Source organism: Schistocerca serialis, chromosome 4 (assembly GCF_023864345.2).
Source record: "Schistocerca serialis cubense isolate TAMUIC-IGC-003099 chromosome 4, iqSchSeri2.2, whole genome shotgun sequence".
Lineage (NCBI taxonomy): Eukaryota > Metazoa > Arthropoda > Insecta > Orthoptera > Acrididae > Schistocerca > Schistocerca serialis.
This window is the reverse complement of record NC_064641.1, coordinates 605,843,691-605,987,869: the sequence shown is the minus strand read 5'-3', so window position 1 is coordinate 605,987,869 and position 144,179 is coordinate 605,843,691. Positions and strand designations below refer to the sequence as shown.

The window sequence follows — 144,179 nt, the reverse complement described above, 5'->3', positions numbered from 1 at the left end:
AAAAGAATTACTAGTATAGTTCTCAAAACGTTTTGGGGATACTGCCACTCTTACATCTGTTTTTGAGTGGTTTTAAACACCGTTTGCCCTTTCGGTTGAAAGCGCCCCTCTGCATGTGCAGATGTATCTGACTAATCTACAAGATAATTACCTTTTTAAGGACGTCTACAGCGCTTTCCTCAGGCAGAGTTTCCACCTATCCATTATGAGGTGGCAAAATTGCTACAATATTTCGACAAACACATGTGTGTGAAAGACTTTTTATTCAATCGCGAAACTAAGTAGGTCAAGATTAAGTGGCAACAATAGTGCAAAAATCTGTGAAATATTCTGTGTCTAGCCATATGTCGACAGTCTGTACCAGAAAAAAATTAAGTTGTACTTCAGGGCGCCAAAAATAATTATACACTACTGAAGACTTATTTTGTTTTTGATCTGTTCTGTTGATAAATGTGAAATATAAAGTGAAGTCGTATGCAGTGCGACTGCAGTGCCGTTTAAATGTATCGCATTCACCAGTTCCCCCTCTTCCCCCTCCTCGGTTTACACACAGTGGGCGGAATGTGCCAGCCAGGCTGAGTGCACGGCACTCGTGCCAGAGAAGGGCTCGCATGCTGAATTCTTCACCACTCCTGTTACAGACAATTAGACAGTTATGGGATGGCAAAAAGATAGTGCATTTAATGGAACATGTGAGCTATTCTCTACTTGATTCGATGATGTGTGCTGTCTTTACGTTTTAACACTCATTTGCAATGAGTGTAACCCGTACTCGATGCATTCTTAATTACTGCACAGATTTCCTGAAATTCTACTTATGGCCAGGATTGTTAAGTTACTGTAAAGATTTACTGTAAAGATTTTTTGATTGTCAAGTTACTAAATATTGTAAATTAATTCAGAAAACGTTTTTGGAAAGTCTCTTTGGGAAATGTAGTGATAAGGAAGACTGTATATTTGCATATTCATGCGTGTACTCTTAGTATTGCTTTTGTTGTGTACCACTTTGTACAGAGTGGTAAGTAGAGATGTGCTACAAAGTTGTGCTGCAGCTATCGTCATAGGGAAGCTGGGCAGGAGCATAAATGATTGTCGAACATGTAAATACAGTATACAGAAGTTTTACTTAATTTGTAGCTTTCTCAAGCACTGCAAAGGAACTTAACAAAAGAGCCGCGTGGGGTAGCCGCGTGGTCTGAGGCACCATGGTTCGCGCGGCTTCCCTCGGTGGAGGTTCGAGTCCTCCCTCGGGCATGGGTGTGTGTGTTGTCCTTAGCGTAAATTAGTTTAAATTAGATTAATTAGTGTGTAATCCTAGGGTCCGATGACCTCATCAGTTTGGTACCACAGGAACATACCAGACTTTACAAAAAGACAAACAGCAATAAAGTCAAACTGTTACATGAAGCAAGTAGGACTGGCAATGTGACTGCCTCTACTAATGCACGAGCAAACTGTTGAAGACCTAGGACTGTCTAAAACGGCGACTGACAAGGAACCCCTTGAGTGAAAGATCGCAAGTTCAGTCTTTAGTGAGGCTCATTTGAAACGGTTTCGTTAACAATTATGACAGCAAGAATGTTATTTGCTAATGACTCACCATGCGTGTCAGTATGGGAGCAGAAAACGAGTGTCCGCAAGGTGCAGGAATCAAACTTCTATGGGATGTATGTATTACACTTCAAAAAATGGATGTCGCCGACATTTATGAAATGTTCAAAACAAACCGTTAACTTGTACCAAGAACGCCGAATGAAAAATGGCGCGCCACAGTGACCACAGAGGTTCGGGCCATCAAGATCGAAGGCGAACTCTTTGGACTTACAAAACGTGCAGAACTTTCAGATACGTATTCACTCTTAAAGAATAGAATCATACACTCCTGGAAATTGAAATAAGAACACCGTGAATTCATTGTCCCAGGAAGGGGAAACTTTATTGACACATTCCTGGGGTCAGATACATCACATGATCACACTGACAGAACCACAGGCACATAGACACAGGCAACAGAGCATGCACAATGTCGGCACTAGTACAGTGTATATCCACCTTTCGCAGCAATGCAGGCTGCTATTCTCCCATGGAGACGATCGTAGAGATGCTGGATGTAGTCCTGTGGAACGACTTGCCATGCCATTTCCACCTGGCGCCTCAGTTGGACCAGCGTTCGTGCTGGACGTGCAGACCGCGTGAGGCGACGCTTCATCCAGTCCCAAACATGCTCAATGGGGGACAGATCCGGAGATCTTGCTGGCCAGGGTAGTTGACTTACACCTTCTAGAGCACGTTGGGTGGCACGAGATACATGCGGACGTGCATTGTCCTGTTGGAACAGCAAGTTCCCTTGCCGGTCTAGGAATGGTAGAACGATGGGTTCGATGACGGTTTGGATGTACCGTGCACTATTCAGTGTCCCCTCGACGATCACCAATGGTGTACGGCCAGTGTAGGAGATCGCTCCCCACACCATGATGCCGGGTGTTGGCCCTGTGTGCCTTGGTCGTATGCAGTCCTGATTGTGGCGCTCACCTGCACGGCGCCAAACACGCATACGACCATCATTGGCACCAAGGCAGAAGCGACTCTCATCGCTGAAGACGACACGTCTCCATTCGTCCCTCCATTCACGCCTGTCGCGACACCACTGGAGGCGGGCTGCACGATGTTGGGGCGTGAGCGGAAGTCGGCCTAACGGTGTGCGGGACCGTAGCCCAGCTTCATGGAGACGGTTGCGAATGGTCCTCGCCGATACCCCAGGAGCAACAGTGTCCCTAATTTGCTGGGAAGTGCGGTCCCCTACGGCACTGCATAGGATCCTACGGTCTTGACGTGCATCCGTGCGCCGCTGCGGTTCGGTCCCTGGTCGACGGGCACGTGCACCTTCCACCGACCACTGGTGACAACATCGATGTACTGTGGAGACCTCACGCCCCACGTGTTGAGCAATTCGGCGGTACGTCCACCCGGCCTCCCGCATGCCCACTATACGCCCTCGCTCAAAGTCCGTCAACAGCACATACGGTTCACGTCCACGCTGTCGCGGCATGCTACCAAGACTGCGATGGAGCTCCGTATGCCACGGCAAACTGGCTGACACTGACGGCGGCGGTGCACAAATGCTGCGCAGCTAGCGCCATTCGACGGCCAACACCGCGGTTCCTGGTGTGTCCGCTGTGCCGTGCGTGTGATCATTGCTTGTACAGCCCTCTCGCAGTGTCCGGAGCAAGTATGGTGGGTCTGACACACCGGTGTCAATGTGTTCTTTTTTCTATTTGCAAGAGTGTATTAGTGTAACGGGGTGAGGAGAACTGATGAAATGTGATGGCATGCAACCAAATGCTGAGTAGCCTGTCAGCAGCTGGCTACCCTTAAAGGTACAGCTGCAGATAGTGCCACGGGAAAACAAATCTCCAAAGGCTGAATTTGTCGAATGGTTCCAGGTGGTATGAACTGCAATGTCTCACACTTTTAAGAATGGATAGTTTGCTCAAAGGGAGTATTATTTTTGTACGCAGACCAGGGGCAATCAAAAGCAAGCTGTTTTTACCAGCTATTGGTCAAAAGCAGTGTTCATACCATAATTGTAGCTCTCTGCTGCCCATTTTCCCACTCTTTCTTGCTGTGACGCTAATATTCTCTATTGCACTTGTAAGATCACACACACGAGAAACAATTGTAGGGAGCAGAGCACCTCTACCTTCTCTCAGTATAATAAATAACGTCCCAGCCAATTTATCGCCCGGATTAACAGGTGGTATAATTGTATACGAATGCGTTAAGGTACCAGTTTTCCAGTGTACTAGTTTCTTTGGCTCTTCTGTGTATATCGGTCGCAGTTTGATGTGAACGTAGTAGGTCTCCATCATTAACCTTGATACAACTGTCTTGGCACCTCTAAAATGCAGGGTTACCTCCACATGCATTTCCTGTACGAAACCAGATTGGTAGGAGTTAAAGAAAAATTCCTTACTGAACGATGGGATAAGTTTGTTTACCTCGTCGACAAATTTTCGGGCCGATTCTGCACTTTATTGTGCATCGTCAAGTTGACACATAGTTTGAAATTTCTTTATCTTACGTCTACCAACTCCGCAACACTGTTTGAAGGTAAGCAACCATTCACTGTTTCACTTCAAATTACTGTAATCTACACTGAAGCGCCAAAGAAACTGGTGTAGCCATGCGTATTCAAATACAGAGATATGCAAGCCGGCAGAATTCGACACTGCAGTCGGAATCCCCTGTATAAGAGAAAAAGTGTTGTTACATCGGTTACTGCTGCTACAATACTAGGTTATCAAGATTTAAGTGAGTTTGAACGTGGTGCACAGCATCTCTGAGGTAGTCATGAAGAGGGAATTTTCCATACGATCATTTCGCTAGTGTACCGTGAATATCTCACAATTCCAGTAAAACGTCAAATCTCCGACATCGCTGCTGCCGGACAAAGATCCTGCAAAAATGGGAACAACGACGACTGAAGAGAATCGTCAAACGCGACAGAAGTGCAACCCTTCTGCAAATTGCTGCAGATTCCAGTGCTGGGCCATCAACAAATGCCAGCATACGAACCATTCAACGAAACATAATCTATATGGGCTTTCGGAGCCGAAGGTCCAATGGCGTACGTTTGATGACTGTAGGATTCAAAGCTTCACGCCTCGCCTGGGCCCGCTAACCCCCACATTGGGCTTTTGATGACTGGAAACATGTTGCCTGCTCGGACGAGTATCGTTTCAAATTTTATTGAGCGGATGGACGTGTACGGGTATGGAGACAACCTCATGAATCCATGGAACCTGCATGTCAGCAGGAGACTGTTCAAGTTGGTGGAGGCTCTGTGGTGCGTGTGCAGTTGGAGTGATGTGGGATCCTTGATGCGTGTATCAATTCGTGTCCATTGTGGGTTCCGACGGACTTAGGCAATTCCAGCAGGACAATTCGACACCCCACACGTCCAGAATTGCAATAGAGTGGCTCCAGGAACACACGTCTGAGTTTAAACACTTCCGTTGGGCACCAAATTCCCCATACATGAACATTGTTGAACATATCTGGCCTACCTTGCAACGTGCTCTTCAGAAGATATCTCCACTCCCTCGTACTCTTTATGGACAGTCCTTCAGGATTCATGGTGATAGTTCCCTCCAGCACTACTTCAGATATTCGTGGAGTCCATGCCACGTTGTTTTGCGGCAGTTCTGCGTGCTCGGGGGGGGCCCTACACGATACTGGGCAGGTGTACCGGTTTCTTTCGCTCTACAGTGTATATCGCGCGCAGTTTGATATGAACGTAGTAGGTCATTATCAAGCACATCCTCTAAATTGTATCAGGCATCCTTGAAATGTGCGAACGCCAATTTTTGTATCAAGTGCGCCTTCCCTTGCTAGAAAATCTGTGGTTTTTTAATGTCTTACATGGGCATATTGATGAGGACTTTCTTGACTTCTGTTCATAATTGTTCTTTTACTGAACTTCCATGTACGTAATTATGTTTAGTACCAGCTCCGTGGACAGCGATTGTCCTCGCGGGATTTGTGGCTCTCTGTCCGATGAGGGTGGCGAACTATATGGCACAACAGGTGTTTCAATACATCTTTCAGTTGTTAAGCACATATCGTCATCATTGTACTCGTCATGTACATTGTCCACACAGTCGAGCTTATACGACACCACTAACTCACCCTGCATAAAAACTAATATTTCATCTGGCCCTTTTTCCTCACTCTGCGAAATTCCTTGAGTTCCCTTCTAACGAAATGTCAACTTTGGCAACTATTGTTCTGGAATTAATGCAATGATCGCTTCGTTTACCGTTCCCATTGCTCTGCTTTGTATCAACGCCACTAGCACAGTAGCACTATTGGGTGTTACTGGTCGACTAAGCAGTTAAACTACCTCTGTAGCCTCATGCCGAGCTCATCATTGGATACCTCCAGTCCTGCCCCCAGTTGCCATTAGCAGCCAATATTGTGGTTGCAAGGTACACAATACGTGTGACGTCAAATGCCATAAACGTCATTGGCCTTTTTCGACCTCGGCTCAACGGGTGGATCCCGTATGACACTCGGCTTTATAGCTGCCGCCGGCCATCCTATATCGTGACGGCAGAAGGCATTTGTAGTCTGGGCCGCTGAAGGCGTAGCTCAGTTGGCTTTGTTGGATCCGCTCGGTCCCCGTGCTACCGTATCGGCGTCTGTCGGATACGTGCATTTCCGTTGGCAACTGTGACACACCAATGAGGGTGGCATCGATCTATGATCCCACATTTTTAACGTGTTAAGTATGACGGGGCAAAGCTGGAACACATGAGGAAGCAGATGGAGCGAACGAGAATGCCTTTCTCGCTGCCTACGCAGATGATGAGCATCCTTCAGGGTGGCTTTGTAAGGTGACCACTCACTAAACGTGAGCGTGATGGACAATTCAAGTGAATTTGCAGCTGGGACCGTGGCTGTAGTCTTCCAGCTAAGACCAGCAGGCCTTCAAGAATCGCTACACTAATGACGAGACTGCAACGACTTACAGTTGTAACAGAGCCTTGCCTACTCAGATGTTCTTCTGAGAGCTACTGCTTACATGGGTTGCTGTAGAGACGTGTCAAAGCACTCACTGAGATGTGTAACGACCTGTTGGACAGCGAAGTCCATCATTAAGAGAGAGAGTTGTGTATGCACGACTCATAAGGACGCTAATCATTACATCTTGGCATCTTTACCAAAGACCTGGGTCGTGTGGACTCCACAGGGCTGCAATGGTACATTAAAAGTCATTAGATGACTTTCGTCACCTATAAAAATAGGCCACATATTGCCCTACATGTTCTTATATTCAGTTTGGAAAAGTTAATTTCATACACAATGTCAATGAAATTTACAGTACAACAATTTAAATTATATTTTAATTAAATATAAACATATCATTTTGAATAAAATATTGTTAGGAGTATTTTGATTTGCTCTAAAGTAGAACCATCAATTTAAATAATCATTACGAATAAATAGAAGAGAAGTAAATTTCATGAATATGTGGTGCAACATGGTTGCATAGTTCATATCACTAAATTTCAAAGTTCGATTATTAACAAATGACTTACTCCTCGTAGCCGCTAATATAAATTGGAAAGCATATTAATGCGAAATTTAATCTGTTATAGTAAACTCATATGTATTAATGTTAAGGGGCACTTTGCTACTGGAACAGGTATAGATGTAACAGTATAAAGTCCGAAAAGTTAAAAATTCGGGCTAAAATAAATTCTTCACAGAGTGATGACGTGAGGAAGTAATTTCAGATAGGGATGGGAAGGTGTCCCATTTCAGTACCTCCCAAAGAGGTTTAACTAATCAATGGTTAATGAAATGCTCTTCTCCAATCCTGAAGGTGGAATATAGACAATTTGGAAAAGTGTTACAATACAGAACTCAGAGCTATGCTATCAAATACAGGTGTAAATACCAAAAATAGTGAGATACTGGTGGTGTGAAGCACCAAAACCATTAAATCATTAAATTATGTAAGAGAAATCATGAGTAATATGTGTAACACCCAAAACATGTAAAATTATAAAGGTATATCATTAATAGTTTAGAGCCGGCGGAGGTGGCCGAGCGGTTCTAGGCGCTACAGTCTGGAACCGCGCGACCGCTACGGTCGCAGGTTCGAATCCTGCCTCGGGCATGGATGTGTGTGTTGTCCTTAGGTTAGTTAGGTTTAAGTAGTTCTAAGTTCTAGGGGACTGATGACCTTAGAAGTTAAGTCCCATAGTGCTCAGAGCCATTTGAACCATTTGAATAGTTTAGAGACAAACAACCTCAATCAAACTTTTACTGTGATATGAGCTACCCACGAGCCATGGGCCTTGCCATTAGTGGGGAGGCTTGCGTGCCTCAGCGATGCGGATGGCCATACCGTAGGTGCAACCACAATGGAGGGGTATCCGTTGAGAGGCCAGACAAACGTGTGGTTCCTGAAGAGGGGCAGCAGCCTTTTCAGTAGTTGCAGGGGCAACAGTCTGGATGATTGACTGATCTGGCCTTGTAACACTAACCAAAACGGCCTTGCTGTGCTGGTAATGCGAATGGCTGAAAGCAAGGGAAAACTACAGCCGTAATTTTTCCCGAGGCCATTCTGCTTTACTGAATGGTTAAATGATGATGGCGTCCTCTTTGGTAGAATATTCCGGAGGTAAAATAGTCCCCCATTCGGATCTCCGGGTGGGGACTACACAGGAGGATGTCGATATCAGGAGAAAGAGAACTGGCGTTCTACGGATCGGAGCGAGGAATGTCGGATCCCTTAATCGGGCAGACAGGATAGAAAATTTAAAAATAGAAATGGATAGGTTAAAGTTAGATATAGTGGGAATTAGTGAAGTTCGGTGGCACGAGGAACAAAACTTTTGGTCAGCTGAATACAGGGTTATAAATACAAAATCAAATAGGGGTAATGCAGGAGTAGGTTTAATAATTAATTTAAAAAAATAGGAGTGCGGGTAAACTACTACAAACAGCATAGTGAACCCATTATTTTGGCCAAGATAGACACAAAGCCCACGCCTACTACAGTACTACAAGTTTATATGCCAACTAGCTCTGCAGATGATGAAGAAATTGATGAAATGTATGATGAGATAAAGAAATTATTCAGGTAGTGAACGGAGACGAAAATTTAATAGTCATGGGTGACTGGAATTCGAGAGTAGGAAAAGGGAGAAGAGGAAACATAGTAGGTGAATATGGATTGGGGGTAAGAAATGAAAGGGGAAGCCGTCGGGTAGAATTTTGCACAGAGCATAAATTAGTCATAGCTAACACTTGGTTCAAGAACCATGAAAGAAGGTTGTATACATAAAAGAACGCTGGAGATAATAAAAGGTATCAGATAGATTATATAATGGTAAGACAGAGATTTAGGAACCAGGTTTTAAATTGTAAGACATTTCCAGGGGCAGATGTGGACTCTGACCACAATATATTGGTTATGAACTGTAGATTAAGACTGAAGAAACTGCAAAAAGGTGACAATTTAAGGAGATGGGACCTTGATAAACTAACGAAACCAGAGGTTGTAGTGGGTTTCAGGGATGAAGTAGTGAAGGCAGCAGAGGATCAAGTAGGTAAATAGACGAGGGCTGGTAGAAATCCATGGGTAACAGAAGAAATATTGAATTTAATTGATGAAAGGAGAAAATATAAACATGCAGTAAATGAAGCAGGCAAAAAGGAATACAAACGTCTCAGAAATGAGATCGGCAGGAAGTGCAAAATGGCTAAGCAGGGATGACTAGAGGACAAATGTAAGGTTGTAGAGGCTTATCTCACAAGGGGTAAGATAGATACTGCCTACAGGAAAATTAAAGAGACCTTTGGAGAAAAGAGAGCCACTTGTATGAATATCAAGAGCGTTGATGGAAGCCCAGTTCTAAGCAAAGAAGGGAAAGCAGAAAGGTGGAAGGAGTATATAGAGGGTCTATACAAGGGCGATGTACTTGAGGACAATATTATGGAAATGGAAGAGGATGTAGATGAAGATGAAATGGGAGATACGATACTGCGTGAAGAGCTTGACAGACCACTGAAAGACCTGAGTCGAAACAAGGCCCCGGGAGTAGACAACATTCCGTTGGAACTACTGACGGCCTTGGGAGAGCCAGTCCTGACAAAACTCTACCATCTGGTGAGCAAGATGTATGAGACAGGCGAAATACCCTTAGACTTCAAGAAGAATCTAATAATTCCAATCCCAAAGAAAGCAGGTGTTGACAGATATGAAAATTACCGAACTATCAGTTTAATAAGTCACAGCTGAAAAATTCTAACGCGCATTCCGTACAGATGAATGGAAACACTGGTAGACGCCTACCTCAGGGAAGATCAGTTTGGAATGGACAGTGTCTTGAAAGGAGGATATAAGAGGAACATCAACAAAAGCAAAACGAGGATCATGGAATGTATCTAATTAATTCAGGTGATGCCGAGGGAATTAGATTAGGAAATGAGATACTTAAAGTAGTAAAGGAGTTTTACTATTTGGGGAGCAAAATAACTGATGTTGGTCGAAGTAGAGAGAATATAGAAAGTAGACCGGCAATGGCAAGGAAAGCGTTTCTGAAGAAGAGAAATTTGTTAATATCGAGTACTGATTTAAGTGTCAGGAAGTCGTTTCTGAAAGTATTTGTATGGATTGTAGCCATGTATGGAAGTGAAACATGGACGATAAATAGCTTGAACAAGAAGAGAATAGAAGCTTTTGAAATGTGGTGCTACAGAAGAATGCTGAAGATTAGATGGGTAGATTGCGTAACTAATGAGGAGGTATTGAATAGAATAGGGGAGAAGAGGAGTTTGTGGCACAACTTGACAAGAAGAAGGGACCAGTTGGTAGGGCATGTTCTGAGGCATCAAGGGTTCGCAAATTTAGTATTGGAGGGCAACGTGGAGGGTAAAAATCGTAGAGGGAGACCAAGAGATGAATACACTAAGCAGATTGAGAAGGATGTAGGTTGCAGTAAGTATTGGGAGATGAAGAAGCTTGCCCAGGATAGAGTAGCATGGAGAGCTGCATCAAACCAGTATCAGGACTGAAGACCAAAACAACAACAACATGAGCTACCAATTACAAAAAAGCATCCTAAAAGCATATATGAGATACCCCCAATCTATGAGTCAAATAAAGTTCAAAAACATGTAATATAGGAGTTCTATCTAAGCAACACAAGTTACATTTTTACATTCATCCTAAAATTTCATTTACCTTTGTAAGTTATTTCTTCTGGTTGGATCTCCACCTGCTACAGTCCATTACTGGCACTGCTGTCAAAACTGTTTTCAGTACCTGAAACCACACATTGTATAACTTTCGATTCTAATGGTGGACATCACATACAATAAACAAAAATTTCTGTCATTTATGTACATTTATGAAGTCGATTTTCTATACAATTCATTTTTCACTTCAGTAAGTATTCACAAAATAGGTCATTTGACCACAATACTACACAAAACATGTTGTGGATATAATATATATAAATAGGAAATAGTATCAAGATATTGAACTAGATAAGCATAATCATCATATTATATATCACATTAATATCCTAAAATTGGATAGTTTTGCTCCAGCTGCATATGCAGAATTTCAAAGGTAACAGACAAGTCTAGTATGAAAACAAAAAGGTAGACCAACCTCGACCTCACAATGGGCCAAACAGGACATTCCTGTGAAACAAAACACTTGCTCAGACTGACACTTACCTAACATCTCAAGTGTGCCTCTAACCCAACAGTATATGTAAGTGTAAGAACAATTACCATATGTAATGGCTTTGTATAAAGTGTTTAGATCAGAATTATCATCTTTGTGTTATATGAGTATAGTCTCAGTGTATGTATAATAGTCTTCAATCTGGATCACAGGATATACAGCATCACAGTGTCATCTTAAAGTTTCTTGGAAAACATATATTTTTAGAAGGAAAGCTGTATGTCATAACAGTAAATTTAACTTTAAATTCTAAATTTTCCATATAGTGTGTAGAATACAGTAACTTCACATATATTATGGTACAAAAAGTGTGCATTACTCGACCTAATCTTGGCCAAGTATGTCATTCAAAAGTACTAGCACTCAGTCTAAATGGGTCACGAAAAATCAGATAAATATATACAATTTAAAGGTGATCAAGTTGCAGATTTGCTTCCTGGACCATTCCTGAAATCTCTGGTTCAAGTCAACATATGACACAGATAATGAGGATTCCAGTGATACAAACATATGCATAAGAAAAGCAGGTAAACCAGTTGGGTGATCATCACATGGATGACATAGTCTAAAAGGCACAAGAAAACTTACAACATGTTATGAAAGCAGAAAAACAGAAGACAGATTCCTCATATATTTCCGTGAATACCACCCCTCACATCACTGAAAATGATGCCCAGATGTAGGTGTTGTCATGTGGCAACAAATAATGGTTTAAAAATAAACTAGCATAATAGGCAGTATAACATAAGATAACAAACTAGCCCAAACATGCTCCTGAAAGCTGAAAACAAACTTAAATAGTCTGTGTGTTTGTACAAAGGAAGAAAACCAAAATTCTAGACATCAAAAATGGTGAGGTCCAGAACACAACCATAATATATAGCATAAGATACAAGCACAAAAGTTAAAATTACAAATCAAGATACCAAGATTTAAGAAGGACAAAAGCATATACATAGGTATATGTGTGAAATTTTTGTTACAAAAAACGCCACATATTGCCCTTCATGTTCTGATATTCAGTTTGGAAAAGTTTACTTAATTTTATATACAACAATTACAATGAATTTTACAGTACAACAATTTAAATTATTTTTAGATAACTATAAAGAAATCATTTTAAATAAAATATTGTCAAGAGTATTTGCTCTCAAGTAGAGCTATCATTTTAAATAAAATTAAAGTTCAAGTGACCTCTTCAAAGAATATTGACACGAAGAAGGAATCTCAGATGAGGATAGGAACGTTGTTCAAAAATGGTTCGAATGGCTCTGAGCACTATGGGACTTAACATCTAAGGTCATCAGTCCCCTAGAACTTAGAACTACTTAAACATAACTAACCTAAGAACATCACACTCATCCATGCCAGGGGCAGGATTCGAACCTGCGACTGTAGCGATGCGCGATTCCAGACTGAAGCGCCTAGAACCGCTAGGCCACACTGGCCGGCTGGGAACGTTGTCCTATTTTAACATCAAGGAGTGCTTTATGTCTAATTTTGCGATACAATCCTTCCGAGGCTTGCTGGTATAATATGATGCATTATCTGTGAGAACAGCACTTGACATACCAACCTTACATATGTAATCTTTAATTAGGTGATGCAACTTTGGCTTAACTTCAGTAATCCTTGTTAGGTACGTTTTAACGTATTTTTAAAACAAATCATGAACGGCAATTACATATTTAAGAGACCAAATCACATCACAAGATACTATCGCTAAAGGTTCTGATGCAGCAATTAGGTGTAGTACTTACTTAGTGCTGTAATTAATAGGTTTTACCTTTTGACATAGGGTGCACACATTAAGAATTTCTTGTACTTTTCGTTTTATATTAGGAAAAAAACAATATTGTTCGATTTTATCATTACACTTAGGAGCACTAAAATGTTCCTAGGAGTAGTGTATATGCCATTCGGATTCGTAGATATTTTTTTCGGATTTGTACACTTTCCATCCTACTTTGTTGATGTTCGCTAGATGAAACAGGATTCCCGAATGTAATTTATAATTGAACAATCGATGATCCTTTTCACCTGTTTTCAAGCGATTAAGATGCAATTCCATTTCGCATCTTTGATCTTGTACGACTGTTAAATTTTTATAGATATATTTGTAGTCGTTTCGGAACTGCACATTCTTCAACAGCATGACTCTAAGGTTCTGGTTAATTTCAATTATACTGTCTTCATCGGTTAGTCCTTGGTTACTACATTATCCTTTCCCTTAATGTATCTAATATCGATCCGATATTCCTGCAGCAGCAATGCCCTCCTCATTAGCCTTGAATGTAACAGGTCATTAAATATGTGATGGCCTTATAGTCACAATACAAAATGGTCGGTTTGCCATATACAAAATTTCAGAATTTACGCAGCGCCCACACAGCTAATAAAATTTCCCACTCGGTGGTCGTATAAGCCCTCTCACAGTCGGATTAGGTGTGAAATGATATTGATATCTTCCAGAACCTTTTGTCGTATCCGGATGAGTTAACACAACAGAATTAACTACTACTTCTTTGATTTTATCGGAAACTGTGCTGCAATGAGTAGTCTATTGAGAGGTTACGTTCTTTTCTAGCAAATTTAATAAGTCAATGTTGTTTAGTAATCGATTCGCTAGAAATTTTTGAAAGAACGATGCTAGTCCCATAAATGACTTTAATTGTCTTTTATTTCTTGCATATGGGAAATGTCTAATTGCTTCCAACTTTGTTGGGTTCGGTACTATCTTCTCGGTTGAAATTATTGTCCTAAAAATTTTAATATATCCCTTCCAAACTTAGATTTCGTCATGTTCACTGTGATGCTGTATTATTAAATTTAGCGAGTACTCTTCTTAATAAGTCAATATGCTCTTCCCACGTCGAGGTTGCAGTTAATAAATCATCTTCTCTAACAAATGCAGTCCTAGTACAGTATCCAAAGCTGCAATAAAAACACCACCTCTTGCGTTTAATGCAAACTTTTTAGTGGTAATTCCTACCTGCAAAAATAAAGGCTGTGTATTTCGTAGGTTCTTCAGGTAACTGCCAATATGAAGAGCTTAAATCGATCGAGTTTAAATAGTTCAGACCATGAAAGTCTTGCAGTAATTCTTCGAGATTTTCGGGTCTTGTTCGTACTGGTTTAATAATTTTGTTTATATCCCCTGCATCCAACATGAGGTAAATACTCCCGTCAGATTTGACTACTGCTAATAAGGAACTACTATATGGAGAATTAGATGGTTCGATATTGCCCCATTTTAATATTTTCCTAATTTCCTTTCTGATCCTTTCCTTCTTGGCCCGCGGAGTGGAATAAAAGGCGTTACAATAAGTTTGGCGTGGGTAGACATCCATCTCATAAACATAATCCTTGATCACACCAGGCTTCTGATCGAAGACCTCCAAATATTCCTTTAACAAGCTTGCTACTTCATTCCTCTGTACTTCAGTTAGTATTCAGTTTTCGGCTACTTTATTCTGGATAACTTTTTCAACGTCCAATGAGTTGTCTGTTGGTAAACGAAATAGTCCACAACAGCCAATTAAATACAATATATTAGTACCTAAACAATTTGTCTTTATTCTCTGGCAGAAACTGTCACACAATTCCAATTTCCTCACCACCTTCAAAACAATAACTTTCCTGTCATTGGCTAGAGTGCATATCCCTTTTTAAGAGGTCAATTACTGAATTTTTGTGCCGAAAATCCCAGCCACAGATGCACGGATAGAATAGTGTGCAGCTAGCAAGAACGTGCTTCATAGCCTTTCGCCTTGTGTAATCAACTCTTCCTGCACCTGATACTTCACAGGAATGGAATGAGTACTCAACCCACCTGGAAACGTACAGTTTGAAACTGGAAAGACAGACAATTTTTGCTTACTGTTCAGTTGTTTGAACAGACGAACGCTCATCACACCAAAAGTCGCTCCAGTATCTAGCAGGATATTTACAGGTTCGTCATTTATTACAACTTCGACCGTTGCCTGTACCATTTCGGTAGGTTTCATTCCACGTCCACTCGGATTCTCTAGTAATTTTTCTCAAATGTCCATCCCATTGTTGCATCTTAGCACTCTTACTTCCAATAACGTTTCACCTTCCTCTAAGGCACTTCCGGCAGTCGTAAAGAGGGTGACTTTAGTTTGCTGATTCAGTTGACCTGTCATTATTCGGTTCCTCTGCAATTACCACTCGTACTTCATGGTCCTGAGCCGCCCAATCACGTTCATGATTACACGGCCTATTTTCAGTTTTGCTTATCATTTGAGGTGGGATGTATTGCCCACACGTCTATATTATATTTGCAGACGCTGTCCATGGAACGGCCGATTGGTGACCCTATTGAACATGTCTCATGTTATTATTCTCTGGTGGCATTTGTAATCGTTACATTTTCGCTTCTCGTTGAATGCACCGCTATTACTGTCGCTCGGTCTCTGTCCATAATGCCTGTTACTATGATTGTGGATAGCACTGTTTTGTTATTGCCAGTACTCTACTGGTGATCATGTGAACTGGACCTTCTATTTCCCGAATGATCGCCATTACACTGATTATTGTTGTGGCAATTTCGATTATTCGTATTACCGTTATATTGCGATTTTCCGTTCAGATTGTTTTCATTGCAACTTTTACCGTGGTATATATAGTACAGATTCATGTTATACGTATTATACATCTGATTTGCCGAACTACCTAGCGTCCCCTTGCTCTTGGATTGTTTCTAGCGAGTCTATTACAACAAGAACTGATCTAAGTCATCGTCGGGTACAATAATTAGTTTCACTCGCAGGCATTGGCAGTTCCCCCTTCAGAATTCTTAAAACGTCCCCATGGTTCATCCCAGTATCGGGTCTTATTTATGTACCTTTCGAAATACTTCAGAAATGTGCCGTTTTTCGGGCTATAAAATTCTGGACTATAAATCTCGTTCCTTAATCTATTTTGTTTACTCTTCGACCAGTACTTCTCAATAAATGGTTTTTTCAAACGCATAGCATGACGTACAAGTTGTAAGTGGACTGCTTCTGTGTTGGCAGAGCTGTGTAGCGTTTTGCATTGGATCTCTGACTGCAGTTTCTTTGTAAGAGACTCTGTGGCTGGTTCTACATCTACATCCATACTCCGCAAGCCACCTGACGGTTTGTGGCGGAGGGTACCTTAGGTACCTCTATCGGTTCGCCCTTCTATTCCAGTCTCGTATTGTTCGTGGAAAGGATTGTCGGTATGCTTCTGTGTGGACTTGTTGTTGGAAGTTAATCATCAGTAGTGTTGCGCAGTTGGAAGTTAGTCGCCAGCAGTGACGGAAGTACCGTACTGTTGGGCAGTTGGAGGTGAACGGCTAGCAGTGATGGGTGTTAGATGTGAGAAGTTAGCATTGATGGAGGGTAGAGGTCTGAAGTGTTAGCGTAGGCTAACGATCTGGAAGTATCCGACTTGGAGATGTAAAATTATTCATGATTCTTTGCAAGGTAAGTGCTTATTGAAATGTATATGTTATTGTTAAGATTTCTTATTAGTTAGAGATTATTAGAAGTCAGGTTGTAACTGATTTTTTTTTTTTTTTTTGGGCAGGCATATCGCGTTGCGCCAGAATATTGTGGGTCAGTATTGACATGCTAAGAAAAAGTAAAGGGAAAGTAGGCTCAGTACGTTCAGTTTTACTCAGCTCTTTCAGAATCAAACAACATACAAGTTTCATCTTCTCAGTCATTCAGCAATTTAAGTACAGGCACACGCATTTAAATAAAGAAGTTTCAAAGTCTCAGCCGCCTCATATGCCCATAGTGGGACTTCACCAATGGTTTTCAACACTATAAACAAAATTTTGCCCTGTTAATTCGAGGATTTAGGAAACACTTTTCGAAAACTTTTCATCAACACTATAGGGCGATCAGAATTTTTCTCTTTTGAAAACGTATGGAATTTCCTAGCTTTAGATAGACTATTTTCGACCTTTGCCAATGAAGTTGCACTTCGACGGTCAAAATGTCGATTCCTGTAATCTGAATCTTCGCTACTGCTAACCAATTTCTCCCAGCAGCCGTTCCACCTCCTTTTCTTTATCTCTGGATTGATGGGTGAACGCTGATCGGACAATCTGTCCAGCTATTTTAACTCGGTTGACTCGCCTTCCATCAGCGATAATAGATAGTTGACTTGACTCTGCCAAGCGGGAATTTCTCAGATTACTTTTTCTTTAATATTCTGAAACTCAGCTTTAAATTGTTCTTTGGTTTCAGTGTTTCTGAGAATCGATGATTCCTGCTTGACCGATTTACTAACTGACTCTACGGCGCTCTGTACTTGAGATCATACCTCCTTTAATTTGGTCTCTATTCACTCGGACATTTCTTCCTCAGTCTTTTTCGTCTGACCCATTAAACAATCGTTAATATACCCTTGACTTGTTAACTGTAGGTCTTTCACTTTGGTCATTAGATCATCTCTTCTATCCGACACGGCAGACTGCTCTTTACGAATCTCTTTCAGATCCTTCTCTAAAGTATTTACCGATACCTGTAAGGTATCATGTTTACGTTTCGCTGACTGTAAGTCCAGTCTCAGTTTCTCGAGTTACTTAGCCAACCTATCGTCTCTTTCCTTATTTTCAGCCTCTAAGGATTTAATAGCCTTTTCGATTTCGTCTTAAAATTCTCGATCTTTTCGATCCCATTCTTGATTAGTCTGTAATATTTCCTCTTTAAATTTAATTAAAAAGTAATACAAAACATCCTCCGTCACTTCATTTGCAGGTTTACTGCTAGGTCATACAGTGGAATCGCTGTTGGATATCGACATTCGTTTTGAAGATTTCGTGATGTGGCCGGCCAGAGAGCCTCTCCACACAATCAGAGCCTACGATGAGAAATGTGAGAAGGTAGAGCGTAATGTGTTCTCAGTTATCGTAGTCATAAACAATGTAGTTGACTCAGAGGTAACCAAAAGTGTACAGGAAGCCAAAATTACAGATTACTCTTAAAGTCAATGATTTCTGTAAGTCTTTATATATGTACGGCATATTCTTTTATTGAATTTAATTTTTTGAAGATGATAGTATTTTATTTCATACTCATAATTTTTATCTACTTCAGAAATAATAAAACAGTATGCATAACAATCTATCTCGATTTCCTTTTTACATTATCAAAACTAAACGTAGGCCTGTATTACATACAAATGCGAAAAAAATAGAACTGCAGCAATAAAAAACCATAGGTTGTAAAGTATTTTTTCCCGAAATCCCGTTCTATCGATCCCTCGATATATCGAATGAATTTTGCCTACCCTAGAGATTCGATATATCAAGGTTTGATTGTACCACATTATCCCCATTCTGGTAAAAACATTGTTCCCTTCATCGAATTCAACAACGCCGACTTTAAACATAGATTACTTAGAGTCTAATTTTCTACAAAACTACATTTTTACAAATATTCTAATTTGTTCCTTTTCAGGTTAAATATTGCGAAGAGTGAAAAACTTGTTACGCGTTTCCCATGTAATGTTGCCACTTTATAACAAATAAATAAGGGGTATGCGCCACTGACTGCACAGCAAGAAAAATGACATACACCACGTTTCATTAACGTACTTTAATTATCAAAGAAATGATGCATACACATAAAATCAAATTTGTTTTCGAACATATTATTCGAAAATTTCTTCGGAGATACTTCGAACACAATTACTGTCCACGAGATTTCTCAGTGACAGGCCTGTACACTCCTCACCGTCAGATGACATATTGGGTAGTTGCGATCGATTTTCAATTTGCAAAGGATTAACTGCATCACATGTTCAGGGCTTCTTCGTAGATACCTCCACCACCCTGAAAAAGATAGCAAAAATATTAGTCCTTGTAAGGCAACTTGAAAGAAAAAGAGCTTAAATGTCTCGATAAAAACTTAATTGAAAGAGCTGTCTGTTAACAAGCATATTTTTGCCCAGAGATTTGCGGAACATTTGTTATTCATCTTACAGAGTAGATGTCGGAGCATGAGGTCAGTCTCTTTTCGTATTCTCTTACAGTGTTGCTTACTAGAACGAATCTCAGGCGTTGTAACTTTTGAACGTTACTGTCAAAATGACAATAGCTTTCATTTTTATGTATCACGTACGTCCGCTCTTGGCAGCTTCGCAGTTGATTCAGATGGAAGAACGAGGACGTTTCTTTGGTGTCAACAAGAGCGCTGACAGTAGTAGTCATTCATTTAAAGTAAATACGGCTCATAGGCAACTTGAGCAGATGAAAGTCTCGTGGCATTTGTAATGGTCAGTAAATTAGAGGTGTTAACAAATATTTAATTTTTCATTCTTTTCATTCTCAGTTAGATATATAATTTATTTTGAAACATTTCACATATGCATCAATTTTTTTAACGTCAGTGCAAAATTATAGTTTTATTTATTTGGTTATTACTTTTATTACTTTTTATTTTACATTTACAGCTCTTTACCAAACAAAAAGATATGCAAATGATAAAACTTGTAATATGGAAGGCAATATTCCTTTATAAAAAAAATTAACATGTGAGAGAGAATGAGAGACCGAGAGAAAAAGAGAGCTACACTACGTAGATCAGAGATATTGTTTGTTGTTGAACATGGAGGCGCACAGTCTGCATCGAGTGTCAGTGGCCAGCGATGTGTGCAAATGACGGTACGTTGTAATACGGTGTTCACCACAAAAGAAATGTGGTTCATTGTGGGTGAAGTGGCACTGTATTAAAAGATGTGTAATACCATATACTATTAGCCATAACATTACACAAAAGGCACTGTGAGAGAGTGCCAATACGCTACTTTTACGTCAGCTGCTACCAAATCCGTAAGTCCAACACCACAGGTGAGTTATACAACTTTATGAAGTGCGCTCCCGACCTTTCTTAAAGTTTCAAAAGCAAACTGTTCTCAGTGGTGTCAGAATGTTAATGACTAACGCAACATAAAAAATTACATGTCTTGTGAAAAACTTAACCTGGTCGAAAGAACTCGTCCTGTTACATTGATGTGAAATTGTTGCATTGTACAGTGCTATTTAGATTCATTAATGCTAGGTGGACCACAAAATTCATTTTAAAAGATTATGTTTTCGCTTCACAAAATAGTTTGATAACATCACGTTCTGAAAAATAACACAGTCTTTCTCAGTATCGTATCAGCTACCCGCAATTTTGATAGACATTTTGTTTTCAGCTACTGCATTATACGTTTGTGCTCGGTTGAATGTAACGTAGTGTAGATGAATGTGTGTGTCAGTGCGTGTGAGTGAATGCTTTTCTCTGGGTGTGCTAAGTTATTCATTATGTTAACGCAGAGCAGAAAATTCTTCTTGCAAATCATTAGTCATACCTCCGCCAACCTTCAACATATTATAAGATTTCATCGAATTATTTCATTTCTAAAAACATACACATGAAGGTGTGGTGCTCGTACAACGCGTGTCTGAAAATTTTGTATTGTATCGCGATATTGGATGCCCAATCAGCTTATGGTCAAAATTCCTCAGTAGTTTCAGAATAAAATGGAGTGGAATAATTTATCAATTCCTTAATAGAATGGGTGTTCACACGGTAAAACTCGGCAGCCTCTTTGCACGTTCCAATGCAATAAAATACTCAGAGGCTATTAGCAAACTCTTTTAAGCTCTCTTCCAGTACATCATGTTTAGGGGATTGATTGGTGCCCACTAGCCAAAGCTATGCCACAGAGTCCACCGTGAAATTACCTTTGTTTCACCTTCGACGTGTCAGACTTCGTGGACGACAATTCGTCATCGTTACTTGTGAGTTGCGGCACCACACGCATTCCGATTGCTTCCGTGTGCCATTCCAGAAACTGATAACTAGACAAAGTATTTGAAATTCATGTATGTACCTCTCTTGTATAGTGACCTCTTCGTATAGCTTAACACTCAGCGCGCTAACTTGCCAGATGATCGTTGGTCTTGTGCACCAATTAGCCAGCGTATGGCTGTTTTCCAAGATCGTTTAGGCAAATTCTGGGGTGGTTCGCAATCTCCGTTTCTGAAACTTCGACGCAGCAACAGTCAAATAGTATAACACACAGACGGAAGTTACATATTTCATAGACTGATGGCGCACACGACTTGCCTCGACAATGACGACAGAAGGCCATCCGGCCATTTGACAAAATATGAAAACAGCTCAGCAGCGCCGAATATCCTATGATTTTTATTGTTAATGGTGAGCGTTGGACCTGGGGTTCCCAGATGCAGGAATGTAAATAATGTTGCGAGCATTTGGTGATGAATTCAGTATCCTACTATATAAGTATGTAGTAGTGTGACGTATGGAAATTTGGATCGGTCCGGGATGTGTGCACGGACAGCCGAAGTTGGAAAGGCGACCGCTCGCAAAAGTGGTTCAAATGGTTCAAATGGCTCTGAGCACTATGGGACTCAACTGCTGTGGACATCAGTCCCCTAGAACTTAGAACTACTTAAACCTAACTAACCTAAGGACATCACACACATCCATGCCCGAGGCAGGATTCGAACCTGCGACCGTAGCAGTCGCACGGTTCCGGACTGCGCGCCTAGAACCGCGAGATCACCGCGGCCGGCCGCAAAAGTGGGAAATCCGCGTTAGAAAGTACTGACACGGAACAAATTTGTATATGTTTTTATAGGGTAGTAGATCTGAACCTAATAATGTATACGTCAAGGTATTCGCATGCAGCGAATTAATTTCGAATTATTTCGTGCAGTCGTGAATCGTCGGTAGTGTCTGTTCTTTCAGACATGGACGTAAGAAAAATGACACAGTTGTAAGGCTCACTTACATTAGCTCATTTTTGTCCTAAGGTTTATACTGCATATATTGTGGCACTCCTCACACATCATAAGAGGTTAGAGACCTCGAAACAATTTTTTCCATCAATGGCTGTACCAAAATGCGCAACTATTTCTTGTATGATAAGTACAATCACGTCTTGTACAATGATACTGAAGTAGCTTAGTCTGATTTCTGTAATGGACCCATGCATCTTTTTGAAGATATTCAAAAGCTTTTCAGGCGATATTTGCGGAAGAAAACATACTCACTGTTGATATATGCAAAGAAAATTTTACAACAGCGGGTAAATATGCTGAATATCAGTGTCAAAGTTAAGAAAATTGTTTGCTTTGTGTGAAACGAACATTGGTATGCGATATTAACGACGAATAGGAAAAAATACCATGTCAACGGCCTTGTTATTCCATATGTATGGGGTTCCATTTGATATGCATTGTTATGACCTCTACACAGATAAAAAGATTAGTGTGAATCGTGTTTCCATATGTTGAATATTATTTACAACCTTACACTTAATGATGTCACATGGAAGTATATATGCCGTGAATAATGACTCAAATTCTCAAACTAATGGAAAAAATTTACGCAGGTCTCAGGCAGTCAATCGGTAGATGTTGGAAAATTCGTCAAAAACCTTGTAATTACACAACATTTTCGCACAACATCAATTATGGCAAATAGTATTTATAACGTCAAACATCAGATAAATTTTGCTATCTATTTTACCATCGCGTACTTTGTTAGCTAATCTGTACAAAGATTCTGCGTTTTATTACATTTTTTTTTAAATTTTGTATTCGGACACGAAACCGATTCAGCGACCTCATACACATATATAGGCAAAAATATTCATGTTTGTGAAATTTTGGCATTAGCAGCAGACGATTCATAAAAATTAATATAGCACAAAAGTGCATTCATTAAAAATAAGAATCCACTGTAACATGTACTGTATTTATTTGTTTTAAAAACATGTAAAAAAAGTCTTGACATTTGTGAGTAGGTCACGTCAAATTCACAGCTTCCAGTAATGGTCCTTTGTACAAGAATGTGAATAGTTATAAGTAAGGAATACCTTGCCATGTCCTAAGGAAGGATGTAACATGTTATTCACAGACACATGTTCCTATCGCTTTAACGTTGCAATGAATATATCGCAATAATCGGCTGGAAACCTGATTATAAAGTTGTGATTGAAATGAGAGTTGCATTTAAGAACATAGTTAATTCGTGCAGAGAAAATATTAAATATAGCCTTGGAGTGAGCTAAAAGTCTCGACATTAATGTCACTGTATGAACTGGGATAAGTCAATGTTCACGTGGAATCAGAATAGTGACTACTCTGTATCCCAGGTCTGCTTATTAAATACGCAAGGAACTCAATTTTTTAAGACAATCGAAGGACTCTGTCCCTTAATTATCTGTTTTTTCTAGTCTCTAAGGTTATCATGAGATCCCTCTTCATCTATCATGTTATACAACTTATATTTATGATGTTGCAATATGCACTATTACGCACTTGTATTAGTTTGTAAAACTACCTCAGACTAGACTAGAAGAAATAATAAAACATTTATTAGCACTGTATGTCGTTGATGTCGTCGGCAAAACGCCATTAGCGTGGTACAGCTAACGTGATTTGTGTGCTATGCGAAACTTGCCACCCCTGCTCCCAGTATGTCTCAGTGAAGTTGCTAAGGAAGAAGTGCGTGAACAGTCTACCAAGACGCTCTCAATTCAGTCACGTATCTACTCTAGTATACTGTAATGCACGTTGTTTGTCCTTTTACAGTATCAGTTGCATCTACGCGTCCTAGATGTGTAGTGCCTTTATAAAGCTTGCGTGCATTTTGCGTACTCACCGTATAGTGACTAATACATCGTCGATAGTCAGATCTTTGTGAATTGTATGAAACAGTTTCTTCACTCATTTTGATTCACAAAACAGAGCAGACCAACAGAGACCGGAGGGTAATACGCAACAAAGTGAACTGCAGACCGGTACCTAGGTTAGCCAGAAGCAAGTTGGTGACGTGACTAGGCACAGTCACGTAGCAGGTAAAAGGCAATACTCATAACTACCCCGAGGTACAAGCATGGCAACTGACTGCGGAAAATGCCTTCGAGAGTAGCTGCAACGGCTTGTTGACATCAGTAAATTCGAATACGGTGCAAAGAAGAAAGGAGTGGGTGACCGGCGTATGCTTCATCGCGAACGTCTTTAGTCAGCGTATTCATGCATGCGCACTACGATAGTCGTCTCTCAGCCTCCAAGATTTTCAGCGAGCTGTCTGCCAACGCGATGCATCTCTGGAGTAGGAGCTACCGCAAGGCATACCTTGGTGGTGGTTGGGGGGGGGGGGGGGGGGACGAGCTGTGACGGGCTTCGGCCAATCAGAATGTTGGGCGATACATTTTAGTTTGGAAGCCTCATGGCCACAGCACAAAGGAACACTCTTATTCCGATCCTGCCACCATGACATCAGAACGTTCCGATTTGCTTCGTAGTTGGTACAGAAATAATGAGAAGTAACAGGAATGGGAATAGAAGGAAGCTTAACGTCAAAATCGTAGAGCAGGTTAAAGAATTCTGCTACCTGGGAAGCAAATTAACCATGACGGGCGGAGAATGGAGGACATAAAAAGTCGACTTGCACAGGCAAAAGGCGTTCCTGGCCAAGATAAACCTATTAGTAGCCAACAAAGGCTTCAGTTATGAGTAAGAAATTTCTGGAAATGTACAGTTGGATCACAGCATTGTATGGTAGTGAAACATGCACTGGGGAAAAACCGGAACAGAAGAACATCGAAGCACTTGAGATGTAATGCTACAGGAGAATGTTGAAAATTAAATGGCCTGATAAGGTAAGCTATGAGGAATCTTACTGCAGAATCGGGGAAGAAAGGAACCTATGGAAAACTCTGAGAATAAGAACAGACAGGATGACAAGACATGTGTTAAAACATCAGGGAACAATCTCCATGGTACTCATGACTCATGACGTGAAAAGACATAGATGCCCGTGATAGTGAAATGGGCACATTCAACCGACTTTGGTCTTGATTATGGTGAGACTATTGCTAGCTCTTTCGTTATTGTAAATTACATGGCCTTCATGGAGAACTAGGTTTCTTTTCAGAACACATTTTGTAGTCGTTTATGGCATGGGGAATGTTAGGTCTTCGTTCGCGCTCTCAGCTTCTTTAGAATATGTGAGAATAAGTATCCACTTCTAATTTAACCATCCAAAGTGAAAAGGGACATATTTTAATGCTCTTACACCCGTTTCAGGAAGTAATAAGAATATATTTTAATCTTCGTTTGTCCATCGTTTCATTTGGGGGTGTAAAAGCATATGATGGTTTGTACTATTGTGTTTATCCACTAAGTATGTTATCTTTTATATTAACTTTCATAATTATATTACATTTGAGTACGGTAGGGATATTAAGAATTTATTATCCGACTCCCTGGTTTATGTTTAATGAATATTCCCATGTGTTCCATACCTCCAGACATGTTCCTTCCCAATTGTAATTAAAGGTGGGGTGAAAGAGCGCACATTAAGCAATGATCATAAGTATTTCACTCTGAAAGATAAGTCCACGTCGCTGTCGATCTTCGAGACACGTGCCGGCACCGAAGTTCAAGATTATTTGGCCATCGTAGGACAGAGATGGCAGCAACATTTGCTTTGCATGAGCTGAATCTGTTAAGATACAAAAGATATACATACAGAATCAGTAGATGCATAGGGACTCATATTGTAGATTCCAATATCAGTTTTGTCTTACCAGAGGTCGAAAATACCGCTACAGTTGTAAGGTTCTTTCATTATCACACGATAGGTTTCGGACTCTTATACGCCCATCTTCAGGTATCGTAACTTAGTGCTGTGAACCCCCAATCGCCGTGGTGGACATGTGCAAGGCGTGGTGTGCTACCTACGAGCGCAGAGCATGACTCCATGCGGTATTTTCAGCCTCTGGTATAAGTTCAGTTGCCGATGTTCCTCCGAAAGGATTGTTTGTAGTTTTGCCTTAGTTAAATCCAGTTAACTTTCCCGTCTTCCGTTGCGCTTTGCGAAAGCACTTGCCACTCTAAAGCTTTAGCTATCGCAGTCAGACTGTGGTTATTTACATGTGGGTCAGGCTTGATGTAAAGAGGTGACATTTTGACCATAAAATCAAGGACTACAGTTTCACGTAAACCCGCAGCTTAAAGTTAATTAAAGGAGGGCAAGCGCTCAAGTATTAACGGAAAAGACAGCGTGTGAAAAATAAAAGTGGCTCAGAGAACAGAGTTCCAAGGTGCAAAAACACAGCAGAGGAAAGGAAATACAGTGCTAACCTGAGTGTAGCAGATGCTGAAAGTGACCACCATTCATGTCTTCGCGCTTTTGGGCCCTTGTCAGCAAGTGGCTGAGGGTGCATCCAAGCTGGACTGCAGGAGTTACTCCAGTCCCATCCGAAATGTTCTGCTGTAATTCTTAAAGACTATGAGTGTTGTTGCGATTCACCTTAGACTAGAGGGCTCCCCACACAAAATATTCGCACACTGATAAATCAGGTCACCTGTGTGGCTAGCTAGGGCCGTGACCAGACGGACGATTGCAAACAACTCTGTCAGGCGTGAAGACTGTGTAAATGTGCTCCAAGGTTTGGTCCGTTGCATGGGCAGTTGCTCTATCCTGTTGGAAGTAACTGTAAGTCTTTTCCTCCTACGTTAATGCTGCCACAAATGGTCTGGGTCACTTTTATTTGCCCCATCCCGGATTACGAAACGAGCTAGCAGAACGCTGAAGCTGAGTTAAGTCGATGGTGTTCAAATTACAGCAGAAGGGACACAAGCTGACTGTAGTGAAGTTCAAATATCTTCGCGAAAGGAGAAGAGGAAGCAAAGTGCACGCAATAAATACTTCGTTGCCAATATCGATAAATGTGTTATTAGGCTGTAGCTTCTGCGATATTACGAAGAAGCTAAAAAGTTATTAGCAGTCAGAAAATAGATTTTTAAATACTTCTACTAATTGAAAGCTGACTACAGACACTATGGCCACACAAATAAAGAATTGACAGCTCTTATCACGCGAAACTAGGCTTGCAAAAAACTGAGGAAAATTGTTGTCTGTATGACCGGTTTTTAAAAGGTGCCAGAACATAATGACTAAAATAGACATATTAAATTACATTTTTACTAAAAGTGAAGTAGTGGAATTAATGAGGCCATTGGCTTATTCAGATGAAACGTGGTCAGGGCAGTTTACACAAGCCACATACAATTTGGCAGCTCCCCACCCCACACGCTCTTCCAGAAATTAGCTGCTTTCCCTTGTGATCTCGGTAAAACCTCAGTCTAAACCATTGGCTCTTGCCCGCGTCTGGTACCCCTCTTACCTTGTCGCCCAATATGTCGCTTGTGTCGCTTGGGTCATAAACGGGCCCTGTGATTTGTGCACATCACATTGTGAGCAAGATAACCTCACCGACAACTCTACATTGCATGCTTATGGTGTCTGGCTTGAAACCCAGTGTTACGGCTCTGTCCGAGTGGGCGCTATTGAGTCAGGGGCTACAGTCGATGTGCATGGCAACTGCGTTTACTGAGAAGTGACGCAACTCACTTGGTGACACTGGACACGCAGCGCCCCTTGCGTTCGACGTAGCCGAGCGGGCAGTTGGCTCTGCTGGGGATGTCTCCGCCGGCCGACACTAGCGCCACGGCCACCGTGGCGACGAGCAGCGCAAACAGCAGCAGGGCGAACGTGGTGCGAGCCATGGCGTCCCAGATAAAACTGGAGCCGAATCGGAATCGCGCCTGCTCGTCAAGTGTTATCCGCATGCGGTTCAACAGGTCGCGGACATGTGTGGGTCGCGGCTCATAGATAAGTAGTAGAGCGGTCAGTCGTAGACGAAAGATTCTCGGAAAGGGGGATTGACTGTTTACTTCACGTGCAGTGGCGAAGCGTCCATTAAGGCTCTAAGGCTGACCCTACCCAAAAAATACCAGAATAATTCATCCAAACTGAATTTAATCCTATCTGATCACGTATCCTCGTAAGTGCTTTCAAATATTTTCCGTTTTAACTTCGTATATGTACCCGTCAGAATAACGCATCACTCCTCTAGCTTTGCAGTGAAGAAGCAGCTCGCGATACCGTTACGGTCGCAGGTTCGAATCCTGCCTCGGGCATGGATGTGTGTGATGTCCTTAGGTTAGTTAGGTTTAAGTAGTCCTAAGCTCTAGGGGGCTGATGACCTCAGATGTTAAGTCCCATAGTGCTCGGAGTCACTTGAATCATTTGAGAAACTATTAACTCTTAATTTAATTTTTTTATTTAAGACACAAAGAACAAGAAAACATTCATAATTCATAGAAAATAAATGTACTGCATCATTAGATGTTTCTGCAAGAGGCTAGGAATTAAAGTATATATTTTCATTGTTCCTCAGATTAACATTTAGTAGCCTTATCTTTTGCAAACGTTACTAGTTGCCTAGTGTGTCTTTAGGTTTCCATATCAACAGTACTAAACATGCTTATGGTGAAACATGGCATATGAATTTTGTAGGTAAAATGTAGTAAGTATTGGTAATGATAACTGATTAGTGAAGTATGTTTCGTGTGCCCTGTCACGTGTGAGGCGTCGTCTTCAATTTGTCTTGCCATTGTGTTGTCGGAAGGAAAACTGTAAGTTGTCTAATATATAACTCATTATCTTGTAACCCACGGTATTGCTGACTACCTTAGGCTGCACTGTTCTTTCGTCTTTCTATGGCAGATAAACTCCAGGTGAAAGAACGAAAGCCGACGCCAAGACTGTTAAAAATCGTATGGAGAATTTGTAATTCGTTTCGAACACAATGGTACTATTCAAAACCGTGGCTAAGTTGGAGCGTTGTGAGAGAAAACGTTTTTGTTTTCACTATGTACTATTTGGAATGGGTAATCACGGTTTTGAATGATGTAAGTGGGGAGTAGTCGAGGAGAGTCTTCAAAATGTTCTTTCGAATGATAAAAAACAAGAATGTTTCATTTCAGATATCACAGCAACTACAATCAGCTATGTACAGTAAGAATTGCCCATGATCTGTCACAAGCAACTCGCCTGGAAGCTTTGAAACGTAACGAGATAGTTGATCGAAACAGAAGTCTAAGGAACAGACTTATTTCGACTGACTGCTTTTCAGTACGGCAAGAGTTGGTTCTTCGAGGACATGACGAATCTGAAGTGTCAGTATATAATGGAAATAATTTGGAACATTTGGATTTCTTGGCAGAAGAAAGATTATTTAGCGTACTATGGAATGACGAAATAAATTTCGGGTGCACAGCCTGGTATAAGTGTGCATGAGTGTCCTATGCACACTCATACCAGGCTGTTCACCCGAGATTTATTTCATCATAAAATACGCCTGGAGAAATTGAAAAATCACATCCTATGGAATATTTAAAGGCATTTCCTCTTATACACAGAAAGAATTAATAGCTCGTATTACGGATGTTGTTAAGGAACGAAGTTCATGTTGTCTCCACTAGAAGTCAAATGAGTGTAATTGTTTGCTCTGCAAATAACGAATCAGGAGAAATACAAGAGGGATTCGTAGAGTTTTATGACGTATCCAAAGGCCGGGGCACACAAGTCATAGCCACTGTATTGTTGCAAGTGCTAAGTAGTTGGAATACTGATAAAAATAAATTAGTATCGCAAACATACGACAGCAAGGAAAAATTATGGAGTCCATTCTATTGTGAAACAAGCGTTTCCTCATATTTTCTTTGTCCACTGCTACGCACATTAAGTTGAACCAGGTCGTCCTCTATGCCTGTAAAAAAGTTAAGCAAGTATATATTTTTGTGGTAAATCTACAGTATTTCGCGCATTTTTTTTTCCTTTCTAGAAAAGAAGTGAACTTCTGAAGGGAAGGGGATTTAAACTACCAAGTCCTTGTGAAACAAGAGGGAAGCTTTCATTCATGCGCAGTACAGACCATTATTCTTCACTATAAAAACCTGAGATCAGCATTTAATGATGGGATAAACAATGTAGAGTTGGATGATAATTCTTTTCATCAAGCAATTGGACTAAATAGTATACTGTGTGATCAAACTTCTACTTTTTCTACTGCAGCTGCATAGTTCTATTTTCCAGGATACAGGTATCTTGTTTGCCATCCTGCAAAGTAAAACTGTTGTTATAAGACGCTGTAAGCTAGAAATTGAAAACCGCATTAAGGCTGTTGAAAGAATAAGACGTGTGGAATTTATTTTGAAATTCACACCGGAAGCTAAGAGCCTAGCAAGCTTAGCAAGAGTGTCTGAAATTAATTTTAACGAAACAGAAGCAAGTATTCAAGAATTGAGAAGGATAGCTTTTGTAATAATTGGCACAGTAGTAGTAAACATGGGAAATAGATTCCAGGACTTTCATGAAACAGTTTTTATCGAACTTGTAAATGAGAAAAAGTTCTCAGGCCAAACAATTTCCCGATACGTAAAGCTGAAAAACTACTCAAAATATATACTTTCTATGACAGTGAAAAACTGAAACAAGAACTCATGTTTATTCACAGCAGTGAGGACAAACATCTACAGCCTCAGGACCTCATTAAACCCACTATAAACATTGGATTAAAAAACTTGTCCTCTGAATGTGTAAAATTACTGTCGTTGGTTCTCGCAATTCCAGCAACCACCGCGTCTTACGAAAGAAGCATGAGTACATTAAAACGCGTTAAAACCTATCTTCGCAAGACACTGACAAATGACAAACTGTCAAACTTGGAAATTTTGGCTATACAGAAGGGATCTGTGAAATCTTCAACCACACGACAGGAGTTCATATCTCATGTTATCGATGTTTGCGCCCAGAAAAAGGACAGGAGGATAGAACTAATTTATGAAAAGATGCAACGGTGAGGTACAATGTGTTATACTGGTATTTTTATCAATGTGTAGGTGTTTAATATTTTTATGTATTTATTTACAACAATTTCTGCAGTAGTTTCTATCTTAGTAGAAATATGTAACTAAGTGACTTTTGGAGTGTGTCTATTATACACATTTTCGCTTTAAGATTTTTTCTTTATTCGAAATTCGTAATTCTCAGCCTACATTTCGCCCCAGTTCACGTGTCGCCTTAGGGCAGCCATTGTAAAGAACGTGTCTGAGGGAATTTTACACAAATTTCCCCATTTATCTTTTCTATTTAATTCTCATACAGTACCCAGCTGTAAAACCTAAGTCCAAATCCCTGGGAAATAATACAGTGAAATTTCGTCAGTTACACTGCACTACCATTTGTAAAAGCTCATCACAATATACAATTACTCGGGCTTAGGCAATGAACTTCCGTCAAGAGAATAAACACAAGAGCAGTGTGACAACGACGCACGTGCAAGCGGCTGCCTTGAAAGTGTCGAAACGGTACAACTGTACTGTTGCTCCAAAAAGTAAGTCCAGCTTCCGACTCCACTGACTGCGGACAAAAGTCCACGAGGCGCTCCAGCGCCGCCTATTTCAAATCTAGGAAACCATACCATGCTGTTCAAACTCATCACTTGTTACAAAAAAATGGTTCTGAGCACTATGGGACTTAACATCTGAGGTCATCAGTCCCCTAGAACTACTTAAACCTAACTAACCTAAGGACATCACACACATCCATGCCCGAGGTAGGATTCGAACCTGCGACCGTAGCAGTCGCGCGGTTCCAGACTGAAGCGCCTAGAACCGCTCTGCCACTCCGGCCGGCCTCAGCAAGACATCCAACAACTGTTATCAACGATGCTAAGCCGAGTATCTGCTTGCATAAGGACCAGAGGTGGACCAACGCATTATTGACTTGCTCAGTTTGTGGAGTTCTTTCTCATCCAGTTTTCCTAAAATTGCGATCATTTGCTTGTACATGTACATGAACATCACTTGCCTGTTGTTTGAGAAGCTGCCCTCGGCACCGAACGCTGAAAATCATAACACAGATTCTATCTCCAGTTGTGCCAGGACAGCGGGTCTGTTTTTAACGAGCTGTGTGTGGTGGGCACGTACATGCCACTTTTGGCAGTGACCCAGAAGAAGTCCATTGTGGACAGAACGGCAGAAAGCAAGACTTCGTTGGAATACACAGACCAATGTAGATAACATCTGAGAGTTCAGTGGGGAACTGAAAGTTAGGAGCCCTTTGAAGTGTATGGGACACCCACCATCGAGCTCAGTTGATGCAATGTGAAAAGCACTACGATTGGGTAATATAAATAATTTAAAAATGGGAGAGAGAAGCACAGCGGTCCATCCTCATTGGCCGCAAACAGAGAATAGAAGAGACCAGGACAGTTTTTTCACCGTAAAATGTTACGAGTCTTGTTACTGGTTAACCACTTGAAATGGGAATAAGGGAAGGAAGCCAGGGTCTTTCAAGACAACTTTTCACTGGTCATCGCCTAGAATATCTATCGTCCAGCCAATCAACGTTATGAGACGATAGAGAAAACGCCGAAGCAGATGGCACATAATTACTGTTTGGACAAACCAGGAGCCATCACAGGACGATATCTTCGATCTAGCGTCTCCCCAGCCAGGCGCCTCTTCAATCAGACTACTTGATTAGGAGGCTACTTAGGAACTTTCCCGGCTTTTGATCTTAGGTGCAGGTGCAAACTATTGATACGAGACCAGTGACTGAATTTGCAGCCACTTCAGCCGCCCTCTGAAGATCAATATGGCGAGATCAAGCCGCAGCAGCGAGAAAAACTGTAGGGAAAATCGAATCATTTTTATCGAGATTCAGTAATTTCATGATTCATTCTGAACACTTGTTTGCAGTTTAAGTTTCAATACGCTTTCAACTCCATCCATGGACGCAAGCGCTTTTTAATCTTCAAACACTAATCCTTCTGCAATCACAGTACGGATTCCTCGGGTATAATTGTTTTTATCCTGATACCCATTCTGTTGAATCGTGTTCCAGATCCTTTGTTAAGACTTGCCAAGGCATTAACCTATCATAGTCAATGTTGGTCAAACCATTTATCGTGCATTTTAATGCAATTGACTGGGTTAATTGGGTTTCTTCTTTAGTTTCGTAGAATACGAATTCCTTGATAGTTATTTTGGAGAGCAATGATTTAATTATGTGAGATAAATAGGGCCACTTTCATATGTCTAATTAACATTCCAAGCATCCTCCTCCCCCGACCACTTACAGTGTCTGAAAGGATTGAAATAGCTGGCGTATTGCTCTAGAGCTGGTTACGCTAGACCATCGTGTACCATTTGGGTCGCTGATGCGTTGCACTTTCCAAGAACCCTCCCAATAAATCTATTTCTTACATTCGCCTTCCCTATGAAGTGCTTCCAAGCATTCGTCTACTTCATATCGTTTCTTAGTGTTGACCCGTAAATATGTGCGACCATCATTACTATTGGTTTCTTGCTCTTTTTATTCCGTGTATTACTTCACATTTACCCCCTGCATTACATCAGTGGAAATTTTGTCAAAGTTTCCCTGCACTTTCTTAGAATAGTCCAAGGACTGTACTTCCCTGTAGACAATAGCATCATCGCGGGACTATCAGATAGTAGTGTTCATCCTAAATGATAAATCTTTTGTATGCTCTGACGGAAACGGAAACTGTTAGGCCTACTCCATCAACAACTTGACCGAAAGTTGTTCAACAAATCTTCCAGTATTTCCGTGACTGTGTGATGTGCTGATTTAAATTTCATCCTTATGCGAGCTAATTTTAACTGTTTTCAGCATGGAAATAGCCATTCCTATAGGTAAGGAGTCGTGAGATTACTTAATGGCGTGTTGGGTCTCTCTAACACTGGAACTTTTCATGTGCAGTTCGCAACACAAGACGTTCACGAACAGTTAATCGTCATCTTTCTGACTTTGAGAAACATCCGATCTCTGACTCGATGAACATGGAACATCACACCGACAGATCGCACAGACAGTTGACTGACACTTCGGAACGAGAAGTGACGAGATCAACTCAGGACAACACTGTGGCAAGATGGGACTACAGGAACAACACCACGAGAATGTTGTCAGACTGTTTGACTACCTGTGACTAATTATGACAGATGTATTTTGGGAGGAGGTTGCAATCAGCGGCTCCACGAACAGTCGGATTTATAGTTTCGAAAGCTGAGTTTAGGTGCCGCATGGCGCTTACCGCTAACACCGTATCATAAACAACACACATCTACTTTGTGTGGAACCAGAGACAATTGAGACATTGAGCAGTATTCTGTGGTGTTCAGCAACGAGTCTTGTTTCTGCCCGTACGTTCAGATCACCGCCAATGCGTCCATAGACGACGTGATGAAAGGTCACAGAAAGCATTGATTCTTGGGATCTGTATCTCTCCAACTGTCGGAATGACGGTGAGGGTGGGGGTGGAGCTGTTGGGTATCACAGCAGGACTCATTTGGTAGTTATGCTGGCCGGTCATATTGTCATAGTCTTCATGGCCAAGGTACCTAGTGGCATATTCAAGCAGGATAATGCAACACATCACACCGCAGTTCACACCATAACGTCTTGAATAATGTTTGGAAACTCGAGCACCCTATCCATCCCACGATCTGTCAAGCATAAAGCAAGTGTGGGGTGTGATGATATAACGTGTACTTACATATCAGCCTCTAGCCATACATTTTCGTGAATTAACATAAAACGTGTTTCAGGTCTGGAAACAAATTCCTCAAGATGACATTCTGAGGCAGTTTGCTTCCATCCCACAGCAAATACTGGAGTGTACTCGTGCTCGTGGGGAGTAACGTCTCATAGTGACCGTAACTGATATCGGTTTCGAATATACGGAAAGTTCCATGTTCGTCTCCAAAATGCTAAATATCGAACTTCTACTTCGCGTTGTAACACTTTTCATTTCTGTCAGTATACATTAGGAATATTAGTGGCATTCCCAGTGGTAACTTGCCGGCCGGAGTGGCCGTGCGGTTCTAGGCGCTACAGTCTGGAGCCGAGAGACCGCTACGGTCGCAGGTTCGAATCCTGCCTCGGGCATGGATGTGTGTGATGTCCTTAGGATAGTTAGGTTTAATTAGTTCTAAGTTCTAGGCGACTGATGACCTCAGAAGTTAAGTCGCATAGTGCTCGGAGCCATTTTGAACCCAGTGGTAACTTATTTTCATCCCTGCAGAGGATTTGCTATCCAGTGCAAAATTCATACAGGCAGTCCCAAAATCGCGAAGGTTCTGCGTACGATCTTATCTTGGTTCTTAGTCGACAGTACGCCCCAGTGTGAAACTCGTTACAGAAGTCCTTGAGGACGCGATTAACTATTTTCTTGTGTGTATTCGTTGCAAGAGACCGTGTGTGGATAAAGATAGCTATGTTCAAGACGAGTTGTTTTTACGGTGTCCGTTGTGAATTGTTTACTTCCAAGAACTTATGAGTGTTTTAGTTCCAAATACGCTCTGTATCCAGCAACAAACTCGCAGCAGCGAGATTGGTTGTATCCGCGAAATATTAAACATCTACGACGTCTGTAAGTTGTCCTTTATACAGGGTGACTCCATGATTGTTACAAACTTTCAGAGATGATGGAGAAGGGTAGATGCATGAATTTTATGTAAGAGGCCCTGGTCCAGTAACGACCGAGTCTAAAAGTATAACAGAAAATTGTTCAGATACCTCTGACAGTGGAGTAAATCTTCTGTATTGGTCTTGCTAAGATTCTTGCGTAGGAAACGTTTAGAGGTGGTTGTTTGAACCAAAATAAGACAAAAATGGACTCCACTACGCTTACTTCAAGAGCTACAAGCACCTGTTCATCCTCGATGCTGTGAAACGCATCTCTGTTACTGCAAGGTTCATTGGTTTCCATATTTTTGTAGGAGATACTGTGGAGCGTAACAAGAAAAACTATCCAGTAAATATGGGCTCTAAAATGCATACCTTAAAACCGATGACCACTCGATCAGTACAACAGACATGTTTCACAGCAGTGAAGATGAACAATCGCTCATAACTCTTTAACATTGCCTCAGTATTTATCTCCATTTTTTGTACATTATTTTGCTTAGCAACGTGCATGCGTAAACTGTCAGTCTGACGGTACGATATTTCTTGCACTTATATCCCTATTCTATCCTCGGGATTGTGTGGATAACAATGAGAGTACGATGGTATGTCTCTTGTCTCAAATTCAACACTCGAACGTGAATAATCGTTTCTTTGGCATTTCCCTAAAATTATTTTAGAGATTTCGAAACACTGTCATCTATTCCTTGTGCCTTGCGACGTGAGCTTTAGTTGTCAGTGATGGTTTGATTTCAGTTCCGATCACCATTACTGAACCGTTCACAGTAATTCGCTGTTTGACATACATTCCTATTCATAAGGAATCCTACTCCATTTTTATCATTATTCGCCACTGATGATAATCTCCCGTATTAGTCTGAACTTCCCACTCTGTTCTCCTGTATCTGTATTTAGCCTTTACATTTCACTTTTCACACTTTCTAGCTTCTCTTCTACATTCAGACTTTTGACATCGCACTTTCCAAGTCATGTAATATCACATTTTCATTGATCTTCTACCTTTTTGTCATGGTCATTTTTTAAAAGGCAATCCCATACCGAATATTCGGACAGGGAACCACTCTAAAATGTTATCCACTTCAGACCAATTTCCGTTGCACACACAATATGCAGTGGTTTCCATTGACTGCTACAGTCTGAATAGTTGACCTGATTCTCTGTCCGCTCCTCCACCGCCTTTCAATAGGGCCGTTGGTAGAATGAGGGTGACTTCGCAAACCGAATGAGGGTGACTCTGCAAACCGGAAGTCTCCGCTCACCATCTGTGATAACTTTTAACCAAAATCTAACCACTCGAAGCAAAGGTAGAGGTATTAGCTAATAGTGAGACACGCTACACCTAGGTCTTTATTTGCTGCGATGAAGTATGAGTATTGCACGTATCTATTATTCACTAGAAGTTATTGGAGACTGTACTTGTTTTCGAGAAAATGTGCCTTCAATACATATGTGCGTGAACACTTGAAATAAAAGTACCCTTATTGTTGTATGGAAACTGGAGGTCCTGTATCACAGCCAACACGAACCAGTTACCCGAACTTATTGATTTTCGAAAATCCAGTAGAAGCTGAGCGTAGTTTCATGTCTCATAACACAACAGACAACAAATTTTGTTAAGAGGGTCTCTCAAGTTTTGTGCATTGAGAGTTGTGGTTGTAACCTTGACCAGTGGCCATAAGTTAGTGACTATAAGATTAAGTTGTAAATATAAAATGACAGTAAAAATCTACATATTCATTTCTGACCACTCATTAATTAACTTACAATAATTCGTTTATGATCGTCTACTTTCGTTATAATTTAGAAACTAAAGGTTTGGAGATCATTATAGGAGCACCGAACGAAGTACTTGCGCCTGTCGTTAATGACGTCTCTCGTTAATGAAGACCGTCTCCTTTCAGTAGCTTTTCAGTCAGCTGCATTTTTCTGAGAATATTAATGCAGCTGTTTGCTGGTGAAAAACGTTTTCACCGCCACTATTTGACCGGCAAGGGAAGGAGAGGTGATAGCGTAACATCCCTGAACACCACACTTTCCACTAATGTCCTGGACTAAATTTGATACCTCTTTGCAATGTCTCATGCAGTGAGGGCATGTGACACTGTTAATGGTCGGATGAATGCGTTTACTTTGGCGGCCCCCTTTAAGGACAGACTCAGGGCAAAATGCATTCTTATACTTAAACATACATATTTCCAAAAAATATTACAGCTAAAGTAGTAAAACTTGAGACTATTACTTACAACATAATGCTTGATATTCGTTGAAATTTTTGTTTGATATACGCATCGACATACATTTTACACCTATCTGAATTTTTAATTACCATTGTCTCTTTAATGTACGTTTTCTCGAAAACTAATCAAGCAGTAAAACTGGAATTTCACAGCTTGCATCTGCATGAGAGACTAATCAAACTGTGGAACAGCTTTTTTTTACGATCACAACTGCTTTAAAATTCATTTTTCAGTTTTGTTTTACCCGGGATTGCTCTGTTTTCCTCAAATTTTAAAAGAGAACTGAGAAAAGACAACGGAAAAGTGCTACACAGGATTACTCAGTAAGTAATTCTTAACAACTATGCCAAATTTCAGGATGTTACCTTTTATAGCTCAAGAGAAAAGGTTCATTATAGCTTAAAGTAGCCACTTTAGGGCTGTTTGTATTTAAAGTTTTTATTTCAGTTTTTGACAGTACTGCTATACCTCTAGTGACTAATGCTGTCCATATCCATAGTCTTTATTCTCTTTCTCGTCTTCCTGGGGTAATCTCTTCCCCGCCTCCTTTGCCTATCCAAATTTTGCATTTTTTTCTTCTGCTGCCTAAGCTTTGCCCAGTGTGAATGCACCTGGGTAGAAGCCTAGTCTCTGCAGGCACTTAATACTAGCTACATTTCCACTATTTAACGCTAGACGGGAATCACATCCAGCTATCTTCACAACAATTGAGGAAACAAATACTGTTTTTGGACAACACTTCCATATAGCTCTCATTTCCATTTTGTGTTTTACCATGTACACATTTTTTCAGCAGTTCAGGACTGGCTAGGTACTCAAAAGTTGGTTTTATAACGTCTAACACAGCAAGTGGCAAACCATATTTGCGGATGTATGGCTTTCCACTGGCTTCTGCCTGAAGATATTTTCACCACGATGTCACAAAGGGAATGTTGATGATTATCGTATGTGAAAAGATGGTGAAGCAATATTCCCCACACGCCTTGATGCAGCGTTTTCACACCAAGTAAGCTTATTGCTGATAGCTTTTCCATATTGTATTTGTAAAGTATGAATTTCCTTGTCTGTCGGCCTGTTAACATCTCCCAGTGGTTTTCCATCTAATTTCTTGCCTTTTATTTCTTTCTTCAGTCTGAGAAGTCTTATCCCCATTCGCTTTTGAACATGCCCCAAACATCCCAGTTTTTCAATTTTAGTTTTTGAGCCATTACGGTTGCTCTCTAAGACTGTCTTAAAAGCTCTGGAATCTCCATCGCCTAGATACTTCACATAACTAACACCGTATTGTTTAACTGACCTTTGGAACATTAGTTTAACCCCAGCTGCTTCTATCCCACCACTAGACCCCTGGTAATTCTTTCTGCACACTTTCTTGTGTTCCAGCTGCCGTCTTTCTCCCTCGCTGTCATAACTATTGTTTCTTGTGTCACACTGAGAGCAGTATTTGCTCATTACTTGGAAGTCTAAGAGTTTCCCTGTTCCACATTAATGACAAATGATACACCATGAAGTGATGTATGGACCATCTTCATCCAAGTGCCAACACAAGAGACATACAGATCTGCCTTCACTATACAGTGGCGTTCTTCCCCTTCATTGTTAATATCTCCAGCTTCCTCAAAAGTTGCTTTCATGTCCTCTTTGCACTCAACTTCGAGGAGTGCTCTGAGTGTTATGTCGTAATCACTGGATCTAGTCACTGGTGCAGGCATGTTCATCAACCCACAAAACAAATTGTGCCTTCTTTGCCTTCACCTAAGCATCTCATGGCGTATCGCAATCTTGTATTCGCCTCATACTTCTACCCACGTAGAACAGAAGTCTTGAACTGAACACCGTATTTACAAACTTTACACAAAACATGTATATTACTTACAACGACAATTCTGTTACTTTCATCACACAGTCTAAGGCACTTTGACCCACCATTACCACATGCACGTGAAACATCAATCATATCGGCAGGTATTTCTCAGTCAATTAATCTAAATCCACCGGAAAAATCGCATTGAGCTCTGTATACAGCATTATCAATTCCTTCACTAATTTTCTTCTTCGATGAACGCAGTGACTTTGTCGAAAATTGTTCTTCAGACTTAGGAGTAGCATCTGTAAAACCGTTATTTAAATTTCCTGTACCTTTCACGCGTGAAATTCGACATTTCCTCACTTGTTTGAACCTGCGTCCACTGTTACCATCCAGTTCGAGCAAAACACTTTATTATATGCGAAACAAAAAACTAAACTAAGTTCTTACCACATACTATTAAGGAAACGTTATAAACAAAGGAAGAAGCAAATATAATCTTTCTCATAACCGTGTAGACTCATCTGCAGTTCGTTTAGAATGCATAAACGAAAAATTAACGCACAAGAAGTTTGGGGCATCACAGAGTAGAAAGAGGGGCCATGGCAGGCGCAGACGCCCAAACAGACTTTTTAAAAACATATTCTAGCCAAAATAAGATTATGAAACTCTGCAGTGATATTCTTAAAAAATCAATTTAGTAAATAATGGAATGAAAAAAGTTAGAATTTTTTCGCAGTTTTGCCCTACATCTGCCCTCATATTCCCTTGGTTCACATTAAAGCGTTCGGGGTTGAACACTTCTTTGCACAGTCTTTCACGGACGGCATGTGACGAGTGTTTACCAATAAATGCTATCTCGAATTCTTCAGATTCCGATGCATTTTCCGCGCATAAAGTGCCTCCTCCATGTATATACTAATGTATCTCTGTCTTTTGGGACTCGGTCCATGTACATGTTAACGCAGCTCTGAACGCTTCTATCAACACATTTGGGATAATTGTCTTTTTATTCACAGTGAAAACCTACAACTGGTAGTATGTGATTAGCTTGTCCTCCAGATGCAATGCTGCATTTTCATATAACTCCTCCCTCACTAATGGTAACTGAGGGACACATTCAGCTGTAAGTCTCTTTCTGAAACCATGGACAATTAGGCATATATCCCTGTCTAGGCACATTCTCTGCATTACTAGCTACACAGCGATTATCTTTGTATCGCTTCTTTGATTGTTGTAATTTCACAATTTACTGACTCCACCTGTTGTAAATATTAACAATTTGTTTTCAGTATTTATTTAGAATTTCAACCTTAAATTTTCTGTTCCTGTTATGACAAAATAAACAATTTCCATTTTTGATAATATTTATCCATAGAAGTATGCAAACACATCCACTTTCTGCAAGAACTTTCGTTCAGACTGGTTAATATTTATTCTAAAAAAGTTGGCACTGAGCTTAGTAAAACAAACTTATAGTGGATTTTAACATTTTATCAAAAAATGAATGTTACTACAAGACACATAATCATTAAAATTCGCTGGAACCATAACGTTTCCCATTCCTGCTTATATGAGACTGCTTCTTGCAATTTCAAGATCAGGATGCCTTTTTCTTGAATTTTCTAAATAAAAATCCACTATGTCTCTTTGAGGAGGAGCAGTGGTAGGGATAGGACAATGCCAGTTTCCTTGGAGCTAGTTGACTGTACTGAACAGAACTTTAGTGTATTCCCTAAATTTATACTTACACAATCAACAGGCAAAGAAATTGATTTTCAGTGACTGGCTGCCAACTGTTTCGCTTCCGTTTTCGTGAAAATCTTTCAACTTGTGTCCTTCAGTTTCAATATATGCCAAATTTGGAGTAAAGATGATTCTGTTTGACGGCTATAGAAATAAAAAATTATCTTAGGCATCTTTCGGTGTGCTACAGCCCCTTATGCTATCCGTATTTCAAACATTTCTTAGAAGAACTTGTAATTCGAATACAGCCAAATACTTTTGTGATGTAAGAGTAAACATTACAAAGATGTAAACTAGCTACAATTTTTTTTAAATTGAAGTTTTATGGTGGAGTCTCCCCCTACAATGGAGAGTAGCCGTTTTGAAAGGGATGAGACGTAGCATGATGGTCAGTTTAGGAACTTCAAATTAGTCACACACATCAACGTCAAAGTATCAGTGTATGATACCTAACCTATACGTTTATTATATGTAATGGTGTCTTGATACGGTTGAGTGTTTTGTTAATGTGCTTCAAAACGTTGAACACAAAAGAAAGACTTTTAAGTGGCATGACTGAAGAAAGTATTCATCATAAGGGAGCATAGAAATAGTGGAAATAAAAGTCACAATAATACTCCCAACATTTTCACTATGAAAATTCATTTTTGTTTCCAAGAGCAACACTCAACGAATGAATCTGCAGTTTGCTGAAGTTACCATATTTCTTTTCACCTTGCAAAGGGTTGCGCAGTTTCATTGATTTGCAGGTTATGCTGACAATGTGGAAACAGTTAGAACTTATACGTCTACTGCGTGAGGTTTGCATGATTAGCAAAATTAGTCTCGCAGACTTCTGTTTCCCCAATGTAAATTTTCGCGAATTTAAAGTCTGCAGCTAAGATTATGTCGATGTTTAGACTTACACGTACATGTTGCTTTTTTTTCGCAATGAAGAGAACCTAATCCACCCAAAGAAGCTCACTGGCAGACTTCAGCTTAAGATCTTGTCTTTGAATTAGCATTAATAGAGAAGCTGTATCAACATTGATCCTTTAGTGAAAAGCAAAAGTAGTATTCATTGACGTTCTGCGTTTTTTGTGTTTAACGTTTAAATAAAATAGTGACACAATATAAATCTGTCAATTTAAATTTCGTCCTAAAACAGCAGTCATCATATGGTTGCAACTGTCGTAAGAAATATCATGTGTTTTACTTAGCTGCCCCCTGTTCCTTACAATATCAAAATATTAAAAGAGATTCTGAATTTCATTGTCAGTTCTCATTATTTTGAATTCCATTGTCAGTTCTCATTAATAAAACGGTCGTAAAGATAAATTTACCACGACTCCCGTTAATGAGCCACCCTCAAGCGATACGTGACTACTCACCGCTACGGTGTGAGCGCGAGGCAGCTCGCACGAGCAGCTGTGCTGAACTGCTATACTTCTAATTGCGTATGTACCTTTGAAAAGCCGGTTAGCCCGGCAAGAGCTCCAGGCACCCTGCAGGTGTCACCCCATGCAAATCTCACTCCATACATGTGTCCCAAACCCGTTCGCTGTAGCACGGAAAACCAGGATCCGTTCACCTTAAGGCTTTCTTCTTTCTTGTTGAAGCTATTCCCGTGTTTTTGTTTTTCTGTAGCTTCTCTGAACAAGCGCGTGTGATAGTGCTTCTCGATAGCCAGTGCAATTACACTATGTGGTCGGCCTCACGCAGCGTGTATTCTGCCACGGCTGATTTATCCCCTTCCCCAACCCGCAATGCCGCTTGTGTTCTGCTATCCTGGTGTTGATTGATCGTCCAGTCATTCCAACATAAACTTCACCGCATGTGCATTGTATGCGGTATATCCTCGACATTGCAAGTGGGTTGCCTTTCTCCTTTGCAGATCTGAGACTCTCTTTGATCTTCTTTGTCGGTTTATAAACAGTCCTTGTACCGTGTTTGCGCAATATACGTCCGATTCTGTCCGTCATTGTGGGAATATATGACAGAAAGGCCGTACCCGACATTTCTTTATCCAATGTGTTTCCTCCCCGAGTGCTGGACTCTGTTACACTTCTTGTATTGTTGGTGGGGTAGCCATTGCTGCTAAGAACGCTTTCCAGGTGTTGCATCTCGCGTCTGAGGTGCTGCGGCTCACATATTCGTCTTGCTCGCGTTACGAGTGTATGTTAATTATGTATTGACAGTTTGTGCAGGTATCGGTCCGCGTGTGTCGGTTTTCGATACACGCTCTGTCCCAGGTTTTCATCATCCCTTGTGACCAGTACATCTAGAAAGGGTAGCTTTTTGTCCTTTTCTGCTTCTACGGTAAATTTTATGTTGGCATGGAGGCTGTTAAAGTGTCTTAGGAAGTCACCCAGCTGTGTTCCACACCATAGCTCCACACAATCAAGGTATCACAACGTACCTGTACCACACCTTAGGTTTACAAGGTGCCAAGTCCAACGCCTGTGCATCGAAATGTTCCACGAAGAAGAATGCACTAAGAGGACTACCCCTTCCAGTTGTTCGTAGAAGTTGACACTCCGCGTGAAATAGCTCATAGGGAGACACTCATGAAAGACCCTGGAGATGTCTTCCAAGAAAGTGGAACCGATGAGCTCCAGGAGGGCCACTCAGTGTAGATGCAATTTTTTTGAGGTCTTTCGTTTTCTTAACTCATCACTTTGTACTACACTTCGTTTAATCCACTTCTTCCCAGTGTTGCGTACACTCAGCACGAAATTTTCAATGTTTTATTATTTTTTTTCGCGAACTGATAAACTAATTTTGAAACATAAATAAAAATTGACAGAGTACTTGTGAATGCTGAGTTGTTTATAATAAGTTCATTTTGACTGCATTTCGTGCAGTTACATTTAGTGTTGCGTATACGCTACTTTAGGAAGAAATAGCTTAAACAACATTAAAATAATTTTACAGCAATAATCAGGTCAGTCAAATTGCCAATTTTTTCAATAGATACTTTGCTTCCAAATTCAGCATGAGGCCAAAACATAATACAAGACTTTTTTTGTCCAAATGCTTTTTCTACTCCTTTAACAATTGCGCAGATGACGTAGTGAGACATGTCCAGGCAGGAAGTGTTTCATTCAAATGACGAGAAAATTGTCACCTGTTTTTCCCCTCTTCGAAGGTCGATATTTTGCATTAAGCATCAATGTTACGATGTTTCACCCACTTTACTATCGATAAACTCCGAACATACACATTTTGCGAATATCGATGATTCCTAGGCGAAAGTCGCTTGCGAGCGGAATAGACGACCACGCCAGCGCCCTTATCAAGGATGGCTTGCAGTCACCGTATTTTCAAAACATGGGCAGCTCGTCTGAATTTAGAACGCTTTCACAAATTAACTTTCTTCTGAAATCAACTTTAAGAGGTGAAAAATTCTGTTGGAGATTGATATGCTCGCTGAAAACGTCGCTTCTCTCCAGACCAAGTACGCCTATGCAATGCTCTTTGCGTGCGTCGTTTCTGTATCTTAGTGCGATACCCTTGATAATCGCAAATAGCACTGTTGCTGTACAGCGTAGCCTGTGAATGAAAAATACAGTATTATTTTAACGTTATGAAGGCACGTGTGGCAGGAAAGGTCTTTAGAACGTTGTCATTTCTTCAGCGAGTTTATGTGTTCCCTCCTGCATCCATCATCCAGGGTCGGACAAAAATGTGGAAACGCTGCGAGAAATGCATACTTGAACATGTGATGCTATCTAAGTCAGCAGATTATGCTGTTGTATGTTCCAATGTAAGTAGCGGTCGGAACAGTGTTCTGTGTGGTCTTTATAGGAGCTAAATGAATTCAAACTTGCACAGATTGTTGATGCTGGTTTGGCGGGAGATTCCGCAACCAAGATAACCGAAGTGTTTCGGTTTTCAAGAGGCACCATATCGAAGATTTATACCGCATACAGGGAAAGCTGGAAAACATCATCAGCTAAGACACAACACGGACGAAAGAGTGCGTTGAGAGATGTTCACAAACTGAAATTAAGAGGACGAGAGTTGCAAAAATCACTGCAGAACCTTAATCACACTCGTGAACCCTCTCAGTATCAAAATAACACATAAGCAGGAAAATGTATGGCGAGCTGGAATTCCAAAACCACTCACCAGCAATGCGAATGCCCGTAACAGGAAAACGTGCTACCGAATCCATAAACCTGGACTATGGAGCATTGGGAGAAAGTAGTTGTTCGGATGAGTATTGCTGCACACTTTTTCCAACTTCTGGCCGAGTTTACGTCCCAAGGTGCATGGTGGGGATTCGGTGGTGATTAGGACAGCCATATCGTGATACTCCATGGTCCGCACGGTTGCTCTACAGGGCTGCATTATTGCCAGAGATTAAATGAATTGTCGCGTCTTTCCTAGCCACCAGAGTCATCAAATCTCAATATTATTTTGCCTCTGTGGTCTGCTTCAGAGAGAAGGGTGGATAATCGCTATCCACCTCCATGATCGTTACGTGAACTTGTCACTATTTTGCAGGAAGAATGGTATAACATTCCCTTGAAAACCATACAGGACCATCATTTGTCAATTAAGAGACGGCTGGAAGCTCTATTGAATGTTAACAGATCTGCACAGTATTAGGCACGGTAATATGTTGTGTTTTCGGTGTTACCATATTTCGTGTCCACCTCCTGTATATTCTGTGGGTTCAGTAACGCTGCGTAGAACCAGCAGGCGACGCGTGTTCTGACGTCATGGTCCTCCGTGATAACTCTTCGCAGTATCGTGCCATGATCACACTACGTCGACAATGTAATCTATGACAAGCAAGAGTGATAGAGGCCACTGCGTCTAATAAATATATTGTATTTAGTTCTGTATTTGCATGTACGCTTGGCTTACTCATTCCTCAGCTTATTTTCATGAAGGTGTCTCGACGTACAACTGTATCAAGCGGAGACTAAACTGTTGGGAATGTTCTTGAATTGAGGAAAGACGGTCGGTCTCGAGCAAGGCGGGTTGTGGCTGTTTCATAACGGGAATCGGATTGTCATGTGAGTTTTGTACAGTGTCTGACCTCTGGCGCCATCAGGAATGGCAGGCGAACATAATTGCTGTGTGGTTTCGCTTTACGTACGGTTCACCTTGGTACGTTTCGAATCCAAAGGAGTAGGTTACATTCTGACACAGGGTTTCACCCTCTCTCTTCCCTCATCATCATACAGCAAAAGCATCACGCCACTTTACACATGTATCCATTACTGTCACCTGTACTCAACAGATACACTTAAGACATCACTATTATACGCTGTGGGAGGTGGGTCATTGAACACCATGGCAAAAACTCTTTCCTACCCCTCGGGATCGCTCAGACAACAAAACAACGCGATTCTACAGTTTTCGAAGAACCGGCACACCGTAATATTTTGTCAGCCCGTAGAGTCGTCTTTTACCTCACTGTGCTCGTTATCTGTAAAAGTTTATTTCCTTGTTGTTCCTTTTGCTGTAAATCAGGACGCTGTTGCGCGCGCAGCTCGCACAGAAGGGGCTCCTCTCTTCTCGGTACGAACGATTTAAAAAGTGACTCTGGTAATTGGAGTATCTCCAGTTATCTGCCTTCTGGCGGCGGTTGGTATTTTGTGATTATGAACACGGACCTTAAGGAGTCCTATTATCACCGCTATTCTTCTGCCGAGATCTTGAGTGTTCTGCATTATTCCAGGCCAGTACTTCTTCACTATACGTGAAGGAGAAGATGCTTTCGTTCAATACTTCTCGTAGCCTTTGTATTCTGAATTTCCCTAACTCTCCAATACATTCTTATTCCAAGAATCAAAATAAAAGCAGTGCCTGATTTAGCAATATCCCAATTTTTTATGCTGCTTCCAAATATCGCCTGTGTTTTTTGTTTCAGTGTAGACTTTTTTTGACCCGGGACACATACTTTGCCATTGTTAAGGTATCAGGGGCGTAATGCAATGAGAGACAGACTATCTACAACTTGTACAGAAACCGGACTGCAGTTATAAGAGTCGAACGAGATGAAAGGAAAGCAGTAGCCGGGAGTGGACTGAGACAGGGTTGTTGACTGCCCCAGGTGTTGCTCAACCAATACTTTGTGCAAACAGTGCAGGAAACGAGGAGAAATTCGGAAAGGCAATTAAAGGTTTACAGAGGATTATTTAAAACTGTGAGGTTTTCCGATTAAATTGTAATTCTGTCACACGCAGCAAAAAGCTTGCCAGAAGATGAGTTGAACGGAATGGACAGTGTCTTGAAAACAGGTTATAAGATAAATGTCTACAAAAGTAAAACAGTGGTAATAGAGTCCAGTAGAATTAAATCAGGTAATGTTGGGAGAATTAGATTAGGAAATGAGACACGAAATAGAGTGGGTGACTATTGTGAAATGTAGAGAAGATATAAAATGCAGACGCAGGAGGAAAGCGTTTGTGAAAAAGAGAAATTTGTTAACAAGGAATATCAATTAAAAAGTTAGCAAAACTTCTCAAAGTATTTATCTGGAGTGTACTCTTGCAAAGGAGTGAAACGTGAACGGTAAACAGTTCATAAAATAGGACACTATCAGCTTTTGAAATGTGGCACTGCAGAGTAAATGAGTTGATTGGGTAACTAATGAAGAGGTGGTGAATCACGTTGGGGAGAAAAAATATTTATGGAACAACTAAAAGACGGGATCTACGAAGCCTATTCGGGAAGTAAGGTCCCATTGGTCGCAAAATGGAAACCATCGTGAAAATCAAAAATGTTTTATTTGCAACAGTCAGCTACACCTTCCAGATACTTCTCTACACAGTCGCCTCTCCGATTTAGGCATTTATCTTAGCTTTGTACCAACTTTCCAATACCCTCGTCATAGAAGGAAGCCGCTTGTGCTTCCTGCCAATTCTCTACGCTGATCTACAGCTCGTTGCTAGTGCCAGAACACTGTCTTCATAGCTAGCGGTTCATGTGAGCAGAGATGAAACTCAGAGAGAGTCTATTACAGGCTCTATTTTGGGTGATCAAACACTTCCCATCGAAAACGCTGCATGACCATCCTCATTGCCCCTGCAGAGTGTGGCTGAGGTACTCATGTTGAAGGAAACATATGACAGTTATGATATGTGGGCTGCATGACATCAGGCGAAATATCACACCAGACCCTCATACTTGGCGGGAGACACTATTGTTCTAAGCATCTTTACGTAGATACTGTGCGCTCAGAACTAAAATGAGTGACGTGATGCGATGGACAGGTGTACTAGAGACACTGCCCAACACATCTGTCTAAAGCTCTGTCGGATTTTCACTGTGGTTTCCATTTCGCACCCCCATCGGACCTTACTTTCCGAATATTCCTCGTATCAGTAAGACATATCACAGGCATGAAGAAATAGTTTTTTGATGAAAATAAGTGCCATGGTTAAAAATTGCGGACAATGACCCAGGCTTGACTACAGAAAGCAAGTTCAAATGGATGTGGGTCACAGTAGTCATGCAGAGAATACACTAGCATGTAGAGCTGCTTCAAACTAATCTACATCTGCATCCACGCTCCTGAAGCCACTGTAGGGTGCGTGGCGGAGGGTACCTTGTGCCACTACTAGTCATTTCCTTTCCTGTTCCACTCGCAATTAGAGCGAGGAAAAAGCGCCTATCAATAAGCCTCTGTATGATCTCTTAATCCTCGTGTCTTATCTTTGTGCTGCTTAAGCGCAATATATGTTAGAGGCTACAAAATCGTTCGGCAGTCAGCTTCAAATTACGGTTTTCTAAATTTTCTCAGTAGCGTTTCTCGAAAAGAACGTCTCCCTCCCTCCAGGTGTTCCCATTTGAATCTGCGAAACATCTCTGTGATATTTGAGTACTGTTCATCCTACCGGTAATAAATCTATCAGCCCACCTTCGAATTGCTTCGACGTCTTCCTTTAATCCGACCTGGTACGGATCCCAGACACTTAAGCAGTACTCAAGAGTAGGTCGCACCAATGCTGTATAGGCGACCTCGTTTACAGATGAATCACACTTTCTCAAAATTCTCCCAATAAACAGAAGTCGACCATTCGACTTCCATACCACAGTCCTCACATATTCGTTCTATTTCATATCGCTTTGCAACTTTACACTCAGGTATTTAAATGACATGACTGTCAAGCAGTACACTACGAGTTCGTGTTTCCTACACATCTGCATAAACTTACATTTTTCTATATTTATAGCTAGCTGCCATTCATCACACTAACCAGAAATTTTGTCTTAGTCGTCTTGTATCCTCCTTCCGCCGTTCATATTCGATACCATACCGTACACCATAGCATCATCAGTAAACAACCGCAGATTGCCGCACACCCTACCCGCCAAATCATTTATGTGTATGAATAACAACAGCGGTCCTATTACACTTTCCTGGCGCACTCCTGACGATACCCCTGTATCTGATGAACACTGGCCGTCGAAGAAAACGTAGTGGGTTCTATAACTTAAAAATCTTCGAACCACTCATGTATCCGTGAACCTATTCTATGCTGTCGTACCTCCCTTAACGGTCTGCAATGAGGCACTGTGTCAAATGCTTTCCGGAAATCTAGAAATATGGAATCTGCCTGTTGCCCTTCATCGACAGTTTGCAGTATATCATGTGTGAAAAGGCCTTGCTGAGTTTCGCAAGAGCAATGCTTTCTAAAACCATGCTGTTCCATCGACATAAGCATATCGATCTCAAGAAAATTTATGATATTTGAACTGGGAATTTGCTCAAGGATTCTGCAGCAAACCGAAATTAGGGTTACTAGCTTGTAATTTTGCGGATCTGTTCCTTTGCCTTTCTTATATACAGGAGTCGCCGGCACTTTTTTCCAGTCGCTTGGTACTTTGCGCTGCACGAGTCATTGGCGATAAATGCAACCTGGGTACGGCGTCAATGCCGTAGAGTACTCTTTGTAAATCCGAATAGGAATTCTATCCGGACCTGGTTACTTATTTGCTTTCAACCATATCAGTTGTTTCTCTACACCACGTATACTTATTACTACGTCGTCCATACCGCAGTCTGTACGATGTTCAATGGATAGTATTGTAACCTCCCAACAGATAAAAAATAATTATATAGCATTCAAATTTAGTGTAACCTCCCCACTAATAAATTTCGTAACCTACCAATAATAAAATGTGACTAACCTCTCATTATAATTGTGGCTCACTTATAACCTTTCAATAATTAGCTGACTGTGAATCTAAACTGATAAATTTGGACGTCAGCAGTGCCGCGTCATGGCCCTGAAAGTTCATTCTGAATAAATTGAATATTCTTACCTCAGTAAGGTCGCCGGATAACGCGTATATATCTGCTCCTATAAGAAATTTTTATGGCACAGCCCAGTGCAATGCTGGCCGATAGATTTGTCATGTATAAAAAGAAATAACTAATTTTTCTTTACAATAATCGGGATGACCATGGATTAGAGAAATTAGTAAATACTCTAAATGAGATGTATGATTGTCAAAAGTTAATTTTTATAAGAAAGATTATTATTAAGAAATTTTGAAAAACATTTACTTGGGACTTGATATAGCAATGGTACATATGCGCGAGGCTGGTTTTACCTTATACTACATAGCTCAGGCACCGTCATCGCTCCCCACGACCGGCCCAGCCAACTCGGTACACACGACTGCCCGCTACTACCTACTACTACTGACTGCTCTTACTGCAGTCAACACTGCTCTCTGGTCTGAGATTCTCTTATAGTTTACATATCGCAGGCAGCGCGTGAGCAATCCATCGAAATTACATCTGCTCGAGTGCGCTAGCAATAAATTCCTTAGTCATGGACCTCTTACAGTATGTTTGTACAATACTCCTGCGTGAAAGATTTCGTGAACGTGAAATTTAAAACTTCAGCTTTCGTTTTGCTATCTTCAGTGCCACACCGGACTGATCAACAAGTGACTGGATGGAAGGTTTAGACCCACTAAGCAATTTTACATAGGACCAGAATTTTTTCGGGTGCTCTGCGAGATCTTTTGCTAAGATATGACGGTGGTAGTTGTATACTTCGTGCATAGATCTTTTCACAGGCGCGCAAATCTCTGCTAATTCATGCTTGTCGTCGTTGGCGCGTTCTCTTTTGAACCGAGCGTACAACGGTCTTTGCTTCCTCACTAAACCTTGGTGGGTCCTTCCATCCTTTATCCATTTACTAGTCACATAACTCTCCAAACCATGATTTACAGTCTACTTAAACTTTGCCCATAATTTCTCTACGTCCATCTTACTGGAACTAAATAATGTCAAATGACTAATCCCCGTCTCTATACTGACGCCATCGATAAGGTCTGGCCTGTTTGTAGCTATAAGGTCTAAGATATTTCCATTGCGTGTGTGCTGCAGTACTAGCTGCTCAAGGAAGTTTTCAGAAAAGATGTTCAACAGTACTTCGGACGAAGATCTCTCTGCACCCCCTGCAAATCTATAATCGATAGGTAAATGTCGCCTCCAACTAGTAATGCACGATCTGGGTATTTACGCGCTGCTGACAGTAGACTTCCTTTGAATGACTGTACAGCGGTCACAGCGGAATCGGATGTTTGGTAAAAACATTCAATAATTAATTTGGTTTCACCTACACTTGTTATATGGGACCACGTAACTTCACTGTCACACTCACCTTCGACCTCAATAGAGAGAATATATTTGTCAACTGCAATCAATACCCCTTTCCTGTGGCCTCTAATCTGTCTTTCGAATATACATTCCACGACTCGCTAAATATCTCAGAGCTGTCCACTTCGGATTTCAGCCAGCTCTCAGTGCCAAGAACAATCTGAGCGCGAGAATTTTCCTGGAGGGCAGTAACCCCCGCTGATTATCTATTGGCGAGTGTTCGTCAAAGTACCTCAGACGACCGCCTAGCCTAATGTGCACTCCACAAGTACACCGCTACCCTTTGTATAGTGCACCCGTGGCCTATCAAGGGTAGTCCTACAAATGTCTACCAGATAACGCAGGTCTCTAAACCTGCAGCCAGTACCCCGTCACACAGTCGACGAAGTCTTTGGTTAAGACTCTCCACTCGGCTCCAAACCAAAGAACACCGATTAACCCTGGTAAAAATTCTGCAAACTGCGAGCTTTGGTCGCTCCCCACCCGTAAGGTCGGGAGTCTTCACCTCCTCCGCCAGCCGCCTGTACGAACTTGAGGATAGCCTCAACAAAACAGTCACCAATTTAGTGCTGCACGACAACAACAGTTGAGCAGCCATACCATTCAAGACCTCTTCTTCGTAACGGGGTACACATATTGCCCCTCTCACGTGATACCCCACTCACTGCACGTCACTGGCCACAGAAGTCAGAATAAGCACACGACCATAATTACTAGATTCTGGAACCCATATGAAAGATTGTGTGCAGTGATGCGTTGCTGTACACGCTGACGTAGTGTTTCGATTACATATAGGTGATGCATCCTGCTTGCCAACGAAGTGCTACCCGATGATATCCCACGTGTGCTCAATAGAGATGAGGTCAGATGATTTGGAGGGGTGGATGTTTAGAGGCACACAAACTGGCACATTTCGTAAGGTGCCCTAGCTTTTTTTGTCATTGTTGTCACTATCTTGTGCCACCCTCTTCGTCTCAAGGTTGCACTTACATCCAACATCTCAATTTTTGTACGATATATTCCTATATCTATCTTCTCCTGCAGTTTTTACCTTAGTATCGTGGAAGCAATTACATTGTGTCTTATCAAAGGCCCTGTCATTCTGTCCCTTCTTCCAATCTGCTTTTTCCACTCATTCCTTTCATTATCGAGTCTCGTTATTTGCTATCAATCCAGTAAATTTTCAACGCCCTTCTACAGCACCACATATCATTCTCTTCTTTTTCGATTTTCCCAACGTTCACGATTCAGTTTCATACAATGTTGCGCTCGAAGCGGACATTGTCAAATTAAGGCCTGTGATACTGGTACACTCTTTTTTAACGAGGCGTGCCCTTTTTGCCTATGCTAGTCTAGTTACATCCTTGTTCCTTCATAATCTCATGCCCTATTTTGTTTCATATGTTGCAAAATTACATCACTTCGTCTTTTTCGTAGTCCCCAATTTTGCTTAAGCTTTGAATTATTCAAGCAATCATTCTTCCCGCGCACAATACGTAATGGAACGAGAAGAAACCCTAATAACTGGTACCATGGGACGTACCCTCTGCCATGCACTTCATGGTCTTTTGCAGAGCATAACAGGAGATGTAGATGTAGATAGTTAATTTCATTTCTACTGCTCCTCGTTACTTTCGACAATCTTCAGTTTATCGCCAGCCCATATTTTGTGCTTCTTAGACAATTCGTTCCACTCAATAGGTTCTGTAATCCTTCATATTTCCATACGGCTTCTGGGATGCCTTACGTCCTTTTTAATCAGAGCACATCTCTCATTTTCTTCTATTCTATTGCCACGAGGTTCTTGTACATATTTCGATTTGGTGGTTCATTGGTTTCTAGAGGCGCTACAGGCAATTTTAGGCGTACAGTCGGATAGTAGTTTCCTGCTTTTAAGGCTTGCTCTTGCCACATATACTTGGAGGTACTTACCAACCTAAAACATACCCCTAACAGTTGTAATTATTAGTCTGCACATAAATTAAATACTACTGTAATGTTGTTGAGTGCACTTTCCTCCGTCACCAATAAAAATATCTGCACTTACATCCCTAACACCCCGGAGTTTATACCTGTGTTTGTGTGTGAAGTGTCGGCAGAAGTGCCAACACAGTGTTGTTTGAGGAAGCCGAAATGCACGCTATAAGCTCACGCAGGCTGGCGTGAGGTCTGAAGCAAGATACGTAACGAATGCTATAAAGAAAAGTACGTAGCTTCTGGAATACTTAACTTTAATCCACAATTGGTGAACATTGGTCTTGTTGATACAGTATCATCATCTCAATATAACTTGGTGATGGCGCCTTGCTAGGTCGTAGCAATTGACTTAGCTGAAGGCTATGCTAACTATCGCCTCGGCAAATGAGAGCGTAATTCTCAGTGAACCTTTCCTAGCAACGGCGGCTGTACAACTGGGGCGAGTGCTAGTACGTCTCTCTAGACCTGCCGTGTGGCGGCGCTCGGTCTGCAATTACTGACAGTGGCGACATGCGGGTCCGTCGTATACTATCGGACCGCGGCCGATTTAAAAGCTACCACCTAGCAAGTGTGGTGTCTGGCGGTGACACCACAGTGTGTGCGTGGTTTGGAAAGTGACTGTCGAATTATGCAGAAAATAGTGGACAGATACATAAAAAGTACTGCAGTGTAAGTAGCGAAATGCAAGAGAGATAAGGCATAGAGAAGAGTTGTTTCCTGCTAAAGATCAAGAAAAACGATCGGAAACTGTGAAAACAGCTCGTTCTGGTGCTAGTAATGATGTATGACTTCTGAATTGTGTGGACTAAAGCAAATGTAATACAGCTAACCAGCAGTACGTTATTTCTGGAATCAATATCCTTCACGACACTTTTTCCAGAATCATGCTGTTTGCTTTTAAACAGTGAAAGGATTTTAAGGTGCAAATTGTGGTCGTAAAAGGAGGAGAAGTGTCGTGAAAATACACACAAAAAGATGCTAGAAACATGACAACGAAATTAATTTATTTGTATTTTAAACCAGCTACATTAACTTTCTTTGCCCCGTTTACAGGGTTCTATCACAGTGAATTACACACACGAGCTCAGTCGCTCCTTATATAAGTATAATCTCTCCTAGACACCTACATGCAACACGTCTTGTTGGCATTCATAAAGGAAGTTTAGGCACAGCTGTCATAGTTGCAAAGGTTTACACATCTGGATTGTTTTTCAAATTTAATTCGAATTTAGCAAATCCATCAGAGATAACCCTAAAACTCATCAACTTCTTCCAGTGTTCCTCCTTCTCCACACTTTCTTCTTCCAAACTCTGAATCACATCAGGCAAGTACTTGTAGCCATGCACTGCAAAAAATTCGCACTTTAGGTCATAGTTGTTCACTGTTTTTGGGCATACTTGATGGCTTCTGCGTCCATGGAGTCTGTGACACACATGAAACGTTTGACTTTATCAGAATTTTCGTACACGAAAACTGCGCATGTAATCCAAGTACCCAGCCTTGTAATGACAAGATACTGTGAAAGGTGGAGCGTTGTCATTTCTCGATACAAAACTTCGCGAGTGGGAACCTTTCCCAGAGTCTTCTTCAAGGCAGCAATGAAGTCTTTTACACTGCAGTAATTCTCCATGATACTTTCATAGACACGGTTGAGACTGTGTCCAATACCTGTCGCATGTCAATTGCTGGAAAGCTTGTAGTGTTGTATGCCCCGTACCCAAAGGTTCATACATGTGTCGTTGATCTGAGTGCATTGCAGTGCAGGCATTTGTCTTCTCGAGTTAGTACATCTTAAAAAACGCAGGTTTTACCCATTCACCAGATAATGGATGAATCAATACATTCAAAATATAGCTTTGCATTTTATCAGTAGTTTCATCTAAAACGAATCCTACTTCACGTTTGCAGATCTCCTTTTTTATTTTCGCTAAGGATTCTCATAAATTGGTGGTATGTAACTTTTTGTCAGAGTTCTCCTATCCAATATTGACCCCTGTATATACTTCTCAAGAAATGATTTGCATGCAAGGTTCATTATCTTCAGGACTGGAATTCCTTACTGCATTAAAACCGTGGTAATATCCACACTAAACTCATCCACTAACGCTGCTTTTCAGATTCTAAAGCGAAGGCTTGTATCAGAGTATTTTGGTTAGTTTTCGATTTCCGAAGCTCACTGTTGTTTAAAAGTTTGTTTTGGATGTGCTGGTTTATTGTGCATCTTTGGTAGATGTCATCGATTGCAATATTTACTTCGCAGACGGCACATGGCAGAGTGTTGCCAACAATTTCGGTAAACTGAATCTTGAATTCTTCTGAAAGTGCACACAACTTCTCTGTTCTTTCTGTGAAAAATCCGTTTTGGTGAAACACTAACACGGCCAACAAGACACTCTACAGTCGTTAGATAGGAACCGTTAAATTCATGCCAGCACTGACTTAAGTTAGATTTCAGCGGCTGCGTCATCATTGTTTAAATTTTGTTTGTTTTCACAGCTGGAGGCTGACCATAGTTACTGGGTTTGACTGTTGTTGCTGAGGTTGCCCATTGTTGCTGGAGATATGAATGATTACTGGTGCTCACCACAAATTATATTTTAATATTTGTTGACCATTATGGATCTTTACTTAAATATAATCTTAAAATCCTCTTAAAGAAGAGAAATAATCTATCTGATCTTTTAAAAACGCAGATAAAAATGGGGAGAAAAGATGGTGAAGCCTGGAACAGAAGGGAAAAGGTGCGAAGCGCAATGATCTCATAAAAGGTGCAAAATACTGAAATTGTGCTTATTTTCTTCATTTCATATCCACAGGGGTCCAGAAAAATGTAGACACTGATAGGTAATATCTCTAGAGCAAGATGCCATAACGTTTCGATTTGCGCGTTGGCGTAGTCCATTATTTTTTCAACAAATATTGGCACGAGTTTTCCAGCAGATAACGGTTCAACAGTGATTGAAGTACTCGTAAGATTGTCATTTGAGCAACACAAAGCACGTCCACATGGACAAATATGTTAATCTACTGGGTGTTAATGTGTGGCGTGGTCTGCCATCGTGCGGACCATTCTTCTTTGAAGGTACTGTAACTGGTGAGGTGTATCTTCATATGCTGCAAACACCGATTTTACCTGACATCTGAGAGATGTTTGAAAATGGGAGATTTTACCTACGACAAGATGGCGCTTCGCGTCACTACTACAGAGACTTCAGAGCCTACTTGGATGCAAATCTACGTGGACGGTGGATAGGTCGAAGAGAAGCTGTTGAGTACCCATCACTGTCTCCAGACCTTACACCTCTTGACTTCTACCTATGGGGGACCGTGAATAATGAAGTTTGTCAACAGAAGCCAGCTACACTGAACGAGCTAGAGAAATCATCGAGGCCTCCTATGCGGCTATCAAGCAGGCTACATTGACAGCCACATTTCGGCCAACAATTCAGTGGCATCGACGTTGCTTGACTGCTAATGGGGGTTACTTTGAGCACATGAAATAACCTTGAACATGTACAAGAATTTTAACGGTGTGTCATTTTCTTCCATTCATATTGACCATCATACAGTGTCTACATTTTTCTAAACCGCTCTGTATTAACACATCTGTGAGAAAATACCTGTATTTTTGTAAAATTGCTGCACAATAAAACCCTTTCTTTACTCGTGAAGTTTGCTGGAGAAAGACAGCAGGTATCAGAAGACGTGGTGTGTCCAGGAGTCCAGTAGCAGTAGTCATCGCAGTTACAGTGATTAAATGTTACAGCCTGCATGGTGCTTTGCTAATTGAAACTAAACAAATTATGTAGTTTGTGACCATGTCTCTCTACTGTCTTTATGCTGGAGCTTGTAATAATCTCTGTCTGGAAATTGCAGAACATTGCAACCTTTTTCTCCGTCTTTTGTTTGAAGCGATTCATCAACTTCAATCCTGCGTTCAAACCGTCTTTTTGTGCAGTACCTAATAGTAATTTAAATGGTAGAGATAATCTATATACCGACAATTTAAGCTTAGAGATGATATTTTCATTTTACATAGCTTACTGCGAAACATTTATAAACAAGAGGTACTTCGTAACTGATAGATGGCCACTATCAAACAAAACTGAATCTGGTACTTTCAATGAACTAAACTGTTTCTGAGCATAAAACATTGTAAATTGCAGACTACACGTAAAAGAATCTTCTTTAATTGATATTGTCGATCATAAGACCGTTTTCAAATTATAATTGTGTACCATCGAGCCCATAATTTATCTTTCGTTTGTATTATCAATTCTAATGTTGATAATGATAATGAGAATATCATACACTAACGTGGATATCTCTGTGAAATGTTCTGCTTCTACATAATATAATATTATATGTTTATGAGAGTACGAGGAAATGCAATTCGTTTATATGATTTTCAGTGGGCATTTCACACAATTTCTGTCTCCTGTAGGCTGTATTTTCAACCAACTTTGTGCAAGATTGTCTCTTGTTTGAGGTCAAGGTCAGGTGTTCGTCACTGTGTTGGTATTGTCAAAAATTATCGTGTCTTCTCCATAGGTATTATTTTTCTATATTTAATTTGTTCTTAGAGACTACAATACAGACCAGAGTTTTCTCACACAGAAGGCACGCAATAACCCGGCAGTAGTTTTAATTTCCCATTCTCTATCACGGGACGCTTTCTGAGTCTCCTTCCAACAGTGTTCTTGCTGCACCACGGTGTTGTGTGGTTGTATTTGAATGCGGAAAAGACAGAGGACGTTTTGGGCGAGTTGTTTGTGTAGGATATATTTCCTTCTTTCTATCTATGCAGCAAACACCGTATTCATTTACTTATTTGTCGTTCTTATATTAGATGGTTATGGATTTGAACCATCGCAGGTCATGGGCTGCTTTTTTTGAGAGCCGTGTGGATGAAATGGAGAAAGAGGTGGGGATATTTTAATGTCACGCATATTTACAGTTAGTGTCGTCGAGACTGTGTCATAGATACAACCACAATCTACACCACTGTCTTCAGAATTTGCCACGGCCGACGATGACTCGATTTTGGACCTAAATTTTTCTAACTGTTAATCATGTTTTGTAAAAATCTCTCTTTTTTCAGAGTCAAAAATTGAGAAAGAAAAAGTATCAATTTCTTTATTATAAATATTTGACTCTGTGGTTCGTGTTTAGTGAACATATGATACATGTATTACGACTGTAAAATACCAGGATATACGTTAAACAACTGCCTAATTTTTTAATGGACTGATCGTAGTGCGATGATTGCTTGCGTGTAATGTAATGGACGGAGACGGATAATTCATAAATTCACAAATTTTTCGAATGATTTTATGAATGTTGATCTTCCTTGCAGGCAAAGAATGCATGCTGGAGTGGGATTCGAATGGTGATTTTCAGTGCAAAAAGTGATTGTCACATGATCCGAATCAACAGTCTGACAATATTTATCTCTATAAAGCTGTCTTTATTTGTGACACAGCCACTTTTCATGACTCAATGGTAATTGGTTTCGGCCTTCCGTGCAATCTTCGGCTGCTACAAGAAGAAAAATAAAAAGATTAAAATAAGTAAAAATATATTTTCACTAGGCCTCCTTGTGAACTAAGAAGTGTGTTATTAAGATATATGTGGATCATAGCTGTGGGCGGTATTTGGCGAACAAATGTTTAGGCGTTATCAAACTAAACGTAATATCATAAATCATGGAATTGCATGGATACAGCTAAGTGCACTTTTATTTCCTTATTTTTTGTATTACATGTGCTTGTCCTCAGTAAGACAATCTTCGCCTGTGTTAAAAGATAAAATTCGACAAATATTACAATAATATTTCAGTCACTCATTTGTAAAATGTAAAAAATAAGAGTGGAGTACATGTCGTTGAATCAGTAAAATCATATTTAAAGTAAAGTAAGGTCATTGCAATAAAAGAAACGAAGGAGCAATCCTAAGGATACAGCTTAAACGGAACGTCTTTTTTCCAAAAATACTTGTCTCTCACATCGGGCCATAGGATTGTTCTCAGTCGCTGAGTCTCTAGAGCATGGCCCATGAAATTAATTAAAGTAAGTGAATTTAACTCACAACAAGCCACATAGCTTTAACAGAACAATTTTTGTCGACAGTGAATGGAAGGTTTATTATGGAAGCAACCTTCATCTTGTTCCCAAACCACTACCCCATATCCCTCAACCAGGGGATAGTCTAGGAATGTAACCCAGCAGAGTTAGAACGACATTGACATGGAAATTATTGTAAAGTCATTATCAACATGACTTTGATGGTAGTATCCCTCTTTACTTACGATGCGACGTCTCTCTACGTCAATACGTTAATTGCTCATGATGCACAGTTCGTCAGCAGATTGATTTCTGCATGAAACACTTGCTGTACCCTCCATTTAACTCTTGTGTGTGTGTTTGAGAGAGAGAGAGAGAGAGTTTTTGCGTATTTTGTGTTTTCTGATGACGCCACGATGTATTCATTGTCTATTTTCTCGAAGATTTCGTAGGTAGAAAACACAGAAGATGTCTTTCATAGGAAGTTCTCATCGTAGTAAACCGTTGCCAACGATAACTTTCACATTTTCTTGGGGACAATGTAATAATGGCAAAAGGACATTGGGCTGTAGATCCCATTCATCTATAAGCGTGATGCTCTTTTCTCCAGGAAGGCTGACGTACAATATTCAACTCCATACAACGATTCAAATTAGAGGTTTCAGGTAGAAATCCTTTGTCAAGTGACCACGTTTTCACGACAGGTAGTGATTTATCGTATCTCAAATAGCTCATCAAAAACAGTGCCATTAATATTCCTTCCCCAAAGCACACTCAATATGTTGAAATAAAGTAAATATTTTTTTCCCATCAGAATCACTTCCCAGGTCTGAAACCGGATTCCGTTGGGATGAATTTTTCATTGATGATGTGTGGGGTTCCATATGCTTAAAAGTCACACTGAATCGTCTTCCTGCTCTCTTTCCTTCACTAATGCAACGGCCAGTCTCTTTTGCTTGAAGGCAAATGGTATATGTAGTAACGCGGCTCGCACGGCCTGAGGAACACGACTGGCACGGTCGTCAAAACATCATGCTGAAAAATTGAATCAATAACGTGCCTGAACATCCGAAAGCACACCAGTAGTAATGATATTTAAGCCACGTAATGTCTTTGACACCAAAATGACAGAATGAAGGACATGGAGACAAGATCTTTCCATTTTTACCGCATGTACAATCCTAACAATGTGGTAATGAAGCGAGCTGACACAAGTTCAAGTACATAAGTTCAAGTATATAAGTAATAAATATATAAGTTTTTTTCCTTGCCTGAAAAACACACGTCATATACGGAAACAGGTCACTCAAAGATCGAACACTTTCTTCTATAGGTGCGTTCCAAAATAGTTGAAAGGAGTTTCGCGTATATCTGTTTCACAGGAGATATAGTCACGTATTAAAACAGTAACCTATATTAAAACAGTGAACTCACGTTCCACAATGTAAATACATGGAATTTTTTAACAGCAGTAGCGATGATAGTATTCCGTGATCTTAATACTGTGAGCAGAATACCAACAGTTTTAGGACATAATATACTGCTGCATATTTATTCGTGAGAGTTATCCCGAGTTGCTGGGATGTTAACTGAGCACAGACGTAAACTGAAATGAAATCAAACAAGAAGCATACAAAATCCTTACGCACCAAAAATGAGACATCGATCTCTGTGAAATCTTGCCAAACCTTACGTTGACTCTGGGAGAAAATCTTTGAAGGAGTGATCTATAACAACATATATAATAATATGTACTATTGAAACGGTACAGTAGTTTCCGCTCCATAAGCAGCAGGTTTCGCTGCTCGCTCGCACCGGGAAATATAAACTGAGGCGGTTCCGCCGCCAATTTTATTACACGACGCGGCCGGCCGCGGGTGCAACTGAACCCACGTGGACGGGTGGAAAGAAATGTGCCAGGCTTCATAATACGTGTTTATATGTGGCGTGTATTATGCATTTCTTGTACGTGAATGTGAATCTGCACGTGAACTTTCCTAATCCTCTTCACACCTCTCCGTAAAGCGTGGCCTAATCTTTGTTGGGATGTAGTTATGTAGTATAGTAGTGCCAACCTCACTCCTGGGTAGGGGATCAGAGAGACAGCACAGGCAGGTAAAAGTCGAAGACGTTCCAGTGTCACAAGATTTGGGGTGGAGAGGTTGGTCACGGCAAAGTGGTTCGACCATCCCTTCCACCGGGCCCCAGGAAGACCTCTGGGTGCCCGCCATATTCGGGGAGTGTTACAGAAGACGTGTAAGTGAGCAGACGTGCCCTCAGTACGACTGTCTCAATGTTCACGCATGGAAGAGAGATATTTGAATATTTGTACTAATTCTTTTATTTCCAGCTTTGGATTGTGTGAGGAAATGAATGTTCTCGTTTAATTTCGGAAATTTGACCCCCTGTGTTAATGTATCTGGTCCCCAGTTTGCCTGTTATCCTCCTCACATAGTGGATGTCCAATGTAAGATATTGGGAGACTTTGGTGGTATACATTTGGCCAACGCAATTCCGTCTTGCCCGTAGAAATGTGCGTGCAGATTAGTATATAATATACCCGAGCTATAAGTTGTAAAATTGTAATATCTGTAATCGCTGTAAAGTCGAGAGATAACGTTTAAAATAAATAAGTAATCAATTGTCATTAATCTTTAACATACCTTAAAAATCACAAAGAAGTCAAATTAAAGGAATTCATTTAAAATAAATGATACAGAATGCAGGGACCCACATATCAGTGTGTGAGCCCTCCAGCCCCTTGCCTAGTATCGTACAGAAAGGGCACGCTCTCTAGGTAGCGCTCTCAAGCTCCTTTCCCCAGTTATCCGTTGCGCAATTTTCATTCAGGGCTTGACGACATCAACATTCATCTGGCGTCCCTAGGCAAGGAGGTTTGACGGTAATCTTTCACTATTATTGTCACTTTAGAAACAAAATTTAAAAAAGTCAATGAACATAATATGTGTTTCTGTTAGTATTTATTAAAACATCGACAAAGACTAATGACAGCGTTACATAGTTATCTTAAAAGCTACGTAAATTAATTTTCCATGAAGTTTACGGATTATATATCTAACAGCACATCTCCAAACTCCATGTAGGTTCTACCGCCTTGGCTTGGCGCTGTTCCTGCAAAAGATAATAACACATAGCATAAGAAAATTAATTCATTTCTTTATCCCACGCACACACACACTCACTCACATACACGAGAGCGCGCGGACACGAGCACCCCGCACAAACCAATACACAAACACAAAAAACTAACAAAAAAGACATATATTCTCTGAAGGGCAAAACATTATGATCACTAAATAAATTTTTATTTGTTGGACAAGCGCAACATTTTTCCAACATTTTCATGGCAGACAAATCCGCCACAATTGTAAAATGCGTTTACTGAGCGAAGTCTTACACGACAGAAGTCGCTGAATACTACCACGGTCCTCTTTCCATAACCACACGGGTCACAGCCTGCTGTATCTGCATTCGGCTGCATGCAGTCCCGGTGGCAATTTTCGGACAAGAGGCTGTTCCTTAGGGCGCTCTTCATAGTCGGGATTCCTTCCAGCCACAATTTGCGATGCTATTATGACAGGCCAACTACGGTAGACGTATGCCTACTAGTTGTTCGGGCATGGACATCACGTCCTACTACTGCTAGATTTCAGATGCACCTGATGGTGGGGCTAAGACCCAGAAACCATGGTAGTGTTTAGCGACTTCTGTCGTGTAATACTTCGGTCAATAATAGCATTTTGCAACTGTGGCAGACTGGCTTACCAGGAACATTATGACCACTGCCCACCAAAAGCCTGACGGTACGTCAAGCGGTAAGGAAAATAAGCCTATAAGTGGAGCAGAGACGAGTGACGAATCAGCCTAGTGCTCATACAAACGGGGAACTATGAGCAACTTTGACGAAGTGCGGATTGTTATAGACCGGCGGCTGTGAACGAGCATTTTGAAAATGGCGAAGCTGATCAGCTGTAGTGAGCGTCTATGTAAAATGGCAGAAGGACGGTGACACTGCAAGTAGCAGACAAGATGTTGGGCGTCCACACCTCATTACAAAACGTGCAGGTCGGGCACTTGCCGCGCTATAAAGCAATATGGACGGAGATTTGTAGCGGATCTGACGGTTCGGTGTTGATGCACGTCAAAGACAATTACTATTGAAGTAATCATGGAATCTTCGAGACCGGACAGTGGAGCAATGAAAATGTGTCACCTGTTGGAATGAATCACGTTTTTTTGTTATAGTAGGACGATGGCCGTGTCCCGATATGCCGACATACTACGAACGGATCTCAAAATATGCACCTTGCTAGGGGGCATTCATTTGGACTTCCATGAAACCTGTGGTAGTAAACTAAGGCTCCAAGACAGCTGTCGACTACAGGAACATTATTGCGGACCACCTGTATGCTTTCATGCTTGAGTCTTCCCCGCCGGCGATGGCATCTTCAAACAGGATAACTGCAGTGCAACAGAGCCAGCGATTTGAGGAACTTCACAGGGAACTCGCGTTGTGGCACCTGCAATGTTGGAAACTGCGAACACTCTAATTCGAGGTGATCACAATCCAACACCTCGCAGCTCAGCTGGGCGCCTCTGTTGGTAGTGCTGACATACTCGTTCCCCAAATGGGGTGCTCGAAGGAGTGTGCCCTCTGGGGCCTTCGGCGCCTAAAAGAAGCTCATAAAGAGCAACGAAGGGCTTGCGCGTTACGAGGCTGATCGTAAAAATTTTTTGTAAACATCGTCACAGGGAGTGAAGTATGGGTTCATCACTACGAATCGGAAGCAAAACGGCAATCCACGGAGTAGCGCCAAACTACCATTCCTCCGGAGAAAAAGTTCAAAGTCGCACCTTCAGCCGATAAGATATGATGACGCTCTTCTGGGATTTTGAAAGTATTATTCTGTTTCATATCCTCCCTCCTGGTTCAATAATGAACTCTCAAGTGTATTGTGCTACACTCAGGTAACTATCCAGTCGACTTCAGCGTCCAAAAATGCAAACGAACTTCTCCTTCTACATGACAACGCAAGGCCCCACAAATCTACACACCCTCATCCAGCCCCAACCTCACATCATCCGACTTCAGTCTGTTTGGCACAATGAAGGATGTACTCTGCGGAAAGCGGTTCAAAAAATGGTTCAAATGGCTCTGAGCACTGAGGTCATCAGTCCCCTAGACTTAGAACTACTTAAACTTAACTAACCTAAGGACATCACACACATCCATGCCCGAGGCAAGATTCGAACCCGCTACAGTACTGACTGAAGCGCCTATAACCGCTCGACCACAACGGCTGGCCGGAAAGTAGTACGTGGATGTTGGCTAGGTTATTGATACAGCAAGACGTCGGCTCCGATTGTGACCAGTAGAGTGGTATTGGGAGGTCATATAGGCCCTCCCAGTAAGGTGGAGTATGGCGATCGCATTAAAAGGAGATTACGTTGAAAGATAGGATTTTGTAGCCAAAAGAATGGGGAATAATTTGATGTTTTGGAGGCGGCCGGGGTGTCCGAGTGGTTCTAGGCGCTACAGTCTGGAACAGCGCGACCACTACGGTCGCAGGCTCGAATCCTGCCTCGGGCATGGATCAAGTCCAATACAGCCATGAAATCGTAGGGGCGTTGATTGCTACAATTCACCCGCTGATTACAGCAGTCACAAAGGTGGTGAATGGAATTATTTAGCCGACCAGAGGAAGTTCTGTATAATGCCTGTGCGCTCGTCAGATTAGGAATGCATGAGTGCAATTGTCTGAATACGGCTGTTGCCTTCTTGAATAATAAGAATGTGCATAGCACGCTCATAATGAAGATGTAGAAGAAAGGCATCACTAGATCGCCCACAACGTTGAAATAAGTGTCATGCTCATCTGAATGAGTGGGCTCAAGTCATGGTACGAAAAACCACCAAAACAATACCTAGACTATAACTCCAATCTCTGTGGGTTAAACTCCTCATTCGACAGATGGTACGTTAGAATGTCTGTATCAATTGAAGAATGCAAAAATTTGCATCTTGTCTAATCACACAATCCGCCTCCAATCAGCTAGTGTTCAGGTTTGTGTTGCAAATTTAAGTGCCACTATGAAGAATGGTCTTTTGCAAGGTACCCGACACCTAGTGTCCATCTCATGCAGTTCCCTTCGCAATGTTTGCCTAAAAACTGATTGAGATGAACCTGCATTCAAAGACAGCTGTGGTTCTTGTCTGGTTTGGACCGAAAGAACAGTCACCGCATATAGGGAAATAATTCAGACCAGTAGGCCAATGATCCCTTCAGTGCAGACGCACACCAGGATCCAACTCTTACGAGAATCGGCGAAATGCTGGGAGCATAATGGGCAAAGGGCACTACATTATTAGTGTGTGCATAAGTTGAGTATTTGGGACTGAAGGTAGGGCAATGATCATTATCCCAGGAAAGCTGGTCAGAGAATCTACCTACTAAGCAGTAGACACGGGTTCGAATCCCGGTCCGGCATAAATTTTCAGCTTTCCCCTTGATTTCAATCAATGCCCGCTCACAGCCAATGTCTGTAATTCCTTAGTGTCTTACCGTACTCAATGCTGATAGTCATGGACATACCAATGCACCGTCGTCGGAGAGTAAAACTAGATTTGAACGACAAGAAGAGCAGCCGTTAATCGTGAACTTTCCTTATCAAAATAACGACAACGGTGCACTTTAGTTATTGAAACTACACTGTACAAAAGGACTATGGAAGGCCTTATTTAGTAACTATATTCACCACATAATGAATGCATTGTGAGAAAATGGAAAAAATTGTTCCTCCGGGATTAGACCAGCGACCAATTCTTACCCGTGTAGTTGACGAAAGATCTGTAGCTGCGGCATGTAACACTATGTGCAGCTATTGAATGATAAGTAGAGTGCAAACTACAGGATGGTCCATTGATCGTGACCGGGCCAAATAACTCACGAAATAAGCGTCAAACGAAAAAACTACAAAGAACGAAACTTGTCTAGCTTGAGGGGGGAAACCAGATGGCGCTATGGTTGGACCGCTAGATGGCGCTGCCATAGGCCAAATGGATATCAACTGCGTTTTTTTTAATAGGAACCCCCGTTTTTTATTAGACATTCGTGTAGCACGTGAAGAAATATGAATGTTTTAGTTGGGCTACTGTTTTCGCTTTGTGATAGATGGCACTGTAATAGTCACAAACATATGGCTCACAATTTTAGGCGAACAGGTAGGTTTTTTAAATTAAAATACAGAACGTAGGTACGTTTGAACATTTTATTTCGGTTGTTCCAATGTGATACATGTACCTTTGTGATCTTATCATTTCTGAGAACGCATGCTGTTACAGCGTGATTACCTGTAAATATCACATTAATGCAATAAATGCTCAAAATGATGTCCGTCAACCTCAATGCATTTGGCAATACGTGTAACAACATTGCTCTCAACAGCGGTTAGTTCGCCTTCCGTAATGTTCGCACATGCATTGACAATGCGCTGACGCATGTTGTCAGGCGTTGCCGGTGGATCACGATAGCAAATATCCTTCAGCTTTCCCCACAGAAATAAATCCGGGGACGTCAGATCCGGTGAACATGCGGGCCATGGTATGGTGCTTCGACGACCAATCCATCTGTCATGGCCGGCCGCGGTGGCGTGCGGTTCTGGCGCTGCAGTCCGGAACCGCGGGGCTGCTACGGTCGCAGGTTCGAATCCTGCCTCGGGCATGGGTGTGTGTGATGTCCTTAGGTTAGTTAGGTTTAAGTAGTTCTAAGTTCTAGGGGACTTATGACCTATGATGTTGAGTCCCATAGTGCTCAGAGCCATTTGAACCAGCCAGCCATCTGTCATGAAATATGCTATTCAATACCGCTTCAACCGCACGCGAGCTATATGCCGAACATCCATCATGTTCGAAGTACATCGCCATTCAGTCATGCAGTGAAACATCTTGCAGTAACATCGGTAGGACATTACGTAGGAAATCAGCATACATTGCATCATTTAAATTGCCATCGATAAAATGGGGGCCAATTATCCTTCCTCCCATAATGCCGCACCATACATTAACCAGCCAAGGTCGCTTATGTTCCACTTGTCGCAGCCACCGTGGATTTTCCGTTGCCCAGTAGTGCATATTATGCCGGTTTACGTTACCGCTGTTGGTGAATGACACTTCGTCGCTAAATAGAACTCGTGCAAAAAATCTGTCATCGTCCCGTAATTTCTCTTGTGCCCAGTAGCAGAACTGTACACGGCGTTCAAAGTCGTCGCCATGAAATTCCTGGTGCATAGAAATATGGTACGGGTGCAATCGATGTTGATGTAGCATTCTCAACACAGACGTTTTTGAGATTCCCGAATCTCGCGCAATTTGTCTGCTACTGATGTGCGGATTAGCCGCGACAGCAGCTAAAACACCTACTTTGGCATCATCATTTGTTGCAGGTCGTGGCTAACGTTTCACATGTGGCTGAACACTTCCTGTTTCCTTAAATAAGGTAACTCTCCGGCGAACGGTATGTACACTTGGATGATGTCGTTCAGGATACCGAGCAGCATACATATCACACGCCCGTTGGGCATTTTGATCACAATAGCCATACATCAACACGATATCGACCTTTTCCGCAATTGGTAAACGGTTCATGTTAACACGGGTAATGTATCACGAAGCAAATACTGTCCGCACTCGCTGAATGTTACGTGATACTTCGTACTTATACGTTTGTGACTATTACAGCGCCATCTATCACAAAAAGAAAAAAGTGGTCCAACTAAAACACTCATATTTCTTTATGTACTACTCGAGTATATAATAAAAATGGGGGTTCCTATTTTTAAAAAAACGCAGTTGATATCCGTTTGACCTATGACAACGCCATCTAGCGGGCCAACCATAGCACCATCTGGTTTTCCCCTTCAAGTTAGACGAGTTTCGTTCTTTGTAGTTTTTTCGTTTGATGCTTATTTCGTGAGATATTTGGCCCGGTCACTATTAATGAATCACCCTGTATATCCGTTGGTTGGCAATGCGGCAACACTACGGTCCTAATGGAAATAGCTATATACTTTTGATTTCCTTAAGGCAACGATAAATGTTGATACGCAAGTATTGAACACGTTTATTCGACCATCCCACTAGAATCTTGACATGTTACCTATTGTCATTTGTTGCTACTAAGCTACTCTAGAGACATGTTCGGTCTAAAAAATCGATTTGCTAGTACTAAATTTTGGGTATATGCAAATATGTACAAATATACTGTGATGGGAAAAATTAACTAACTGCGTTACAGCTGGCTCGAAGTCCTTAAGTTTATCGCTATAGGAGAAATATGGAAGAAGGAAAAAGAGACAGGGTGTCTCAAAAGTTATGCCACAACTTCAGATTCACGCCATGTTTGGCTTATGTGACAGATAAACTCAGAAACGTTTGTAGTGAGTGAAGCATTATGACACAGTTCAAAAAAAGATTCACTGTGTGGAATGGTTTATTCAGACAAAATCGGACACGCAAGTTGAATGAAACATCCAAAGTATAGGAAGTTACCACCTTCGCAGACTTCGGTACACCGGTAGTACAGAAATTTTATGCAGACAGGAGGCGTTGCTGTGAAGCATCGTAATGGACGAACTGGAACTAGTGAAGCCAACACAGAATGGATACGGCTGACTTTTCAACGCTCACCGCAAGCCGCCTGTTCGGTGAGCGTCGCAAGAGCTGCGTATCCCTAGGACGGCCGTGCACCGGGTCCTTCGGAAACGTTAAGCGATGTATCCCAACTGCTGCACGCAGTAGAACCAGACGACAAGCCACAATGTATGCTATTCACTGTGGACGTTCTTCAATGTTTAGAGGCAGAAGGAAATTTTGTATACAACTTCGCATTTTCTGACGAAGCAACATTCCACGTGTTTGATAAGGTAAACAAACACAATATACGCATAGGGGCACAACCAGTCCTCATACTGTGACGGAAAAGGTACGTGACACCCGAAATTGAATCTGTTGTGGTTGATGGTTGATCGCATTATTCTACCATTCTCTTCTCAGAAAAAAAGAAGCCTAATAGTTACCTTGACATGCTGGAGCTGTTTGCGTTACCGCATGTGGCTGACCGTCAAGACACAGACGTTCGCCAACAACATGGTACATCACCACAATGGTTTCAAATTGTGCGAGATGTTCTAGACCAGGTGTTTCCAGATGTCAGGATGGATCAATTCCCTGGACTTCTAGATCGCGTGACAATGAACCGATGAACTTCTTTCTGTGGGGATGTGTCAAGGACAGAGCCTACCAAACGCCTGTCAACCATATTAATGATTTTAAGAACCTAATCGTTGCTGCCATGGCCACAGTTGAAGGGAATATGTTGCGCCGAGTGTGCATAGAGCTTGAATACAGACTGGATATTGTGTGTACTAGTAAAGGCGCACATGTTGAAATCAACGACTTACTTATAACATGTAGTCATACGAACAAACCTTCGTCAGGGCTCACTCTATTTATTAGTAAACACGATATCAAAATCCCTATAGTAGTTCCTAAGATTTGCTCGAACATATAGACAGAAATCGCAATAAGGAGATTTTAATTTAGGATATGTTTTGGTACTATGTCGTCAGCCGTTGAATATACTGATACCACCATCACACCATGAGTAGTTATGTCAGTATTTTCATTTGGAGACGCGATTTCAAGAAGCAAAGGCGTCGAACAACGATTATGCATTAGTTGCTACTTCATCACCGTTTACTGTCAAAAATGTAACAGTACAGCAGACACACGAGTGACTGAAAAGAAGAACGACACACTCCATGCTAATTTGCCCACTGAATTTGATGTCACTTGTAGCTTTCGAAAATTATTAATGATGTCAAGGACAGAATTGAGAAAGAAAACATGATAATTCCAGTGTAAACTGGAAAGGTTATGAGTAAGTGAATTTTCTGGCGACAGGAAGTTTATTTGAGTGATGTTTAGTGTTGTAATATCAGCAGACGCCAGCAGTATAGTCGCCATGAGGTCCTGCAAAGCAATTATATCTACCGTGAACACCGTTTTCGGTAAATTAAAAGAAAGTAAAGAAACTATATTTTTGTGTTTGAAATTATTATTTCGTCTGGCATGAAGATCAGTGCCAATGTATAATAATATGCAGGCATAAACAAATAGGATCAAAAACTGAAGTATATTGAGATTTAGATTTTAATCAGCACGTAACTAAGGATTGCTACAGCTGGATGCTCATATTCCTCCATAATCTGCTATGATTTCGTGAGACTGACATGTATTTTACAAACTACCAGCTTTTGCATAAATGTCGGTATGGGAAGCAGTTGTCTGTAGCTGCAATGTGGAATACTGCTGTTACTTTATTCAACAACCTACAACTGTGTTCTGGTGTTTAAAGTGAAAGCAATGTTCCAGATAGTCATTTGTAACCAACATTCCGAAGTGTTAAACATAATTATTATTTCACAAACTTATGCTACCTAAGAATTTTGTGTTAAAATACCAATCCAAAAATTCATCTTATAATGTAGGTTTTTGTTTCTTTTTATGATATGTAGTACGAAAACGCACATGGATACTTATTCAGAGGCCAAACAATGTTTTCTGCTCGTGTGTAAACTGGAAAACATGGACTGTTGTTTCAACAACTTACCTTTTTCATATTAAACACTACCATGTCCTGCTTGCATCGGAAGCAATGTAAGCACTCCGCGTATCTACGTGTTCGCATATCTTCGGACACCGGTGTGAGGATACCTGAAAATTGATGTCGCCACAAATGGAGGAATAGTTCGTTTGGTTCGTGCAGGAAGGAGGAATCGATTTTTATGTTGATGAGGGGCGACACAGTCAGTTTGAAAATAACAGCGATCGAAAATTTGATAATATGAAAAAAAAACATCTATGATCGCAAGTATTTGTTTCATCAGTGACCTTTTAAGTCTAATGGTCATCTTCAGAGACATCCAGAAAATAATGTACATATTTCCGAGCAAGAGCTGTTTGCAAGTTAACGTAATTAGAAGTAGCAGTGTGATTCACGTTGTCTGAGGAGGAACCACTAAACATATCCGTGTTCTTGATGTTAACAAAAGAGGCAAATAAAGCATACAGCCGTGACTGACATTGTCACAGGGTATAATAACATAATAAAGTTATGGTAAACACCCATGGTCCCTAATGTAGGACCGTCGTTGCAGCTGAATTACAAACAGCTGGGGGGGGGGGGGGGGGGGGCATGTGTTGAGCAACATGATCCCTGTGTCATTGACGGTAAGCACTGTTTACAATGGCTTGCTGCAAATTCAGAGGTACGATATTTGACGCTCTAGATGAATCATATCCCTGACTTCGGAACACGCTACTGTAAACACAGCTCGGTCAGTGACACCTAGAGGCCAAGCTGCGTCAGCTGTTCATAACTGCAGCTGAAAGCACAGAGCGTTAACGACGAGGCTGCATTACGTGCTATGAGTGTCTACCATAATTTTATTATGGTTTTATACCATGTGACGATGCATCTCATAGCTGGATCTTTTATTTGTCTCTTTTGATAACTGAGAAAAACTGTTATGTTTGTTAGTCCCTCCTCAGACAATGTGAATCACGCTACTACTCGTAACTGTGTAAACCTATCATAATCGTGTTATCCAGAAGCAAGCATATTCTTTTTTTTAGATCAATATGTAGATGATCGTTATGATTGAAACGGGTCATTGAATAAATCAAATAATTACCATCATAGACTACTGTGGTTGTTAGAGGTTATTATGTTGTTGGAGAACCACGCAAATGTCTTTCTGAATGTGGATTTGTAATCTGCTTCCCTTAAACGTGCTCAGAGTCCAAAAAATGGCTTGCTTCAAGTAAATCTGCTCCATATAAGGAGAAGACAGTCCCATTATCGGGAAAAGTTATGGTGACGAGTTTTTATTTATATCCATCATACTCACAAGTATGTTAGAAATCGAAAAACAACCACTGGGCTACGTTACAGTACGCTATTGACCGCCTCGACCAGGTACAGATGAAAAAATCCGGAAAAGTGCAAGCAGGACTCGCGTAGCTAGGGTTCCGTACGAACTTAACTATGTGTACAGACAGTTCATCCATACAGGGAATCAAGAATGTCGATGACTTTTGTTGCTATCGATATAGGGACCGGCAAGATATCGGTCCCGCGAATTCCAAGACTTTCGAAAAGGAGAAAAAAATTTTCCCGCGTGATATAAGTATAAATCAATAATTTTCGGATTTTTTCCTTTACTTGGACAGTGAAACTCTGCTTCATGCCAAATTTTATGATTCTAGGTCAACGATAAGTACCCTAAAGGTTTTGATGAGTGAATTTGCAAATATCAAAATATGTGACACAAATGGCCGTAACTTTTTACTACATTGACTTAAAAGCTTACATTTACAACATCGTCAAGGGGTCATAGACCTTTGTATGTCACACAAATTTTAACTTGATACGTCAACCCTTTTCTGAGAAAAACTCATCTTAATTGAGAGGGACTGTCGGATTAAGAAATATTTTCTTTTCGTTTGATATAATTCCAGTGTAAAAATGTCGGATTTTTCATTTATTTATGCTGTGAAACTTTGCATCTTGCCAAATTTCAGCTTTCTCGGTCAACGGGAAGTACCCTATAGATTTTGTTGAGTGTGCGTGTATAAAATATGTGATACAAATTTGCCTTAGATCGGCAAAGGAGAAAAGCGACCCACTTGCAATGTCGGGAATATACCATATACCATGCACATGCGGAAACGTTTATGTCGGAATGACTGGATGATCGATCAACACCACGATCAGAGAACATAAGCGACATTGCAGGTTGGGGCAGGTGGAGAAATCGGCCGTGGCAGAGCACGCACTCGCTACGGTCGTAGGTTCGAATCCTGCCTCGGGCATGGATGTGTGTGATGTCCTTAGGTTAGTAAGGTTTAAGTAGTTCTAAGTTCTAGGGGACTGATGACCTAAGATGTTAAGTCCCATGGTGCTCAGAGCCATTTTGAAGAGCACGCACTGAGTGAGACCGACCACGTAGTAAATTTCGCCGACACGGAAGTTCTGGCTGTAGAGAAGCACTATCACACGCGCTTGTTCAGGGAAGCTGTAGAAATACAAAAACACGCAAACAGCTTCAACAAGAAAGAGGCAAGTTTTACGGTAAACGGATCCTGGCTTCCCGTACTGCAGCGAACGACCGTCGCAGGTAGCAAGAGGAGAACCGCACCGGAAATGACGGAGGAGAAGCCCTCGGACGTAGGCATATAGTCTGCGGCCGCGAGCTCGGCTCCAGTTCACCACCGGCAATGGAGGGTGAAACTTTGACAATGCCAGCCGCTCGTGCTGGAGAAACGTCAGTAAAATCATTAAATGAACGTCGGCCGAAGAACCCGAGACAGAAGCCCATAGGCAGTTTGTCAGATTTTAGTATATTACATAATTTCAATTTGTTACACTCACTCTTTCCTGAGAAAAAGGGGTCCTGACAGACGGCAGACAGTCTGATAACAAATGATAAAAAAGTTTTTTCGTGTGATATACTTACGAATTAGCTATTATCGGATTGCTCCCTTTACTTTTACTGTAAAAGCTTTTGGCTTATCAGATTTCATGATTCTAGGTCACCGGGAGGTACTCTAGTAGGTTTCGATGAGTGAGTTTGCGAGTATAAAGATATGACATAAATGGCCGAATCTTTCAATTGCATTGACTTAGAACTTTACATTTACTACAGCGCCAGGGGAATAGCAAACCTTAGTGTATGGCATAAATGTCAACTTGATGCGTCTGCGCGTTCCTGGGAGAAAGGAGTGATAACTGACGGATCGAAAGATAGCCAGTCGGCCAAATGACAAAAGAAATCCGTGTGAGAGAATTAATTACAAATTAACAGTTTGGGACTTTTTTCCTTTAGTTGTACTGTGAATTCTTGCTTCTTGCCAATTTTCTTGATTGTAGGCCAGCGGGAGGTAAAATTTAGCTTTGGATGGGCGTGTTTCCGAGTATCAAAATATGTGACATAAATGGCGTTTTCTTTCCACTGCAATAGCATGTGTCATAACTTTCAACTTGATACGTCTAGTCGGTCCTGAGAGAAAGGATTTTTGATAGTCGGACAGACAGGCAGGAAGACGGACGGATAATAATCTGATCCTGTTCCGTTTTTACTGAGTGGAGTATGGAACGGTAAAAATGCTCCTGTTTCGCTAAGAAGTAAATACTGCCTCACCAAGACACTGGATCAGCACATTCATTTGCAGCTGTCGTCCTCAGAACTGTAAGACCCACATTATTAACTGCTACGTCATCCCTCGTATTCGCTCGACCCTTCTTGTCTCACTACGATTTCTTATTCCTCCCAATTTTGAAAAAATGGCTGACATAGTTCAATGTCGAGACAGAGACGTATTTTAAAGAGCTGTAAAGTTCATGTTTGTTGGAGTTCAAAAATGGCAGGGACGTTAGGTAAATTTTATATCCCAAAAAGGAGACTGCCTTAGAATGTATCAGAAAATAAAGCACAGCAAGCTATCGGGTTGATTCGGAGCCGAGACTGCGCGAGTAACAATAACACACAGATAACCCGAAATACACCTTTATAACCGAATACTGCTTTTTGCTGTATTTACAAAACATGTTGCACGTCTCATTTGAAAGCCCGCTGCATTATGTTGGTTTGTTAGCTTTAGTGGCCCACTACGTTACGTTAGTTTTAGTGTCCCACTGTAACTTATTCGTTACTGAGCGAAAATTGACAAGTTATTTACAAAATTATAATTAAAGCACACAAAATTTCGTATCGCTTGCATTCAGTTGACTTTCAAGGTTCTGTTTATGATTCAGCTATTTTCTGACGACGTTTCTCAGTTTCCGGAAAGACAAAGCTTCGGTGTAGAAAAAAGAATTTGGTCCTACGTAGTCTAATAACAGATCAACTCATTTCAGCGCCTCGATGTGCGTGGTAACTGGTTCCCTGGTCTAGAATGAAGTTTTCACTCTACAGCGGAGTGTGATCTGATATGAAACTTCCTGGCAGATTAAAACTGTGTGCCGAACCGACACTCGAACTCATGACCTTTGCCTTTCGCTGGAAAGTGCTCTACCAACTGAGCTACCCAAGCAGGACCCACGCCCCGTCCTCACAGCTTTAATTCCGCCAGTACCTCGCCTCCTACCTTTCAAACTTCACAGAAGCTGTCCTGCGAACGTTGTAGAATTAGCACATCTGGAAGAAAGGATATTGCGGAGACTTGGCTTAGCCACAGCCTGGGGGATGTTTCTAGAATGAAGTTTTTACTCTACAGCGGAGTGTGCGCTGATATGAAACTTCCTGGCAGATTAAATCTGTGTGCCGAACCGAGACTCGAACTCGGGGCCTTTGCCTTTCGCGGGCAAGTGCTCTACCAACTGAGCTCCCCAAGCACGACTCACGCCCCGTCCTCATATCAGCGCACACTCCGCTGTAGAGTGGAAACTTCATTCTAGAAACATCCCCCAGGCTGTGGCTAAGCCATGTCTCCGCAGTATCTTTTCTTCCAGAAGTGCTAGTTCTGCAAGGTTCGCAGGAGAACTTCTGTGGTGTTTGGAAGGTAGGAGACGATGCACTGGTAGAAGTAAAGCGGTGAGGACGGGGCGTGTGTCATGCTCGGGTGGCTCAGATGGTAGAGCACTTGCCCGCGAAAGGCAAAGGTCCCGAGTTCGAGTGTCGGTTCAGCACACAGTTTTAATCTGCCAGGAAGTTTCGGTTCCCTGGTCGTCTAGTCTTCCTCGGACAAGAAACAAGCCGCGGACATGTTACACGGATAGAGCCGCACATTTACCTGAAGATAAAATGGGAAGCAACGGAGACCATCGGGATTGAGGTCCGCATTGTCTTCCCGCAGTAAAAGAAGAGTGACAGTCATAACAGTTTATTCTAACGAAAATATAAGTTCTAATTACAATGAGACCCGTAAGGCTTCGTTCTTATTTTTTCAAAAATTACCGAACTGTACACGAATAAACCGCAAACCAGATAATGTGCAGCCAGATAATTCTGAAGTTGCTTCGTTTCTAATACGAGAACGTATTGAACAGCCCTCATATAATCAAAATGTTGGGTTTGAACAGCAAAGGATTTTACAGTTGCAGGAACACGAGTTCTCTGCTTGTTCTGCCGCAGTGATATAAGTTTGCACAACACAAACCTGTAGATTTTACGGCACCGTTCCTTGAAGAACCGGTGGCCAGGGGGGCAGTGCGTCCTCCTCGGCCTCACGTTCAGAATCCTGGCGCCATCAACCTCTGGAAGCGCTGGTCTCTGCGTTGTCGGACGTCGCGTGGCGGGCCAGAAATGACGCACGCCCACGACGTTAACTGCTCTCTGAGGAGCTACTAGCGCGAGGACGACTAGGACCACAGCTGCGAGACACATGTGCAGCCGCATCTTCACGGCCTGCCGATGGCACAAACACTGTGAGAAAAATCTCCCTGGCCCTCTCCGCACATGCGGCACTCTGCATATGCGATAAGCAGTGTTTATATCGCTGGGACTGTGTGTGTGTATATATATGTATGCATGAATGTGGGTCTGTGTGTGTGTGTCTGTGTGTGTGTGTGAGTGTGTGTGTGTGTGTGCGTGGGCGCTCGCGCGTGTGGGCGGACGGGCGTATTTGATTACACGAAAGAGACCCGCTCAGGCAACGGCTTCTGTACGAGTCGCTTTGCGTCATTTATCTCTGTAATTAAAAGGACTCCAGGCGCACAGGCTCAGTGTCTGTAAGAAAACAACAAGCCTGCACTGCAGAATGTTACACTCATATCAGCTCATCTACTTGTTCCTCTCAGTCAACAGCCTTTTCATTGATTTGCTGCAGAACTTTTTCTGCCTAATGTGCGCATCCAGCTATGCTGTACATTTGACCTTCGCCTTCCTCCGACTTTTTAGCCCAGCTATGCTGTACATTTGACCTTCGCCCTCCTCCGACTTTTTAGCCCTGTATTGCTCCTTTCATTTCAGAACCAACTACTTCTAGGTCCTCGCCAGCTTTCCAGGGGTCTGCTATTTCATTACGATTGTGGTTTTACAGAAGGGACACCTCAATTTCTGCTAGATAAATTTCATTTATCTTCCACAAAATAATATTTTGGTCGTCGTTACTCGAGCGATGAGACGTCATTCATCTCAGAAATGATCAACTATCCGTTGTAAACTACACTCTGTGTGGCTTTCTCGAGACGTAGAACTGGTAATTGAACAAGACATATCGAATGAACTAGAAAAAATTGGCATCGAGTCCCAAAGATTAGATTAGATTAGATTAAGACTTGTTCCATAGATCATGAATACGACACTTCGTAATGATGTCGAACGTGTCAGGTTAATAAAAGATGTCTGTGCAAGATATTACATTACACAAATTATTGCATGACACTAATGTTTAAGGTGTTTTTTTTTCCTTAATTTATACCTAAAAATTCAGCCAATGAGTAGAAGGAGTTGTCATCTAGAAATTCTTATAATTTATTTTTAAATGTTAGTTGGCTATCTGTCAGGCTTTTGATGCTGGTTGGTAAGTGACCAAAGACTTTTGTGGCAGCATAATTTACACCTTTCTGTGCCAAAGTCAGATTTAACCCTGCATAGTGAAGATCATCCTTTCTCCTGGTGTTATAGCTATGCACACTGCTATTACTTTTGAACTGGGTTGGATTATTAACAACAAATTTCATAAGTGAATATATATACTGTGAGGTTACTGTGAGGTTCCATAGATGTCTGCAGGATGACCGTGGGTGGGCTCCAGCAATTATTCTGATTACACGTTTTTGAGCAATGAATACTTTTCTACTCAACGATGAATTACCCCAGAGTATGATATCATATGAAAGCAGTGAATGAAAGGAGGTATAGTAAGCTAATTTACTGAGATTGTTATCACCAAAATTTGCAATAACCCTACTAGCACACGTAGCTGAACTCAGACGTTTCAGCAGACCATCAATGTGTTGCTTCCAGTTTAACCTCTCATCAATGGACACACCTAAAAATTTTGAAAATTCTACCTTAGCTACAGACTTCTGTTCAAAGTCTATATTTATTACTGGAGTTGTGCCATTTATTGTACGGAACTGTATATACTGTGTTTTATCAAAATTTAAAGAGAGTCCGTTTGCTGAGAACTGACTTAATAATTTTGTGAAAAACACCAAATGCGCGCGAGTTGGCACATTGGTAGACTTGCAGTTCGTATCTTCGTCCAATTATCCAAAATACACTACCTGACAAAAAGTATCCGAGCACCCAATATTGATGATTATATTGTGGTCTCTCAAACCTTCGCCATTATGACAGCTTCAAGTCTGATGGGGACACTTTTACTGAAGTGTGTGAATGTCAACGGTGGAATGGGATCCCATTCTTCCTTAAGAGCACAAACCAGTGAAGGTCATGATGTACGCTGGGGTCTGGAGCGAAATCGATGTTCTAACTCACCGCAAAGGTGTTCCATTGGGTTCAAATTGGAACACTGGGAAGGCCACTTCGTTTTAGGAATGTTATTCCCTGAAAAATGCTGTCTTGCGACAGGTTTCGTCGTCATGCTGGTACGGTCAGTCATCGTCTCCGAACTCTACCTCTATTGTACACAGAACAAATTGCTACAAAATATGTTTTCATCCTTCCACATTTACCCGCTTTCTTAATGACAGGTAAAGTTCCCCACAACTCGCCAAACCAAACCTTTCCAATCTCCGAATAAGTCGTCATCCACTGGCCACTGGCGTCGCTCTCTATACCACCTTAAGAGTTGCTTAGCGCTGATTATAGAAATGTGGCCCATTGAATCCCATTCTTTTAAACTGCCTAGGCACAGTGATTGTGCTGGCTGTACTCCTGGTAGCAATTTCGAACTCTCGAGTGATTTTTTTCCGCAGATTTCATGCTATTTTTTACAACCACCCTCCACAGTGCTCGACGATCGTGTCCTTAAGTACACGATGACTACGTGCTCTTGGTTTAGCCTGATGTATTTGTTCCTCAGGTGACAGACAATGACTGGTCCACGTTCTTAGTGACTGAACTCACCTGACCAAACCATCTAACCATTCTGCAGTTACTGCTTTTCTATTGACAACGCAATACACCCCGCTTCCTTTTATACTGACGGATCCACCTCTCGTGGCACTTAATGGCCAGATCCGCATTACATACAGGTGTTAAAATGCTTTTGATCAGATGGTGTAGATTTTCTGTAATTTCACTAAATCACTTAGGGCATAAGCCGGAGTCAGTCGTTTGTAATGAACAGGACGGATTCCCTACACTAATACAAGTTATTAAATCATCTGTAATGTCATAATCTGTGAAGACCATAATCCTCCTCACGATGAGAAGATTATGAGAGTCTGGAACCAAAAATCCAAATGTGAATGATCTTCTTCCCAGTCTTTCCCCCAATCCGTGTTTGTATTCCGTCTCTAATGACCTCGTCAACGACGGTACGTTAACATTCCTGCCAAATCTGCCTTCGAATCTGAAGTGGAATTTCTAAGGATTGTTTGGGGGAAGAGATCAAACAGCGAAGTCATCAGTCTCATCTGATTAGGGAAGGGCGGGGAAGGAACCATCCCGGCATTTGCCGGGAGCGATTTAGGGAAATCACGGAAAACCTAAATCAGGATGGCCGGACGCGGGGTTGAACCATCCGCCTCCCTAATGCGAGTCCAGTGTGGACATTATAAGTGTGAGGTTGAAGATACACGAAGAATATTTTGTTGTTGTTGTGGTCTTCAATCGGAAGTCTGATTTGATGCAACGCTGCACAGTAGTCCATCATGTGCTTGTCTAGTGATTCCTGTATAAGTACTGGAGCCTACATACACATGGACCTGTTTAATCCTTGACAGCCATATCTTGCTGAATCTCGTACAATATTCTGATTTCAAATGTAATGTGCTATCTCGAATACAATGACCTCCTTCATGCCAAGCAGCACGGTTTCCGAAAACATCGATTACGTGAAAAGTGACTCGCACTTTTCTCACATGACATCCTAAAAGCCGTGTTTCACTGCAAACAGACAGATGCAGTGTTTCTTGACTTCCAAAACGCATTTTTCGCAGTTCCATACATACGCCTATTACCGGTAGTAATTTCATATGATTTTTTTAGACAACATAGTTGTATGGAGATAAACAGTGATTAATTTCCTTATAATGAATTACTCAAAATGACAGCCACAATCGCATTATTTATCTTACCGCCAACTGGTTTCAACCCGCGATGGGGTCAGATATTTGGGTAGAAAAATAAATGACGATTTTTCATGTCTGATAGGATATAAATTACAGACTGGCAATAGCAAGAAAAGCGTTTCTGAAAAACGGAAATTTGCTAACATTTAATACAAATTTTACGTCAGGAACTCTTTCAGAAGACGTTAGTATGGAGTGCAGCCATGTACGGAAGTGAAATATGGACAACCAGCTGTTCAGACAAAAAGAGAATAGAAGCCTTTGAAATGTGGTGCTCCAGAATAATGCTGCATTTCAGATTGGCAGATCATGTAACTAATGAGGAGTTCTGAATCGAGCTGGAAAAATAACATACCTGCAGCATAACTTGGCTAAAAGAGGGGATTGGTTGACAGGACACGTTCTGAGGCATCAAGGAATCTTCACTTTGATAATGGAGAGCAGTGTCAAGGATAAAAAAACTCTAGAGGGAGATCAGTACAGTAGGTAGGCTCTTATGGTTATAGGTTGCAGTAGTCACATAGACCGAAAAGACTTGCACAACGAAGACTAGCGTGTGGAGCTGCATCGAAACAGTCTTCGGACTGAAGACACTGTCAACAACAACATTCGCAAATGAAGCAATTCGATAAAGAATCAGATGTTGCCTTACTAAAGGAACCACATTGTGTTCGACTGCTATGATTTAAACTGAGGTGACAGAAGTCTTGGGATACCTCCTAATATCGTGTCGGACATCCTCCTAACCGGAGTAGTGCAGCAACCTGACGTGGCATAGACTCAACAAGTCGTGAGCCATACTGCCTCCCTAGCCGTACATAATTGCAAAAGTGGTGCCGGTGCAGGATTTTGTGCACAAACTGAGCTCTCGATTACGTGCTACAGGTAATCGGTGGTATTCGTGTTGGGCGATCTGGGTGGCCAAATCATTAGCTCGAACTGTTCAAAGTGTTATTCACACCCATGGTGAACAACTCTGGCCCAGTGATATGATGCATTGCCACCCATAACATGAAATCCATGAATGCCTGCAAATGGTATCCATGTACTCGAACATAATCATTTATAGTCAGTGGTCGGTTCAGTTGGACCAGTGGACCCAGTCAATTCCATATAAACACAGGCCACACATTTATGGAACCACCACCAGTTTGCACAGTGCCTTGCTGACAACTTGGGACTATGGCTTCGTGGGATCTACGCCACACTCGAACCCCACCATCTGCTCTTACCAACTGAGATCGAGACTCATCTGGCCAGGCCTTGGTTTTCCAGTCGTCTAGAATCAAACCGATATGGTTACGATTCTACGAGAGACGCTGCAGGCAATGGCACTCGCGTCGGTCAATTGCTACCATAGCCCATTAACGCCAAATGTCGCCATAGTGCCCTAACGGATGCGTTCGTATTACGTCTCACATTTATTTCTGCGGTTATTTCACGCAGCACTGCTTCTTCGTTAGCACTCGCAATTCTAAGCAAACGCTGCCCTCGTTCATTAAGTGAACGTCGTCGGCCACTGTGTTGTCCATCGGCCGAACGGTGTGGCCGTGCGGTTCTAGGCACTTCAGTCTGGAACTGCGTGACCGCTACGGTCGCAGGTTCGAATCCTGCCTCGGGCATGGATGTGTGTGATGTCCTTAGGTTAGTTAGGTTTAATTAGTTCTAAGTTCTAGGGGACTGATGACCACTGATGTTAAGTCCCATAGTGCTCAGAGCCATTTGAACCATTTTTTGTGTTGTCCATCGTCAGAACTAATGCTTGAAATTTGGTATTGTCGGCGCACTCTTGACACTACGGATCGCAGAATATTGAAGTCACTAATGATTTGTGAAATGGAACGTCCCATGCTTCTAGCTCCATCTACGATTCCGCGTTCAAAATCTGTCAATTCCCGTCGTGTGGCCTTATTCGCGTCCGAAACCTTTCACATGAATCACCTGAATACAAATGACAGCTCCTCCAATGGACTGCCCTTTCATACCTTGTGTACGCTATACTATCGCCATTTATACACCGAAGCCCCAAATAAACTGGTATAGGCATGCGTATTCAAATACAAAAAAAATGGTTCAAATAGCTCTGAGCACTATGGTGCTTAACATCTGAGGTCATCAGTCCCCTAGAACTTAGAACTACTTAAATCTGCCTAAACTAAGGACGTCACACACATCCATGCCCGAGGCAGGATTCGAACATGCGACCGTAGCGGTCGCGCGGTTCCAGACTGAAGCGCCTACAACCGCTCGGGCACACCGGCCGGCATTCAAATACAGAAATATGTAAACAGGCAGAATACGGCACTGCGGTCGGTAACGCCTATATAAGACAACTGGTGTCTGGCGTAATTGTTAGATCGATTCCTGCTGCTACAATGGCAGATTATCAAGATTTCAGTGAGTTTGAACGTGTTGTTACAGTCAGTGCAGGAGCGATGGGCTAGAGCATCTCCGAGGTAGCGATGAAGTGGGGATTGTCCCATATTACCATTACACGAGTGTACCGTGAAGGTCAGGAATTCGGTAAAATATCAAATCTCCGATCTCACTGCGACCGGATAAAGATCCTTAGATCCTGCAAGAACGGGGCCAACGTCAACTGAAGAGAATCGCTCAACGTGACAGAAGTGCAATACTTCCGCAAATTGCTGCAGATTTCAGTGCTGTGTCAGCGTGCGAACCATTCAATAGGGTCTTTCGGATTTATGGACCACCGTGCAGGATTCGTGGAGTCAATTCCCTCTAGCACTACTTCAGACATTAGTCGAGCCCCTTGCTCGTCGTGCTAGCTGGCGTCCCCCTACATGATATTAGGCAAGTGTACCAGTTTCTTTGGCTCTTCAGTGTATATATGTGTACCGCTATCCCATGACTACTGTTACATGTGTGCAACAGAAATGTTAACCTAGAATTGAAAGTTTTCCTTTCGAATACACACCAGTTCCTTCATTCATCGACCGACATAGATACCTGTGCTTAGTGCCGCACTCTGTGAAGAATGGGCTGCCATTCCACAAGAAATCTTCCAGCACCTGATTTAACGTATGCCTGCGAGAGTGGAAGCTGTCATCAAGGCTAAGGGTGGCCCAACACCGTAATGAATTCCTGCATTACCGATAGAGGACGCCACGAACTGGTAAGTCATTTTCAGCCGGGTGTCCGGATATTTTTGATCACATAGTGTACCAGTCAACAATCGAGCCAATGGAAAGTAGCCACACTACCACAGCAGAAGAAAGCAAAACATGTGAGAATCACACATGGAACAGATGTTGGTTTGGTGTTCCGACGTGAATTTATTCCCCAAGGCACCACGTTTAGCAAGAATTACTTTCTTCAGCTGCTAGAACGATTCAGTTAAGTACTGCGGAAAAAACGACTTTTATTATGACGATTCAAGAAATAATTTTTCAATAGATCTTTACTGATATTTACTTACTTTTACTTGAAGTTACTTTCAATTAAAAATAAAAATATTTATATTGCAGGAGAGGCCCCAGGACGCTGCTATTCAGTAATTGTTTGAACCCTGCAAGGCATGGGGCATAAAGCGCAGGGTTTCGGACAACGTTTAGACAATAACAAAATGAGAAAATTTTTGCAGCAGTCCTGCTAGCCGAATTTGATCGCCTGTTACTTTTTCTAGTTCCTTACGAGTATATTTAACCTAAAAGGGAAGCTTTTTCAGGACAAATAAAAAATCCCACGAACTTGATATAAGCACATTGTTGTGTCACGTCAGTAAATGCGAACTGGCCGGAAACAGGAAAGTACGTTTACGAAAACAAGTACTCCGACCCAACTGATGACCTCGCTTGGATTACGGTTATAGTAGTGGCACCCAACCGGAGAAATTTTCACTAAGCCCCTCTGAGAGCAAGAAAGAAATTATACTACTTACGAGTTTCCTCCATAAAGGAGACGAAGAAAAGAAATTGCTACCTTGAGAGCAAAATTACGCATGTCGTAATAAGTAAGGAGAATACAAGAAGCATATTAGCACAGGAAAAGAAAGAATTCCTCGTCAAAGGAAGCCTAGTGGTATTAAGTATAGGTGTTAATTTGGGAAAGACATATCTGAAAATGTATGTCTGGAGCAGACCATTGTGCGGTGCTGAAAAATGGACTGTGGGAAACCCGGAACAGAAGAGCATCGAAGCATTTGATATGTGATGCTACTGAAGAATGTTAAAAATTAGATGGGCGAATAAGGCAAGGCATGACGAGGTTTTCCGCAGAATCGGCTATCAATGGAATACGTGGAGAACACTGAGAAGAATACAGGACAGGATGACAGGACGTGTTAAGAGATAACATCCTTAGTATTGTGAGAAGCTATAGAGGGTGAAAACTGTAGGGAAAGACAAAGACTGGAATATACCCAGCAAGTAAGTGAGAGCGTTGGGCTGCTCTGACAAAGGGAGGCTACAACGTTCGGATTTACTTCAAACTTTGTTCAACATAAGGTGCAAGTAATAGGGTGTAATACTTACACGATTTCAAGAAAATCAAACGAGAAGCTTTACGCGTCAATAATGTACCGGTGCGTTGCGACTCTCAGAAGAGCAGCTGGCGATCATGTGGTTAGCGTTCAACCTCAACAGTCCGTCGATCGCTGGATCGAGTCCTGCTCATCTTTTTTTTATTAAGATTTTTCCAACACTAATCATATTATTTCGTAACATGATTAAAAGACACGATTATGTTCATGAACGTTTAGAGAACATCCAGTGTTATTTGGCTGTTTATTAATTTTTATTATTACAATAACATATTATGCCACTTTTATTTCTATAGGCAAGTTGAAAACATTGTCAAGGGCCTTCAGACTGGTTCATATTTGATTGACAACGAACGAGAAATTGCTTCTTTTGAAGATGCTATTAAAATACATCCAATCATACATCGCACATTTTCGGCACCGGCATTTTCGTAAATGTTGCGTTACCTACGATTTGATTCTAAATTGTCAGAAGAAAGAAAATAAATTTCAGTTTGTCAACGAGCTTTGCTCAAAAATGGTATACATTCGATGCAGTAGATGCTGTGTTGTTCTATGTTTTCCGTATCTGTATGAAAAATATTATCCTGCAACCTGTAATTTCGGAAGCAAATACGACTATTAATCGTACATTTCCCTCTTATTCTGGCATATTTTAACTCATCGTGTTACTGAATAGCCGGCCGGGGTGGGCGAGCTGTTCTAGGTGCTACAGTCTGGAAACTCGTGACCGCTACGGTCGGAGGTTCGAATCCTGCCTCGGGCATGGATGTGTGTGATGTCCTTAGGTTAGTTAGGTTTACGTAGTTCTAAGTTCTAGGGGACTGATGACGTCAGAAGTTAAGTCCCATAGTGCTCAGACCCATTTGAACCATTTTTTTATTACTGAATATAATTATCTACACCATTATTTATCGATGTTTCACTTCGGCTTCCCGTTCTTGAAACCTGTGTCTGCAGATCGAAGCGTCCAGGTGCAATGCAGTTCTCGGTACCTTACCGACTGCAGATGTAGGGTATTTCGGTAATCACGACAGGCACACATTTTCAGAAAAACTCTATGCGTTTGGTCGTTTACTTGTCGACAGTTATCAATTTGATATTTGTTCCGATAGTAAAAAGTATCAAACAACCAAATAACATTGGACATTCAATGAAAGTTCGTGCACGTGTCGTTTCATCATATTGACGTTCAAATATATATGAAATAATACTACTAATGTTGAAAAAATATAAATAAAAAAACTTCTGAGCAGGACTCGATCCAGCGACCCACCAATTACGGAGGTTGAACGCTAATCACATGACCCCCACCAGCTCGTACTCAAGGTCGCAACGCACCGTTATATTACTTATGTGTAAAACTTCTTTTGCGATTTTCCCGAAATCGCATAAGTATTGCGCCTAACTACTTTCACATTATGTTGTCCCAATGCACTACTAAAAGTGCACAAAGTTTGAAGTAAATCCGTAATCCGAACGTGTTGGCCTCCCCTTGTGAGGTGAAGAGGGTGGCACAGGAGAGGAAGTCGTAGTGAGCCCCACCATACCCGTCCGAAAACGAATGCCAAAATAGCTCTGTTCCCCTTTCCGCCCTGATATCGGTGGCGAAAACTTCTTGCACCATCAGGATTCGAACCAGTGACTTACAGCTGAGTGTAACCCCACTCGTGAACATTAACTCTCTCGCCCATGTAATGGAGTACTTTAAAAGAAGAAAACTCTCAACTTATAATATAACCAACGTCACACTTCAAAATGGTATTTATAGTGGTGTAGCGTCACCGAGGAGTGACAGGTTATGTAAGTATATTTTATGATGCTGTAACTAAGTCTGCAGAAAGGGAAAACCTATGGTAGGACCAGCAGCTGCGCACACACCTGATGACTACGCGGCACTTGCCCATCAGGAATTTCTGACCGTCTGGGCAGGTGGGAATCCTCGGTCTTACATTGATGATCTGCGATATTTTCGGAGTCGTCGAATTCAGCGCCGGCGTCGCAGTCGTCTGTCGATAACCTCGCACAGTCACAACGTTGGCAGCCCTGTTCGAGGTTATCAGCGCGAACACAATCGCCGCCACTGCTGTCAACACACACCACAAGCGCATCTCTGCTTCACCGTCGCGGCGTCCGAGTCGCACTGGAAGAGAGGCCGTCTTGACTGTGGACTGCGTGTGTCTCGGGTCGCTCGGAGATAAGCAGAACAAGCTTCGCAGGAAGTGTGTGTGTCCATGTGATTACAGCTTGCATCCGCTCACATGGCGGCTTGACGAGTTTGTTATGTTGTTTCTCGTTACTTCCATAACAGTGTTAGTGAGGCGTATAGATTGCCAACAGATGTGACGATACTGACATCTGTTGGCGGGAAGCGCAGTTTGCTCAGCACAAATTAACTCCGAATGTGTTTCGGATTCCGGGGCACGTCAGTCAGTGTATACTGCTTTACTAAACCTTTCGTCAGTAAGATGGACCCCCGACGTCAAGTAATAGTCTCGAACATGTCACAGTAGCCTTGTATGCGCTTTCCTAACAAATGCACTGCAAACTATCGGAAATATCCAAATTTATCTACTATACGTTTAACACGATTATTTCCACTATTTATCCGTAATACAGTTCATTTCTCTACATTTGAGCGGAGCTACCATACACCAAATATTCAGTTCCTACGTAGTGTGGGATATCAATACCTATTGGCAGTCGAAAATTGCAACAACGTGAACGATTAACGCAGGTCGCATCAAACAGGGATTTCGGTGAAGAGTGGAACATGTAAATACTTCAAGTAACACACTTACAGGACAGGTGTCGAAAGAGAATTGACATCTGAGTCACATTTATAAAGGATATTAGAGAACTGAAATATCTGTCTCGTCTACGGTAGTAAACGTTGCACTGGAAATCACTGAACCTCTTTTATAGGCATATAGACATACGGATTATAAACGAGACAAATGTTTTATTTTCTGGATTACCGTCAATGTTTGACTGCAAACCAGTAAAGAACGTAGAATACATTTCAGGTTTGGGCACAAAGATGTACAGGCTGATTGTAATTAAAGCTAAACTTTCAAAAAGCTGAAGAAATAACACCACTGGTCAGAATGACGTCAAATTGGAAAAGAATAATACAGCTTTACAAGCAGAGCGCGATCATGCATTGAGACAGTCATGGCGAACGTCGTAGACGGGAAAGGAGGTAAAGCCGTGTACCCACTGTGTTTGTATCAACTTCAGTGGGTTGTGCGCATGGCAGGTGTTTTCTTTAAATGTCGTGTGACTAGGGCCTCCCGTCGGGTAGACCGTTCGCCGGGTGCCAGTCTTTCGATTTGACGCCGCTTCGGCGACTTGCGAGTCGATGGGGATGAAATGATGATGATTAGGACAACACCCAATCCCTCAGCGGAGAAAATCTCCAACCCAGCCGGGAATCGAACCCGGGCCCTGAGGACTGACATTCTGTCGCGCTGACCACTCAGCTACCGGGGGCGGACGTGTTTTCATCTACGTATTCTGACACACAGAGCGCCACCTATTGACCAGCTTCCACACTATTTTTTTTCTTCTGTCATAAGTTTTCCCCCTTCTCCGATAATATTCCGTCGCAATTTGACGTCATTCTGACCAGTGGTGTTATTTCTACAGCTTTTTGAAAGTTTAGCTTTAAATATAATCACCCTGCATATTTGCCACAGGTGTTATGACTGCCAATTCTCATTCAACCATGTACAATTACGACACCCTTTATTTCTTGATAGAGTTCCGTTCATCAATTGGTAAATACGGAACCCTTATATGATCACTTCCCTGTCCGTCTGTCTGTCTCTCCATCCACCTGTTAAGACCCCTTTTGCTCAAGAACTGGTAGAGAATGGTGCAAATCGCTCTAAGCACTATGGGACTTGACATCTGAGGTCGTCAGTCCCCTAGACTTAGAACTACTTAAACCTAACGCAACCTAAGGACATCACACACATCCATGCCCGAGGTAGGATTCGAATCTGCGACCGTATCAGCCCAGTGGTTATAGGGAAGAGATACCTAGTTAAAATTATGTCACATACTGAGGTCTACGGCCCTTGGCAGTGTAAGAGAGTTAAGCTTCTAAGTCAATACAATCGAAAGATGTGGCCGTTTGCCATTTGCTGTTCCTCTGTCTGTCCGTCCATCTGTTAAGACCCCATATTCGCAGGAACGGGTAGAGGTATCAAGTTGAAATTTATCTCAAACACTAAGGTTTACGATCCCTTGGCGGTATAAATAATTTAAGCTTTTAAGCCAATGCAGCCGAAGGATACGGCCATATGTATAACATATTCTGATACAAGTCAAAAATCTATAGATGAATTATATATGCATATCTCGGTCCTGGTGTTCTATCAGTATAACCACATACCTCGAAATTAAAAGATACCGGATCGAATCGCTATCTGACCACGGATGTATCAATCTTCCTTTTAACGTAGCCTTCACCTCTCAATGACATGAGAAGCCTCCAGAAAAGACATGTGGTTCGTATTCCACGTTGAATTGTAGGTCCCTCTTCCAAGTTGGGGTAAGTAGGGAAGGTTACGGGCACACAAGTCGCTGAAGTAGCGTCCAATAGAAAGCCACACAAAATTATTGTTGTCTATATTCATAATTAGGAGTGTACTGAATCCACAGAGCGCAAGTCATACTCGCTCTTGACCGGTTGTTTCTTTTCTTTTTTACATGCCTTTCCACTGGTTTCATCCCATCCTCCGTCTTTTCCTGTCCTGGGATAATTGTTTCATCTCTACGTAACTGATACATCCAAATCTACATCACTAAACGGCTAACCTGGTACACGATGCACAGCTCCAGTTGCAGGTTGCCTATCGAACGTCCTCCAGTAGCCAAAAAACTGATTTTCGGTGTTTCATATAAATACTGACCGAACTTAAAAATATAAAATGCTATCATAATGTGTTCATTAAGAGATACTCTGACCTGTCACATCAATGTGAACACTTCTCAGAAATCTGAATAACCTATTTTTACAGCGTGTACCAGCGAAAGACGTGCAGGAAAACAGTCAATGAGGGTTTGGATGGTACCGACATGGATGTGGATTCAGGCCGACTCTAGTGTCATGAACAACTACGCTAGGTTCCTCGGTTGAGGATCCACTGCGCGAACAGCCCGATCAAAGCGGTCCCACAGATTTTCGATCGGGGCTAAATCTGGTGAGTTTGGTGGCCACACGAGAATAGTAGACTCATCGTGGTGCACTTCGAACCACGCACTTAAACGGCGAGCTGTGTGGTACTTTGCATTGTCCTGCTGACAGATGGAATAGTGCCGAGAAAAAACTGGCTGCATATAGGGGTGGCCGCGGTCCCCAAGGAAAGATGCATAACTGTGTTGATCCATTGTGCCTTCTAGAATTAAGAGATCACCCAGGGAATGCAACGAAAACATTCCACAGACCATAACGCTCCCTCCTCCGGCCTGGACAGTTCCGACGACTGTTACTGATCCGTACACGCCAATAGCCAACTGTCTGATGGAGGATAGAACGTGATTCATCCGAAAATACCACCTACCATACACTCAGGGGACGCCTAGTTGCGATTTTGGTGCACTTTGGTATACTTTGTTGCTGGGAAACAGCAGCCAGGATGGGTCCACAAACCAGGCCCCTGTTGGTAGCCCTTTGGACCATTTGAGAGGTCAACGGCTCAACACTTGCACATCTATTCGCCCGTACACATCTCTGGAACGAATGGCTCTGAGCACTATGCGAATTAACATCTGAGTTCATCAGTCTCCTAGAACTTAGAACTACTTAAACCTAACTAACCTAAGGACATCACACACATCCATGCCCGAGGCAGGATTCGAACCTGCGACCGTAGCAGTCGCTCGGTTCCGGACTGAAGCCCCTAGAACCGCTCGGCCACCATGGCCGGCACATCTCTGGAGCCCACATATCTATAACGCATGGTGCACCACAATTGACTCGGTTTTGGATAGCGCCATTTTCCTATGCACAATACACTTTAATCAAGGCGGAACGCGAACAGTTTGCGAACTTAGCCGTTTTGGAAATGCTTCCACCCTAGGCCGGAAACCCAATGATCGTGCCGTTTTGGGCATTAGGTAAGTCACTCCGTTTTTGCATTACGACAACGACTGCACTGTTATCCGCGTCCGTCCCTTCCCCCGCCTCCCGTGACACGCTTTGTATACCCTCCACTGCTAGTGCAACCACCTGCCGTTCGTGAGTGGTTATTGCACGTTGACGTCTAACATAGGCGGTGGTCACATTAATGCGACTGCACCGTGCATAATCTTATGTTAGAAGTTTAACACAGAAAGACAGGTATTACGGTTAGCAACAGCGTATACGACTTCAGCTGTTGTTACTCATGGTGCCCAAATTACATGAAATATTTTCATTCAGGCCTTGAGAATGAGAACACTCAGCGACCTCCAACAAACTTTACATATAATTACAGCCCGCATCTCGTGGTCGTGCGGTAGCGTTCTCGCTTCCCACGCCCGGGTTCCCGGGTTCGATTCCCGACGGGGTCAGGGATTTTCTCTGCCTCGTGATGGCTTGGTGTCGTGTGATGTCCTTAGGTTAGTTAGGTTTAAGTAGTTCTAAGTTCTAGGGGACTGATGACCATAGATGTTAAGTCCCATAGTGCTCAGAGCCATTTGAACCATTTGACCCATATAATTACAAACCGTTAGGAAACTTTTTCTCCGTGGCAACCCCCCCACCTCCCTCCCCCCCTCCCTCCCCCCCCCCCACACACACACAAATACACACACAAAATTATTAAAGGAAAAAAAATATTATCGCTTACATTTTTTCTGTACATCAGTGAAAATGGAGTGCACTGATAGTATGGCATTGATACCAGGGAGAGTCCCTCCTGGGTAAGATCGGCCGCCGCCGGCCGCTGTGGCCGAGCGTTTCTAAGTGCTTCAGTCAGGAACCGCGCTGCTGCTACGGTCGCCTCGGGCATGCATGTGTATGATGTCCTTAGGTTAGTTGGGTTTAAGTAGTTCTATGTTTAGGGGACTCATGACCTCAGATGTTAAGTCCCATAGAGCTTAGAGCCATTTGAACCATTTTTTAGTAACGGCCGCCGAGGTGTAAGTCTTCACAGTTGACGACACATAGGGCAACTTGCGAGTCGACGATGATAAAGATAACAGAAACCCAGTCCCCGAGCGTAGAACATTCCCGGCCCAGCTGGGAACGGAACTCGAGCCCACTGCCTGGGAATCAGACGCGGTGACCACGCAGCTAAGGTGAATGGCATGTACTAAAACTTCAGCATCAGGGACGACGCTTAAATTTATTGCTTCCTTATTGTCATCTCTATTTGAAACACATTTTCCAAACGGTATGTGTACCAGTGAATGTACTTGCAAAGTCATATCGTTGCACGTAATGTGCTTCAGCAGGTATGGTGTCATAAACATTGAGATTCGTGGAAACTACTTACTGCTTGCGACGGAGCGCACATTATCCAAACAATACTCATCCTGTTTCAGATAATGAGACCACTTTGCTACTTCTAACAAACTTTAAACGTATTTTCAGACCTTTTGTAAAATTTATCTCGCTTTCATGCTTAACATCAAATATGTATCACATTAACTCAGTTGTAATGCTATCAGACGTTTGAAGCTGTTTTATACACAGGAGTAAGATTCTTTAAAGAACAAGTGGTGGGAGGCTTAAGGGTCCTCCATAATCTGCTTTGTATGTTTGTATGTTTCAGTCTCTACTATTCTTCCCCTCTGCTGCTCATTCCATCACAAAGTTAAATATTCCTGGAAGCCGTAGCGGGTGTCTCGCACTACACAGTAGGCAGAGTGCGATAATACTACAGGAATACCTATCATAACGACGCGGTAAATCGCTGGGCCGTCCCGTGGGAAAAGTTTGAGTGGGATACAGTAGTACGCTCTTATCAACGCACTCTTAACGTTGATCCTGTAGTCATTGCAAACGTTGTTGAAAATGTCTTTCCTCCATGACAAATATGGGCACATATATCCAACTACTCGTCTGTAATTTCATTGGTCGCCCACTCGCTTGTCCTCCCATCAGCGATTCATGTTTGGACTCGGACCACAACTATACCCCAGTAAATACTACCACGGAAAAGGGACCTACATTTTAACACGGAATATACAACATGTGTCGTCCTCGGCGAATTTCAACGCCACTGAGAGGTGTAATCTGGGTTAAAGGCTGGGCGAAGTATTCTGTGGAACGACGTGGATTTGATACTGCGACTACTCTCGTTTGCAGGCACACACTTTACCACTACACCTGCATCTGAGGGAAACTTCCTTAACCTGCAGCACACTTAAGACAAAGTGTTTATTACTTTATCGCACCCCGCTCGTGCAAAACAATCATTAAAAGCAAAAAGAATATCTATCGTTTAGGAAGGTGAGTTCTAATTCGTACTGCCTTTTAAAAAGTGGCCAAATTTTGTTGCACTGCGTCGTATATGGGGTCAAGCTGTGTGTTCTCACGCAGTGTGTTACTGTTTATACAGTACGGCAGTTGGCGGCGAGTGCTGGCAGAGTACACATGTAGGACAACATCTGCCATCCGCCCCAGTGACGGCCTGCCGCCCCGATAAGCCGACATCGCGTTACGTAAAGCGGGCGTTGTCCCTCTGACGCCTCAGACACATGTTCAGTCGTTCCACCGCGGCGTTAGTACATCAGTCACTTTCTGTATAGGGCGTTGGACCCAAACCAAACAAGCTCCGAAAAGGAGATGGCCTCGAACATACTTGATTTCGGGCTCGGTTTGGTGACGTGAATCGTCTCTGGGGTTATTATTGAAGCTTCTAAGGCATAGTAACATGTTCTTTACAGTGAAGACCATATAACGATCCACGGATTCTTTTTAACATGCACACATTTGAGAAGTAATTTCTCTAACAACTGGTCCTGCAGGAAGATACTGCCTGTCAGAAGACGCTATTTTATGAGAGATACGTTTTTGTTCTTGTTGTGGTTTCAGTCAAAAGCGTGGTTTGGTGCTACTCTCGACGCTGGTGCGACCCCTCCATTTCTGCCTGTCTACTGAAATGACAAAAGTCATTGGATAGCGATATTCACAAATACAGAGGGCAGTAGTATCGCGTGCAAAAGTTATAAATCGGCAGTGCATTGACAAAGTTCTCATTTGCATTCAGATGATTCATATGAAAAGGTTTCCGACATGATTATTACTATAATTATTATATAAGTTATAAAAGTTTTCCGACATGATTATGGTTGCATGACAAGAATTGACAGACTCTGAATGTGGAATACTAGTTGGAGCTAGATGCATAGGACATTCCATTTCGGAAATTGTTAGGGAATACAATATTCCGAGATACAAACTGTCAAGTGTGTGGCAAGAATATCAGATTTCAGGCATTACCGCTCACCACGGACAACACAGTGGCAAACGGCCTTCACTTAACGATCGAGAGCAGCGGCGTTTGCGTAGAGTTGTCAGTGCTAACAGACAAGCACCACTGCGTGAAATAATCGCAGAAATCCATGTGGGACGTACGACGAACGGATCCATTGGGACAGTGGGGCGAAATTTTGCGTTAATTGGCTAGGGCAGCAGACGATCTCAGCGAGTGCCTTTGCTAACTGCCCTACATCGGCTGCAGCGCCTCACCTGCTCTCGTGACCGTATCGGTTGGACCTTGCATGGTCAGATAAATCGCAATTTCAGGTCGTAAGAGCTAATGATAGGGTTAGAGTGTGGCGCAGACCCCACGAGTTGTCAACAAGCCAGTGAGCAAGCTGGTGGTGGCTCCATAATGGTGTGTGTGTTTGCGTGGAACTGATTGGGTCCTTGGGTCCAATTGAGCTGATTATTGAATGTAGATGGTTATTTACATCTACTTGGAGACCATCCGCAGCCATTCGTGGATTTCGTGTTCCCAAACAACAATGGAGTTCTTATGGATGACGGTGTGTATGTCACCGGGCCATAATCGTTGGTGATTGGTTTGAAGGACATTCTCGACATTTCGTGCGAATGATTTGACCACCCAGATACCCGGCATGAATCCTATCGAACGTTCATAGGACATAATCGAGAGGTCAATTGGTGCACAAAATTCTGCACCGCCAAGAATTTCGCAATTATGACGGCTACATCGGGCAAAAGGAGGTCCCACATGATATTAGGAGCTATCCCGTGAATTTTGTTCCCTCAGTGTAAATCCCTATGAACTTTCTCGCTGCAGTCAGGACTTAGTCTCTCTCTTCAAAATAACGATTCATCGATGTCTAAGGAGGCGTCCTATCAGCGATGCTCCAATAAAGTAGCAGAAAAATATCTTTTCCCCCAATAGATGTAAGCATCATATATGGAAAGCTTCTATTCTCTTCTTGTCTGAACTGTTTGTCGTTCACGTTTCACTTCCTTATAAAACTACATTTAGCAAATTTTTCAGAAACGATTTTAGGACTTAAATTTGTATTCGACGTTGACAAATTTCTCGTTCTTCAAAACACTTATCTCGCTATTGCCACTCTGCATTTTATATCCTCTATACTTCGAGCATCATATTATTTTGCTACCCCAGTAGCAATATTCAACTTCTGTCTTTAGTTTCTCATTTGTTGGAGTAATTCCATCACAACTGCCCTGCTGTGATTCGACTACGTTCGTCTACAGTTGTTTTGCTTTGGTTGATATTCACCTAATAACCTTTTCAAGACACTATCAATTCCATTCAACTGATCTTCCAGATATTAAGTCATCTCTGAAAAAATTGTAACGTCTCTCCATGTTATCCTTTACTTCTCGCACAATATATCAATTGAAGAATATCGGTGATAGGCTACAACACTTTATTTCTCCCTCCTCAACTACTGCCTCTCCTTCATGTTCTTTTACTCGCTTAACTCCAGTCTGATTCTTGCAGGACTTGGAGATAACATTTCACTTTCTGTGTTGCAATGAACAATATCAAAACTTTTCTCTACACCTCAGATGCTATAATTACAGCTGGATATGGGGCACTATTCCTATTAGGGAACAGAGTCGATGAATATCATCGCTTATCGTGTAACAAGTCGTATACTGGGTGTTAAACAATGTACGAATGTTTTGAGAGACGGTAGTTTTCAACGGAACAAGAGTAACATGTGACTGCCTTGGGCTCGAAACAACGTGCTTCCTGATATCTGAAGAATTTTTCATAGGATGAGCTTGGAGACTTTTGGTTGTTGATATGAGGACAGTCGTTGCTTTGGCGTTCTTTTAAAAGGGTCAACTGACTGTTAGATATCTTTATCACAGTGCTGTAAGCACAGGTAAGACTGAGTCTAGGGTAGTCTGCAGTCAGTTGTGCGGTACGATTTGTATTATACTGTAATTTTATTTATAATAGTGTGTGTTATTATACAGTAAACTACTCGCAACTCTCAGTAGATATATGGTCCCTTACGTGCTTACACCCCCCCCCCCCCCATGAACCATGGACCTTGCCGTTGGTGGGGAGGCTTGCATGCCTCAGCGATACAGATGGCCGTACAGTAGGTGCAACCACAACGGAGGGGTATCTGTTGAGAGGCCAGACAAACATGTGGTTCCTGAAGAGGGGGAGCAGCCTTTTCAGTAGTTGTAGGGGCAACAGTCTGGATGATTGACTGATCTGGCCTTGTAACATTAACCAAAACGGCCTTGCTGTGCTGGTACTGCGAACGGCTGAAAGCAAGGGGAAACTACAGCCGTAATTTTTCCCGAGGACATGCAGCTTTACTGTATGATTAAATGATGATGGCGTCCTCTTGGGTAAAATATTCCGGAGGTAAAATAGTCCCCCATTCGGATCTCCGGGCGGGGACCACTCAAGAGGACGTCGTTATCAGGAGAAAGAAAACTGGCATTCTACGGATCGGAGCGTGGAATGTCAGATCCCTTAATCGGGCAGGTAGGTTAGAAAATTTAAAAGGGGAAATGGATAGGTTAAAGTTAGATATAGTGGGAATTAGTAAAGTTCGGTGGCATGAGGAGCAAGACTTTTGGTCAGGTGATTACAGGGTTATCAATACAAAATCAAATAGGGGTAATGCAGGAGTAGGTTTAATAATGAATAAAAAAATAGGAGTGCGGGTTAGCTACTACAAACAGCATAGTGAACGCATTATTGTGGCCAAGATAGACACAAAGCCCATGCCTACTACAGTAGTACAAGTTTATATGCCAACTAGCTCTGCAGATGATGAAGAAATTGATGAAATGTATGACGAGATAAAAGAAATTATTCAGGTAGTGAAGGGAGACGAAAATTTAATAGTCATGAGTGACTGGAATTCGTCCGTAGGAAAAGGGAGAGAAGGAAACATAGTAGGTGAATATGGATTGGGGGGAAGAAATGAAAGAGGAAGCCGCCTTGTATAATTTTGCACAGAGCATAACTTAATCATAGCTAACACTTGGTTCAAGAATCATGAAAGAAGGTTGTATACCTGGAAGAATCCTGGAGATACTAAAAGGTATCAGATAGATTACATAATGGTAAGACAGAGATTTAGGAACCAGGTTTTAAATTGTAAGACATTTCCAGGGGCGGATGTGGATTCTGACCACAATCTATTGGTTATGAACTGCAGATTGAAACAGAAGAAACTGCAAAAAGGCGGGAATTTAAGGAGATGGGACCTGGATAAACTGAAAGAACCAGAGGTGGTACAGAGTTTCAGGGAGAGCATAAGGGAACAATTGACAGGAATGGGGGAAAGCAATACAGTAGAAGAAGAATGGTTAGCTCTGAGGGATGAAGTAGTGAAGGCAGCAGACGATCAAGTAGGTAAAAAGACGAGGCTAATAGAAATGCTTGGGTAACAGAACAAATATTGAATTTAATTGATGAAAGGAGCAAATATAAAAATGCAGTAAATGAAGCAGGCAAAAAGGAATACAAACGTCTCAAAAATGAGATCGACAGGAAGTGCAAAATGGCTAAGCAGGGATGGCTAGAGGACAAATGTAACGATGTGGAGGCTTGTCTCACTAGGGGTAAGATAGATACTGCCTACAGGAAAATTAAAGAGACCTTTGGAGAGAAGAGAACCACTTGTATGAATATCAAGAGCTCAGATGGAAACCCAGTTCTAAGCAAAGAAGGGAAGGCAGAAAGGTGGAAGGAGTATATAGAGGGCTTATACAAGGGTGATGTACTTGAGGACAATATTATGGAAATGGAAGAGGATGTAGATGAAGATGTAATGGGAGATACGATACTGCGTGAAGAGTTTGACAGAGCACTGAAAGACCTGAGTCGAAACAAGGCCCCGGTAGTAGACAACATTCCATTAGAACTACTGATGGCCTTGGGAGAGCCAGTCATGACAAAACTCTACCATCTGGTGAGCAAGATGTATGAGACGGGCGAAATACCCACAGACTTCAAGAAGAATATAATAATTCCAATCCCAAAGAAAGCAGGTGTTGACAGATGTGAAAATTACCGAACTATCAGTTTAATAAGTCACAGCTGCAAAATACTAACGCGAATTCTTTACAGACGAATGGAAAAACTGGTAGAAGCGGACCTCGGGGAAGATCAGTTTGGATTCCGTAGAAATGTTGGAACACGTGGGGCAATACTAACCTTACGACTTATCTTAGAAGAAAGATTAAGGAAAGGCAAACCTACGTTTCTAGCATTTGTAGACTTAGAGAAAGCTTTTGACAATGTTAACTGGAATACTCTCTTTCAAATTCTGAAGGTGGCAGGGGTAAAATACAGAGAGCGAAAGGCTATTTACAATTTGTACAGAAACCAGATGGCAGTTATAAGAGTCGAGGGGCATGAAAGGGAAGCAGTGGTTGGGGAAGGAGTGAGACAGGGTTGTAGCCTCTCCCCGATGTTATTCAATCTGTATATTGAGCAAGCAGTAAAGGAAACAAAAGAAAAATTCGGAGTAGGTATTAAAATCCATGGAGAAGAAATAAAAACTTTGAGGTTCGCCGATGACATTGTAATTCTGTCAGAGACAGCAAATGACTTGGAAGAGCAGTTGAATGGAATGGACAGTGTCTTGAAAGGAGGATATAAGATGAACATCAACAAAAGCAAAACGAGGATAATGGAATGTAGTCAAATTAAATCGGGTGATGCTGAGGGGATTAGATTAGAAAATGAGACACTTAAAGCAGTAAAGGAGTTTTGCTATTTAGGGAATAAAATAACTGATGATGGTCGAAGTAGAGAGGATATAAAATGTAGACTGGCAATGGCAAGGAAATCGTTTCCGAAGAAGAGAAATTTGTTAACATCGAGTACAGATTTAAGTGTCAGGAAGTCGTTTCTGAAAGTATTTGTATGGAGTGTAGCCATGTATGGAAGTGAAACATGGACGATAACCAGTTTGGACAAGAAGAGAATAGAAGCTTTCGAAATGTGATGCTACAGAAGAATGCTGAAGATAAGGTGGGTAGATCACGTAACTAATGAGGAGGTATTGAATAGAATTGGGGAGAAGAGAAGTCTGTGGCACAACTTGACTAGAAGAAGGGATCGGTTGGTAGGACATGTTTTGAGGCATCAAGGGATCACAAATTTAGCATTGGAGGGCAGCGTGGAGGGTAAAAATCGTAGAGGGAGACCAAGAGATCAATACACTAAGCAGATTCAGAAGGATGTAGGTTGCAGTAGGTACTGGGAGATGAAGAAGCTTGCAGAGGATAGAGTAGCATGGAGAGCTGCATCAAACCAGTCTCAGGACTGAAGACCACAACAACAACAACGTACTTACACAGGTGTCTTCATTTTTGTGATTACTAATACTGTGCTGTTTGTACATACGAATAGTTCAGTATTTTCTCGTTTCTCGTTCGTGCCTCCCGTTACAAAGAAAAGCCAACTGATTGCACAGTCACGGTTTTCTGTTATAATTCAACAAATGGAAGTAATCAGAGACGCTATGCCCTCTAAGCGAAAAAATAGAAGTGGAAGGATGTCATGTTATAAGCTGCTTGATCGACTTTCCTAGCGTCTTATGAATATAGGTCCACTTACAGACCGAAAGGTAAGTAACGGAAAGCCTGGCTTATTCTGCGCGGATGGGGCAGAGGAACTAACTCTACAATTAGTGTGCGACGACTGACTCGTTCCCTTTTCTAAGCGGTACTTCATAGACGATGCGAGATTCCTTACGACGAAGGAACAGATACATATTGACGTAACATCGACTAACTTCTATGAGCAAATGTTATGAATGGACGTCGTATGAATATATGTTGATCTCTCAACATGTGCTTCCTGACCCATGTTTATTTGACTTGTTTTCTGTTTCGATAAGTACTACCATCTCTCAAAATATTCGACTCAGACTTAAATGTGTCTACAGCACTGTGATAAATATATCTAAACACTCAATTCACCCCGTTAAAGGTACGCCAAAACAAGACTGTCATATCCACAACCAAAAGTCTCCCAGTTCATCGTATGAATAATTGTTCAGAATGTTCATACCTCAGGAAGAACGTTGTTTCGGGCCCAAGTTTGTCACAATCTTCTCTTGTTCCGATGGAAAGTACATTTCCGTAAGATATTCGTACTTTATTTAATACTCTGTATGTAAAATGGGAAGAGTGGGAGAGAAAAGGCAGTTACTAGATGTAATAAAGAGAAGAAAAAGAAATTGGATTGGGCATATATTAAGAAAGAATGACGGACTGATAAAAACAGTTTTAGAAGGTTATGTAGAAGGGAAAAGGAAGCGAGGAAGGAAGAGATTCCAGATACTGGATGACATGATGGACAGTACAACATACAGCAGCCTTAAGAAGGAAGCAATGGATCGCAGAAAATGGAGAGGCAAAGGACCTGCTAATATAGCAGATAACTGATGATGATGATGATGTAAAATGAATTATCTAGGCGCTTCAGTCTGGAACCGTGCGAACGCTACGGTCGCAGGTTCGAATCCTGCTTCGGGCATGGATGTGTGTGATGTCCTTAGGTTAGTTAGGTTTAAGTAGTTGTAACTTCTAGGGGACTGATGACCTCAGAAGTTTAGTCCCATAGTGCTCAGAGCCATTTGAACCATTTTTTAAAAAATGAATTAAATACACTAAAATGCGTTCGCAGTCGATGGAAACATCGTTTACAGGTAATAAATACAGTCCGTTTACCATTTGACAAACAAGAGTCTTATTAAAGATCTGCTGACCTTACACTACATGTAACTTAGAACACAAGAAGCAGTGTCTTCCTCATTTGAGAGTTGCCTATACGGAATTATCCGAGCAGGCAGCAACCTTTCTTTATACTGCTGTGTTCCATTTTCAGTTTGGTACTCCTGTTTCGTCGCATCATTTATCCTTTCATTACGTTCACGTACATTTTGTAAAAGATACAGTGATGTCACACAACGATAAAAGAACGTTAGCGCACTTGTATTTCGCACACTGTTTGCCATTTCGATTGAAAGTATTTCCATCTGACCAATTACTCTTCATTTGTGTTCCCGAATGTACGAATATAAACTTTTTTGGCTATAGCAGAGCTACACCCTATAAGCCCAGAAGTACATAAGCATATGTGTAATTATATCCATCACCAGATTGTAAAAACTCCGTTTTCTGCTTACGTTTGCAGATGAATGGCCATTTTGTCCAAACCACCCGGTTCTTGCAGGAACTGTCCCGTTCTGTAACAGTGAAAAGGATTTTAACAGCGAGACGCAGCCATTAATTACGCGTAAAATTAGTCGTCCGTAATGAATGGTAATACTGCCTATCCAGTAGTAGGTGGGTGTTGTTCATACACTGATCAACCAGAACATTAGGATCACCTATCTAACAGCCGGTATGTCCACCTCTGGCACGGATAACAACGGCGACACCTCGTGGCGTGGAAGCAGTGACGTCTTGGTAAGTCGCTGCAGGGAGTTGGCACCACATATGATCACACGAGTTCCTAATTCCCGGGCAGAAGAGTGATAATCTCTGACTCCCCGTTCAGTTACATCCCCGATATATTCTATCGGGTTCAGATCTGGTGAGTTGTGGGGCAGTACATCAATCGGAAATCACCACTGTGTTCCTCGAACCACTCCATCACACTCCTGGCCTTGCTACATGGCGCATTGTCTGGTTGAAAACTGTCACTGACGTCGGGAAACGGGATCGTCATGAAGGGGTGTACGTGGTTTGCAACTAGTGTACGATACTCCTTGGCCCTCATAGTGCCTTGCACGAGCTCCACTTGACCCATGGATGTTCATGTGAATGTTCCCCAGAGCTTGTTCTCGTCCCGTAATAGAGGTGACAAGGAGCTGTTTCCCTGGAAGGTGACGGATTGGCGCCCAACCATTGGCATGATGAAGAAGATGTCGGGACTCATCAGATTATACAACGCTCTACCACTGCGCCAACCTCCAGTGCCGATGGTCACGTGCCCATTTCAGTCTCAGTTGCCGATGCGGTGTTGACATTGGCCATGCATGTGTCTTTGGCTGCTGCGGTCAATCGTTAGGAGTGTTCGACGCACTGTGTGTTCGGAGGAACTTGTTCTCTGCCCAGCATTAAAGTGTGATGTTGGTTCCGCCACAGTGCACCGCCACTCCTCTTTTAGCGGTCTGCCCAGCCTACGACGTCTGACATCTATAATGTGGGGTGGCCGCCGAACCCCATGACGTCTGGACGTAGTATAACCTTGGTTTCGCCACGTGTTGAAGGCACTCACCACCGCACTCTTCGAACACCAGACAAGTCGTGCAGCTTGCAAATGCACTTGCCGAGCCTCCAGGCCCTCACAATCTGCCGTTGGTCAAACTCAGATAGCTCGGCTTCCTCAATCTACACATCGACAGCACGCTCACTGATGCTACAAGCGCCATGCGTGTCTCACTAGAAGACATTCCTCGCCAGTTTGCACCTATATCGCTTGGACGAGTTTATATCGATATCAGGTCAGTGTTCATGATATTCTGGCTGATCAATAAGTATTGTTCTTTAGAACTAACCTTAATTTCCCAGAACACCGATGCCCTGCTTGAGACGGTTAGCTCTGTTCTGACGCAGTTCAGGAAAGATGAATTTCAATGCTCACCGAACATAACCGAACAGCTTTGTAACAGGTCATCATTACCATCAGCGATTTGATGTCCGTTGCTGTGTAAACGCCACCTCTCGTCTCTTCGATGTATTACGGTGCTCAGATATACACGTCCCAGTTGGTCCTGCTTATTTTCAAATGTAATGCACCGCTCTCCCACTACGTTTAGTTTCGGTTTTTTCTTCTGACTGAAATCTGGAAGAGAACTCAATCGGTATATTTTAAATCCAAATGCGGCGTTACTTGTCCCTGCCACCTCCTTTACATTTTCACTGCAGTCGTAGATGCTTCTTATAGTCCAGGCTATTCCCCGATCAGTTTATTTGTTTTCCTATCTCCTAACATGCCTCTCTGTTTATGACTCAGCTACTTTAAGTTTTTGAATTTTTTTCACTAAAATACCACATCCTATTTTCATACGTCAAAACTGATAGTGCACGTTGCTTGCGAACTTTCCGTTTTACAAGAGAGGCATACAGCCAACGGGACACCAGTTTTGCTCAGTTTTCGCACTTTTGTATCAGGGGATACAGGGCTAAGTTGTCGATGTTAACGGGTGACCATTTTTAATAAATTCAATTTTGGAGTCTGGGTTCCTTTGCAGGTATTCATAAAGTGGTCGTTTATCGTACTGCACCTACACGTATTGCTTCTTATTTTAATACAATCACGATTATTCTGCCGATTTTAAAACCCAATGTAAAAGTCGTTATCATTATTTGGCACGCAACATACAAATGTGAATAATGTTATGCACAGCTGTGCGTTTCGGAGGTCGAGCTTCCATCATCTATCTTCATTCAACGCTTCATACACAAGCACTTTAAAAAAAGCAAAATATAGTCGTAGTTATGAAATAAAATAAAATGAAATAAGGATACTAGGACATAGTCTTCGTCTTACCTTAAAATGTGCAACACCTTATGCTCTGTTTACTTCTTCATACCACCGCTCTTTCTCACTTGCTTACGGTGGTAACATCAATTGCATCTGCTTAACATCACACTAGGCGCTTCCTTGTTACTACACGGCTCCAGCTGATCACACTGAGCCACGGCTATGTTCTTTCTTCATGTGCCCTCGGACATCTCTGGGTTAAGCTGGAACGGATGCTGGTTCAGTGTAGTCAGTTGGAGGCGTGTATTTGTGTACAGAACAGTAAGGCAGCTGGTGAGATGTTAAACAGTACAAAGAAGCAAAATAGAGCCGATTTTAAAGTAAGACGACGACTTTATGTCCGACTATCTTTATTACGTTTTATTTTATTTCATCACTATGTTGTGCTTTTTTAAATGCATGTGAAAAGTTGAGCGCAGAGAAACAGATGGCGGGAGCGTGGCTCCCGAAGCGCGTAGCTGCGGGTAGTATTCCTCACATTTTCATATGGCATTCTAAATAACGACAAAGGTTATCTTCATAACCACCGCCTCCAATCCTTAAGAACTAAAATATTATAATCTATAAGAATAAGAAATACACTAATTAATTAAACACTCTTATGTACTTCCCATTGAGTAGTATTTAATGAAATAATTATTGTGCTCAAAATTAACATAAATTCAGATTAGTTTTTTACAGTAAAAAGACACACACAAATTTTCCTCCTTTTTAAAGTCTGAGCAGTCCTCATCCCACCTATCTTGTCTTGGGTTAACGTGCAGAACATTGTACTACACCTACGTCGTTTTAAATATCCATGTTCCACCTTGTGTGCTTCATTGTCGGTCAAAATCAGTTATCATACCTGACCTTATTAAAACATTTGAACTTTTCATACTGTAACTTTTCATGTTTTTCGAACATTTCCCTTCTTTAGGCAATGGCATAAACTCGAAAGCACTTCGGCAGCAGTTTGGCGTGATGGGAGGAGCATTTGTTGTTCATTTAGCCCTGGCTGATGCTGATCAGAAGATTTATTTCGAGCTCCTATGTTTTGCTCTTTAAGTCCTGCAGCCTGTGCGGAAGAATTTTCAGCTTCAGCATGAGCCGTGACAAGAACACGATTTGTGTTATAAGGGTCAATCTCACATTCTTTTAACGTACAAAAGGACGGTGTTAGTCTGTAGTGGGGACGCAGTGGTGACTGATACTGTGATCTGTATTTTAAAATCGTTAACGGCCCACAACAGTTGCTGCGACGACTTTCTAGATCTGAATATGGCCTGTACTGGCGGAAGCCGACCATAGAAAACAAATTTGTGATCTAGACTGTGCTCTTCACGCTGAAGAGTTGACGAAGTTGTCAACTTGCAACAGTCATTTGCGCCAGTCGGCTGTATTAAAATTCTGTGAAATTTGTAGTAGCATTAACAAGAATCAGACATGTATAGTGACAGTTAAACGCATTTTATCTGTTTGTTCGTCTGTAACAAACAAAAACCAAATATCAGTTTTTTCATTAGAGATTGTGTTGAATGCCTTCAAAATTATAACATCTCTGGCAATGTACTTGACATTTATCTTACGGATTCTGAATTGGCGGCAGCGGTTTGGCTGCGATAGTTTTTAATGTATCACCGTGTGAGCGTCTGTCGTATCCGTACGGTGCGGCTACCTAGAACTATGAATTTGAACTAAGGAAAGTCCGGGAGAGTTGGAGCAATTTTTTTTATTCAGTATAAAATTTTTCTGTTTTTCAACTTTTTTTTACTTCCGGCAGCATGTTCGTATCGAGTGTAAGTACAATATATTTATGAGAGATAGAGATATGACAAAATGAAAATGTACATATAATATAGATGTTGTTGTTGTGGTCTTCAGTCCTGAGACTGGTCTGATGCAGCTCTCCATGCTACTCTATCCTGTGCAAGCTTCTCCATCTCCCAGCACCTACTGCAACCTACATCCATCTGAATCTGCATACTGTATTCATCTCTTGGTCTCTCTCTACGATTTTTACCCTCCACACTGCCCTCCAAAGCTAAATTTGTGATCCCTTGATGCCTCAGAACATGTCCTACCAACCGATCCCTTCTCCTAGTCAAGTCGTGCCACAAACTCCTCTTCTCCCCAATCCTATTCAATACCTCCTCATTAGTTATGTGATGTACCCATCTAATCTTCAGCATTCTTCTGTAGCACCACATTTCGAAATCTTCTATTCTCTTCCTGTCCAAACTATTTATCGTCCATGTGAACGTGAACAGGAAACACACCTAATCCAAGCGACATTTTTTAATTCCATTACAGGTTTCAAAACACCCAACACATTCATATTCATATAGATGTAATACATGATATACTGAGAAAGGTGGACAGTATAAAATGACTATACTTTAAGAAAAGAGTCAATTAAAATTACATATTCTTATGTGTAATATGTTATAATGAATACAGAATTATTGTATTAAATATTTTAGTCCAAAACAATTTTATCACCTTATTATTATTATTATTATTATACAAATTTGGCCGTTAAAGACCGTGAAAACAGTTATGTCTTGCGCTTCTGGGAAGTCTTCTTTCTCTCCGTCCACACTTCTTTCATTCTTGCGCTGAAGGCGGCTTTTCTCTCTTCAGACCATTTAGTTCCACAAGTCTTCTTAATTTTCACACCGAAACCCGTGATTGAATTCAGTTTTTTTCTAAAAAGGTTTCTGTTAAATATTGTTTCCTGATCTATGTCCATTTCTTTTAGATCTCTTTCTGTGTTGATAAACCATAAATTTTTATTTTTTAGATTTGCGATGTACGATGTTTTGTAAGCCTATTCGGGTTCATCCTCATGATGTGAGCATAAAAGGAGCATCTTCTTTTTCTAATTTCGTCTGTAATTTTGCTGCACTTCGTATACACTTCTTTGTTGCTTTTTAGTCTGTATACAGGCTTACCTTGATCATCTGTTATTTTCCTGTGTCCAAGGATTGTCCTCACAATTCTTCTTTCACGATTTTCTATCTGTTCTGCGTATGTAAAATTTGCCAGTGTTTCTTATGCATATAGTATCTGCGGTCTAATGACAGTCTGGTAGTGTCTGAGTTTAATGTTTTTGGATATACATTTTTTTGAATACATTTGTCTCCAGTAGTGAGTTGCTGTCTCTAGTTTTTGTATTCTAGCCCTGCAGGCTGGATGACCTTTTGCCACAGGCTGAATTAGTTCACCAAGATATTAAAAATGTTTAGATACCTGTATTTTCCCGTATTTCGTAGTTATTTTCTTTGGTGGATTTTTGATATTTGTAATGATTTCTGTCTTTTCAAATTAAATTTGCAATCCTGCTTTTTCAGCAGTTTCTTTAAGTAATTCTATTTGTTTTATTGTGTCTTTTTGTGTGTAAGCTAAACAGGCGAGATCTTCAGCGAAGGCAAAACAGTTGGTTTCAATGGCTTTGTAGCACTTCCCTCCAATTTGGACTTTCTCAACTCCAAGTTTTTGCGTGAGTTTTCTCCATTCTGCTATGACTTTATCCAGAACACAGTTGAAGAGTACCGGGGACAGCGCATCTCCCTGTCTGACGCCGGTTTTGACCTCGAAATGCCGTGAAATTTCTCCTTGGAATTTTACTTTTGATGTTGTATTTGTTAATGTTTCTTTGATTATGGTGATTGTTGTTTCATCTATTTTATATTCTCGAAGTGTTTTGATGAGTGTGTCCCTATCGATTGAGTCATAAGCTTTTTTGAAATCAATGAATGTTATGAAATATTTCTTGTTCCTTGTAGATAAATAGTTCATTGTTGTTTTGAGGTTAAAAATTTGTTCGGCGCAGGATCTTCCTGGTCTGAAGCCAGCTTGATATTCTCCAAGTTTTCCCTCTACAATTGGTGATACACGATTGAGCAGGGCTTTTGATAGAATTTTGTATGGGACTAGGAGAAGCGATATTCCACGATAGTTGTTAACATCCCTTTTGTCACCTTTTTTAAACAAAGGGTGAATTAGGGCAGTTTTACAGTGACGGGATTTTCTTGGTTTCCCATACTTGTTCAAGTTCTTTGTGTAGTGCTTCTACTGATGTTTCTCCCCCAAGCTTGAGCATTTCTGCTGTAATTGTGTCTTCTCCACATGCTTTCCTGTTTTTGAGATTTTTGATTATGTTTGTGATTTCCTCTCGTGTCGGAGGTGTTGAATGTGTTGGTAATGTTTCTGGTTGCGTAAAACTGAGAGTCTGGATGGGTATTTGGCAGTTTAGGAGTGTCTCAAAATATTCAGCCAGGATTTCACAGTTTTCAGTATTGTTGGTGGCGAGAGTCTTATTATTTCTCATAAGGTTTAGCCAAGGGGACTGGTATCCTCGGAGTTTCTGGTTGAATGTTTTGTACCAAGCTGCCATGTTGCATTTCTTGAAATTTTCTTCGATTGAATCCAGTTGTTGTTTTTCATATTGTCTCTTGGTGTTGCGAATAGTTTTCAAGGCATTCTTTCTGGCTTGCTTAAATTCATTAAAGTTGTTTTCAGTTTTATGTGAGTTCCACTTTTTCCAGGCTTTAAGTCTTTCATGCAGAACTTCATTACAGTTGCTGTCCCACCACGGGTGTCTTGGTTTGCTCTTTTTTGGAAAGGTTGTTTCTGTTGCCTCAATCAAGTTGTTCTGAAATTCTTGGAGGTTTTGTGAAGGGGAGAATGTCTTTAGTTTTTTCTGAAAATCCTTGAGGTTAGAGTTGGACTTAAGGTTGTAATTTCTCAGGGTTGTAAGATCAAAATTTATTTTATTTCTGTTTTTATATTCACCGTTTCTGCTTTTCTGTTTGTTTTGTGGGATCAGTTTAGTTTTTATTTTCGTGAGATAGTGATCGGAATCGAGGTTTAGAGATTTTCGGACACGTGTGTTCAATATTTCTTTTTCACATTTGGAGGAGATGGCAACGTGATCAATTTGAAATTCTCCGATACTATTTATCGGATATGCCAGGTTTTTTGTTTTCTGGGAAGATGTTTAAAACGTGTTGACATTAGCTTGAGTTTAAACTGCTTACAGAGCATAATTAACCTTTCTCCATTTTTGTTGGTTCGTTTGTGTGCGGGAAAGTTGCCGACACTATTTCGGATTTTTTTTCTTTTCCAATCTGAGCGTTAAAATCTCCTAGAAGTATTTTTGCATTGTTTTCTGGGATTTCTGATATATGATCCTTAAGGTTTTCCCAGAATTCATCTGTTTCTTCCCTATTTTTAGCATTATTTTTGTCGCCCGCATCTCGTGGTCGTGCGGTAGCGTTCTCGCTTCCCACGCCCGGGTTCCCGGGTTCGATTCCCAGCGGGGTTAGGGATTTTCTCTGCCTCGTGATGGCTGGGTGTTGTGTGCTGTCCTTAGGTTAGTTAGGTTTAAGTAGTTCTAAGTTCTGGGGGACTTACGACCACAGCAGTTGATTCCCATAATGCTCAGAGCCATTTTTTTTTTTGTCATTTGTGGGAGCGTGAACATTGATTAATGTGTATTTTTTATTTGCACATCGAAAAGTGAGGAAAGATGTTCTCGATGATGTTGACCAAAAATGTTCGACAGAGTTCAGAATTTTTGTGTTTACAGCAAAAGCTGTGCCAAGCTGAGGGCATTTCTTCATTACAATTTTTTAGGTTTTCCATTAAATATTCTTAATTTGTTTGATTCAAATGTGTTTTCATCAGTTAAGCGAGTTTCTTGTAGCGCCACAATTTGTATGTCTTCCGTGTGTAACTGGTCTGTAAGGTGCTTAAGTTTTCCCACTTTGAGAAGGGAGTTTATGTTGAGAGTTGCTATGTTGAAGATTTTTCTGGGTTTAATCTTGTTGGATTTGCATGGTTTATCACCTTATTATTTAATCTTGATTGAACATTGGCGTTTCTAATGAGATTTTCTTTTCGTTTAAGTATTAGCCCATTTTTCTCTCATCGCAGCAATTAGACTTATTGCTAAATGTTCAACAACATACATGTAACCGTCGTGAACGGGAAACACACTTAATCCAAGCGACATTTTTATTAGTTCCATGACAGGTTTCAAAACACCCAACTATTTCCTATTCATTACATTCATTCACATAATTTTCGTAATCTTGTACAGTGTCTGCATCTGATGAACGTGGTGAGCTATTTAAAGTATATTGCTTTTTCAGCTTCTTCAGTCTGTTTTTCTCTTCATTAGTATTTTTCTTTGATGATCTGTTTGTGCCTTTTTTTCTGTTTCCTTCCTTTTCTTTTTCATTGCAGTTCCAATATTTTCAGCAGAGTTTAGCACTTTTGATGCAGTTGCTGCCTTGCTCTTAAAATTCATCGTCTTATAGTAGAAGAAACAGGTGATATTTCTTCCAAAAGTCTTGCCTCTGTTGGCTTAGGAGTAGCAAGTTTTCAAGTGGTATTCTTGGAAGTTTTCGGTTTAGATGGTGTGGAGTCCGAAGGTGTGTCAGTGAAGGAACTTGACTTGTGCAAATAACTCTGTCCTTTAAATGCTCTTGGGATCACTTAATCCTTTGAAAAGCTTAGAAGTGGTTGGTGGGCCTGTGTGTGAGATTCTTCTCTGTCATTAGTTGGCGCAGACATATCTTCCTAGTAATAAGCGTAGTCTTTGAGTACAGTCGTCTTCAGTGGGATTACTTCACATTCCCGGAAGCTAAATTTAATTGCACTTCATCTCTTCCATTTTAAAACACGTGTTCCATCTCTGCCATAAAACAATGGTCCGCCTCTCCTGATTGTCTGACAAAGTGGACCACCGCGACTTCTGTCTGGAGGTAGCGAATTCGGTGGCCATTTCGGGTCTAGTTTCACATTCGTCAAGCTTCCAGTAGGAAAACTGCGTCAATATTCTGTGGACTATGTGACTACACGATAATACTTTTCGGCTTGCCAGAATAGAGAATGATATTTTTCTTCAAACTAACACGAAGATAACAGCCACACTGTTGCACTACATTTGTTCTCAAGAGACTCCCTCTCAAGTAGTGAGCGCTGCTGTCTAGCGGTGCATTTGTGAAATACGCCTCTGGTTCGTCTCAGCCAATGGTCCAATTCTCCCAGACTTACGCTAAGTCTACTCTTACCTTGCTCGTCAGCTTGCCCCTGTCTCCCATTCACACTTAAATGTAACTACCGCTGCTATAATATTGTTTGCTCATCACGCGTTTTCGAGAAGCCGAGAATCAAAGTTTTATGACACAGATGAAGACCATACGAGAGCGCCAGCTGCCTAGCATATGCCTAAGTGCAACCGTCTGAGGCGGCAGGCCACATTTCTGCCCATTACTGCCTTTCAGCGTTCTCAGATCCCTTTTTATTTCTAATCTTACGCGAAACACTTGTATCGCTACGTAGAATCATGTTTCTTTCGAAAAGAACAAGAATTAAATGATCGTATGGCATTATTGGCCGGGAAACCTCGGCCGCGATAGTTCAGCTCCCTCGAGCAAGTATTTCTATTCGACGCCATTTCGGCAATTTGCACATTGAAGAAAACAAGTCGAAATGGTGAGAACAACACTAATACCACATCCCTGAGCGAGGAATATCTCCTGTCCGGCCGGGAATCGAACCCGGCTACGTAAAATGTTGAAATAAACATCGTGATTCAGGTACGCGGTCGTTAGTTAGTTAGCTAGTTAGTTAGTTACATGTTCCGCACACCATTTTAACGATTCTTTTATCGAAATGATGTGGAATGAGCCAGTTTACAGGATATTTATAGCTACATGATTAGTGTTAACATTAATGAACACATTATATAAACTATGTGATCAAAAGTATCCGGACACCCCCAAAACATATTTTTTTCATATTAGGTGCATTGTGCTGCCGCCTACTGCCACGTACTTCACATCAGCGACCTCAGTAGTCATTAGACATCGTGAGAGAGCGGAAGGGGGCTCTCCGGGGAACTCACCGACCTCGAACGTGGTCAGGTGATTGGGTGTCACTTGTGTCATACGTCTGTACGCGAGATTTCCACACTCCTAAACATACCTTGGTGCACTGTTTCCGATGTTATAATGAAGTGGAAACGTGAAGGGACACGTACAGCACAAAAGCGTACACTCCGAGCTCGTCTGTTGACTGACAGAGACCGCCAACAGTTAAAGACGGTCGTAATGAGTAATAGGCAGACTTCTGTCCAGATCATGACACAGGAATTGCAAACTGCGTCAGGGTCCACTGCAAATACTATGACAGTTAGGCGGGAGGTGAGGAAACTTGTATTTCATGGTCGAGCCGTTGCTCATAATCTACATATCATGCCGGTAAATGCCAAACGACACCTCGCCTGGTGTAAGGAGTATAAACACAGGATGATTGAACAGTGGAAAAACGTTGTGTGGAGTGACGAATCACGGTACACAACGTGGCGATGCGATGGCAGAATGTGGGTAAAGAGAATGCCCGGTGAACGTCATCTGCCAGCATGTGTACTGCCAACAGTAAAATTCGGAGGCGGTGGTGTTCTGGTATGGTCGTGTTTCTCACGGAGGGGGTTCGCAACCCTTGTTGTTTTGCGTGCCACTATCACAGCACAGGCCTACATTGATGTTTTAAGCACCTTCCGGCTTCCCACTGTTGAAGAGCAATTCGGGGATGGCGATTGCATCTTTCAACACGATCGAGCACATGTTCCTAATGCACGGCCTGTGGCGGAGTAGTTACACGACAATAACATCCCTGTAATGAACTGGCCTGCACAGAGTCCTGACCTGACCCTATAGAACACCTTTGAGATGTTTTGGAACGCCGACTTCGTGTCAGGCATCACCTACCGAAATCGCTACCTCTCCTCAGTGCAGCACTCCGTGAAGAATGGGCTGCCACTCCCTAAGAAACCTTCCAGCGCCTGATTGAACGTATGCCTGCGACAGTGGAAGCTGTCATCAATGCTAGGGTGGGCCAATACCATATTGAATTCCTGCATTACCGGTGGAGAACGCCACGCACTTGTAAGTCAGTTTCAGCCAGGTGTCCAGATACTTTTGATCACATAGTGTAATTACTTCTACTGATGCAACTACACTTTTTTACTGGCTACCAGTTCCCAAGTAGAGATTCGTCAAAGGAATAGAAGTCTTTGTCTGGGATTTTAAGATAGATTTAAACCTTGTCACACATTTTACGTTATTTGCCGTATATTGAACTCCTTTCTCAGCTGTTGATGGCTTTAGCAATGGATAATAAGGGTTATTTTTCGCTCTAGTGTTGTAGGTATGGATATGACTGTTCTTGACACATAGTGATGGATTATTTATGACGAATTTCATTTGCAAATATATGTGTTGCGACGGCGCAGTTAAAATGGCTAGCTCCTTGGAAAGAAATCTACATTACCTATGTGGGTGAACACCTCATATTATTCTTACTGCTCGCTTTTGTGCAGTCATTACTGTCTTTCTAAGTGATGAATTACCCAAGAAAATTATTCCATTAGACTTTATTGAGTGGTAATGTGCAAAATATATCATGATATTGATATTTTTATTTTCAAGACTAGTAATTACATGAGAAACAAAAGCAGCTTTACTTAATTGTTTGAGCAGCTGACTTTTATGCTTTTCGTTTTCATCTATATGTACACTCAGAAGTTCAGAGCATTGTACCCTATTTACTGTCTCCTGCTCGTGTTCTACAGCAATTACTGGTGTGACTCTATTTGTTGTTCAGAACTGAATGTAGTGTTTCTTTTTCACAATTTAGGGAGAGGCCACTTTCAGCGAACCACTTAATAATTCTTTGGCAAATATCATTCTTGTTTCCTTCTGTGCAATGGGATTTACTATAACACTAGTATCGTCTGCAAAAGGGGACAATTTTGTTTGTTGAATGTTAAGTGGGATCTCATTCACATAGATACGGAATAGAAGTGGGCCCAAAATTGAACCCTATGGGACTCTGTGATTTCTCTCCAGTCACAAAAATTTTCTAGCTCTCAAATCTTCTCTGAATTATTCAGCACAATTATTTGCTTTCCGTTTGTTATGTATGATCCGAACCAGTTGAGAGTAAAGCCATCGATTACATGAAACTTGTGTTTTTCTTAGAAAGTAGCATGATCTACACAATCAAACGCATGGAATGATCCCAAAAAATACCTTCCACCTATGTATTATCATTTAAGGCTTGTTCTATCTTATGACTAAATGTATAAATAGCTTTCTCAGTCGAGCAATCCTTCTGAAATTCAAAATGTGACATGTTAAGGAAATTGCTTCCACTTAAGTATGGTACTGTTTTTGTGTTCATTACTTTTCGAATATTTTGGAAAAAAGATGTTAGTTAGGAAACAGACGATAATTGTATAAGTCTGTCTTGTCACCTTTCTTATGAAGAGGTTTAACAGTTGCATGTTTCAACACGACCTGGAGTGAGCGGGCCCAAGTCGCGGTACGATAAACACGGCAAAACATACGAACACCACTTCCGCCTTGAAGTGCGCGCTCCACAGAGTCGGGGTTCAGCTCCTTCTGGGTCTGTCAGAACTGTCGACACCTTGCAACTTTTGAAAAGAAGCAATATCGCGACTCGCCGATTCCCACTACTCTCCCCTAATCAGCTATTGTGTAGGTCTCTGTTGTTTGTCACACCGAAGACGTGAAACAGTACGTGACGCTTGAGCGACGACTATTTGTCACGTCCTTTATTCCAAATGTCCATCACATGCTTAGTAACATGCATTCATAATCTAATGTACCTGCATTCACTGACAACAGCAGTTTCTGTCAAGTTTGGAATACGTCTGTTGATATTTTTAAAAATATCGGTAGTCCGATATATCGATATTTAAGGAAATACAGCTCAATGGCATCGATATATCGAAAAGAGTGTGTCGGTATACGAACGAAACAATATAGACGTACCGGCCTATAAAAGTATCGGCTGCACATTGTAAATATACTGCCAAGCATTGATTTATTATTAGATATTCTGTACATCAACAAGATAACTGTCTGCTTATCCCCGTTAGACAAAGAATTGAAAGGAAAACGATGTACGTTCACGCTTGACGATAACCACTTTGCTAATAATGGTAACTGTACATAAGTGGCACAATAAAAGGTGTCCGATGGGTCCGTCGTTCAGTTTCGTCACATAGCGGATTTGTTTGGAACACTTCGTGTCGAATTCCGTGTTTTTTTGTTTTTTTTTTCGTTTCTGCAAACGCCAGCGACCTAGCAGCTGTAGTGTCAAAATTGCGTGGTGAAGTTAAACGTTGCAGTTTCTGTTTGTAGCACCGAGCGCCAATTACGTCACCATGTCCCCTCACGCGTACGTCACCATGTCCCCTCACGCGTACGTCAGCATTGCTTTTTTAACTTTTTTAACGCAACTGGCGTGCTCTGTCTCCACATCGGAAATCTTGTTATTCCACTCACACCGCCACCCCCAATGCAATCGGACTTCTTCTTTGTGCCACATACACTTGCTTCACACAGTCAAAGATAAAGAATGGACGTGATATGAGCTCAAAAAGTAGTACGACTCCTTCGCACAGTGAAAGTAACAGTATCTCCTACTACAGTATCAAAAGAAAAATATCATATATTTACGGAAAACTGCCAAAAAATAAAAAAAATAAATGACAAATATCGACATTCTATATGGCGATTTCGACATCGATATATTGGTGAAAGCTGACGCCTCTGTATATAGATATATTTTGGATAAAATATCGATATGTCGATATATTGACATTTTATCAACAGCCGCAGTTTGAACCTGACTGCCAATGACAAGGCGGGACACTCAGACAACTCAATTCACGGTCCAGACATGGGCACATCAAAATACGATAGATTCTTTGTGTCGTTTTATTACCCTTCCTCGCTTAGCCATCTTCCAGCGCTGATTCCATGAAACTGGCTGGCCCATATACACCACTTCGCTGCCAAGATGTACATCAGCAATGAAGGGTCACATGGCTACCTGCTGCCAGTCATACACCATCTAATGAGCTCCAAACCGACCAGTGTGCTCCTTTCGAGAAGTGAATAATATTTTGCCTGGTGTGATTATTCTTCTTCGTTTTCCCAGTTAACATCCGAAAATTTCCTCTCTGGCTGCTTCGAATTGAGCCCAGTTTCCTGACACCCTCACCGGTCTAAATTTCTCACTGATAAAATCCATGAAAACTGTAGCACCTGTTTTTCGGTCTACTAACAGATGTTGAATATATACGAGCTGAAGATATTGTTCCTCATCAGTGAAGCTGGAAATTAACTGATCAGACTTCGGTCCTTACTGCCTGAAATCTGTATTACTAAAACTCTATCCCAGATACCGATGCCAGTTGCAGAGTAGGGACAACAGAAATCCGATTTTCAGCAGCTTGCATAATTATTGACAGAATTTAAAATTTTATAATGTTCTCGTGATCTACTCATTAAGAAGTAAAATATTATGTTAGAAGTTTAACACAAGAAGACAATATTAGAGTTAGAAACAAGGGGATTTAATTAATTATTTCTTTACTACAAACGCTATTCGCAACGCAGTTTGAAGACGGTATCCACCTATACTAATGAATTTACCTGCAAAATTATATCATTGTAAAACTTTAAGTTCAGGAGATACGATGTCATAAACACTTAGATGCGTGAAAAACGAGCTTTCGCTTCAATTGGAGTGAAAATTACCGCACTATATTTGTCCAATGGATGATAATGAGCGCATCTACCGATCTCCAGCAAACGTCAAACATAATTTCAAACATCTTCTAAACGTTTCCTCGCTTACAAACTGAACGCCATATATTTAACACATTAACTCATTTGATTTCGATTCTTTAAAGAATCGAGTGTTTACTGGTGATATCTAAAGGCAACATTATGGAATGTGTTGGAAAATGTTATATAATCAGTTTCGATTTGGTTAAGGATTAGAACATGACTGAAAAAAGTGGCATCATCAAAGAACGGATGGTATGTTCTCATATCGCTCCCTTGTGAGGAAAGTGCCAAAAGTCAAAAAAACGTCGGTTTTTACTTTAGGTCACTGGAAAATACGTGTGAAGTGCCCCAACGTGCATCTCTGTCTCATAATTTTTCCACTCCAGGGCAGTTGTGTCAGTTCTGTTGTAGGCTATTTCATGATTCGTCACGACAAGAACAGTCTCACTTCAGGGTTGCAAATGGCAGGTGTGCATGGGTCATTCAAGAAGAATGGTACATTCTGAGTTGTGAGACTTTTTATGTACAAGAGAGTTGAATGCACTTTCGGATATCTTTGATTATTACAATGGCTATGTTTAAACAGCGTCTTTATAGTGCATTACCGTGTACTTCAGACAAGTTTGGGTGTCAGTAGAAACGTGCACTGTTTTGACGATTACAGCTGTTGTAAATATCACAACATTTCGTGCTTCTCAGCGTGCAAGAAAGAAATGGAAATTTGTACTATAAAGAAAGTTTACTGAATCCTTTTTGTCGGCGAGAAGTATTCCTACATTATGTAAGTTCATTTCTATTCTATTTTTCCGTAAATCGTGTTCTTTGAATTGTATCTAGTTGATGACCCTCCTTAAATTTTATTGATCTTCGTAAATTATAACTTTTTCATTGTTTATTTTTTATAATAAAACAATTTCAACTTGTTTTTACGTTTTTCATTCTAAATTAAGTGCTAATTTTGTCTGATGGAGGTTCGAACGTCGTATTATATTACTGTAAGTAAAAGTGATAGATATTGTTTGGGATAGAAAGGCGGAAAAAGTATTACATGAGGAGTCGTAACAAAAACAAAAAATCTTATGAAAAAGCAAGAAAAGTGACACAATTTAAAGAACTAATTAATAATTTCCTGATGAAGCCTTACATTTGACGAGAACAGAACTATATGTCCATATTACTGTTGTATAGAACATAAGCGAATTTACTGCCAAGAATACTCACTTGAAATTGAAACGATGCTTATACTATTTCAATATATATAGAATACATCACGTCGATTTTTCTCAATTATTGAATTTTTTAGTTGTCACTGCTCTTGCCGGGATGCGATATGACAATATGAGCTGCGATGCGCGTGTGTACGGGCCACTTGTTGCTCTCTGACGCAATCCGTCCCTCTGGAACTGCGACAAGCAACAGGTGGCGGACCGTCCCTTGACAGCCGAGGGCATTAACGCAATTCTAGAATAATCTTCAGCGATCAGTGGCGACACAGAACTAATAGTCCGCTGTGGCCTCCCTGTTACTGACTACGAAATTCTCGTCAGAGGGCACTGAAACATAGATTTGTTACCGGAGCCGTCTTCACCGAGTACGTTTCGAAAATACGGGGTAATATTAAGAACTATCGCCGTGCTTGTACCAACACATCCCGCCACCTTTACACCTATGTATGCAGTTTCCACATCCTATAAAAACGAATCTTGACTATCTCCTGCTACATCATCACATATTCCCACATTTCCAATGCTTCCAGATTCACCAGAATACCCATCTACCTTTCCATGATAGGTTACTATTCTCCGCACATTTCTGCCTCTCCTGTCAACGTTCATGCCATATTTTCTGTACCACTTCCTTTCAGAAATACTATAAGACAAAATCCCTCATCACTTACTGCTCACTTTCTACACTGAAGAGCCGAAGAAACTGGTACACCTGCCTAATATCGTGTAGCGCCCCCGCGAGCACGCAATAGTGCAGCAACACGATGTGGCATGGACTCGAATAATGTCTGAACTAGTGCTGGAGGGAACTGACACCATGAATCCTGCAGGGCTGTCCATCAATCAGTAAGAGTACGAGGGGGTGGAAATCTCTTCAAAACAGCACATTGCAAGGCATCCTACATATGCTCAATAATAACTCAGAAGAATGTGCTTGAGGCACTCTGTAGCAATTCTGGATGTGTGGGGTGTCGCATTGTCCTGCTGGAAGTGCCCAAGGCCGTCGGAATGCAAAACGAACATGAATGGATGGAGTTAATCTACATCTGCATCTACATTTATACTCCACAAGCCAATCAACGGTGTGTGGCGGAGGGCACTTTACGTGCCACTGTCATTACCTCCCTATCCTGTTCCAGTCGCGTATGGTTCGCGGGAAGAACGACTGTCGGAAAGCCTCCGTGCGCGCTCGAATCTCTCCAATTTTACATTCGTGATCTCCTCGGGGGGTATAAGTAGGGGGAAGCAATATATTCGATACCTCATCCAGAAGCGCACCCTCTCGAAGCCTGGACAGCAAGCTACACCGTGATGCAGAGCGCCTCTCTTGCAGAGTCTGCCACTTGAGTTTGCTTAACATCTCCGTAACGCTATCACGCTTACCAAATAACCCTGTGACGAAACGCGCCGCTCTTCTTTGGATCTTCTCTATCTCCTCTGTCAACCCGACCTGGTACGGATCCCACACTGATGAGCAATATTCAAGTCGAACGAGTGTTTTGTAAGCCACCTCCTTTGTTGATGGACTCTCCCAATGAATCTCAACCTGGCACCCGCCTTACCAACAATTAATTTTATATGATCATTCCACTTCAAATCGTTCCGCACGCATACTCCCAGATATTTTACAGAAGTAACTGCTACCAGTGTTTGGTCCGCTATCATATAATCATACAATAAAGGATCCTTCTTTCTATGTATTCGCAATACGTTACATTTGTCTATGATAAGGGTCAGTTGCCACTCCCTACCAAGTGTCTATCCGCTGCAGATCTTCCGGCATTTCGCTGCAGTTTTCTAATGCGACAAATCCCCTGTATACTACAGCATCATCCGCGAAAAGCCGCATGCGACTTCCGACACTATCTACTAGGTCATTTATATATATTGTGAAAAGCAATGGTCCCATAACACTGCCCTGTGGCACGCCAGAGGTTGCTTTAACGTCTGTAGAAGCCTCTCCATTGAGAACAACATGCTGTCTTCTGTTTGCCAAAAACTCTTCAATCCAGCCACACAGCTGGCCTGATATTCCGTAGGCACTTACTTTGTTTATCAGGCGACAGTGCGGAACTGTATCGAACGCCTTCCGGAAGCCAAGGAAAATGGCATCTACCTGGGAGCTTGTATCTAATATTTTCTGGGTCTCATGAACAAATACAGCGAGTTGGGTTTCACACGATCGCTGTTTTCGGAATCCATGTTGATTCCTACAGAGTAGATTCTGGGTTTCCAGAAATGACATGATACGCGAGCAAAAAACATGTTCTAAAATCCTACAACAGGTGGACGTCAGAGATATAGGCCTATAGTTTTGCGCATCTGCTCACGACCCTTCTTGAAAACTGGGACTACCTGTGCTCTTTTCCAATCATTGATCAGACACGATGCTTACGTACGTGTCACATGTCAGAGTTATATCTCGACGTATCAGTGGTCCCACATCACTCCAACTGCACACGCCCCACACCATTACAGAGCGTCCAGCAGCTTGAACAGTCCCCTGCTGACATGCAGGGTCCATGGATTCATGAGTTTGTCTCCATATCCGCACGCGTCCATTCCCTCAATACAATCTGAAACGAGACTCATCCTACCAGGCAACATGTTTCCAGTCATCAACAGTCCAATTGTTGTTAACGAGCCCAGACAGAGCGTGAAGCTTTGTGTCGTGCAGTCATCAAGGGTAAACAAATGGGACTTCAGCTCCGAAAGCCCATGTCGATGATGTTTCGTTAAATGGCTCGCACGCTGACACTTGTTGATGGCCCAGCACAAAAATCTACAGCAATTTGTGGAAGTGTTGCATTTCTGTCACATTGAGCGATTCTCTTCAGTCGTCGTTGGTCCCGATCTTGCAGGATGTTTTCCCGGCCGCGGCGATGTCGGAGATTTGGTGTTTTACTTGTTTCCTGATCTTCACGCTACACCATGAAATTGTCGTACGGGAAGATCTCCACTTCATCGCTACCTCGGAGATGCTGTGTCCAATCGCTCATGCGCCGGCTATAACATAACGTTCAAACTCACTTAAATCTTTATAATCTGCCATTGTAGCAGCAGTAACCGATCTAACAAAAGCGCCAGACACTTATAGTGTTATATAGGCGTTGCTGACCGCAGCGCCGTATTCTACCTGTTTACGTATCTCTGTATTTGAATAGGCATGCCTATACCAGTTTCTTTGGCTCTTCAGTGTATAACTGTGAAGTTCACTTTTCTTTTTGAGACTTCCATAAATTTTGGTATTTTAAAAGACATCATTTTTAAACCTTTCAATGTATTGCACAAGAGCCAAATTTACTAATTTTATAAACTTGTACATTTTGTATCCTTCGAAAGTTATTGAAAATAGAAATCAAAGTATTGGGGAAAAACGGGAAATACCTTAATAAAGCGGATAAATGCGAATAGGACTTGCACTCTGACGGTTCGATACAAACATGGTTACGCATGTAGCTAATAATTGGCTGTGGCTCAGTGGCATCGTGCACGTCGATTGGACGCCACTTTGGCGACTTGCCATCCCTATCCTACGCTAGTTATCGAACAGGGGAAAGGGGACCTATAGTTTAATGTGTCATTTCTGGCGACTCCTCACATCGTTAGGCGATGAAAGCTAGGTTAAAACGAAGACTGGAAAATCCGAGGTCCACCCGCGGTTTCTTCGTGTCCTGGCACGCACTTTACCACCAGATCACCAGTCCTGACATGTGTACAGATAGTTCATCTATAGATCTTTTATGAGTCAGTTTGCGAGTATCGAAATATGTGACCTAAAAGGCCCTGTCTTCTGACTGAATTGACACAGAAGCTTAAATTTTTCACCCCACCAAGAGACGGTATCTCCGCTTGATACCTCTAACCGTTCTTAAGAAAAAGAGTCCTTAACAGTCGGACAGACAGGCGGACGGACGACAAAATGATCCTATAAGGCAGAGTGGGCCACAGAATGCCAAACTTCGCGTGTGCCGGATGTGAGGGCCGCATGCGGACCAAGGCCCTGCCTGTCGGCTTCGGTCGTTCCTTCTCTGAAGTACTCGGTACAGCACCACATTTCATTTACTATTCCGCTGTAGCGGTCGCCACAAATCTCTTCAGTTCGGCATGGTCGTGGTGTCACATCTCTTTACCCTTCGCTGTCGTTCGTGGTATGAGATACAGTCACAGGTCAAGTGGCTGCTTGAACAAAAAGAGGCAGTCCAGCCATCTATCGTCACAAACCTTTAAAAAGGAATGAGAGACATGAGAGTTCTCAGTATATATTATACGGTCGTTTAAGCGACGAGTGTTGCAGATTTACTATAAAAGGTATAATAATACTATTCAGAATGAATTTAAAGATTTAGCTGACACTGAAAGAACAAAAAAATTACAACTATTTACAGATAGGAGTCATTGTTTTGAAGCACTTTCTGCTTAATTTGGAGGCATGCAGCTTGCGAAGAAAATGGTGGTATGAATATTAAAATTTCTGAAGTTACATGCCTTAGTGCACTGTCAGTTGCAACAGTTTTTGGTAGAACTCAACGAAGAGTATGGAGATTTTATATATTACTGCAAAGTACTTTGGTTCAGTCGAAGGGCGTACCTGGAATGATTTTTGATTTAAAATTTGCTATTGTTGAATTTACGAAGCAAAAACGAGTGCAGGAACGAAAAGTAAAACATCCGGAATGCACTGCAGACATCGCATTTTAAGTGGACTTAGTTGCACACTGCCCATACATAGTAAGACACTCTAAGGTAAGAAACAATTTCTTTCTGATTGGATGAAGATGCATTTAAAAAGAAAATAATGTTTAGAAAGGGCACATTCTGACATGCACCGATACAGCTCCCTAAGCTCACTTCCGTTAAGGAAAACATGAGGTCTGAAGAGTTCGTTGTGGCCTTGAAAGTATTACAATGATAGTTTTCTAAACGTTTTGAGGTCACTGTCAATCTTACATCGGTTTTCGAGCCGGCCCGAGTTGCCGAGCGGTTCTAGGGGCTACAGTCTGGAACCGCCCGACCGCTACGGTCGTAGGTTCGAATCCTGCCTCGGGCATGGATGTGTGGGATGTCCTTAGGTTAGTTAGGTTTAAGTAGTTCTGAAGTTCTAGGAGACTGATGACCTCAGAAGTTAAAGTCCCATAGTGCTCAGAGTCATTTGAACCATCTGTCTTCGACACCGTTCGCCATTTGAGTTGCAAGTGCACCTCTAACTGACCTGCAAGGTAATTCTCATATTATTGACAAATCCTTTTACGTCAAAACTATCCAGGACTTCTACATTACTTTCCTTGAGTAGAGTTTCCACGTCTCCATAATGAGGCTGCAAAAGTGCTACAATATTTCGACCAACCTATTTGTGTGGAAGATCGTTTTTCGACTATGAAGCTAAATACATCATGGCTACATGGCACCATGAGTGCGAAAGTCTGTCCATACCACGAAAGTTTACACCAGATAAAAATTGTCTTCAGTGCGCTAAAAATAATAACATAATACTGAAAATTTGTTTCGTTCGTGGCCTATGCTGTTGCGAAATGTGAAAAATAAGACGAAGTCATACACTGTTCGCAGTTTCCCCCCCCCCCCCCCGCTTCCGTTCCCTCAACGTCGTGGGGCGATGGGGGAAGTGTGCAGCGAGGCCGAGCGGCCGGCCGTGGTGGCCGAGCGGTTCAGCCCCATAGTGCTCAGAGCCATTTGAACCATTTTTTTGAGGCCGAGTGCTATAGCACTCATGCCAGGACACGGTTCGGAAGCCGAATTCTTGGCCACCACTGCTATAAGGGCTCAGTTTTTACCGGAAGAGATACAGAACCCTAAAACGATTTCCTTTATTCACAGAGAAGAACATACACCTTCTAAGATTGCGCTGTAAAATATTCATCCCCTTTCTTTCGGCATTTGCAGCTAAATTATAGGATATGGACTCAGCATTTTTGCAAAAACATGGAAACCATATTCTATAACTGCGCTGTAAAGATTTGCTACTATGTGCTAAGATTCATCCTTCGTCTGTGCGTCTTCCATTATTAGCAACACACATTTTGCGAAACGTAGTAGGAAAAAAAAAAAAAAAAGACGCCTCCTGCAGGAATTACCCTAAAGGGACGGAAATCGTAGGTGTGAGATACATGTACAAACAAATGATTACAGTTTCATAAAACTTGGACGATTTATTCAAGGCAAGGAGCTTCGCAAACTGAACAGGTCAATAACGTGCTGGTCCACCTCTGGCCCTTATGCAAGCAGTTATTGGCTTCGCATTGATTGGCAGAGTTGTTGGATGTGCTCCTGAGGGATATCGTGCAACATTCTGTCCAGTTGGCACGTTAGATAGTCGGAATCCCATACTGGTTGGAGAGCCTCGCCCATAATGCTCCAAACGTTCTCAACTGGAGAGAGATCCGGCAACTTTGCTTACCAAGGTAGGGTTTGGCGAGCACGAAAACAAGTAGGAGAAACTGGCTGCTGTGAGCGGGCGAACATTATGTTGCTGAAATATGAACCCAGGATGGCTTGTGACGAAGGCCAAAGAAACGGGTCATAAAATATCTCCACAGTAGCACTGTATTGTAAGGATGCCAGAGATGACAACCAACCGGTTCCTACTATGAAAGGAAATAGCGTCCCAGACCATCACTCATGGTTGTCAGCCCAAATGGCGAGCCACAGTCAAGTTAATATCCCACCGCAATCCGGGGCGCTTCCAGACCTGGCCTGGAATTTCATTGGCTGGAGTATAATTGTCTTCAGTGATGCGTCCCGCCTCGAACTGAGCACCGATGACCAGGACTCTCCAACCAGCTTGGTAGTTTTACGATCTAAAGCCCCAATCGGACAGAATTTGGCACAATATCCTTCAGGAGGATATCCAACAATTTTGTCAGTCAAGTCAAAGCCGAATTACTGCTTGCATAAGGGTCCGAGGTGGACCAAAGTGTTACTCACATGCCCAGTTTGCGAAGCTCTTTGTCATGAATAAACCATTCAGTTTTTCTTTAATTGTAGTCATTTGTTTGTCTGCACATGTCCATCACATAACACCAATTTGCGTCTCTTTCGCACAATTACTTCATGTTGCGCCTTTCTGTCTCTCTCTCGCTCTCTCGCTCTCTCTCTCTCTCTCTCTTGAGTGTGTGTGGTTTGTTCGTTTGCCAGATATACACTATACTGTTTACAATCTACACCTGTTTCAATTTCTACGCTTTTTGTTGCTCGTAAATTTCTTTTGGGCTGTATTCGAAAAATGGTTCAAATGGCTCTGAGCACTATGGGACTTAACATCTATGGTCATCAGTCCCCTAGAACTTAGAACTACTTAAACCTAACTAACCTAAGGACATCACACAACACCCAGTCATCACGAGGCAGAGAAAATCCCTGACCCCGCCGGAAATCGAACATGGGAATCCGGGCGCGGGAAGCGAGAACGCTACCGCAAGACCACGAGCTGCGGACAAGTAAGACTTTAGTGCCCAATTAACTGTGCGGATGACGAACGAAGACGACAGCGCACAGACCGAAAACATGTGAACAGTAACACAACTGATATTCTGTGACAAGTTAAGAACCGGGTTCTAAACCGCATGCCGGTATTTGCCTGTCAGCGCTTACCAGACAACCTGTCTGAGCTCCCAGAATGGAGCGTCAGAAAGCTTCAATTTGTCGAGTGGTCCTCCCCATTCTCCATCACACAGCTTTAACTTTCTGTATATTGTATTTGTAAAGTGCATTCGACATAGAGTAAGATAATTCAGTTCCACTAGTAAACAGCTCAAAATATTTTACACTATCCCATAATTTTCACAGTCTTTTTTATGGTTCTGTACCTCAACCTATAAAAAGAATCATATATAATATCATTTTGATGTCCGTGCGTCTGACTGTCTGACTGACTGTTCAAAACCCTTCTCCTCAGGAAGCCCCGATAGACGTATCAAGCTGAATTTTATGCCACATTCTAAAGTCTATGACCCCATGGCTGTGTTATAAACGTTAGCTGCTAAGTCAGCGCAATCAAAAGATGCTGCCATTTACGTGATATAGTCCGATACTCGCAAACTCAGACATCAAAACCTATAGGGCACTTATCCTTGGTCTAGAATCATGAAATGTGGCAAAAAGCAAGGTTTCACTGTAAAAATAAACGCAAAAATCCGAAAATTATTGACTCGCAATTATTTCACACGAAAAAAATATATTTTTCTTCATTTGTTATCAGACTGCCTGACTCTCTGTCAATCTATGAAGCCCCCTTTTCTCAGGAACGGGTAGACGCATCAGTTTCAAATTTATGACACACGCTAAGGTCTACAATATTTTGGTGGTCTAAACACAATAAGCTTCTAAATCAATGCAACCAAAAGCCACGGTCATTTATGTCATATATTTTGGTACTCTCAAACTCGCTCATTAAAACCTATAGCGTACATCCCGTTGACGTTGACGTAGAAGAAATGTTACACAGTATACCTAAAAGAAAAAAATAGAAAATTGTTAACTAGTAATTCTATCACATGAAACAAATATTACCTTTGTGATTTCTTATCCAACTTGAAACTTTAAATTACAGTATTCTCGAAAGTCTTGGAATCCCTGTGACCGATATCTTGCCAATGTCGCTAAGAGGCAAAAATCATCGAGATCCTCGATTCCCGGAGCGGACTGAACTGTCTATATACGTCATTAAGTTTGTAAGGAACCCTCGCACCAGGGCAATATTGTTTCATTGGTAGGCTAATCCCTACCTCAAAACTTTTTCATCTCGTTACAACTTATAGCTTCTTAAAGGAAGTAGAAGAAAGCATACATCCTCAGTTCAGTTGCCGAGCATGCTGTTTCTTGAATCGTGACCAAGACGGCTGCAGTACACTGCTCAGTCTGATATGGATCGAGGGTCAGTATGCGCTCATTGCCACTTCACGGCAGAAAGAGGCAGCTGCATAGCAAGTTCACCACCGACTTGGCGTGGAGCACGGCGGCGTCTTTCGAGCATTCAAACGCTGTTGTGGAACAAAACATTGAAGAGATGTGTCACTCTGGTCGTCCGTGGTCAACAATACCAGCTGATCACCGCTACCTACTAATTTTGGATCGAAGGTATCCCAAAGAGAAATGAGCAAGGCTACGAGGAGCCTGTTTGAAGGAATCTGGGAGAGGTGTGTCTGCCCAGACAACACGTTACCGTCTACGCGCGGTCAGTTAGCCTGTAAGCGTTCATTGTGATCAACAGTAGAAATTTCCCAGAACTTTGGTGCACGAAGAAGGTGGACCAAGGAACGTGTTGAACTAAACCCCATTTTATCTGCGTTGCGTTCCCTTCACCGACGAATTTCAGATTTTTTAACACATGATAACAGTCGTAGAAGGGCGCAGAGACGACCAGTTACCAAAGTGCATCTTGCGTATGCATTCCCACAGATTCAGCACGAGTTTGGTTAGTCAAATAAAGCCGCAATTCATGTCGGACACGTCTTATTGCTGTAGAGGATAGTTTGAGGGGTTGGGGGGAGCTTCTACTGTCAACATCTCTGCGACGATTTCGCACGAGCGTTCTCTACAGTGAGCAAAATTCAACTGAATGGAATGGCCTACTTTATCTGCAGACATGAAACTGGTCCAGTCTGCTTGGAATGAGGTGAAACTTGCAGTGCGCTGTCGGAGGAACACTCTTCACACACTAAATGATCCCAGAGGGCTAGAGTAGCAACGTCTCGACAACTTTGAGGACAAAATGTCAAGGAGGTTACGAGGATGTTATACTGCACGAGGTGGAGCAACGCGCTACAGAATATCACCCAGATTTTGATTTACAAATGTGACACGATATGGATTTCCCAAAAGATTTCCTTTTTTTGGTTGTTGATTGGTTTTTATTTCACAGAAAAGCTTGTTGTTCGTAAACCTTATTGTTTCATTCCCTGCTCCACTTGAAACTAACCCCACATACATTATCTGATCAAAAGCATTCGGATACCTACTAGGGGACATTAAGATGGAGTGCTTTTACGAAGGCTTGAAACCAGCTGAGTACACGTCCAATGGCGTGTCCAAATGTCTATGGAGGAACGGTAGCCAGTTCTTCCTCAAGAGCAGAAACCAGAGAATGAAGTTCGATCGGTGGGCTTGCAGCGAAGTTGGCGCTCTAACACATCCCACGAGTGTTTCATTGGGTTGGGGTCTGCACTTTGGGAAGCTCAGTCCTTTCCAGCACTGTTATTGCCTACGAAACATTGCCTCGTAGAAGCTGCTTTACGAAAGGGTGCACTGTCATGCTGATACAAACGAATCATCGACTGTTCCTCTACAGTACGCGGTATACAATCCAGTAAAATGTGTTCTTATCCTTCCACACTTAGCGTTTTCTCAAGCGCCATGAGGGGACAACACGCCAATCACGAAACACAACCCCATACCCTAACACCACCTCCTCCATGCTTCCCTGTTGGCACCACACATGACGGCAAGTAAAGTTCACCAAGCATTCGTAAAACCCGAACACTTCATTAGGAATGTCAAAGGATATTACATGATCCAACACTCAAATTCACTCATTTCCAGTCCTTCTCTGTCCAGTGGCGTCGCCCTTTACACCACCCTAAGTGTCGCTTAACAGTGACTACAGATATGTTCTGCTTACGAGGAGCTGCTTGGCCATTCTACTGCATTCTTTTTAAACTAGCTGGACTGGTGGTGGAACTCATGACTGATTTCTTCCACTGATTTCATGTGATTTCCTACAACTATCCTCCGCAATGCTTGACAGTTCGTGTGCATCAGTACATGGCGTCTGCGTGGTCTCTGTGTAGTTGTGGTTGTTCCTTCACGATTTTGCTTCACAGTCGCATCACCGAAAGTAGATTTGGGCAGTTTTAGAAGGACAGTAATGCCCCTGATGCATTCGTTACTCAGCTGGCGTCCAATGAGTAGTCTACGTCCAAAGTCACTGAGCTCTGCTGACCAACGCACTCTGCAGCTACTATTTCTCTAGTGGCAAACCAGCACTCGCAGCCTCATTTCGTACTGGTCGGTCCGCCTCTTGTGACATTTAGTGGTCAATTCCGCATTACATACGGTGTCCGGATACTTTGATCAGGTAACGTACGTTCGTAAATATGCAAACCATTTAAAAACTTTTTAAGGTGTTTGTAATGCCGTATATATAAATGTATTGTTACCAGTAATAATTTATTGTGGTTACCATTACCGGCTCCTGGGAGGGTACCGCCAGCTCTGTGCAGCAGCTAACGAGTTGAAAGGTCGTAGGAAGGTAACAGCAAACCACCTCCAGTACGACCTTGAGCAGAACAGCAAACGGTATAGCTAATAATGAGGCGAAAATACATTACTGTTAATGGAGCGTGCTATGCGTCAAACACATGCGACAAAACTAAAACAGTTTGCTCTACCGAATTTATAAAACGGGACGTCTGACTATCCCGGTCAGCTACGATTAAGACGGCGGTGAAGTCAGATTCTCCCTTGCATCAAGGCGTGTACTATGCCATTTCTCTGCAGGTCTCGGCTTTTGGAAGAAACAGAATCGACGGAATCGACCTGTATTTACTGACTCTTAGTAATTCCTTTTCTTCCACCCCCGTAGTCAAGACAATATTTGGTGTGTGTAGGGGAGGTGGGGGTGGAATTAAAATCTTCTATAAAGCTCTGCATATTTTCACTGCCTTCCCTTCATTGATGTGTTGGTCCGAAGGAAGGAAGATGGTACTAACACTTACTTGTACTTTCAGACTGACATCTGTCAACAGCCGGCACAGCTTGAAGTGGTACTTTGTACTTCATACGACCCATGTTATCTTCGGATAGAAAGTTTGTCAGCTCGGTTAGCCCACATTCAGGTTAACTTACCTTTCACTCGAATGGGTATCGTGAGATAGAAATCAGATGCGCACTGCGTAATCGACCAACTACACTATTGGCCATTAAAATTTCTGCACCAAGAAGAAATGCAGATAATAAACGGGTATTCATTGGACAAATATATTATACTAGAACTGACAGGTGATTACATTTTCACGCAATTTGGGTGCACAGACCCTGAGAAATCAGTACCCAGAACAACCACCTCTAGCCGTAATAACGGCCTTGATACGTCTGGGCATTGAGTCAAACACAGCTTGGATGGCGTGTACAGGTACAGCTGCCCATGCAGCTTCAACGCGTTACCACAGTTCATCAAGAGTAGTGACTGGCGTATTGAACAAACCAGTTGCTCGTCCACCATTGACCAGACGTTTTCAATTGGTGAGACATCTGGAGAATGAGCTGGCCAGGGCAGCAGTCGAACATTTTCTGTATCCAGAAAGGCCCATACAGGACCTGCAACATGAGGTCGTGCATTATCCTGCTGAAATGTAGGGTTTCACAGGGATCCAATGAAGGACAGAGCCACGGGTGTTAACACATCTGAAATGTAACGTCCACTGTTCAAAGTGTCGTCAATGCGAACAAGGGGTGACCGAGACGTGTAACTAATGGCACCCCATACCATCACGCAGGGTGATACGCCAGTGTGGCGTTGATGAATACACGCTTCCAATGTGCGTTCACCGCGATGTCGCCAAACACGGATGCGACCATTATCATGCTATAAACAGAACCTGGATTCATCCGAAAAAATGACGTTTTGCCATTCGTGCACCCGGGTTCGTTGTTGAGTACACCATCGCAGGCGTTCCTCTCTGTGATGCAGCGTCAAGGGTAACCGCAGCCATGGTCTCCGAGCTGATGGTCCATGCTGCTGCAAACGTCGTCGAACTGTTCGTGCAGATGGTTGTTGTCTTGCAAACGTCCCCATCTGTTGCCTCAGGGATCGAGACGTGGCTGCACTATCCGTTACAGCCATGCGGATAAGATGCCTGTCATCTCGACTGCTAGTGATACGAGGCCGTTGGGACCCAGCACGCGGTTCCGTATCACCCTCCTGAACCCACCGATTCCATATTCTGCTAACAGTCATTGGATCTCGACCAACGCAAGCAGCAATGTCGCGATACGATAAACCGCAATCGCGATAGGATACAATCCGACCTTTATCAAAGTCGGAAACGTGATGGTACGCATTTCTCCTCCTTACACGAGGTATCACAACAACGTTTCACCAGGCAACACCGGTCAACTGCTGTTTGTGTATGAGAAATTGGTTGGAAACTTTCCTCATGTCAGCACGTTGTAGGTGTCGCCACCGGCGCCACCCTTGAGTGAATGCTCTGAAAAGCTATTCATTTGCATATCACAGCATCTTCTTCCTGTCGATTAAATTTCGCGTCTGTAGCACGTCATCTTCGTGGTGTAGCAATTTTAATGGCCATTAGTGTAATATTGATGGTGATAGTATTAGCAGCAGTAGCAGAATAGTAATACTGTACTAATGCTTGATGTACATTTAATCGTAGAGTTGTTATTTATTTTTGATGAAGAAGCATTATTGTAGACAGCAAATATAGCCTATTGTAAAACAAATAAACCAATAGTCTGACAGCCAACATAGTAGCTGTTACAGAATATCGCATGGGTCGTTCCGAAAATAATGTCTGCAATTTGTTTTCATGGGAACTCCTACAGGTACAGAAAGCGCAACAGATTTCGTCTGTCATTTTTCCACACCATCACCATCCATTACGCATTTTTGGCCAACTATGAACAAGGGCCTGCAAACCATTCTCGTAAAAACCCAACCATCTGAGGCTAGCCACTGTATTACAGCTTTCAAAATAGTATCTGCTTCTGGATAACTCTTGGCCACGTTTTTCATCTATCATAGGACAAAAAAGGTGCAAGTAGTATGAATGTTCTGATTAGGAATGTACCTTAAGGGCATAGGCCAAAGCCAGTGTCCATCGCCGTTTCCAGGGCGTTAACTGCTGCTAGCCGATGCAGCGTTTTAGACATACCTCCCGCTTCCTCCATCACGACCCAGTTTTCCGAACAGTAACCAGCCTTCAGAGAGTTTCAAGGGCCCTGAAGTACGCGACTGTACTCGTCCACCGCATTAGCTAAGGAATGCGACGGCACTGAAAATGTGTGGTAGTGCCTGTCTTCGCAGTGACAAGGCCACTCTGGCAAAATATGAAGGGGCCTTACGAGCAGATTATGAGCGCGGCATAGCCGGGGGTTGGCGACGAACTGCTGACGCAGATATCTTCGTCGCAGCTTAGCTGCGAGCCAACGACCGCTGCCGGACGGCTCAGCCGTCACGTGACCAATGCTCTGCCGCCGTCTCCACGACACCATCTGCCGGGGTTCCTGCCGCCATCTCACGGTCTGAGGCCATACCAGTTGTAGAGGTACGGTACAGTTAAAATTATTTTTTTAGGAACATTCGAAATTACGAATTATTTGGCACACTTAAAATTTCTATTGTTAACTACGCAATCTAGTACTGTTTAGTATGGTTATTTCTTGATTCATTTATGAAACAATAATCGAAATTAATAGATATTCGTTCCTCCAGAAAAAAGTAAACCCTTTGAAATATGGTTATTACCGCATAGTGAAGAAGTAGTAAGCATGCCACTGATGTGACCGGACGTATTCTTGTATTTTGGGCGAACCATGTTATTTCGGCATTGTTAACGTGAAAATTCATAAGACTGAATGAGACACTAAAATATGGCAAAACATATTAACGTAACAACAAAAATTCTGCAACAACAACAGTAAGTTCCGATCGGTCGCGAAATGGAATCCAATGCGAAAATCCGGTAGAGCTCTGCACAGATGTGTTGGGCAGTGTCTCTAATACGCCCATCGATCGTGTCGCGTCGCTCTTTTAAGCTTTGAGTGAACAGTGAGCACGTAAAGATGCGTAGGGAATGGCGTCTACCACCAAGTATGAGGGCCTGGTTAGAGATTTCGCCTGTGTCACGCAGCCACCATAACACAACTGTCGAGCAGTTCCTTCTTCATGCCAGTTCTCGGCCGCACACTGCAGGGGCAGTGAAGATGCTGCTGCAGCGTTCCCGATGAGAAGTGTTTCATCACACACAATACAGTTCGTAATTGGCTCCCCGTGAGTCTCATCTCTGATCACAAGAACCGCTGGCTATGAAGACAAAATTTTTCCACAGACAACGAGCTGCAGATCAGTGCAGATAACTGGTGAAAGCACAGGCGGCTGCTTTCTATGACAAGGATATTGGAAAGTTGATACAACACCACGACAAAACTCGAAGTTGGAGCGGTGACTATTAAAGAAGTGGTTGGAAGGTGTACCTAACTGTTGTAAATAAAACGTTTCTGGTTTTCACTGTGGTTTTCATTTCGCGAGCGATCGGAACTCGTCTTTAGATCAATTCAACCACGAGGACCTAAAATGGAGAATTTCGGCTTCAAGACTCAGAGCCATAGTCAAGAACTCTACACGAAAATCTAAGTAAACTAGAAAGTTTATTGTAATCTTCATTCCTCTCAACTTTTTCATGAAAGACTTTGCTTATTGTGGACAATAACTTGAATTAGTTGGGGGGGGGGGGGGGGGGGGCGAGATTACAGACTCCACCTATCTCCAGCGGAGAGCCTTTCGCCCACTCCGTTCATCCCGAGAACTATAACAGTTCGATGTATGCGGTAGAACAGCCGAACCAAATTTGACAAGAGTTCCATGGTCACGAAACTGTTGTGTGGCGTTGCATTATCTTGTTAAAAGCCGGACGGTGTCTTTCTTCTCTGGTTTGACTCCAGAAGTTTGTCCCTACAGCCTAGTTAGTGTCGTCTTGTAGCCTTCTGAATTGGCAGTTACTTTATGCTTGAAGACATCCAAAAGAACCATACCCTGCCTACCCCAGAACACTATACACATCACTTTGTCTGTAGATGGCCGTCTTTTGAACCTTTTCTTCGTTAGAAGATATGCATAACACATTTCCAAACACTGGTTTTTGCATTTCTGCTAGTGGATGGTGTTCAGAAAACTGTCGTCTCTAGCCTCAATAGTCCCGAAGGGCTTGACATATATTCATTCCACATCTGCATCAATATCCGAGGGGCCCGTCTGGAACATACCGAGGTAGCGTAACATCTCGTCTAAGACAGTACAGTCGATATTCAGATGTGCAGACTATTCCTCTGCCGTAATCCACCGATCATCACCGATGATTTGATCGAGACCCTTTTATTAGGAGGTATGCCAGCTGAACAGCAGCGACCGGGGCAAGCTTTGTCTTCGCTATTTTTCACCTCTGCTGAAAAGCCTCACTTCATTCGCATGTACTGTATCATCACCGTGTTCATTTATCAGGCGTCGACAGATTACAATTGGCGCAATTTGTTTCGCAGTGAGGAACTAAATGACACACGTCTGTTTCATACGCTCTTCGATGAGAGACGCCATTTTGCAACGCTGTCTTGCTGCTGCTGTCTACATCTACGTCTACATAAAAACTCTTCAAACCATTGTGAAGAGCATGGCAGAGGGTGCTTCCCGTTTTTCCACTTCCTAAGGCTTTCTGCCGTTCCATTCAAGTACAGAGTGCGGGAAAACGACGGCTTAAACACTCCTGTGCACTCTGCGATTTTTCTGATCTTGCCTTTGCGATCCATACGGGAGCGATACGTTGCGATTTTGGTACACTTTTAGATTTATTATTTAATTTTAGATCCTGAAACTTACTACGCATGCCTACACAGGATAGTTTGCGTCGACATTGAGGCGTTTGTCAGTTCAGTTGCTTCAGCATGTCCGTCACGCTGTCCAGTAGGTCAAATGAACCTGTGACTGTTCTTGCTGCCGTTGTTTCCTTTTTTTTTAAGAAAATTGGCTTTCGAGCACACGAATGGTTTGTAAACAGTTTCCTTCGTGAACTGACTGCATTTCCCTAGCATTCTACCGATGAACCGAAGCCTGTTATCTGCTTTGTCTACTACTGAGTCTATACGATCGTTCCTTTTCATATCCCTACAAACTGTTACATCCATGTATTTGTGTAAGTTGACCGACTCGAACTTTACCTCATTGGTACTGTAGTCACAGAATAGTACTGGGGTACTTTCTCATTTTGAGAAGTGTAATATTTTACACTCCTGAGTATTTAAAGTAAGTTTCCAATATTTGCACATATTTGAAATGGTATGACTGAATATTTTTACAACGTTTTCCAAACAGTATTTCATTTCAGATAACTGCATCATCTATGAAAGCCAGTTTACTACTCACAATGTCCGCCTGCCGCAGGACAACGAAACTAAGAGGACATTAGAAGATTCAAAAATTAGTACTACATCAAAAGAATCTGGACCGGGCATTGCAAGTCATCACAGGGAAGTTAGAGGGATTATTTTCGGAATGACCCTAGTAGAAGGAAGGAACTTGAAACGCGCCGCGTCCGATGGGTTTACCTATCGGTTTGCAGAGCAGTGGTCGCGACCCCGGACCCGGCAGGCTTGCACCTCACGACACGGCGGCATCGGCCCTTGATCCACGTGGAGCCCGGGGGGCAGCGAGGCCGCGCGCGGATCACGTTGGCCAACAGCACGGGGGGTGTCGGCTGGTGCTCTTCGCTACTGTCCTGCGCCTCCACCGCCGTCGCGATTTCCTCGACCGGAACGCAGTCGGCGTCGGGCTGCCTCACTGTCACCACGTTGGCAGCACTGCAGCACGTGGCGACCACCCACACCAGCGCCGTCAACGCCGCCAGCCGCTGCATCTCTGCTACGCCCACACTTTGATTCGGCCGGCGCAGATGAGCCAGGCGCACAGCGTACGCGACTCGGAGCGACCACGTGTGCGTCCCCACTCGTATCTCGCGTTCTCCGAAAAAACGTCGCCGCAGATAGGTGCGGTGACGTTATCACCGGATGCAAACTTCCGCCACTGGTGGCTGAGTAACGCCTTGAAAGTCAGCTTCTCGCAGCTTCGGATGACCAAACGCTCTTCCAGGAAGATACTCGTCAGGAAGCTTAATGTATCAATACGAACACTGTTCTCCACTCGCCGTCGGTTGTGACGGCTCGCTGTCAAGTACATACACATAATAGCTCTTAGTTTCTTTCATCTCTAAAATACAAATTTTTATAACACTGAACTGAGTGCACTTCACGCAATTTTGCACGTAAATTAGATACAGAACAATATGGAAATTCCCGAAATAAACACCTTTTAGTATATACAGGGGGTAAACGGTAACTGTTTACCACATACCACAGTGGTCTATGGGAAGTGCAGGCGAACAATTTGATATAGGATAGTAGCGGCCTATCAAGCCGGGAAACAGCCTCAAATTGACCTGCAAAAGCAACCTAAGCTACAGCGCAAGTACGCCACGCGAGTTTTTTAATATAATTGTGAAATGTATTTCCAAACTATGAATACAATTATACAACAGCTATTCAATTTGTAGTACATATGAAAATTTGTGTCGAACCGGGACTCACAATTATCGCAGTCAGTCGCCTAAACAACTTCCGCTATCCGAGCACGCTTCTAGGAGTCACTCAAACCTAGTACCTACGTCCCATAGCTATCGCACGCAAATTGTTCGATTCCCACTTAGGAAGAGAGGTTCTTTTTCGCATCAGATTGTCTTCCTTTGGTATTGTAAATTTGTGGTAAGATCTTATCGGACCAAACTGCTAAGCTTACACACTACTTAATCTAACTTACTCTGTGGACAACACACACACCCATGCCCGAGAGAGGATTCGAACCTACGACGGGGGGAGCCGCGCGGACCGTGACAAGACGCCTGAGACCGCGCGACTACCCCGCGCAGCTCCTTCGGTGTGAAACACAGTAGTGCAATGTCTGTCCTCTACAATGTCTGCATAAGTCTGTACAGACACTGTAAAATACAGACACTGCACGACTAGATTTTAAATATCCTCCCGCTCTCTAACGCCACCGGCTTATTCGGCTACTAGGTTATCTAAGAAAAAATATGTGTAAACGTTACGTAAAGAGTAATTGCTTTTACTATTCGGTTTAAACGTAACTCTTACAAGCATAGTAGTTTCACTGTAAGAAAGACAGACAAACTAAACAATTAAATTGTTAATTTTAAGCTGTTAAAACGCACAGTGTTTTGAGATAAAATTTACACAAACGTCAGTTTTACATTTTGTAAGTGGAGGAGCGAGGAATTACTAACATTGTAGCGCACTTGAGCTGGAGCTTAGGTGGCTATTGTAGCCGAATTTGAGGTTGTATCCCTGCTTGATCCACAAAAGTAAATTTGTTAGTTTCGACTACACCTACATCTCCGTGGTACGTTGTAAACAGTTACCGTTTACACCCGGCATGTAACTACGCGTACTGTAAAACGAATACCCTTGCTTCTATAAACTTTTTGTGATCTAGGGATAGCGTCATTGACTACCCAACGAAAATTCTTGTGTATCCCGTTCGATCCCAGACAGTTTAGTTTACGGATAAAAATTATCAGTTATGGCTGCCGAAAACTACCCACGGTCTTGTCAAATAGGACGGACATGAAGACAGAGTTTCAGGGCACTTTCTTTCCCCAGAAGCAGGCGAGTCAGCAATGCGTAGAGAAGAAATAGACACTCTAACATTAAATACAAATAGTGTGTATATTAGGACATTAGGCTTGTACCTGAAAGTTTCAAGATCATATCTCCACTGGTAAATGATTTCGATTTAGTTCACTATTCTGATATCCGGCAAGGGACGTCTGAATGTACATCATAGCTCGATTCAAGGAAGTGAAGCGGCAAGTAGACAACGATTTCTGATCAGGCGAATATAGGGAAACGTGAAAAGCAGCAGAAATATGTTGCGTCTGGGATAGAATCGTTGTAAAGTGGAAGACAGGACAAACCTTGACGTACTGTGATAGTTCAGTATTAGAATTATTCTTATTAGAATCGAATCCAAACCAACGGCAACATTAGAAACCTATATAAACACGAAAAAAAAATTTGCATCACCTGGCTTCCGAGGGTTCCAGAACCCGTGCAGAAAATTGGAATAGAGATCAACATAAACATCATTTTCGCTCTTTTTATTGCTCATGAAAACCACGCATTGCATATGGTACCACTATACAACGAGAACTTCAGAGGTCGTGGTCCAGACTGCAGTACACACCGGTACCTCTAATACCCAGTAACACATCCTCTTGCATTGATGCATGCCTGTATTCGTCGTGGCATGCTATCCACAAGTTCATCAAGGCACTATTGGTCCAGATTGTCCCACTCCTCAACGGCGATTCGGCGTAGATCCCTCAGAGTGGTTGGTGAGTCACGTCTTCCATAAACAGCCCTGTTAAAATCTATCCCTGGCATGTTCGATAGGGTTCATGTCCGGGGAACATGCTGGCCACTCTAGTCAAGAGATGTCGTTATCCTGAAGGAAGTCATTCATATGATGTGCGCGAATTGTCATCCATGAGGACGAATGCCTCGCCAATATGCTGCCGATATTGTTGCACTATCTGTCGGAGGATGGCATTCACATATCGTACAGTCATTACGGCGCCTTCCATGACCAGCAGCGGCGTACGTCGGCCCCACAGAAAGCCATCCCGAAACAACAGGGAACCTCCACCTTGTTGCACTCGCTGGACAGTGTGTCTGAGGCGTTCAGTCTGACCTGGTTGCCTCCAAACACGTCTCCGACGATTGTCTGCTTGAAGGCATATGCGAGACTCCTCGGTGAAGGGAATGTGATGCCAATCCTGAGTGGTACATTCAGCATGTTGTTGGGCCCATCTGTACCGCGCTGCATGGTGTCGAGGTTGCAAAGATGGACCTCGCCATGGACGCCGGGAGTGAAGTTGAGCATCATGCAGCCTATTGCGCACAGTTTGAGTCGTAACACGACGTCCTATGGCTGAAAAAGCATTATTCAACAAGGTGGTGTTGCTGTCAGCGTTCCTCCGAGCCATAATCCGTAGGTAGCGATCATCCACTGCAGTCGTAGCCCTTGGGCGGCCTGAACGAGGCTTGTCATTGACAGGTCCTGTCTCTCTGTATCTCCTCCATGTCCGAACAACATCGCTTGGGTTCACTCCGAGACGCCTGCATACTTCCCTTATTGAGAGCCCTTCCTGGCACAAAGTAATAATGCGGACGCGATCGAATCGCGGTATTGACCGTCTAGGCATGGTTGAACTACAGACAACAAGAGCCGTATACTTTTTTCCTGGTGGAATGACTGGAACTTTTCGGCTGTCGGACCCCTCCGTCTAATAGGCGCTGCTCATACGTTCTTGTTCACATCTTTGGGCGTGTTTAGTGACATCTCTGAACAGTGAAAGGGACTGTGGTTCAAATGGTTCAAATGGCTCTGAGCACTATCGGACTTAAACCTAACCAACCTAAGGACATCACACACATCCATGCCCGAGGCAGGATTCGAATCTGCGACCGTAGCAGTCGCGCGGATCCGGACTGGGCGCCTAGAACCGCTCGACCACCGCGCCCGGCGAAAGGGACTGTGTCTGTGATAAAGAATCCACAGTCAACCTCTGTCCTCAGGAGTTCTTGGAACAGGGGTGATGCAAAACTTTTTTGATGTGTGTGTGTAGGCAATGTCCTGAATGACTGACTCATCATCGTCGAGTCCACACCGCAAAGGACAGAAATTCGAAATTTGAGGAGAGTGTTAGTCTTATTATGCAGGCGTCGTTAAAAGACGAGATTTTTTGAAATTCTCCAACTAACGGGGTTGAAATATGGCATGAGAGGTTTTTTGAAAAGATGTCCTATTAAGGCAGTTGTGAAGATAGACCTACGAAATTGGTATTTGGTTTCTGGGTTGGATTAAAGAAATACGTGCTTCAGCATTTTTGAAAGTTTCACCCCTTCGGGTGAGAAATGATGGGTGAATAATTTTAAATAAATTGTTGTTACAGAAAGACTAAAGTATTTTTAAAGGTACATATATATATGATCTAGCTCTGAAATATTACTTTGCAAACTTTCAATCGAATCTGCCATCACAACTAAGTCATCCGCATATGCAAGACTGCTTATTTTGTGTTCACATGTCTTAATCTCACCCAGCCAGTCAATTGTTTTCATATGTTGAAAGCAATAGACTGGCTGGGTGAGATTAAGATATGTGAACACAAAATAAGCAGTCTTGCATATGCGGATGACTTAGTTGTGATGGGCAGATTCGATTGAAAGTTTGCAAAGTAATATTTCAGAGCTAGATCAGAAATGTAAGGACTATGGTATGAAGATTAGCATCTCCAAAACGAAAGTAATGTCACTGAGAAAGAGATATAAACGGATTGAGTGCCAAATAGGAGGAACAAAGTTAGAACAGGTGGACGGTTGCAAGTACTTAGGATGCATATTCTCACAGGATGGCAACATAGTGAAAGAACTGGAAGCGAGGTGTAGCAAAGCTAATGTAGTGAGCGCTCAGCTACGATCTACTCTCTTCTGCAAGAAGGAAGTCAGTACCAAGACTAAGTTATCTGTGCACCGTTCAATCTTTCGACCAACTTTGTTGTATGGGAGCGAAAGCTGGGTGGATTCAGGTTACCTTATCAACAAGGTTGAGGTTACGGATATGAAAGTAGCTAGGATGATTGCAGGTACTAGTAGATGGGAACAATGGCAGGAGGGTGTCCACAATGAGGAAATCAAAGAAAAACTGGGAATGAACTCTATAGATGTAGCAGTCAGGGCGAACAGGCTTAGATGGTGGTGTCATGTTACACGCATTGGAGAAGCAAGGTTACCCAAGAGACTCATGGGTTCAGCAGTAGAGGGTAGGAGGGGTCGGGGCAAACCAAGGAGAAGGTACCTGGATTCGGTTAAGAATGATTTTGAAGTAATAGGTTTAACATCAGAAGAGGCACCAATGTTAGCACTGAATAGGAGATCGTGGAGGAATTTTATACGGGGGCTATGCTCCAGACCGAATGCTGAAAGGCATAATCAGTCTTAAATGATGATGATGATGATGATGATATATAAATTGATATTTCACTTCTCTGTAAGACATAAAAATACATATGTTTTAGTGTTTTTGGAAATTCAGTTTCTAAAGGGGTGAAATAGGGGATGGAATGTTTCATGAACTATGTCATTATGAAAGCATTTTAAAAGATAAATCTAAGAAAATTTGGATTTGGTTGTTCGGTTAGAATTTAAAAAAATACCTGTTCCAGTGTTTTCGAAAATTCAACTCCTACAGGCGTGGAATGTTTCATGAACTATTTCATTATGAAAGCATTTTAAAAGATAAATCTAAGAAAATTTGGATTTGGTTGTTCGGTTAGAATTTAAAAAAATACCTGTTCCTCTGTTTTCGAAAATTCAACTCCTACAGGCGTGGAATAGTGTAAGGTGGACATGTCATTATGGTTTATGTTATCGATGTGCGCGCCAGAGAGACAGCAAGTTATGTTATTGTTTAACAATCTTTGATCTTATCGTGGTACAGTCTTTGCCTCTGTGCAGTCTGATACATTCTTAGTTTGTGTGTGGTAGGTGCTAAACGCATCAGTAGTGCTGTGTTGACTTGTGATTGTATCTATTAGATGAAGAAATACTTATTGTAAAGACAGCAAGAATGAATATGATGCATATGTTGAAAGGAAAAAGAATATAAATTTTGAATAATGTTATTTTTTTAAGAGAAGAAGTTTCAAGTAAGACTGCAACACTGTGCGTCTGATTTAGACAAATGATTATTGGCAGCAAGTTAACTTTGTTCAGTTGCTCAGAGTTGAGAGAAAGACCACCTCACTTCCCTGAATCATGCACTAACGTATTAACTGATTAGGCTGATTGATTTTTATAGGCATTCTCTGTTAACACTGTACCCTCTTGAAACCATTGTTTACTTTGTTAAGCTTAGCATTGTTCAGACTTACGTTAAGTGTGAAGGTCACGTGAAGTTTTATTCTGTCTTTTTGAATATATACATCATTCTGAAATTTTTGTCTTATAATATCATTTCATAGGAATAGTTCCTCTCCTCATCCCATTGTTTATCATTATGCACTACCACATTGTACCATGTGGTATTAAACAATTTGAGTGTAGTTTAGAAATTTTATTTAAAAACAGAAATCTAGCTTAGCCGCTGCCTACTTGCTGTTTGCTGTTGTGCTTTCGAGGAATCTGCAACAATGTTGTCAAGACGCGAGGTAAGTAGAAACTTTGATTAAGGCCATATCATTGTTTTATTTCAGTTATGCATTTAACCCATTTAACGTAAAGAAGAAATGTATTCAGAGCAGTTACAGTTCACTTCAAATTAGGTTCTGTTTAGTCAATGGTTAGCATATGCATTTAAATTTGATAACAGTTTTGAGTACATTGTTTTGGTAATATGTAGATTTTTATAGGGTGAGAGGTAAAGTCGGGCAAAATTTCATACAGACAAGAATATAGTGATGATGTTACATACGGCGACCCTGTCAGGACAGATCATTGGTGCTTTTGGTAATACATAGTCACATAGTGTTGTATTGCTCGAAAGCAAGAAATACACCACGTTAGTTACTAATATTGTACTTCTTTTTCAGACAATTCAATTTTGTATTCAGTTTGTCAAATTTTTGTGACATGTTACGAATATCAGTTATTTTTTACATAAACTGTTTGCATAATAGTACGGGTTCTGCGTGGATTTCATTCATTGTTGGCTATTTACGTACACAGCAGTACAGGTTTTGTTTTTTGGTCACTGTAGCAATTTTGTTTTTCCAATACAGTGTTTCATCATGTTTGATACAACAGAAAACAATATGAAAATCTTTTGTAGCACAAGACAACGGAGGGTGCTACAAAATAAGGATTCAGTACAGGATGAGATAACTCACATTCAGCAGTTAGCAACTGCCAATAGTCTGCATGAGACTACAGGAAATTGCGCATACACGATTATTGACCAATTTAGCGAAAAATAGTGAAACAGAAAAACGATTGTGAATGAACACGTAAATTCTGAAGTCGAGTTGGTCGGCGCTACCGTCTACCAAAAGTCGCCTCAGTTGTGCGAAATTTACAACTAGTAACAGGTACATCCGAATAAGATTTGTGTCAGTGTCTTTTGAACGAACACATCACACATCATCCTCAGTGAGCGATTATATAGAACCACACTGTGCGAATCCGGAAAGGGTCGCAGGTTCGAATCCTGCATCGGGCATGGATGTGTGTGATATCCTTAGGTTAGTTAGGTTTAAGTAGTTCTAAGTTCTAGGGGACTGACCATTTGAATCCGTAAAATTTCCTTGAATCAAATGGTTCAAATGGCTCTGAGCACTATGGGACGTAACTTCTAAGGTCATCAGTCCCCTAGAACTTAGAACTACTTAAAACTAACTAACCTAAGGACATCACACACATCCATGCCCGAGGCAGGATTCGAACCTGCGACCGTAGCGGTCGCGCGGTTCCAGACTGTAGCGCCTTTAACCGCTTGGCCACCCCGACCGCTTTCTTGAACTAATTCGTCAGA

General features: G+C 42.0%; 1 protein-coding gene and 1 long non-coding RNA gene across 3 annotated transcripts; both read right to left on the bottom strand.

The window, feature by feature from the left end:
* Positions 1-18,849: 18,849 nt before the first annotated feature.
* On the bottom strand, positions 18,850-27,939 carry LOC126475407 (uncharacterized). The gene is made up of 2 exons (XR_007586718.1): positions 27,715-27,939; positions 18,850-19,100 (listed from the first exon to the last, which is right to left on the bottom strand). It is a non-coding gene; the product is annotated as an uncharacterized LOC126475407 (long non-coding RNA).
* Positions 27,940-63,076: 35,137 nt separating this feature from the next.
* Positions 63,077-136,521, bottom strand: LOC126475405 (uncharacterized). 2 transcript variants are annotated; one of them, XM_050103249.1, is made up of 2 exons: positions 136,127-136,521; positions 63,077-63,244 (listed from the first exon to the last, which is right to left on the bottom strand). In XM_050103249.1, exons 1-2 carry the CDS (start codon positions 136,432-136,434, stop codon positions 63,220-63,222), a joined length of 333 nt encoding a protein of 110 aa, XP_049959206.1. In that variant the 5' UTR covers positions 136,435-136,521; the 3' UTR covers positions 63,077-63,219. The 2 variants fall into 2 exon arrangements, with proteins under 2 accessions (XP_049959206.1, XP_049959205.1); XM_050103248.1 differs by lacking the exon at positions 63,077-63,244 and adding an exon at positions 129,957-130,070.
* Between the last annotated feature and the right edge of the window lie 7,658 nt (positions 136,522-144,179).

Excerpts from the sequence above, each read along its gene's own strand:
- LOC126475405 (XM_050103248.1), bottom strand. The coding sequence starts at position 136,434 with ATGCAGCGGCTGGCGGCGTTGACGGCGCTGGTGTGGGTGGTCGCCACG. Across the intron at positions 130,071-136,126 it reads ACTGCTCTGCAAACCGATAG|GTCGTACTGGAGGTGGTTTG; the intron begins GTAAACCCATCG and ends GTTCTGCTCAAG.